The following is a 105,519-nucleotide window of genomic DNA, read 5'->3' as shown; positions in this document are numbered from 1 at the left end:
CACACTCGCCTGCATTTTCATCCTTGGTTTCCAATACTACTGATCATCTTAGATTCGGAGCCTGTTAAGAAGAGGTCATAGTTCTCGTTACATTTTATGAAGCATCAAGCATAGTGCTTCTCAAAATAAATGTTGTTAGTGCTTCAGGGCTGATGTTTCTATTCATTTCTTCCCACTTCCCCCCCAGAAAAAATCTTTGAATGATAGTACAGATTTTACATACCTGTTCATCATTCATTCCGTCAGCAGGCATGTTTATTGTTAATAATAGCAAACATTGACTGAGAACATGCAATATTCAAGGCACTGTGCTAAGACTTTACATATGTAACCAGTATGTTGAAAGACCAGGACTTGTATGTTAAGAACTAGTTAGACTGCAAGCTATGCTGGTGTGAAAAAGTCACCAAAATACAGTGGCTTAAATGAGATCATTTTTCTCTTTCAGGATATCAGAGGGGAGCAGGCCAAATTTGGCAGGATAGCTCTGCCATCCTCAGCATATAGCCTCCAAGGCCCTTCAAGTAGGAGCCATTTCCCAGCCAACAGAAAGGAAGAAAAGGAAAACTAGTGGCAAGCAGCTTATCTGTCAGGATGACAGATAAAAATGCAACCACCAGAGCTGAAAAAACCAAGCTGAGTTTATTTCTTGCCAGGCAAAAGAGAGCCACAGTACTCAAAACCAACTTCAGTGAGTTAAAGGTAGAAGGCTAGATCTAATGTAAAAGGAGGAAGTTTTGCCCACATGGGGCAAGAATCTGAAGGAATCACTCGATTGATCAAGAAGAGGAATGTTAGTCTCCTGCAGGATGGTCATTTCTGATTTATGTCACAAAAGCATGGGAAAAGTTCTCAGAGGTCAAGCTGGCATTGTGGGCACTTTGGCATGCACATTCTCAGGACTTGGCAAATGTTTGATCCAACAAGGAGATGACCTGGAAGCTGTACCTATCTTTTCCACTGACAACACTGTTTCAAACATAATTGTCTGGCCACTCTCACTGCGAGGGAGGCTGGGAAATTTTGTCTTTGGCCTAAAAGTCTACATGCCCAACTAAAACTCAATGAGATTGTATTATTAAAAGGAAGATAGCAGAGTGGATGCTGAGGAATAATTATTGATCTCGTCCATGTTTTGCCATGCTGGCCGCACACGTACCCATGATCACTCTTCTTCCAATTCATAGAACACCCTTACTTTCTCCTTTAAGGAGATAGATCCAAATTCCATCCAGTTCCTACATCCAGCCCAGCCTCCAGAATCTCTAAGTGATGTACAGTCATCTGTATCAGGTCTGAGGTTGGCTCCTGGTGGTCCAGTGACTTACAAACTAGTAGGCAAGTGACATGTACTTCCCTCCTTTCTAAGCCCCCACACATTCAATAGGCAGTGGTAAAGCAGCAACAGCATATTCACAATAAAAACTCCCATTTAAAGGAAAGGATGGGGAACACTCAGTGGTTACTGGTCCATGGCCCTGATGACATCCTGCTAAGCAGTAATTGTGAGGACCTCCTGCTCTGGCAGGGCAGTAAGTAACCTGGATTCTGATCTCTGGGAATGACTCCCCTCACTATTGCTGTCTGTGACCCTGGCTTTGCCTTCTGGGAGAATATTATTTATCTATTACCCTCTGCGGCCTCCTCTGAAGGTGTTAGAGATGCCCTTCTGGACAACTCATTTCTTGCTTTTGTAAGTTTAAGAGCCTGAGGGATTCTTTACGGATGAGAAAATGCACCAACCTTTGTAAGGCTTTGTAAGGCTTTTAAGGCTTATGATTTTTTGGGCAATTCAGCTACTCCGAAAACTCAGAAGGCTGCTTGTCTATTTTCTTGCGGTCAGTTCCATGCAGTGGAGTGCTGGACCTGGCTTGCACCGGCTTGCAAGAATGTACTGTGCACATCTCTTCCCAACTCCACATAATCAGTGGCATCATATTGGTAGCTTGAAATAGACCATGGTGGGAGTATTTATACCATAAAAATAAGCAGACATTAAAAATCAAGGCTTTTTTTAAAAAAACATAGAACTGGTTATTAAATATTCATCAGCGTGCCACTGGTTCCATGTGAAAGCAATCATACTCAAGATTTCTTCTGGACAACTTCCTAAGTCTGCTTCTCACTCCTTCTTTATTAGCTGCTAGCTCAGCCCATTCTCCTCTTCTCTATTTCAACAGCAACTATGTTAAGGCGGATTCAGAAGCCATAACTACCTCCCACTAGCTGAGCAATCTAAATGGGACACCTTGAGAAAGGTTATGAATGAGTCTATCTCCTGCTGTTTCAGGTACAGTTGAAGTCGACTTTTCCAACCTTGTAGGCTCCAAATTTCGAGACCTTCAATTTAGACTACAGATCAAAGGCAGAGAAAGCCTCCATTAGCACAGCTCCACTCCCTTCCATCTCCCCTTACAAATTGGCCAATTCTTGCCCGAGCTCATTTCTTTCTTCTCAAATCTTGAAAAAGCAGCAAGAAGCAGTCAAAACACATGAGAGTCTACATTTTTCTAACCACTTCTCTAAAGTTAAGTGATCATCCTTCCAAGTCATTGCAGGTGACAATTTTACCAAACAAGTTGCCAAGACATTGCAGAAGGGTCACGAGCTTTCCAGCCTTAATATGTTTCTTGGTTGCCTTCTACCTGACCACAAAGACAGGCCACATATTTTAGGCTTTGTTATGGCAGCAACATAGTTTCATATATTAATTTCTATAGTAAGTAGGGTACAGGTTAAACTTTATACAAAGATGACAAAATATACAATGTCCTAAATAGATACAGTTTATTTTTCTTGCAAATACTATCCCAGAGCTAAAGCAGTCCAATGCTGGTGGTATATCCCTGATATCCAAACTGTTCCATTAGTTGCCATTCCCCATCCATAAGGAAAAGAAGGTTTAGATAAAGCAAATTGTTCTTAAGGAAATGACCTACAAGTTGCAGATGGACTTCCACCCACATCGCTTTTGTCCAGACTTAACGATGTGGCCACACTTACCTGCTATGGAAGTGGTGGAATGTAGTGGCTAGTGGGCATCCAGATGGCCAGATGAAAATTAGGGTGCTTATTACTAATAAGGAAAACAGATGGAATGGAAATCTGTGAACAGTACGTGGTCCCTGCACAGGCCTAAATAGAAAACAAGGTATTGGGGTTGGCTCCGTGGTGGAGTGGTTAAGTTCGCACGCTCTGCTGCAGCGGCCCAGGGTTCGGATCCTGGGCACGGACATGGCACCACTCATCAGGCCACGTTGAGGCAGTGTCCCACATCCCACAACTAGAAGGACCGGCAACTAAGATATACAACTGTGTACAGGGGGAGGAGGCGGGGGGGGTTGGGGAGATAAAGCAGAAAAAAAAAAAAAAGGATTGCCATCAGTTGTTAGCCCAGGTGCCAATCCTTAAAAAAAAAAAAAAAAGAAAGAAAACAAGGTATTGTTTATCATATGTCAGCATCTGTTTATCAACTCTGGGAAGCAGTTCTTCTCTGACCACTTGGGTGAAATCTAGGGTCAGTCCTATGGCCGCTCTCAAATATTGAAAAGTCTACTGGTCACTTTAGCCCCGAAAATATTCTCAGTTCACTAATTCATATCTTTATTCCAGCGTAAGAATTAAAACTCAAACATCCTTTAAAAGTTAAAAGCTTCTCCTGCTGTGAGCTCAGGTCTGCTGAAGGTGGAAACCTACATTGAGAAAAGAGTATGAGCATATAGTTGGCTTCTTTTCTATTTCTCTTCCTTGTAGTCCTAGCTATCTTAACCCAGCTCAAAAACAGTAGCCACTTGTTCCTCCATGATCGAAGTCACTCACCTGTTGACTCACTTACCTACCTCAATTCGACAAGAGTTCACAGACTCTACCACACTTACTTGGTGGGGAGAGCTACAGAAATCATGTTACAGACATCTGATTCAACCCTGGTGCCTGGACAACGTTTTCAGCAAATTGGTAAACTGTTCCTCAGACACCTGAATCATACGCTACCAGGAGTAGGAAGAATGTTGCATAATATTTCTACTGAGAAGATGAGGTGTACATGTATAATTAGGCATGTTTCATAGGAAGGAGAAGAAAGCAATAAATTTTGAAGAAAAATAGTCGTGTAAACGGTACTTCTCTCAGCAGTGCTTTTGTAGTATCTGAAATAAGCAGTCATGGGATTGGAGCTAGTTTTTCATTAGGTTGCCTGACTTATGATAGGAAAAATCATCATTGTTTTAGTTTAAACATTTTTTTGCATGAATATCTTGGTGTACAGATATCTCTCCTTACCTGGTAAATTTCAGACATGCTATTCAAAGGAAATTAACAGAGAATTTTCAAGCAGAACTATGATATAGGTAGGGAAAATAAACCATACACATTTTGCATGATAGAACCTCCATCATGATGGCAGTGAGGCCGTGTGCATTATTACTGTCGCAGAGTGATTTGGGAAATTGCCTGTTAGATCATTATACAAAATAGAGTATTAAAGCAGGGGAAGGACACAATGCTCATTGTCTAAGGAAATAAGCCCATGGGAGAAAGAAGGACTAATGTTCATTACCAGGAACAAACATCTTTCTGAATTTCATTCTTTGAACACACAGAAAAAGATTCAAAAGAAAAAAAAGTTGTTTCATCTAAAAGCTGTTGAGAATGGAAATATCAGCAAAAGTTATCAAAAAAAGAAACAAAGTTAGTGGCTTATGCCATAATGTTGGCCATCAAATCTTCCTCCTTACCTTTTCTGCCAGTTCATTTCCAAAGACTGATCACTACAAGACGAAAGAAGAAAGTGGTAAAGAATCAGTAACATAGACCAGTAGAATTGTGTAGAGAAGGTCACTAGATTGAGAGATGTGGGAAATTTATACACCATTCCTCCACCATGGCTACTTTAATTTAACTGATTTGTTTTTCTACAGGGGAAGTCTCTATAAATTCACTATCCCCTCAACATAACCAGTGATAATAATAATAGCTAATACATGGTACTCACTATGTGTGTCAGCTTTTGTTCTAAGTGATTATATATATACATACACAAAAATCATTTTAATAATAATAATAATAATCCTATAAGAGAGGCTAGATACTATTATTATCCCAATTTTCCAATTGAGCAAACAAGCATAGAAAGGTTGAATAACTTGACCATAAGTAACACTGGAGGTAGGATGAAAACCCAGGCTCAGAGTCTGTGCTGTCACCCACCATCCAATGCAGCCTCTCCGATACTATCAACAGTTATTGTGGTTGATTGTATTATTGTTCCTGGCTAATCACTCCCTCTTCCTTTAAGAGAATTAAATATACTCTTTCATTGCCATGAGACTTGCAGTGTCTTTGGGGGAGCAGTATACTTCCTGTTTCCATTAATGGCAGGCTTGATCACGTGACTTACTTTGGCCAGTGGACTGTCAGTCTGCCAAGTTCCAATGGAAGCTTAAAGAAGCATCATGTATTTTCTCCATTCTGTCAATCTCTCTCTCTCTCTGCCATGAATAAAACAGATCCCACATAGATCCTGCTCCACCTGACTTGCAGCTATTGATATGTCACAGTTGCAAGAATAAATGTTTATTATCTTAATCCACTGAAATGTAGGGGTTATTTGTTACTGCAGCTCAGCTGATTAATACGGTTACCACCTCTTGAGTGCCAATATGAGCTGAAATGAATTCTCAGATCTTGCAAGCATAATATGTTGTCCCTCAGAATTCACAAAGATAATTAATGTGTAACTAAATAAACCAAGAATCTTCACATGTTTTATAAGAGAAAACGATTACCCTCATTTTATAAAGGAGAAAACAGATCTCAGACTAAGTGTCTCAACCAAGATCACAGAATTAGTATTGCAAAGCCAACCCCAATCCTCATCTATCTGTGTGGTTTCAAGGCACAGGTATTTCTCACAATACTGCACTGCATCTTCTTCCAGGAGAGAGAAGATCCCAGAAAACCCATATTACCTGTAGGGAGTTTTTGACACTGGAGTTTGAAAACTCAGAATCTCCAACCTGCAACCTGCCTGAGCTAGAAGTACCCCAAATCGCTGGATGTGTCACAGCATTTTTTCCCTTTACTAATTTAAAAAACTACAATTGCTAAGTTATATTGTTTAGAAAGAACTATCACTTCTAACTCTACCTGGTTATGCTTTATAACCTATACGCAACCACAGGAAAACTGCTATATATTTTATCAATATTAATAATTTCATTTATGGACTGGTTTATTTAGGTACATACTCATTACCCCTGTGAATTCTGAAAGACAAAGCTTTGCACTTGGAAAATTGGAAAATCCAATTCAACATGATGGCTCAGTTATACAGGTGAAATGTAGCTTGATCAACATAGAAATCAGAATCTTGTTATCTCACTCTTGTTAAGTATCAATGTCCTGAGGGGACAATCTCCATGGCAAAATGGAGAAAAATGTATGATTGGACAACTTGCTTCATCTTCGTTTTTCTATAAGCTAAATTGGAATCACTAAGGTTTTGTGGGTTTTGTTTGTGTTTTTAAGTTTAGGCTATCACTTAAGACTGGGAAATCTATATTTTTGTAAGTCCATTCCTTGATCCTGGGAGATTTTTATTTGAATCTCAATAATGTCTTGGTTCTTTATATAACGTACATCCTTAATTTTTTCTTGTGGTAATGACAAGATACAGCTCTTTATCACTTTTCAAGGTTTAAGAGTTAGCAGCTAAATAGTCAGAAACATTCAGGGAATGAGAATATGTTACTGCAAATTATCTAGAATCTCACGTTGGTGAATGAGTCAGAAGCTTGTTTCATTCAAATCTTTGGGCCTTGTATCTAGATGCATATTTAGAGGATGGGAAGCTAGCAATGAAGTGTCTCCTGGGACCCAGCTCCATTTCTTCACGTCATGGACAGGCTTTTTGTTGTCATTGTTTCGTACCTGAGTAACAACATCCTCTCCTCCCTTATTTCCCTGGTAATTTTCCTCTACAATTGGGCGAGTATTTTATAAGAATCTGAAGTCCTCCTAGGAATATTGACATTCTCATTCCTATTTTTGAAAATAGGTTATCCATGGCCAAATTCATTAGAATCTATATCTCTTTATAATTCATTGATCCTGGAGAACCTAAAATATGACAGTTTGAGAGGCTGATTGTGAAAGCTGGAGAAGGAGAAAGGCATCTTATAAAGTGGCTCAAAGATATCACACACTTTTAGGATTGCCGTTAGGGCAAAACAATTTTCCCAGGATCATGGCCTAATCCCCTGCTTCCGTCCCCAAGGGCTGCATGAACTCGAGAGTGTTGGAAGCTGCATCTCTCACCTAGAAGAGGCATGAGAAAGGCTGACACAACCAAAAAGGGAGGAGAAAGACATCTATGGGTAGCGAGGTGGAGTCTGGGAATATCGCACTAGCCATTGAACTTGAGCAAGCACGAGTCCACTCTGATCCACCGTGCTCTCAACTGTAAAATAAAGATATTAAAGTCACAAACCTCTCCAGTCTCTTCCATCTCTTGCGCTCACCCTCTCTCCACGGATTCCCAATGATTTGTATCAAGCCATCAGCTGCACCCTTAATTTACTTTACCTTATTAAGAGTTAAAAACACTCTTAAGGAAGAAGTTTTACTAAGGAGATTTTCTAATGGTAAAAAGCTGGTTAGTGACAACAATTATTCAGGAATGCTCCTGCTCAAGGTTCATGTAAAGGAAGAGTAAAATGTTATTTAAACCGAAATTGACTTGAGCCCGTCAGTTGTTTTTTTTTTTTTATTCCACTAGCAGAGATGGCTAGAGGAAAGATAAGGGAACGCCCCATATATGTAAATAATTCACAAGACGCTGGAGCTTAGAGTCAGTGAATAGGCAAAAGGGAAGGCCCTCAAAATCCTGGGACCATGTGGAACTGCCACCACCCAGGAGATTGGGGGGTACCATCAAATTCGCTTGACTCTCGAAAGACAGAATGACTTCAGCTGACATCTAGGTAGGGAGCAGATTAATGTGATACATTTTTAAAATAATCTAATATATGTTATATCTTGTCTTGGAGGCGCATATTTTTAAATTTTTAATATTTGTTGTTGCATTTCCATTTTCTTCTTATTTTATTAGTAGGTAACTGGCATATCAGCAAGACCTCAGATTTTAGAATTAGCCATCCTTTGGTTTGCATTTCATCTTTGCTGATTACTCATGCTTCGGAGACCCAGTTTCTTCATTTCTAAAATGAACGTGAAAGTACTATCTATTTCACAGGGTACTTATGAGGACCTAAAATAAGAAATGTAAAACGCATAACACATGGTAGGTCCCCAAAGACTTGAGGCTTTTAAAAGGTTACTGGGTTAACGTATGTGAAGGTACCACCTTCCCCAACAAGATTCTAAGTAGATTATGGAGAGACTTTGTGTAGCATCAGGCAATTCTGAAATGAGAAAGAAAAACGTGGACAGAGCTCTTGATACCTTATTTTGGCTTCTGTGCCTGCTGTGTGAGCTTTTCGGGACACCCTAATCCCTGAGACAAGTCTTGGATTGATTCAAGCCTAAGAAATGGGTTTTTTTGCCCAGAAAGTCCAGCATCCAGATGCTATGGGGAGAGGTGCTATGTAAATACTTTGCCAGGTTGATGAGCTCCACTGAAAGCACCATGTGAGCTAAATATGTAATAGGAGCTGTCTGTCCCCATTAACAGGAAGTTTTAAAACACTGTGTAGAACCATAAAAATAGTTCGAATCAATTTTTCACTGGGCTGTCTCTCAGAAACCATTCTGAAAGTCTGCTAAAACACTGCAAATATCATCTGTTCAGCCACGCTTTGCTTCTGTTTTAAATTAACAGCAATCTTGGGGTTTCAGTTCATTAGAATGTTCTGAATAGAGATAAATTAGTTAATAGATTTAACAACTGGAATCCGTGTGCCCATACTTCAAAAGGATAGCACTTTTTTTTGTCTCCAAAATCTCATTAGGAAAAACAGGTCAAATTGAGGCAAATAATTCAACTCAATTTGTATGCTTTCAGCTCCACGTCTTCTAAGATTGTAAAAGCTCACACCTATACAGGTCGAGCTTCATGTAAATTTATTGAACTATCAAACTCCTTGCAAACTACGCTGTAATGAATGCTTGAGTACATGATCCCTTTAATTTATATAAAGGCTGCTTTCTGAAGGCCTTTAACAGTTTCACAAAGATTATTAGTCCTCAGAACAATCTTTTGAAGTTGGGAAGGAGAATAAATAACTAAGGCACAGGGTAGCCTTGAAAGAAATACTTTCTCATTAAACAGAAGATCAGTAAAATGACATGCAAGTAAAATGCTGTGGCAAGCAGTTTGTGGTTCCATAATAAGCTAACATAAAATTACCGTGTGACCCAGCAACTCCATTCCTGGTCCTTACCCCAAAGAACTGAAAACAAGTGCTCAAACAAAAATTCATATAGATATTTGTAGCAGCACCATTCACAACAGCCAAAAAGTGGATCCAAATGTCCATCAACTGATGAATGGATAAACAAAATGTTACATCCATGCGATGGAATATTATTCAGCCATAAAAGGAATGAATATGCTGATACAAGCTACAATATGGATGGACCTTGAAATCAATATGCCAAGTGAAAGAAGCCACACACAAAAAGCCACACAGTGTATAAATCCTTTTATATGAGATAACCAGAATTAGCAAATCCAGAGATACAGAAAGCAGATTAATGGTGGCCAGAGTCCAGTGGGAGGGAGAAATGGGGTGTGACTGCTTAATGGATGTGGGTTTTCATTGTGATGTGATAAAAATGTTCTGGAACTAGATAGTCGTGATGGTTGCGTGAGTGTACTAAACATCACTAATGGTAAATTTTATATGTCTTATACCACAATTTTTTTTAAAGAAATTTTTTGAGTAAGTTTGTTCTCATGTTTCTGAAGGGTGAAACTGCAAGCTTGCCTGAAATCTGAGGGGGAAACTTCAGGCTCATGGTTCCCTTCAGACCTGGTGTTCCAGAGAAACAAATAAAGCCCAATTTAAATAATTTCCCCAATTCTGTGAAGTGTGCTTTCGCCTTCCTGGCCTGAAGGTCTCCTGAGTTTTTAAACAAAGCTTTCCCTGACCTCCCCAATTCCCAGTCCAATTTAAGTGCTTATAGAATACCTAAATATAGGTGGCACACAATACCTATATTAATACTGCCACGTTGCATCTTAACTGTTTGCTGGCTTATCTCCCTTCCCCACCAGACTCTGAGTTCCTTGAGTTCTTGCATCTTTTTCTATGCTCCTTGCTTTCTGCCTTAGCACATGGAAGGAATTTCAGAAATCACTCTACTTCATGTATTAAAATTACAACTATACACTGCTCCCAAATTATTAACCTGTTAATGCACTAAATAATCCTTCTTAAAACAGCATGTCAGTTTCCCTTCTAATAAACTGAAGCCAGATCTTTGCAGGGCACTGTTATATCAGCAGAGCAGTACCTTTAGACGTGACTATGGTTATACTATTTACTACCTGGTGAATAAATGTGTTAGGAGCAACATGAGATTTTTGTGAATTTTATTGATCTTTCTTTAATTTTTAATTCTGTGAAAATGAATCAACTGTTGGCTAAACTGAATAAACTCAAACTACTCCCAGGCTGTTGATGCTCATAAAATGGCATGACTTTAATGCCATGACTAGAGTGAGTATTGATAAGAACAGTTTTGTGATGGATTGGGGAGAATAAAAGCTTTGATGGGGTAAAATCTATGTTAATGTCTTGACATCAGTGTAGAATGAGAAGGTGAAAATGGAGGTGGGAAAATGGGAGATTACTTAAAAGAATTAAGATAACCATTTTCTTTATATGGAGGTGGCACGGCTTTTATTAGCATAACCGGAGATTGACCGACACAAAAAACTGGTCCTCATTTTTAGTTATTGCTCTCTAAGGCCTACTGTTCAACTATCCTAAAGCCAAAAGTCATCATTTTTGGCAGCCTTCATTGGACCTAATTGCTTTACAGTTAATGAGCTAATAAAATGAGTTAACTTATTCAGTTCCTAGGCACCTATATTGCATACAATTTGTCTTCGATGGTACAATAGAAATAGATTAAATTATCTTGTTGTTGTTATTGTTGTTAGCTGTTAGAAAAGTCAGGGCTCAATATTCAACCCACTGGTTGAAAATACTCAAGACTTAATATTTCAAGTATTGACCCTACCCTGGTGTCAAATATTCACCCTGTTTTATTTCTCTTCTTCTCACTTTCTCATCTGTGTCTTTTTTCTGCCTTTACATTGTGTATATTTTTGTGGGTTGCCATAAATCTTTTTAAAATGAGGTATTCTATTATACATGAATAGAGGAGACTCAACTATATCTTAAATGAATAAGTGAGTAAATAAACAAACAGCTGTACTAAATTTTTCTTTCTTTCTTCTTTCCTTCCTTTATTTGTACTAAGGATATGGAGGAAATCTTAAGGATATTCAATATTTAAGATAGGAGAGCCATAAAGAGCAGAAGCATAAAACAAGTCACAAGAGTATGCAAGCATTAATATCTTCCATATTCTTTGTGTGTGTGTGTGTGTGTGTGTGTGTGTGTGTGTGTGTGAGGAAGATTGGCCCTGAGCTAACATCTGTGCCAATCTTCCTCCACTTTGTACCTGGGACGCCTCCACAGCATGGCTGATGAGTGGAGTAGGTCCATACCCAGGATCCAAACCTGCGAACCAGTGCAGAACTTTAACCACTTGGCCACAGGGCTGGCCCCTATCTCCCACGTTCTTTAGGAGAAAAATCAAAAAGGAGATTGTCTGAACATAAAATTCTCATTAAGGATGTAGAAACTTGCATTTCCCTCAGTTCCTCAAATGTGATTGCTTCAATTTCTGTAGAATTACTCTAGATTCTGCCCATTTGAGTTTCCTAAACAAGTGAACAGAAACTATGAACACACACATATTATCCCAAAATACTTAGCCCATTATCTTAATGAATTTATAGAGTTGTTTAAAAACAACTGATAGACGACTAAACTCAACCATTCACTATCGCTTACTACTATGTCGTGTGTGGAGACCTCTCAGTGGACTTCTACAAAAAGGACTCTCTTTTTCCCTGATTCTAATTCTGGGAAGAGTGAAGGGATTAGAAGGAGGGGCTATAAGAGAACTAACATTCTCCTTTATTATGATAGGAAATCGTAATGTCTAAAATCAAGAAAAGAGAAGCATATTTACATTAGTTAGAAGATAAAAGAATTGAAAGTAGTTTCTCCTGGGGCTGCGGGGGATAACATTAGGGCGCTGATCATTTTTGTGTGCAGCTTTTAGACTTTATTGCTTTTTAATGTATTATGTGCATGTATTACTATAATAAAAGTCAAATTTAGAAACATTCCTTCATGATTCCCCTTGCTCTTAAGGGTAAAGTCTGAAATCCAAAGCATAGCTTGCAGGGTCCATATGGCCGCCTCTGCTTCTGGCTCCAGCCACAGTCCTGACATCTTACCCTTTCCTTCCAAGCTCCACCAAGATTGGGCTTTCTTCACCTCCTCCTAGTCGAGGATGACTTTGCTCACCTCTGGGACTTCCCATGAGCTGCTGCTTCTGCCTCACACCCGCCTGCTCCTCCTCTTCCCTCCCCCAACCTTCTCTTGTCTACACTTCCTTCCCCCATCACACCACCACATCCAAGTTAAATGTGCTTCCTCCTTACTTCCTTAGCATTTTGAATTTTCCCCGGCACCGCATTTTCACATTGCATTACAACATCCGATTGCATGAGCTGCCCTCTCATCTAAAGTGTGAATGCCACGAGAGCTAGAACCCCTCGTTCACGTGCATCACCCTACACTCAGCACCCAGAAAGATGCTTATTTCAAAGCTGGTGCTCAACACATACCTAAAACAGTGCCTGACACCCAGGGGGAACAAAAATAAAGTTGAATGAAAGAAAGGAAGAAAGGAAGGGAAGGAAGGAGAGAGAGAGAGAAAGGGAGAATTGAGAGAGAGAAAGAATGTTTAGACTGCTAGATTCATGCTGTTTATTGAACTTAATCCAAGGCAAAATTATAAAGTACAAGGAATTTAAAGGTAGTAGTTTTCCTTTTTTTTTTCTATTCCCTTCTCCTCTTTAACTGTTCACTATAGCAGATGCTAAATTTCAGTGTTTTCACAGCACCACTTAAGCTAATTCACGCTAAAGAGTGGGTGACAACATTGTTTCAAAGGGTGATTTTAAAAGTATTAGCTGGAGACAACAGTGCTTAACCCAAAGAACCTTAAAGATCATTTTGAGTTCAGTCCTTCACTTTAGAAATGAAGAGATGAAGCTTTTATGAAACTGAAGCCAGAGACGTCAATGACTCACCGGATATGACACAGCAAGTTCAGTTCAGAGCTGACACCCACAGCTGGATCTTCTGACTCCCCACACTGTCCTCCCTCCCAGAGGTAACACCGCCTACTTAGAGAGAGTGACATCTTGGGAAGCAGGATGAGGGTGATGTTTCCCAAGTCAGACAAGCAAGTTTTCTTGCTGTCTTTTCTTCCTCCCTTCCTTTCTTGTTCCTTCCTCAAATTTCAGCAGCCTCCATCAACACCTACCTCAGAAGGTTATTGTGGATTTAATGCGCTATTGGCTATGACAGCACCTGGTAAACTGTAAACTGTAAGGCACTTGAAAAACCGTAAGGTTTGGGGTAAACTGTAAACTTTAAAGCCACTACAAACGCTGGTAGATTCCAGAGGACATGGGCTGTGTTCTTAGCAACCTGAAAATCCTGCCTGGAAATCTTGAAGTATTTCTTGGCGTAACAGTCCCTCACTGAATCCTGTAGAAGTTTAGAGAGACTGACACCCACCCTCAATACCAACTTAGAAGCAATTTTTGTAGAAACTCGATTTCAGGCTATTTTTTGACAGTTTACTAAACTTCCCTGATACAAAAATTTAAGAGCCGATGAATAGTTTACTGTTTTTTGCCGGGACACTTTAAGAAGTTATTTCATCCCCATTCCTTCAGTTGCTGAAAACTGAAGTGGCTTCTCTGACAGAATCACATGGTTAGTAGATCCCATAGCACTGGAATATCCTTAATGAAGGCTGAACATGTGGAAAAGTTTTCAACAGTCAGAACGTTTACTGTGGAATTCCAGAGTCTCCATGGGGCTCAGGAGGGGTTCCTCTCAGATAAGTCCTCTCCAATATGCTTTTGTTGGTCTCCTTTCGCATAGGATGGGTCCCCCCTAAAGGCATGTGTGAAACATTTAAGCAACCAAATGATGTCTCTGGAGTTCTTTGACTCTAGTTTCTGATGATGTCCCCCACAGTTGCAATCAGACAAGGCACCATCCTGAACCTTCATGCCAGGAGGCTGTTGGGGGTTCAAGTGGTCAGTTAGGATGCTTCAGGGGCAAGGAACTGAATACCCAAATAAAAGTGGCTTAAACAATTGGGTTTTATTATTATTGTTGCCTCATGCTCAAGACTAGCCATAGGTAGGCAGTCTCAGGGTTGGCTCAGCAGCTCAATGATGCCACCAAAGACACTGCTTCCTTTCATCTTTCTGTCTTCCCATCCTCAAAGTGTCCATATATCTCCCACCTCGGTCACAGGGTGGCTGCAGCAGGTGCAAGCTTTACAATCTCATGTGACAATGTTCCTAAGGAAGAAAGGAAGAAGTAAGGAGGAAGAGCGTTTTTCTCCTCTCTCTCCTTCTGTAAGGAAAGAAAACGTTTTTCAGAAGCTCCCAGCAAACTTTCCCTTATGTCTGTTGGTCAGAACTGGATTCCATAGCCATCCTGAGCTCCAAGAGGGCTGGGGAAAATGAAACTGTCATTCTCAGTCTCTATCTTGGAATTGGGCACTTCCGATAGGCATGATGGATGAGCTAATGTTTGTTGGATAGGCTGTTATAATAATAAACACTACTTGGGTGTGAATTAAGCACTTGATATGCATTCATCCATTAGGCCTTCACAACAAGCCCATGGAGTAGGTGTAATTATAGTCATTTTGCAGAGAAATGAACTAAACTTCAAAGGTGTTAAGTAACATAGTGAGGCGGTGAAGGAGCCAAGATTCCAACTCCATCACCTGACTCCGAGACTGCACTCCTGACTCGGCCTGCAGTGTCTGCCACAGCAGGCAATCCACCAGGCTGCTTCTAAAATCTAACACATAAAATTCTGAGCCATGCTTCTCTTCCTCTGAAGTGCAAATGTGACATTTTCCCCTGGCGGCAGTCGTGGTTTGGGTGAGAAGACCAGAGAGGCATCCAAGAGTGACAAGAATTGCTTTCTGTCATCATCAAGGCTTCCACAGCTGGGGCCATGATCAGGACAAGGGCTGGGACCCAGAGAGTCCACTTCATGGCCAGGGGCTAGTGATAAACAGTCAGCAGCTCTACCACAGGTACCAGAAAGTCTGGCAAGTCAGGGGTGAGGGAGTGAAGGGTCCAGTTACAAGCAGGCAGGATTCGAATAGAATAGAGTTTCTAAGTTAGAGGAATGTTTTAGAGGCCACTTCTAGTCTTCCTCTCATTTTCAAATGAGAAAAATGAGGCCCAAATAGTGTGGAGTTATTTGTCCAAGGTCACCCAACTAGTTTATGTAGAATAAGAGACACAAAATGGGGTTTTTTTTTCCAGGTGGACACAAATAACTTGGGACCTGCCCTCAGTGAAGCCTTGTCTGACCCTTGCAAAAAGCAGCCATAGAACATCATACATGTTTCTGTTATAATACTGAATTTATTCACTTGTGCATGGGTCTCCTCCATTACGTTGGGAGGGTCTCAACAGCTAGACGACACCCAACCCTGAATGTGAATCTTGACAACTCCACTTGCTAGCTGAGTGACCCATGGAAAGTTGAATGACCTCTCCAATACTCATTCTCCTCCTTTATAAAACGAGAAAAGCAACAGTTCCAACCTCACGGTGTTATTGGGACAATTAAGTTTTAAAGGCACATAGCACTGTGTGCCAGGCAGACTCAGGGGTTGATAAGTAGCAGTTACCGTTGACATCATATCTCCCCAGTGCCTACTCCCAAGTTTGGCAAATCAACTTATCCATCAATAGAGGGGACTCAGAGTCAACATCATAACAGAGCCAGATGGCAGAGTGTGAAAGAGACATAAAGATGTGATGAAGGAAGACGTACAGGAAAGGTCTGAGCCCAAAAGGGTAGGAAGATCATGCAGATCTGAAGATATGAAAGAAAGAAACACATGGGAAGTAGAAGAGCTTTCACCACTCACTCAGTCTCCCAAACTCACTTTGGCTCCTCAAGATTTAAATAAGATGGATACCATCATCACTAGCTTCTCGAGACACACCTAAAGAATTTAAAGCAATTTGCTTTAGGTCATATAGATGGTAAGTGGCAGAGCCAAGACTAAGTACCAAGGCCAAATGATTCCAAAAACATCGTCCACATGCCTACAAATCATTGTGAAGATTAAATAAGCTCATATACATGGAGTTCTGGGCACAACGCCTGGCACAGGAGTGGTGGCTCATGTCATTGCTAGTTTCATTCTCATTACATTCCATGTGTCCTTCCTGCACTGGTCCCAGCAGAGAAAGATGGTGACACTCTTGCTCCTAAGGAAGAGGTGGAGCCTCTTAGCATTCGTCAGAGGCATCATCAGGAAGCAACAAGAGGTGCACGGCCCCTGAGAAGCAGTACTTGGCTTGAGCTGCTATAAGAGGTATGCATTGATCTCAGAGTTCTATTGCCCAGAGGTAGGCAGGGTGGCATAGGTTTAACCCTAAACCTACCCTATTTCTAATCCTCCCCCAACCCTCATTAATAACATGGCCGAGAGGCAGGAGAGACGGTTATAGTGGTGGCAGGAGCAACAATAAAAGCAACAAGAGAGAAAGCAGCTGGCACTGGAAGGCCTTGTGCCAGGCTAAGGCCAGAAGGGACTCCAGAAATGATTACAGCGGTAAATAAACAGAGCTGATGGCTGCACCGGGGCTCTGTACCCTGCCAGGGAAGGGACCAGGGGAGATGGGATTCCTGTAATTACGCTGGTGCAGGCTCAGCCATCATGGGTTTACCCTCATTGGACTCCGATCTGTCCCCAGGCGGGAGTTCCAGGAGCACCTGTTACAGCAGAGGTAGTTTGGCAAGCCAAACAAACTGTGGATTCATCCAGGCCACCTGTAAAGGGATTAATGCCTAACAACCTGTGCAATGCTCCTAATTGTCATAATTAATTTGGCACCCTTTCACTGGTAGGTGCTAAACAAGTACCATATAGCGAAAGCCCATTTCCTGCTAAAGTGGTTTTTCTCCCCATAATTAAAGCTGTGAGAAATTGTGTCATTTGAAAAAGCTTACCACCATATTTTCCTCACTAAACTGCCTTTTTAGTTTCTCTTCTCTTGGCCCTCTCTATCCACTGTTGGTATGAACATCCTTCTTTCTTTGGCTTTTCCAGTTACTGCTTCCCTGTTGCATAATTTAGGTTACAATGATTTGCTCATTTTCTCCTCCAGCTGGCAGTAGTTTGGTCTCTTCCACCTCCTATTTCTTTAAAATGTCATACTGTTGCTCTAGCTTATTTAAACACTGGAAAGAAGGGAAATGCAGCCACTGTAGGCACACCCCATATCCCTTAGAAAAGCGGCCTTGCTGTCTTTCCATGTGCCACTGCCGACAGGACCAGAATCCAGCAAGCTAAGAACAAGCAGCTGAGTGCCACTGCAGAGGCAAAAACAATCTGGCCTCTGCTACTTTAAATAAAGAGGAGTGGAGGGATATCACATGAGAGCAGAGTTCACTTTATGTGGAGAAACAAAGCAAAAACATTTAATAACAATAGTATCCCACATATCAAGCTCTCATTGATTTTCCCTATTTACAGCTAACATTACAGGCCAACTCCACTGATTAGGGCTTCCAAAAATAAGAGACTTTTGAAACAAAGAGCTTCTTATTCTGTTTCTGCATGTGTCACTCCTGAAAGATACAGTGATGGAGAGTTTATCACTGAAAGATAGGGATAAAAAAGTCATGGCCAAAATACTTTATAATAACTGGTGGGCATTTGTATGTGTGTGTGTCTGAAAAAGTGAAAAACAATGAATCCACTTTCAGAAATTCTCTTTTTAAGTTTCTGTCTTTTGATTCCCAATAGAGTATATTATCAGTATAATGGAATTATTCACATGAATACTAACCAATGTCAGCTTCTCTGTATTCTGTAAGGAATTGAGCTTATAAAATAAATCATCTTGAGTATTTTCTAAACACAAAAGCACAATTTATAAATATTGACTTTAAAAATGTATTTGAGAATGTCCACTCCAAAATGTATTTAAGTAGAATCTTTTCCAAAGAATAGATCACAAGGAATTCCACCAACTCTTTCCTCAGAATTTCCATGACTTTGGGGAAGAAACATACAGGAAATCTATTTTACAAATATAATTTAAGAAACCAGTCTGTATATTTATAAGCCAAGACTTCATATGCAGAATTTCTCAAGAAATCCAGTGGTCAGATATCAGGATGCTCCAACTGCTCATGGACAAGGTCCTGTAAGTTGGACATAATAATACCTCAGTTTTACAGAGGGAAGAAATTAAATACCAAAGGGCTGTGAATAATTCATTTACAGTGGGAAAAAAGTTAAGGACAAACTAAACTTGATCCCAGTAATCCTTAAATCCTCACACACAAAAAATGACTTGTATTTATTTTAAGAGGAAGACCATGTCCTTTCTGTTCCCCTTTGTCTTCAAGAACTAACCTTTATTGTTAATTAAATATTCAAATTACATACATTTTATAAATTAATCTTTATTTTTACAGATAATGACCATTATAACTACTGCTGAGATCTGCAACTATCTTTTAACTTTATTCTCTGCACTAAGAAGGCAGCACTTTCAGGGTTTAGAGGTAGATATTCTAATTCAACAAGAACCATTTTAACTCCTAAAAGCGTAAACAAAGGAATTGTGTTAGTCAAGAATCTTTTGAGTACAAGTCATAAAAGTCCAACTCAATTGACTTAGGCAAAAGGAGACTTTATTAGGAGGCTATTAGAGTATTTTCAGATATCTAGATGACAGCAAGGGCTGGGGTTTTAGACAGCTCGACCCCAGGGACAAGGAAGTTCAGTTCTTTCCGTCTTTTTCTGTCCTCCCAGCGGTACAGTTTCAACCTCCTTCATTAGAGCTCACACTTTCTCACGTGGTGGCCACCAGCAGCTTCCAAACCCCGCTATTGCACAGTTTCTACCATCAGGAAATACTCATCTACTCCCTTAGTTCTAGTTCAAAAACTCCTGAGACAAGCTGATCAACCTGGCTTGATCTGCATGACTATATCCGTGGGGAGATGGATAGTGGGATACTTAGTGGTGGGGGGCGGGGGGTAGCTACAGAATAACTAACTGGACAGACAAGCCAAGAATAATCAAGTAAAATAAAAACATGCACAGATTCCGAAAGTTCAGGCAATGCCAGAAAGTTAAGGTGGCACAAAATAGCATACTAGAAATTGGCATTAAAGCATTCTTCAGTACATATTTTTTTCACTTCTCGGCCAAAACTTGGTCATATATCATTTTCTATCTCTTCCCTCTTAGACATTTTCTGTCACTTCCCCATGGCATCTAAGTTTGGGCCTACAAATTGCCCCTAAAATCTTATGCAAGGCATGCATGATGTTACTGTCAGAACTGTTTCAGAGATGTCTATGTTATTTTTAGGGTTCTGATCTTCAAGCGTGCATTTCCTTATTCCCGATTCAGAGAATTATCTTCTGAGCTTTGAGATTTTGATGCAATTTCCAGTTCATACTCCTTTTTCAATTGCTGCATTTTCATGTTTAAATCCAGTACAGTTCTGACCAGTTGGCGATTTTGGAAATGCATTTCCAGCTAAAACTTAGAAAAAGAATAAAGACTTTTATTAGCCTGAGATATGGATCAAATGAAACTGCTCTCTGCACCAGAAAAATATGGACTTTATAGGAAAGGAAAATAAGATATCAAGAAAGATGTATTTCTCATCTTATTCTCCAGTTCCGACTGTTTGGCCTGGCTATAAAACAGACTTTCTATACGACAAGGTAAAATCGGATATACAAATAGCTTTTGAAATGGCCTTGAAATGGAAACAAAAATAGCTGATGCCCAAAGGTGTCCGTATGAAAACCTGCTGTGCACGGAAGGCTGTTTTCAAGCAACGGCATGTGATCTGTGATGAAATCATCTATCTGTATGAGTTTTCTTAGCTACAGGGTAACTGCCCAGGGCCACCTGAGCATTCGAGCCCTGGGCCCATTTACTTGATTACTTGTTATTTCAAGTTTTTAGGACTTTAAATGGTCTCCCTGTCGAGCAAAAATATTTAACAACACCTTAGAGGCAGGTGTACAGTTATGTGTAGTTACACAATCTAACAAGTTTCACTCTAGAGTGAAATCTGTTATATAGCAGGGCTGATTTATTCCCTCCTCCAGTGGGAGATTGCGAAGGTCTTCATGTGTTAAAAAAATAGATCTCTAGGGTAGTTTACCTAGAAGGCAGTCCAACAAGGCTTAGTCCAACATCATCTCTGCATGACAGTTGAAAACTAGTAATCAACTATTCACAAATTTCTTCAATTATCATCTTGTTTAATGCACTTCATAAGCACCCTGTTCTCTCTGCTTAAAACTCTTCATCAACTCATCAAAGAAAACACCCAGGACGAGCCAGGGTGTTCTGTTGTAAAAAGCAAATATTGATGATCCCCTCTCAATTTGCAACATAAAGTCTTTGGATAAAATTTTCTTTCCGTTTTTCCTCTGGCACATTTTTCTTCATTCTTCAGCACCTAGAACCACTTCTCTGATAACAAGAATTAGAAATGAATAAGAAATAGAGCATTCGGCAAACAAACATTAACAGTAACGACACAACAACCAGCCCCAAAAGCCCCTGCACCGTGCCTACAGGAAGCTTCAACTCTCCAGTGTGGCAGAGACGCACTATAATCCTGCCCTGCTTTTCCAGCTTCACTTCCTGGCACTCTCCCCACCCCAGCCCCCACGGCCGGTGGTCAGAAACCTTGCCTCTTCCCAAATAAACACTCCATGCTGCGTCACATCTCCTTCCGCCCCGTCTGCTTAGGATGCCCTTTGGCACCTCTTTACCTGCTGAATCCAGTCAAATGCCAGCTCTTCTTAGAAGTCCCTTCCCTGTCGCCCCTTATCTGTGCTCCCACAAGATTCTGTACACGTGCCTCTCATAGCACACAGACTACACTAGACTGATGATTGACGGCTTAGTTTGTTTTGTATTCATAACTGTATTCCCAAGAATGGGTGCACTGCCTGGGCACAAACATGGCCGGTGCTCTGTGTGTTTGTTAGAAGACTGAGTGAATGAATGAATGCATGAACTGATGAATATCCATCCTGTCCTTTCATGCCAAGAATCAAGGAGTAAAATTATTCATGATGGCTCACCACCTAAGTAAAGTGAGTGTGTGTAATTCACACCTATTTATGAAATTCAAACACTAATAGGCCCTTAACTTTTCTTTCATCATGGATCCCTTTGAGAATCTGATGAAAGCTATAACCCTCTCTGAAAAAAACGCACTTTATGCACCTACAAAATTTTGCATACAATTTTAGATATATATGAATGAAAATGAAATCCATTCACAGACCCTGGAAATCAATACATCCCACTGAGAAGACCAATTCAAACAACAAATAATAGCAAAAATAATATAAATAGCAGCATGTCTCTAGTTAATTGAACCTGTTCAACATTATTCCTTACACAAATATGACCCTAACTTATGATATGTGCACATATCTGCAGGGATGTATGCCAATTCCCATAGAAATCTGGTTAACGGCCCATTATCAGAAACCACTTCTTCTAGCATTGAGCATGTTAAGCTAAAGCATCTACACTCTTCTGCCTTTTTCTCAAGACAAGTCACACACATTGGTGAACTAGTTGGTCGAGATGTTAACCATGGTCTGGAGCCCAGGGACACAGTATCTGTGTAAGTATGAAATTCTCTGGCTCCTTTCCAGAAAAACCCTGGATCTTTGATACCAGTGTATATGTCATTTTTTTCGGACAATGAGTCTCCAAGGTCTATAAAAATAATTATCATCATAAAAAGAGCCACTGAATAGTGCCTATGTTCCAGGAATTTTATGTAACATTATCTCATTTAATCCTTAGAGCAATCCTATGAGATTATTATCACCAGTTTACAGATGAGTAAACTGAAACTCAAACTTGCTAATTAGCATTCCTAAAGTGGTACAGCCAGTTAAGTTAGGAGAGCCTTTAAACGTTAACGCTGGGATATGAACTCTCATCTGTTTGCAATCGTATTCTCCACCTCCTCCCCACCCCAATAGGTATTGCTTGCCTAAAACTCCTACTTGTAAAATGACTTGTTAGAATGGTTGGAAGGTGTCTCAGAGTTTATTCTACATAATCTCTTCATTTGATTTAAAAAGGAGTCAACTGAGGCACAGAGAGGGTAGTGACATCCCAGGTCAGCAGCACAGAGATGGCTGAGCCAGGTCTCAGCCTTCCAGTTTGAGGTGCTGACCCCCAGCACACCCCTCCAGGCTGTATCTCCGCTAAGGACGGCTCTCCGCTATCGAACTGCTCAGATGCCAGAAGAAAACCACATGTTTCCTCAATATGGTTGCGTCAGAGATAATTCATCCCTTGTCAAATTCAAATTAACACGGATAAAATTACATTTTTGCCCTTATTGCCCATCTCAAACTCCGAAACAAGATAAATATTCTAAGGTTCTTAAATCAGACAATTTACTGAGGGCTGAATCAGTTCTAAAGTCGTGGTTAATATTTTATCTGTATTCAATGAAAAAGAGCAAAATTTTCCAAGTTAAATCTGTTATACACGTGCATGGGCAGCACCATTTTAAACTTTGAATGGCTCTTCTTCATTTTGTCCTGTTCTAATTTTATCTATTTGGAAATTATTTAGATTAAAAAACGGTGATCTAAAATCTTTACCTATGCATTCCCTCCAGTTTAACATTTGGACCTAACCTGCCTAATGTTTAAAAGAGACAAAATATCTTATTGTAAAAAATAGCTTGTTATTTCCTGTTTTCTGAAATCTTCACAAGGGGAAAGATAAGACTAAAACTTTCGGAATAAAAGAAAGGGTTGCTGATAGACTTGCTCCATCGATCCTATGAGAGAGTTTATTTCATTGAAATTTCCTCCACCACACGCCATACATACACATACTAAGAGTTCCCTAGAGGCAACTTTCTATAGGGTGGAAAGATAGAGAACAAACTGGAAAAGGGTTATTGGAGTCTTGGGCGCGTCACTAGTAGACTCAGCTCCCCACAGGCGCCAGCACCGCGGGTGCCGCAGGACCCCTTCCTTCCCAGATGCTGCTGGGGAGGTGGCGGCGTCAGCATCCTGTCGGGATGTTAGCTGGCCTTCCCGGGAAGATCGATGGCCCAGCTCCTCCTCGCTGCACGCTCTCATACTCTCCCTCCCTGGGAACAGCTCCTCTCCGCCCCTCAAGTCTTGAGGTGGGCCACGCAGCCCCGGCTCTGGAGCAGGAGCCAGGACCAAGCGGAGGGCAGCCCCGGAGCTGGCCGCCCCCAGCGCGCGCTCACCAGCTCGGCGCTCAGCCGGCCCAGTGCGCCCTCGAAGCACGCCCGGCTCTGCTGCTCGCGCGCCGCCGCCCGCTGGAAGGCGCTCGCCAGCCGCCGCCTGAGGTCTTCCAGCAGCTGGCGGGCGGCGGGGGCCTCCTCCGGCACGCGCACGCTCTGGCCGCCCCCGGGGAAGCCGCGCGCGTGACGCGGGGCTGGGGGCCAGATCCCGGCCCTGCCTGGGACTCTGCGGGGCCCGCGGGAAGCTCTGTTTCGGCGGCGGCGGGACGCCCTGGGCCCATCTGAGAGATGCCGGTGCCAGCCTTCCAGGCATGTATCGCCAGCGCCTTGTTTCCCGGGGCTAGAATTCCCGGGGGGAAGGGCAGAGGCGGGGACAACTAGCGGAACTGGCGGGACCCCCGCCAAGTGGGACGCGGCTATTGCTCCGCCACTCGGAGGCGCTCCCTGTCTCCCAGCCTCGTCTCCCTCCTTCTTCCGTTCTTTAGCAACAAACGAAGGAGGTAGTTCCCATCACTCTGAAAAGTTTCAACTGGATCACTTTTCCTGCTCCTTGCAGTGTCATTCTAAGGGGAAGGCTTGGGCCCAACCAGTAGGTGGAAGTTGAGGTACAGATGCAAGGTTTGAGACCAAAGGTAGAATATTTTGTCACAAATATTTGTCCGGTTGCCTTGATTATTTAATACTTTATCTCTTTAAAATAAGTTTTTTGTTACTTTCTACCATCTGCCAGGCACTGTGGCAAGTGTTGGGGATATACGGTCTAATTAGGCCCCTTACCTCTCTCAGGTGTTCCCCCAGTCAAGTGGGAGAAGGTTGGCCCTGTTGGTGAGTTAGAAAAAAATGGTTTTTCCATAAGCCCAGCAGTGCAGAAGGTGCTTGGGATTCAGAAACTTCGTGCTCCCCTCTATACTTGATCCTTTCTGCCACTTTGACATTTATGATGGGGCTCAAATGAAAAATAAAAATTCCTCTTACCCGAAAGTGTGTTGTTTTATAATTCCCAATTCAGTGTAAATGTAAACGTGTGCCAGTATTACGTGTATATCCTCTATCGATAAACACAATCAGCTGCCTCTTTTTGATCTAATGGAGAATTTCTGAAAAGGAGTAAAAAAAACGTGTGTGATCGGAGAATGCAATTACATCCCTCCCCCATCGCCAAAAAAGGTGGCAGAGATGCTTATTCAGTACTCTCATCTTAGAGTTATTCATTAGTTCAGTAAAGATTTACAAGTCACCTGCAGTGTTCCAGGTCTGTGACAGGCGTCGAAGGCAAAAGAGCTACTTTTTATTAGTGCTTACTATGTGCCAGGCACTTTTCAAGTATTAACCCATTTTATCTTAACAACCCTGTGAGGTGGGTGCTGTTAGTTTCTGCATTGTACAGATGAGGAAACTAAGGTAGAGGTTATGCTGTGTGCCAAAGATCACAAAACTGGTAAGTGATTGTCTGAGGATTTGCACCTGGGAAGTCAGTGCTCCAAACCACGGGGACATACCCTGGATGCACACTACCTCCCAAAGAGAAAAGGAAGTTTCTCAATTTACGTGTTGCATGAGTGAGTGTTCAAACTCCCTGTGCTCATAAAATTCAGCTCTAATGAAATGGCTCAAGGCTCAATTGGATAAGGAGGAAAACAGGTTACCAAGCCTTGCAGATAATCTGCCAAATTCAACACCTTACAACAGTTTACAACCTGAGCACAAAACCCATCATTGTATACTGTTTCATAAAGATTCTCTAGAAACATTTGAAGATGTGTTCTATTGGTAGAAATTATGAAAACCCATATGGCCTACTAGGAACCTCAGGTATACGTTTAGAATTTTGGGGGTTTTTGCTAGTTTTTTTGAGTGATAGTTGGTGGGGCTTGAAAATCAGCATTAGTCAATGTGCAGTATAAATGTTTAAAATGAGTTTTCTGCCATGATTTTTCACTTGTGTTTCCAGATCATTAACTTCAACAAGAATTTCAGTTAAGTTTGATTTAATTCAACAAATAACGAATGGTGTGTGTTCAGTGTTAAGCATTGTACCGTGTGAGGGAGATATAAGGATGAATAAGGCACTCTTTTTGCCATCCAGAAGCTTAGAGCCTGGAGGAGCAAATTGTTTGGTCATTCATAAAGCAATATTTATTTAATGTCTTATTACATACCAAGTAGTATACAAGGTGCTCAGGCTGCAAAGTGAACCAGAGAGACAAAATGGTGTTTTAAAACAGACTGGTTTTACCACAGATGACTAATTTTCTTCCATAGACGTTTTTTCAGGGGTGCTGCATCTTGGATTTTACGATATTTTTTTTCTTTTACGCACACAAAGTGGATTGAAGCATTAGGGAATTAGAGTGACTCTAACGTGAAGAGACGTTTGAGTTAGGAAATGTATGAGTTATCCATTGCTGCCTAACAAATAACCCCAAATTTTAGTGGCTTAAAACAACAATAAACATCTCTCACGGTTTCTGTGGGCAAGAATTTGGGAACAGCTTAGGTTATGGTCCAGGACTTTCATGACATTGTCGTCCAATGTCGGTCAAAACTGCAGTCACCTGAAGCTGGATGTGACTGCAGCTGGAGCATCTATTTGCAAGGGAATCATTCACGTGGCTTGCAGTTGGCACTGGTGGTGGGAGGCCTCAGTTCCTCTCCATGTGGATCCTTCACTTAGACTGCTTGAGGGTCTTTGTGATATAGTGGGCAACCTCCCTCTGAACAAGACAGAGAGAGAGAGCCAAATAGAAGCTCCTTATATGAGCTCTGAGCTACATTTTTATGACCTAGTCTTGGGAGTCACACAGCATTACTTCCATCATATTCTGTTCATTAGAATCCAGCCTCTAAGTCTGGACCACATTCAAGGGGAGGGGAATTAGGCTCCACCTCTTAAAGTAAGGAGTATCAAAACATTTGCAGAGACCTATTTCTTAAACGGCCACAGGAAAAAAATGATACCTTACATATATGTAAACAGTGATTCAAAGAACTGCTGACTTCCTGTCAGGAAAAAGTGAAGACCAGGAAATATTAGGGCAATATATTTTTAGATTTAGAAAGAAAATTTTAATGCAGACTTCTATATACAGACAAAATATTCCTCAAAAGTGAAATAAAGATGTTTTGACATAAAAGAAAATTAGAATTTGTTACCAGGCAACTTACACTATTAAAACCCTAAAGGAAACCCCTTAGTGGATTATGTGATTCAATGACAGGTCAGGTCATCAACCACAAGTCCAACAAGCTGACAGTGCCTGAACCCAGCAGTCTCAGCTAACTGTCAAACCGTGTCGTACCTGGAATCATGTGGTCTGTATGTCCGTTTCTCCTATTAGCTTCTCAAGGACAGTGTCTCAGACTTAATCACCTTTTCATCATCGCCAGAAACTAGCATAATGCTGGCTTGAAACAAACACTTAGTAAATCTTAGTTAAATTAATAAATTGATTAATACAGCAGGGGAGAAGGCACTTAACATTCATAGAGCACCTCTTAAGCACTAGATAGATAAACATAGACATAGATAGATAAACATAGACATAGATACAAGTCCAGATGCAGATATAGATATATTTATAGCTATAGACATAAATATAGATATCAGTACAGGTATAGATAGGTATACCATTTAATCATCACAATTATCCTGTTTTTTGTGTTTTTTTTTTTTTTTCAGATGGGATCCTGAGGTTCAACGAAGTTAAGAGACTTACCTAAGGTCATGTAGTAGACATGGCTAAAGTGGGATTTGATTCCAGATTATATGGCTCCAAGGTATGCTCTTTCCCCTATACCACACTAGGCAATGTATAGTTGCAGAATCATTAAAAATCTGCTAAAGGAGGTTAAAACTTAGAATTTCCTTTATTCTAGTTACCTAGACCAGTTCTTTCCTAGCCCAAGTGCCATCCTGCTGCCACCCTTACCTATAGCAAGGCCATCTTCTCTCAGGCCTTTTGAACCCCAGAAGGAGTTGAATGTGCAGATCGTACTCCTAATTCATGCAGAACAGCAGCAAAACAAAAGTCTGAAATTCCTTATGCAAAAGCCTAATCTCTCTAACTCTCCTTACATAAATTCATAAACATTTATTATCTCTCACAGTTTCTATGGGCAAGAATTTGGGAACAGCTTAGGTTATGATCCAAGACTTTCATGACATTGTAGTCAAATGTCGGCCAAAACTGCAATCACCTGAAGCTGGATGTGACTGCAGCTGGAGGATCTATTTGCAAGGTGAATCACACACATGGTTAGATATCTCTAACAAAATGTGTACAGGATCTATATGAGGAAAAGTCTGCTGAAAGAAATCAAAACAGAACTAAATAAATGGAGAGCTATTCCATGTTCGTGGATAGAAAGACTCAATATTGTCAAGATGTCAGTTGTTCTCAGTAGAGTTCCAGTCAAAATCTCAGCAAGTTATTTTGTAAATATCAATAAAACAATTCTAAAGTTTATATGGAGAGACAGAATACCCAGAATAGCCAATATAATTTGAAGAACAAAATTGGAGGACTGACACTACCTGACTACAAGACTTACTACAAAGCTACAGTAACCAAGGCAGTGTGATATTGGCAAGAGTGGAAAAATAGATCAATGAAACCAAATAGAGAGCCCAGAAGTAGATCCACATAAATATAGTCAACTGATCTTTGACAAAGGAGCAAAGACAACACAAGGGAGAAAACATAGTCTTTTCTACAAATAGTGATACCAGCCCTGATATTGATTTCCCTACATTAAACCCAACATATATGGGGTTAAAACCAAAGCACTCTTTCCCTGCTTACTCCCCGGCTTCCTGGCTCCAGAATCCACTGTCCAGCCATGGAGCCAGGGAGACAAATGGCCAAGGAGAAATACCTGGATTCATTATCTCCACCCCCCCCCCTTCCCCTTCCCGAAAAGCAGTTACAGGCTGGTAGAAAAGCTGCTGACTAGCAAGGTCACAGGCTTCTTCCTCTCTGCAAGTAGTCTCAAGGCCAAACACAGGGTGGTGGAAAAGCTCCGACCAGCAAGGTCATATGCTCCCCCTCCCCTACCTAAAACCCCAAGTAAAAACCCTTACTTTTAGGTTTTCGGGGAGTTTGGGATTTCAGCATTAGCTGCCCTTTCTCCTTGCTCAGTGCTGTGTAATAATAAAATTCCTGCTTTCTTCCACTGCACCCGGTGTCAGAGATTGGCTTGCTGTGTAACGGGTGAGTGAACTCACTTCAGATTTGATATCAATAGTACTTGGACAACTGGACATCCACGTGCAAAAAAATGAATCTAGACACAGACATACTTCCACCCTTCACAAAAATTAACTCAAAATGGGTAATAGACCTAAATGATCATAGACCCAAGTGATCAAAACTGTAAAACTCCCAGAAGATAACATAAGAAGGCTACCTCTCAATTGTTTTGAACACTAAAAGGGAGTTGAATGCACAGACAGTATTCCTAATTCATGCAGAACAACAGCAAAACAAAAGTCTGAAATTCCTATTAAATGCCTACTCTCCTCTCTAAATCCCTTAAATAAATTCATCAGTTAATATGTACCTTTGTTGCAACTAATTTCTTTTTTTTTTTCCTGTCTGTTCACCTTTCCCTGGGAAACCCGGATCTGGACTCTTTACGTGTTCTTTAGCTGTGCTTTGGGATCTTAGATCTTTTGCTTCCTCTTCAGCCATCCACTCTGAACAATTATGCTTTTAGACAATGTGCTCTGTGTGTTCCCAGTGCTTTGTGCAAAAAGAAACAAATACTACTCTAATTTTTTCAGTGAACAGCTTAGTGGTTTGAGCCATGGAAGAGTCTGTGGGGAACATGGTCATTTTGTTTTCTGGCTAATGAATGGTTGGCAAAAATTCCTTTTTGCTTGTGGAATGTCCAAAATGTAGTCATTGTCCTTCTAGCTTAATTTGCCAGAATTCTGAGTTCAAAACGGTGATTTCAAATTCCAGCTTCACCCCTTGCTGGCCATGTGACTTTGTGTAAACTCTCTGGGTCAGTTTGTTCACAAGTAAAATGAGAATTATCTTCCTCCTCACTCACTTGCTGAGTAGATTGACTAAAGCCCCCAGGAGGGCACTGAGCCAATAGGCTCTCCGTAATTGTGCTTCTTGATTCTCACATAAGGGATGATTGGGGTTCTTACCACAGGGACACGTTTCTGAACATTGCATCAGTGAACATCACAGTGCTATGTGTCTAAAAGATACAGGAGAATTAGGATTGCAAGGGAAACTGAGTCAGGTCTGAACTAAAACAGTGAAACCAGGCTGAAAAATGCCCCTTCCAGTGGGTTGAATGACCATTTTATTTATTTAGTGTGTGTGTGAGGAAGATTGGCCCTGAGCTAACAGCTGTGCTAATCTTCCTCTACTTTATGTAGGATGCTTGATGAGCAGTGCCAGGTCTGCACCTGGGATCCGAACCCATGAACCCCAGGCCACCGAAGCAGAGCACACTAACTCAACCACTACACCACTGGGCCGGCCCCTGGATGACCATTTTAAATTGTCAGTAATCACACGGAACCAGTATAATCATCTCGATCACATCCTTTAAGTGTGTAAGGTGAGTTATATTATTGTTCAAAATATTCTCTGCCTCTTGCATTGGGAAGATTGTATTTCTCCACTCGACTGACCTCAGGCTTGGCCATAGGACTTGCTTAAGCCAATGAACTGTGAGCAAAGGGATACGTGATTTCTCAGAGAAATATTTAGGTTCTGTCACACAATCCATCCTCTTCTCTTTTCCAGCAGTGTGCCAGGGCAGACAGCTCCTTCATGCTGGGTCCTAGGATGGAGATATCATGGAGCAGAGAAGAGGCTGGCCTGTTATGGGGGGGGGGGGGGGGCGGTGCAGTTTGAGTGAGAAACAAACATATATAGTAATCCAAGGAAATTAGTGTTTGTGGGTTTTTTTTGAAAGCCCTGATGTCCAATTTTCCCTTTGGCTTATTTCCTTTTCTTAAAAGTAGAGTGCGGAAGTACGCATCCAGAGGACTGAGAGTTCTGGTAAATTGAAGTTTTACTGAGATATTTCTATGATAAGATCTCTGGATGCTTATTTGCCTCCAACAAGAAAAATGTAGTTGTTGGAAGGTACCAAACCTTTCTAGTAACTATCCAAACACATTTGCTCTTTTACTAGATGAGTTTAAATGAGTTATGAAAGTCATACATGAAATGTAGATAACAGTAACTGTTTTTTATTGACAGAGAATATATAAAAGGCACATGCAGGATACTGTATAATTTTAGACTGTCAGTTTGCAGTCTGAGAAGAACATCACAGCTTCATTTCCACACCAGATATAAAAAGGGATATGTTTCTTTTAATATAGTTTTGACTGTTTATCTTGTCGTCATGCTCTGTATCTTGAAGACGTTTCAATTACAGCCTTCTTCTAAGATTCAACTAAACATGACACCAGAAAAGTATAGAAACAAGACAACTTATGGCACTTTTCTTCAGAGCCTTTTGTGTACTGTGATATTTGAGTTTTGAGAAATAAAAGAAATGTCAAATTTGTCTAAACAGCAACTTTGATACCCACTCCAATAAATAGATTTGTGTTTTAACATAAGATACACAAGTTAGCTATTTTCTTTGGCAATTTCAATTCGGAAAATAGTTACAGGTACTCAGGAAGCAATATCTGCTGGAGAACATTACTACCTTCTTTTAAGATTGGACTTTCTTTTCAGTAAAATTGAAATGTTATCCAGTCAATCAGCATATGTTTGTTGAACTCTACTTAATGCAATGCACTGTTCAAAGAGCACCCAAGCAGAAAAATATGTTAACAAATGCATTCCTTTTGTGACTGATGACGCAGAGTTAAATTGAACTGGTGGTAAGTGCCAGAAACATTTTTACTATTTGAAGTAGGCAGCCTCTAAACTGGCCCCCTGTCGCTTCTGAGATTATGTTACAAAAAGACTGTGAGTTTTGTTTTGCTCACGCTTTCTTGCTTTCTTGCTCGCTTGTTCTGAAGGAAGCCAACTGCTATGCCATGAGCTGACCTATGGAGAGTCCCACATAGCAAGGAATGGAGGGAGGCCACTGGACAGTAGTCAGTGTGGAACTGAAGCCCCCAGTCTAGTAGCTCATGAGGAATAGAGTCTTGGCACAACCTTGTGAGTGAGGTTCAGTGAGAATCCTCTCCCAGTCAAGCCTTCAGATGACACTGCAGCCCCATCCAAGACCTTGGTTGCATCCACCTGAGAGACCTTTAGGCAGAGGACCCAGCTAAGCTACACCACAGATTCCTGAACACAGAAATTTTGAAATAAAAACAATTTTGTTATTTTAAGCATGTAGAGTTTTTTTAACTGGTTTTTTTTTTTTTTTGGTTAAAAAATAAAGACTTTATTAAGGTGTGATTGACATACAAAAAGCTGTACGTATTTAATGTATACAACTTGATGAGTTTGGAGAAAGGTATACACTCATGAAACCATCATCACAATCTGTGCCATAAACCTATCCATCACCTCCAAAAGTTTCCTCTTTCCTCTCTATTTATTATTATTAGTTGTTATAAGGACATTTAACATAAGATCTACCCTCTTAGCAAATGTTTCAGTATACAATACAGAATTGTTAACTCTAGGCTCTATGCTGTACATTAGATCTCTAGGACATATTCATCTTATATAACTGAAACTCTGATACTTTAATTAATACTTCCCCATTTCCCCTCCCTCCAGCCCCTGGCAACCACTATTCTACTCTCTGCTTTTATGAGTTTGACTTTTAAATTCCTAACGTAAGAGGTATCACGTAGAATTTGTCCTTCTGTGTCTGACTTATTTCACTTAGCATGATGTCCTCCAGGTTCATCCACGTTGTCACCAATGGCAGGATTTCCTTCTTTCTCATGGCTGAATAATATTCCATTGCATGTGTGTGTGTGTGTGTGTGTGTGTATATATATATATATACAGTACATTGTTTTTATCCATTCATCTCTTGATGGACATAAAGGTTGCTGCCATGCCTTGGCTATTGTGAATAATGCTGCAGAGAACATGGGGATGCAGATATATCTCTGAGATCTTGATTTCAATGTCTTTGGATATATACTCAGAAGTTGGATTGCTGGATCATATGGTCATTCTATTTTTACTTTTTTGACATACTTCCATACTGTTTTCCCTAATGGCTGTACCAATTTATATTCCCACCAACAGTGCACAAATGTTCCCTTTTCTCTCAACCCCTGCCAAAACTTATCATTTTTTCTTTTTTTTTTTTTTTTGATAATAGCCATTCTAAAAGGTATGAGGTGCTATCTCATTATGGGTTTTATTTGCATTTCCTTGATAATTAGTGATGTTGAGTACATTTTCATATATTTGTTGGCCATTTGAATGTCTTCTTTGAAGAAATGTCTATTTAGGTCCTTTATCCATTTTTTAATCAGGTTATTTAGATTTTTGCTATAGAGTTGTAGGAGTTCCTTATGTATTTTGAATATTAACCCTTTATCAGATGTATAGATTGCAAATATTTTTTCCCATTCCATAGGTTGTCTTTACACATTGCTTATTGTTTCCTTTGCTGTGCAGAAGTTTTTCAGTTTGTTGTATCCCCACCTGTCTATTTTTCTTTTTGTTGCCTATGTTTCTGGTGTCATATCCAAGAAATCTTTTCCAAGACTAATGTCAAGAAGCTTTTTCTCTATGTTTTCCTTTATGAGTTTTACAGTTTCGGGTCTTACACTTAAGTCTTAGTCCATTTTGAGTTGAGTTTTGTGTAGGGTGTAAGATGAGGGTCCAATTTCATTCTTTTGCATGTGGATATACAGTTATCCCAGCACCGTTTATTAAAGAGTCTGTTCTTTCTCAATGGTGTATTCCTGGCACCCTTGTCAAAGATTAGTTGATGGTATATGCATGTTTATTTCTGGCCTGTCTATCTGTTCCATTGATCTGTATGTCTGTTTTTATGCCAGTACCATACTGTTTTGATTGCTGTAGCTTTACAATATATTTTGAAATCAAGAAATATGATGCCTCCAACTTTGTTCTTCTTTTTCAGGATTGCTTTGGCTATTTGGGATCTTTTGTGGTTCTATATGAATTTTAGAATTTTTTTTTCTATTTCTGTAAAAAATGCCATTGGGATTTTGATAAGAAGTGCATTGAGTCTGTAGATCACTTTGGGTAGTATGGACATTTTAACAATACTAATTCTTCCAATCCATGAACAAAGAATGTCTTTCCATTTGTTTGTGTCTCTTATTATCTTTCATCAATGTTTTATACTTTTCAGTGTACGTATATTTCACCTCCTTGGTTAAGTTTATTCCTAAGTATTTTATTCTTTTTGGTGCTATTGAAAATGGGATTGTCTTCTAAATTTCTTTTTCAGATAATTTATTGCTATTGTATGGAGACATAACTGATTTTTGTATATTAATTTTTTTATCCTGCAACTTTACTGAATCCATTTATTAATTCTAACAGGTGTTTTTGTGTGTGAGGCTTTAGGGTTTTCTACATGTAAGATCATGCCATCTGCAAACAAAGATAATTTTAGTTCTTCCTTTCCAATTTGGATAATTTTTTTTCTTCCTTTTTTGTCTAATTTCTCTGGCCAGGACTTCCAGTATGATGTTGAATAGAAGTGGTGAAAGTGGGCACACTTTCCTTTTTCCAAATCCTACAGGAAAAGCTTTCACTTTTTCACCATTGAGTATTATGCTCCCTGTAGGCCTTTCACATATGGCCTTTATTATGGTCAGGTAAGTTCCTTCTAATACCTGATTTGTCAAGAGCTTTTATCGTGGAAGAGTTTTGAATTCTGTCAAATGCTTTTTCTGCATCTATTGAAATGATCATGTGATTTTTGTCCTTCATTGTGTTAATGTGGTGTATCATATTGATTGATTTGCATATTTTGAATCGTCCTTTCATCCCAGGATAAATCTACTTGATCATGGTATATAATCCTTTTAAAGTGCTGTTGAATTCGGTTGGATAATATTTTGTTTAGGATTTTTGATTCCATTTTTATCACAGATATTGGCCTGTAATTTTCTTTTTTGTCATGCCTTTGTCTGGTTTTGATATCGGGATGATGCTGACTTCATAAAATGAGTTTGGAAGTGTTCCCTCTTCGTCTATATTTTGTAAGAGTTTAAGAAGGATTGATATTAATTCATCTTTAAATATTTGGTAGAATTCACCTTTAAAGCCATCTGGTACTGGGCTTTTCTTTGTTGGGAGGTGTCTGATTACAAATTCAATCTCCATATTTGTTATCGATCTGTTCAAGCTTTCTATTTCTTCTTAATTCAGTTTTGTTGGGTTGTATGTTTCTACAAACTCATCCATTTCTTCTAGGTTGTCCAATTTTTTGGTATATAATTGTTCATAATAGTCGCTTATGATCTTTTTTATTTCTGTGGTATCAGTTGTAATGTCTCTTCAATCCCTGGTTTATTTACCTTAGTCTTCTCTCATTTTTTTCTTAGTCTAGCTAAGAGTTTGTTGACTTTGTTTATCTTTTAAAAAAAAAACAACTTTTCAATAGTTTTATTGATTTTTTTCCATTGTTTTTCTATTCGCTATTTAATTTTTTTGCCTTAATCTTTATTATTTCCTTTCTTTTGCTAAATTTGGGCTTAATTTGTTCTTTTTCTAGTTCCTTGAGGTGTAAAGTTAGATTTTTTATCTGAGATATTTCTTCTTTTTTTAATGTAGGCATTTATTGCTATCAATGTCCCTCTGTATACTGTTTTTGCCACATCTCTTAAGTTTTGATATGTTGTAATTCCTTTTTCATTTGTGTCAGGATATTTTCTCAATTTCCCTTTTGATTTCTTCTTTGACCCACTGGTTGTCCAAGAGTGTGTTGTTTCATTTCCATGTGTTTGTGAATTTTTCCATTTTCCTTTTGTTTTTTATATCTAGTTTCATTCCTTTGTGATCATAAAAGATACTCAGAATGATTTCAGTATTCTTAAATTTATTAAGACTTGTTTTGTGACATAGCATGTGATCTATCCTAAAAACGTTCCATGTGAACTTGAGAAGGACGTGTGTTCAGAATATGTCCTATATGTCTGTTAGGTCCATTGGTCTATTGTGTTGTTCAGTTCTGCTACTATTATTGTATTGCTTTTTATTTCTCCCTTCAGATCTGTCAATGTTTGCTTTATATATTTAGGTACTCTGATATTGAATGTATATATATTTATAATTGTTATATCTTTCTGTTGATTGACCTTTTTATCATTGTGTGATGACCTTTCTGTCTCTTGTGACAGTTTTTGACTTAAAGTCTATTTTGTCTGATATAAGTATAACCATTCTGCTCTCTTTTGGTTATCATTTGCGTGGAATATCTTTTTCTAACTTTTCACTTTAAGCCTATATGTGTCCTTAAATCTAAAGTTAGTTTCTTGTAGACAGCATATCATTACATCTTGTTTTTTAATTCATTCAGCCACTCTATATCTTTTGATTGGTGAGTTTAATCCATTTACATTGAAAGTAATTATTGATAGGTAAGGACTTCCTATTGTCATTTTGTTAATACTTTTCTGTCTGTTTTGTAGTTCTTTTGTTCTTCCTCTCTGGCCGTCTCCCTTTGTGATATGATGATTTTTGTTGTGCTATACTTTGATTCTTGTCTCTTTATCATTTTTGTATCTATAGTTTTTTCTTTGTTGTTATCATAAGGTTTTCATACAACTTCTGATTGTTATAACAGTCTGTTTTAAGCTGATAACAACTTAACTTCAATTATATACAAAAACCCTGCACTTTTACTTTATACACACATACTTTATGTTATTGATATCCGAATTTACTTCTTTTTATATTGTGTGTCCATTAACAAATTTTTATGATTATAGTTATTCTTAATACTTGTGTCTTTTAATTTTAATGTTAGGGTTAAAAGTGATTTACATACTACCATTACACTATTACACCATTACACTATTACATTATTCTGTGTTTGTTTATATATTTACCTTTACCAGTAAGATTTACATTTTCATATGCCTTCATGCTGTTGTTTAGTGTCCCTTTGTTTCAACTTGAAGAACTCCCTTGAGCACTTCTTGTAAGGCAGGTCTAGTGGTGATGAACTCCCTCAGTTTCTGTTTGTCTAGGAAAGTCTTTATTACTCTTTCATTTTTAAAAGAGAGTGTTGCTGGGAAGAGTACTCTTGGTTGGCAGTTAGTTTCTTTCAGCACTTTGAATATATCATCCCATTCTTTCCTAGCCTACAGGATTTCTTCTGAGAAATCCGCTGATAGTCTTATGGGGATTTCTTTGTATGTGACTAGTCATTTTCCTCTTGCTGCTTTCAAAATTCTCTCTTTGTCTTTGACTTTTGACAATTTAATTATAATGTTTCTCATTGTAGACTTCTTTAGAGTCAACCTATTTGGGGATCTTTGTGCTTCAAGAATCCAAATGGCCATTTCCCTCCTCAGATTTGGGACGTTTTCAGCCATTATCTTTTTAAATAAGCTTTCTGCTCCTTTCTCTTTTTCTTTACCTTCTTGGAATCCCATAATATGTATGTCGGTTCACTTGATGTTTTCCCACAAGTCCAGTAGGGTTTCCTCACATTTCTTCATTCTTTTTTCTTTTTGTTTGGACTGAATAATTTCAAATGACATCCTTTTAGATTTGCTGATATTTTCTTATGATTGATCCAGTCTGCTGTTGAAGACCTCTATTGCATTTTCAGTTTAGTCATTATGTTCTTCAGCTCTAGAATTTCTGTTTGGTTTCTTTCTATGACTTCTGTATCTTTGTTGAACTTCTTATTTTGTTTATGCCCAGTCATGTGTTGCTTAACCACAGGATACATTCTGGGAAATGTGTCATTAGGCAATTTTGTCATTGTCTAAACATCATAGAGTGTACTTACACAAACCTAGATAGTATAGCCTACCACACACCAAAGCTATATGGTACTAATCTTATGGGACCACTGTCATATATGCAGTTTGTTGTTGACTGAAATGTCGTTATGTAGTGCTTGACTGTATTGGTTTCCTGATTTCGTTTATCTGTTTTCTCTTGTAGTTCACTGAGCTTCTTGAAGAGTTTATTTTGAATACTCTGTCAAGCAATTTGTAGATCCCCGTTTCTTTAGGGTTGGTTACTGGAGCTTTATTTTGTTCCTTTGGTGGTATTATGTTTCTCTGCTTCTTCAATCCTAGTAGCCTTGCACTGGTGTCTACATATTTTAAGAAGCAGTCACCTTGTCCAGTGTTTACAAACTGGCTTTGGCAGGGAAAGCCCTCCACCAGTCAGCCCAACCAGAGAGTCTAGGTGGGCCAGTTGGCAAGGCCTGAGGTTGGGCCATCTGCCAGGGGCCAAAGGCTAGCTATTGAGATTGGTATGTTGGTTGTGGAAAGTCACTCCTCTTTGGCGTGGACACCAATGTAAACAATTAGGGACATTTACCTGACTTGGAAAACTCAGCCCAAATGCTGTAGATTTGGTAGAAAATATATGTAAATGCATCCCTTGTGAATTATTGGTAAATACTGGAAGCCATTAGAAACCTTCTGTGACATTACTGCCAACCATACAATGGCTCCATTGTTTAATCCAAAAGGACACTCACAATATTTATATGAATTGATTTTTAAGGGAATATCACATATATTCTTATGTATGTCTGCACAAGAACATTTCAAAATGCTCCTTTACCATTTATCAAAAGGAGTTGAGGGGGCCTCCCCGGTGGCATAGCAGTTGAGTTCACACATTCCTCTTTGGTGGCCTGGGGTTTGCCAGTTCAGATCCTGGGTGCAGACTGTGCACCACTTATCAAGCCATGCTGTGGCAGGCATCACACATATAAAATGGAGGAAGATGGGCACAGATGTTGGCTCAGGGCCAATCTTCCTCAGCAAAAAGGGGAGGATTGGTGGCAGATGTTCGTTCAGGGCTAATCTTCCTCAAAAAAAAAAGGAGTTGGGGAACCCCAAGATCTGAGATTCTCTTTGTAAAACTCTGAATAGAGAGAGAAGCATATCTTCTTTCTTTTTTATTGTAGTCTTTATAGAATCCATCCAGATTGAGAGTAAAATTAAATTATACAGATCCTAAACATAAGATTTTAACCAAAAGTAAATACATTTCTTTTCATCAGTATATCATTGAATATTAAATTAAAATCAAATAACATTAACATTAAATGTTAAAAATATAACATTAAGTTTCTAGTAAGGAAAAACAAGGTGATATTTAACTGCAACTTTTAGCAGTGCTCATAGATCCACAGAACCAAGTGGTGTTTGTTGGGAACACATAAACTTTCTTCAGTGGGCGGAAAAGGGCCATTTCTTCTGCCAGGAGACCATTTCTATCTGACCTGTATCTAGTTAATCAGAAAGAGAATCAGCATTTCTAGAAAATTATATTACTCATTCTTTCAACTCCTTTCTCTTGAATGCAAAAATGAAGGGCATTGCTTCTTACATCTCATTTATTCATCAGTATTACTTTTTATGGGATCCCTTTATAAGGGAAGAGTTAAGAGAGTCATAACAACACTGACAACCTCTGGCAGATACAGAATAGAAAAACACTTGAGAAGTGATGATGCATATAATAGAGGAAAAGAGCCAGATGTTTTAGATGGACATGAAGATAAGAAGAAACAAGTTGTGCTTCAACTTACAGTTTGTTGTTTTAAAAAAACAACCAGGACTATCAAGTAGATTAGTTTCCATGTGATAGTAAGGCAGCCTGGCATCTAAAATCACATGCACCAATTCACACTGATGTTAATGTTTGTGGAGGGGAGGAGCGGAGCACCAACATTCATTCATTCAACGTTCCTTCATTCAAGAGTATTTCAGAATACTTATTATCTGCCAGGCACAGTGCTAGATGTTGGTATGGACATTTTTCTTTTTACTCTTGCCTTTTTTTTTTTTTTTAAAGATTTTATTTTTTCCTTTTTCTCCCCAAAGCCCCCCGGTATATAGTTGTGTATTCTTCGTTGTGGGTTCTTCTAGCTGTGGCATGTGGGACGCTGCCTCAGCGTGGTCTGATGAGCAGTGCCATGTCCGCGCCCAGGATTCGAACTAACGAAACACTGGGCCGCCTGCAGCGGAGCGCGCGAACTTAACCACTCGGCCACGGGGCCAGCCCCTCTTTTTACTCTTGCCTTTTTCGCATTAATTTGATTGTCCCTACTAACCTTTTATTTCCTTTCATCCTTTCAAATGCATGTTTAGTGAAGAACAAAAGAATTTCCCAGTCCTGAAAAATACTAATCCTGGAAATTAGTATACATGCCTGAAACTACTCCATTAATAAAACAAAAAACAACAACAACATCATCTCTCTTGCTTTAAATTAATCTAAGGATTAGACTCTAGAGTATTCACAGACACCTGGCTTCTCGGTTGAATTATAAATTTCTTTGGCTACAGGTACATTCACATTGCTTAGGACAAGTAAGTGCTAAGAGTGAACCGAGATGAGGAAAAGTGGGGTACCTGGACTGAATTCTCCTTGTTTGCTATTTTAGTGTAGAGTAAGACTACATAGACAGATACTCGCTTTTCAAATACGTTTTTAAATTACAGAAAAATCTTAAATAAAAAAACATAAAAATCAAAATTAGAAAGAAGGAAGTGATTTCTAAGACATGATTCTTTGAAGGAGGAAGAAAATAATTAGCAACTGAAAAATACACTGGTAGAGATATCATGTCTAGGAATTGCAGAACAAGTAACTTAGTGACCCATAGCTCTATAACCCTACAGAGGGAAGCAGAACAGCAAAGTGAATGAGAAGGTTCAGAAATCTACAGACGTGCTCTTTACACACTTGACTTTAGACTTCTCTTTTTCTTGTTAAATTTCTACAAACTACATTTGCTGCTCCTGGAACACTTCCCAGACATGTTCAATTCTCCATCCCTTTGCACATGTGCTGTTCCTATGCGTGGAATGACCTTCTCACCTTGCCCAACTCTTCTGATGAGTCTTCTCCAAATTCCCTGGGCAAGAATAGAGCCTCCCTCCATTGTGTGTTCCCATTGCTGTATCCATAAGTCCAACTCTTACTCCTTGTTATGCTAGACTCTATTCCTTTGTTATCACCTTTAATCTGTAGCTTTCTGATGCAAGCACCTTGTCTTATTCTTGGGTTCTAGCCCAATGTTCCACAAATGGCATGGGAAGGATAGATGGATGTTAACTAAAGACTGAGACACAATTCAGCCCTATACTGTTCAATGGAATTCAAGTACCTAGTAGAGAAAATTGCGTATTTATGATTCTAGGAATTCACAACTTCTTTTTAACCATGGCATCAGATGATGCTAGCTCACTTTTGCCAGCTATAAGAAAGCTAACTGAGTAAAGTACAGAAAACAATAGGAGACTCTTGCTTGCTGCTTTCCAGTCCCTGGGAGCCCCCTGCTGCCCAGAAAAATAAAAGGCACTGCAACATCTTCCCAGGCTAATAGGGCAGCGTTAGACACGCCTAACATGAAACCTTAAAAACTTACTTTTACCATTTCATACACCAGCTCAACATTATCAGCTGTTTTTGTCATCCTCCTTCTGAATCAGCCAAGTCTGCTTTCTAGGTTTTCAATTTTTCTTAATGGTACCACCATGATCCAAGTCATCCTGGATCAAATGCTCCCTTCTCCTGCTGCTCCTTCTCCTCATTTTTGGCAGTATTGCTATCAAGTATTGAACTTTTGCTATGTGCCAGGCACTGTACTAAGCTCTTCACGTGGATTACATATCATTTAACCTCTGAATAACCCTTATAAGGCAAGCTATTATTTCATTTTAGTGACAGGAAAACTGAGGCTTAGGAGGTTAAGTAACCTGTCTTAGGTTATACACAGTGAATGGCACGGGACAAAGCTGGGGCTTGAAGCAGGAATTCTGGCTGCAGAGCTCTTACCCAGTGCTTCCTTCCAAGCCACTGCTTCTGCATCCAGCCTGAGTCCTCCTTTCAAAGCCTGGTGCTCCTACAGTTTAGCTCCTCATTACATCATGCTTGAATTTTATGTTCAGAGTCATAGCTGTATTCCTCAGCTCCTGCCTCTCATTCTACTGACATCTGATATTGTAGCATTAGGGTTTTTATTAATTTGGTTAACTAGTTACTTAACATTAGGGAGCTACCTACTCTTTCTAGATTCCTGGACTTTAGACCTTTAAAGCCCTAGGGCCATGTTTCAGATCCAAAAGAGTTCCCTGATCTCTCTTTCGCTTCACTGTAATGAGTCTGCTCTGCTATCTTCTAACACTGACAACACTGCTCCAACCCTTGTCTTCTTCTTCCACTAATCTGGATTAGCACTGGCATCATGGGTAGAAGAGTTGATTTTGGAGACAGATAGGTTTGAGTCCCTGCTTATAGCCACCTGTTAGTTGCATGATGTTGAACAAGACTTATCATCTAGCCTAATTTGATAATAGAATTATCAAACTGAACTGAATATTTGGAAGTTTTTCTCCCACTAAACCCAAGTCATTTTACAGATAATGGATCTTTAATTTTAAGGACTCCATAGTACCATGCTCTTAACACCCTCTTTCCCAAGAACTTTGAAATAATATCTATAACTTATTGACTACCTAGTTTGCACCAGCAATAGCATTCATTAGGTGTTTTGTGAAGGATGAGATATCAGCATACAGAAAAACGATTGAATAAACTAACGTTGTAAGAGCAAATACAAATGACATTAATAATAATTTATGTTGTGAATTATTCAAATATTTTACTAGCAAAATGCATTAGTGCTGGTTGAAAAATACATGCTGGTTGACTATAGCTTGAACAGTTGTTCACTTTGCTAATTTTCAACCTAACATCTTTTAGCCAATAATTTCAAACAAATGGATAGCACACACTTGAGGAGCACTTTGATTTGATTTTTTAAATTTCTGTAGAAGATACTTTTCAATTCACTTGAGTATGCTAACGTAATTTTCCTTCCTCACTCCCCAAATTATATTCCTTCTCCCATCACATACACCAAGATGGCTCCAAACATCTCATATCTATCCAGAAAAAGAGGGGGATGGGGTAAGAAAGAAGGGAAAAAGTGGTGGGCAAAGATAGTCTGAGCCTCCCAGATTGCAGACCCCATGTAACTTTCCTGGCTACTGATAAAGGTTTATTTTAGAGACAGAAACCAACCTGAGAGGACCTCATTGATTGTAAGGTTGCCCAAATGTGTTATAAGGAAATGGCGAGTACTCAGGGTAGCTCTTCTACCTCTGGTTGTCTATTTTAAAGTACATTTGATTAAAATTGTGCACCTAACTTTTGTTTTCTTATAGACTTACTCCAAAGAGAAAGGTATTGAAGGAAGAGAATACTGGGTAAGGACCCAATATACATGTGAAAACCGTGCTTGTTTGATGCTTGTTTTGAACAATGTCTTCTTGGCCAGCATGTTGTGGGAATGGGGACTGGAAAGTAAAACTGAATGTTCCATAATTTGGAACTTGACTTCGAAGCTTACAAATATCACATGGTAATTTTTTATCAAAAAATACACAAAAACAATGTAAGCTTTGGGTGATAAGTTTATTACTCAACAGTGATACCTGTTCATCAGTTGAACCCCACTGCTTCCAGAAAGAGCTAGCTTACAAAGTTTGAGGAGTTTCCACCAATGACACTGTGATAATCTCAGACGGTAGTTCTCTGGGTTCTAGGAAAATACAAGGAGAGAGAGCAAGTAATGCAGATGGAATGATGGCTGGGAACTTGGAAGAATTGCCAAGAAAATTCGAGGCCAGAAGAGTGAGCAGAGAGGCCAATCAGGAAGAATCCTCTCTGCCACGCTAGGAGGGTGACATAAATAAGCAGTATTCAGAAAATGCCTTAATTAAGCAGAAACCAACTATGTTTACCACTTTGAATAATCCTCATATAGGCAAGACGCAGCATAAAAATAGCTCCCAGTTGCCTGAAATGTCTTACTTTCCTTAATGTCAGTATTGTGTCCTGATCATGGATGTTTTGAAACCCAAACCTACACAGCCTCAAGGAATCTCCATCCTCAAAGAGTGATAACACTGTCTTTAACTTGCTCAGCCTGTTAACATACTTCACCAAGGAGGGTGAGATTGGCTGATATATTTTCAAGAATTCTTCAACAAGGATTTTTTTTTTTAAGATTTTATTTTTTCCTTTTTCTCCCCAAAGCCCCCCAGTACATAGTTGTATATTCTTCGTTGTGGGTTCTTCTAGTTGTGGCACGTGGGACGCCGCCTCAGCGTGGCTCGATGAGCAGTGCCATGTCCGTGCCCAGGATTCGAAACAACGAAACACTGGGCCGCCTGCAGCGGAGCGTGTGAACTCAGCCACTCAGCCACGGGGCCAGCCCTTCAACAAGGATTTTTGAAAGTTTTCTAGTTAATTCTAAGTTAACAAAAAAATGTTTCAAGGTGTCTGGATACCTTATTTCTCTAGAGTTTATCAAGGTTTTATTTCAGTGATTCAAGGCTTTAAGTTGAAGCAGAAACGTATATCTGAGCTAGAATAATGGAGAAGATTCTTCATTACACGTTTCAGTAATCAAATAATTAGGAAGAAAATGTTATTTTAAAAGTAATCATTTTGCAATATATCAAATCATTATGTTGTACACCTTAAACCTGTACAATGTTATAAAGTCAATTGTATCTCAATAAAACTGGGGAAAAAAAGTCAGGAATAGGAAAAAGACTAATATAGGTATTGCATGAAAACAATCAGAAAGCACTCAATAAACACATTTTGTTCTCTGGAAGAAAATTTGTGATTCTGTAAGGTCTTTTTTTAAGTTTTCTGATAAAAGGTAATAAATATTTATTGAGGAAAGCTTGAAAAATATAAAGAGATGAATAAATACCACCCAAATTTCACTACTCAGATATGACTGCTGTTAATATTATGGTAGTGTCTTTCAAAGTTTCTTAGCCTCTCCAAACTTCAGTTTCCTTATTTGTCAAATGAGATTAATAATAGTACCAACTTCATAAGGTTATTCTGAGAATTACATAGGTAAAACATATGAAAGCTTAATGTTTGATACAGAATAAGCACACACACAAAAAGGTTAGCTGTCACTAATTTCAATGCCTATCTCCATTTTTTTAGTTTTATAAACCAGGGTCATACTTACCTTTTGTTTCACATCATGATATTTTCATTAAAAATATTATGACATTTCAGGGGCCAGCACGGTTGTGTAGTGGTTAAATTCGTGTGCTCTGCTTTGGCGGCTAGGGGTTCACAGGTTCGGATCCTGAGCATGGACCTACATGCCACTCATCAAGCCATGCTGTGGCGCTGTCCCATGTACAAAATAGAGGAAGATTGGCACAGATTTAGCTCAACAGCAATCTTCATCACCACACACACACACACAGAAAAAAATATATATATAATGAATATTTCCTAGGTCATTAAAATTCTTTACAATATATTTTTAATAGCTTCATAATCTAGTATTCTATCTTGTGGAGCAGTAGTTCTCAATCAGGTGCTATTTTGCCCCCAGTGGACATTTGGCGATGTCTAGAGACATTTTTGATTGGCACAAATGGGGAAGTGAGGTACTACTGGCATCTAATGAGTCAAGGTCAGAGGTGCTGCTGCACATCCTACAATGCACGGGACAGTCTCCCACAACAAAGAATTCTCCAACTCAAAATATAAAAATTGCTGCAATTGACGAACCCAAGGATGTATCAAGATTTTTTTTTTAAACCAAGCCATTCTTATTAAACGTTTAAATAAATTTTATTATTATTATAAGTAACACTGGAATGAAAATCCTTGTAGTTCCTGTTTTCTGAGGCTGTTTTGTGGTCTGCATGATAATTTACTTTCAATTGCATCAATATAAGCATTTTGGTGTGTGTATGTGTGTGCAGACTTGCACTTAAGAGCATAAGGCAAATTATCCCTAATCCATATCCTGGGACAATTAATTAGCATTTGAAATGTCCTAAAAGGGATCAATATTTTATGAGTCGATTATTTGATTCTTAAATTATTCTTATTGATAGTTACACCACAGGGTATGTTATTTAATACTAATGTAGAAGTATTATTTTGACCTTGGGCATGTTATCCAGCAGGTCAGTTTGAAGATCCGGAAACTGATCCCCAGAGGTATAGATACCTCAGTTTGAAGACTATTGAGTTAGACCAAAGAGAGGCTGGTGCCCCAAGAAAAGGGATTTTCAATTTATCCCATAGACCAGAGTTTCTCAACTTCCACACTGTTGACATTTTGGAAAATTTGGGGAAATTCCTTGTTATTGAGAGGGAGGTCATCCTCTGCAGTGCAGCAAAGAATGTTTAGCAGCATCCCTGGCCTTTAACCACTAGATGCCAGGCAGGAGCAGCCTCCCCCACCCAGTTGCAACACCAAAATGCCTCCAGATATTGCCAAATTTCCCCTCGGGAATGAAATCACTCGCAGTTGAGCAACATTGCCCTAGAGAAAAGGTAAATCATTGAGTGGTTTGAAGCAGTAAGACACAATCAAAATTGCAGGGCTATTTTTATTGCTTTTAGAAGCAATTGCAATGTTAATATGGAGACAGGCCTAATAAATTTTTCAAAGAACTGGTAAAAAAGGAAGAATCTTTGGGGACATTTGCCTGTCCAATATCAAAACACATTCTAAAGCTTTATTATTTAAACTTGGGTACTAATGTAGGAATTAATAAAGAGATCTAAGAAATGGAAAAAACAGTCCAGAAATAGGTTAATGTTAGAAAGAATAGCAAAATAAGCATTCTCACTCAATATGATGGTATCATGATGGTGTAAAATGGTACAATCCTTGGAAAGCTGTTTGTCTATCTGTATCAAGTTAATAAAATATTCATATCTTTTGGGATTGTGTATATTTGTCAGAATATTGTGACTTTGTTAAAAATTATCTTGATGAAGAGTGTGTTATAACATGCAAAGATGCTTATGTTAAACTGATAAGTGAATAAAAATACAGAAAAAATATGTATATATTATACATAGAATACAGAATACGATGTACATTTCGAATGTATATTCAATATGAACACTATGAAGTCAAAAAACAAAAGTTTAGGAGAGTGTGGAATAACATTTAGAGTACTTTTCCTTAAGTAGTAAACATTTCATGGGCTATTTTTCTGCTTTTGTTTCTCCTTATTTTAGCACTTTTTCTAAAATGATCATGTGTCAATTAAGGGGAAGTTTTGGAAAAAATAGAAATAAATTGTAATTTTAAAAAGGAGTGGAAAAGCATTAAATAGAAATAACCAAGTCTACTTTTTTGCCTTCATTGAATATTTCTCTTGGCAATTTACCATTCCTACCATAGCCTTCTTGGAGAGACATTTGGTTTTTTCTTGGAAAAACCCCATGCTTACTGACTTTATCCAGGAAAAATTGAAAATTGAAGAATATATAACAAAGAGTTTACCTTGGCCTGATTATGAGTCAATATTTGGGGGGAGCTGGTGACATGCATTAATTTTAGACTTAATTTGTCTTCCTTCCTCTCTCATGGATGGCATTCCATTCTAGGAGGAGCTTCATGATGTTTTAACTCATTTTCCACTGTCATTCTTGACAGTATTCATCATGAATGGAGACATAGTGCTGCAGCTCAGGGTAAGAAAGAATCTAAATTGAAATGTGTTGGTTTGAAGTTAAGTCTGGTTATAGCTATGAACTTAAAATTTTGTCCTTGCATTTGATGCTTTTTGGTGAGGAAGATTGGCCCCAAGCTAACATCTGTTGCCAATCTTCCTCTTTTTTTAATTCCTCCCCAAAGCCCCAGTACATAATTGTATTTCCCAGTTCTAAGTCCTTGCAGTTCTTCTACATGGGACACCGCCACAGCATGGCTTGATGAGTGGTGTATGTCCGTGCCCAGGATCTGAACCAGTGAACCCCAGGATGTTGAAGCAGAGCACACGAACTTAACCACTAAGCCACTGGGCTGGCCCCTAAATCTTTCTTTATCTGGAACTCAACTCTACCCATCCACCTTGCCTTAGATTTAGAATGTAATTCCTCTTTTTTATTTGACGTTCACATTTTTCTTCAATCCGTGTAATTTACTTTTATGACTAGCATCTTTTTATCATTTATTCTCAGATGTGGTAACATTTACACATAACTTTATTCTTTCCTGCCTTGACACAGTACAATTTATACTTAATTAATTAAATAGCCTACCTAGGCTAAATGATATTCATAGAGAATTATAATAAAAATATCAGAGAGATGAAATATATTGAGTTATTTTTAGAAGTTAATCAAGATAAATTTTACTCAAGAATACAATTATTTTATATATCCACTCTATCTTTAATAATACTGTCTGATGCCTATTACTGTTAAACATGTCACTACAATGTCTCTTAATTAATATAATAAATTACTTCTACTGGATTTTATAGTCTCAAGTAGTTACTAGCAAGACAAAATTTGACTCCATAGTCTGAGAATTATAAATATCTATTGAGAGGTGCTTAATAATTAAAATAACTCCTGGAAGAATATCTCTGGCTTTTTGCTTTTCTATTTAAGTAGACATGATCCCATTCTGGTGAAAAATTTTAAAATATAAGATGGAGCTTATTTAAAATGCTGGCACTGGAAGAAAGGCTCACAGTTAATAAACTTTATCTATCATGTTTAGAGAGAGACATTGTCCTAGAGGAAGTTTATTTGACTCCCAAACTGATTCCGTGAAATATGAGCCACATTTTTGCTTTCCAATTTGATAAACCAAAAGAGCCACCTACTAAACTGCAATAAGGTATCAATAGCCAATCAGTGTTCTTTTCAGTTAACATGTCATAGTCCATGAAGAAAAAAGTCTAATTAAAAAACCAAACTATTAGCTCTTTCCAACCCCACATGGCCCTTTAAATGAGTGAGGTTTTAAGAATCCGATAAGTAACACTACTTTCTTCCACTCTTGAGCCTGGCAACCACCAAGACAGGATTACTGACAAAAGCTTTAGTGGAGGGAAAGGCTTGGAAGTGCAGCCTCAATGATCTTTCTTATACTGCGTTTGTCAATGCTCCCAAGCACCCTGTGAAGTAGTTACTCATACTACCCCCATTTTACAGATAAGGAAACTGAAGCGGAGAGAAGTCAAGCAATCTTCTCATGTTGAAAGAGGTACTAGATGGTGGTGCTGGAAATGTGAAGCCAGGCAGTCTGACTCTAGAACCTGTATTTAAAAGCACTGGCTGCCTCACTTCACAATCTTTTTTTGAAGTCAAGGGGATTCTAATAGCTTAAGACCAGAGGTAAAGGCAGTAAGCTCTGTTTTGCACTACTGGGTCTCAGTCATTTTGACAACTGACAATTCCTCTGAGAGGGTCACTTCCATTCCATGGCAACAACTCAAGTGAAGCCAAAATTGTGAAGGCCACCAACTCTAAATTGATCACATTATGACCATGGCCATCTGTGACACTGGCAACATGTTTGTACAGGTTCCTTTGCCTTTACCGGGACTAAACCCTCCTACCTTGTCTATCTCACAACTCTCAACCCTTCAAGACTCAGTTGAAGAGGAGTCAACTGCATATTTGAAAAAGCATGCTCTGAGGGGCTGGCCCCGTGGCCGAGTGGTTAAGTTCGCGCGCTCCGCTGCAGGCGGCCCAGTGTTTCGTTGGTTCGAATCCTGGGTGCGGACATGGCACTGCTCGTCAGACCACGCTGAGGCAGCGTCCCACATACCACAACTAGAAGAACCCACAGCGAGAAATATACAACTATGTACTGGGGGGCTTTGGGGAGAAAAAGGAAAAAATAAAATCTTAAAAAAAAAAAAAAAAAGCATGCTCTGATCCCCCTGGGAGGTGAAATGAGTCACAGCATCCTCTCGACTCCATCACATCCTGGGAATTTCGCTCATCTAGCACTCACTACATGTATTTTAGATGATATATGTACTTCCCTACGTACAAGCTCCACGGAGACAGGACTGGCATTTTATTTATCTTAAAGGTAGGCTATATAATAAATTCTGTAGAATCACAAAATCTAGCCCAATCTTATTCTGGCTGTTTGAATTCCTTCTACAACTCTACAATTCTTCTAATATATTGATTGTGAGTTATGTAAGTGTGAGCTCATAGGGTTTGGAGGTTATGTGAGTATTTAGCTCTGGGTATGAGAAAACTCAGAAATGGAGAAGAAACAAAGTCAACTTTAGGTGTAAAATATTTTTCAAGTTCTTACGTAAAAAGTAATACATATTAGTTGTAGAAAAATACAAAAATTATAAAACACAACCTTAATCACATCACCTCACTTTAATATCAATATAGTCCTTGTAGCCTTTTTTTTTTTTTTTTTTGCTGAGGAAGATTCTCCCTAAGCTAACATCTGTGCCAATCTTCCTTGGTTTTGTATGTGAGCCACTGCCACGTCATGGCTGCTGCTGAGTGGTGTAGGTACACTTTTCAGGAACCAAAACCAGGTCACCAAAGTGGAGTGTGCCAAACTTAACCATTAGGCCACAGAGCCGGCTCCTCCTTCTAGTCTTCTTAATAGCTGTTGTTAAGCCATTAAAAAAATAGAAAAAGGGAGTAATAAAGTCTCTTCAAAAAGTAAAATATTTTAGTTAAAATGATATGTTAAAAAGAGAAAAGGAAATGTGAATGATATGTCTCCTAAAACAGAGACAAGGAAGATTTAATTTGTCAGCAAAAAAGCATTGAGTGGTTGCTAAAGACAAGACAAATATAGTGATGGTAATGGAATCACCTTTGTGACCTCAGAATCCTTGGCTCTCAGATGGTGGTCAATAGATAATTCCATTCATTCATTCATCAAAGGACTATGACTCAGCACAGTATCATGTACTGGTTAGCCCCTAACAGATTAAAATGAGTGCAGAACATATTTTCTCATTTATCCAATAAGTTCACCCAACAAAAACTTTCTAACTGCCTACTTATCAAAGACAAATTAAGCATGGTCCCTGACCTATTTGAATTTGTATATTATCGCTTCTCGGTCTTTTGGCTAAGATCAAGTGAATTTGTGTATTAATCTCTCATCAACCTCTGGGGTCTACCTTCCCAAAAAGTCTTACTTTCATCAAACTCTAGGTTGGCACAAATCAAGGTCTCCTATAAAATACGGAAGAATGATTTAAATGGCATTAAATATATTTTTAAAAGAATTAATAAATCTTGCCAAAAAAGATCTGATTCCAAAACAAATCAGATTCATGGCATTCAAACCTGGTCACATTAGATAACACTTCCCATTAATCGCCTTCGTCTGTTGTTCAGGGTACATTGCTGTGATATTGTTTTGCTAAGGCAAAATTGATTTCCCCACAATTTTAATATCTTGTAGGTCTTTCAGGTTTTCATTTTTGAACTAGCCCTTACTGGCTTGAAATGTAAAGTCATTAACACTTGTATTCTTCCTGTCTTGTTTCAACACACTCTGCAACACCTGCCTTGTCATCAACGATCGCAGTGCTTGAGGGCACAGTTTCCTGATCTTGAATCCCTAGATGGAGAGGGTGGAGTGTACACACACACAAAAATTCTCACTCATGTTATCCTCATAAATACACGATTGTAATCTCCAAGAGTGGGGAGCTAAATTTGGGTTCATTAACAAGACTGAACTGAACCACATACTTTTTTTAAATCAGGGTTGTTTATTTATACAAGACCCCATTATCTCTTTAAAAAAAAATTGTTCAAAACTTGATATGGGACAGAACCCTATTTTGTAGCATTATTCCAGACCTCCCTCTGGGAAGAAATTAGCCCTCCTGATAAAACACACAAGCAATTTTCTCATGAGATTTAATGGACTTAAGACTTAGTCTGAGAAACCAGGCATCCATCCTCCCAGTTGACTCTCACTCGGTGACTGTTACGAAACGTTTATTTTCCATATTCCAGCAAAGATTAGATAATCATTCTCTTTTCCTAGAAATCCTTACTAAGAATGAATCTTTGAATTGGCCTTCTAGAGGCCTTTTAGTTTGCATAATACTCACAATTAAATCCTCCAAACACTTTTTTGAAAACATCTCAAAACCTCTGTTAGCAAGTCATAGTTTACAAAAGATTCTTCTAGTAAAGAAGACAGCAAGGTAAGTTGATAATTGCAGTGCAGTGTAATAAATGCCGCTTTATAGATGTACCCAGTGTGCCATGAGGATGGAGAAAAAGTGTTGAAAGCAGATTGGGGCGAGCTTAACACAAGTGAAATTGAAGAGGGGAGAATGTTTGAGTATTTCATGTACCACTTCATTCAATTTGTTTGTTTTGTTTAATTTTAGTCTTAAGACAGCTACCATTTCCCACTATTTTTCTAAAAGTACGTTGTTTTATCCACATTACAGCTGAAAAAAGCTTTTATAGAACAGCTGGAATTTAACCACCTTAGTAATATTATTAATGGGGGGAAATGTTACAAATTCTAACCAAAAAAATCTGAAATCAACATTTGAAACACAGCCAATTGGTAAATCAAGACTTCTTGCTAATCTGTGTGGGAGAATACAAAAAGATGAAAATAATTCTTAGGTGAATTCAACTTGATTTTGCTCTGCAAGGTACTTCTCAGAAAGCAACTTTCTGATCATTGAGTTGGAGTCCCAGGTATCTTGATAATAGGAAGGAGAATTTCAGCTGGCGGGCGCGGTGATAACGTTAGTCACAGCAGTTAAATCTTCTAGTACAAATTAATCCATTGGTATTCTGGTGTATGAATTAGTCTCTGTAAGTTAGAAAAGAGTACGTTAATGGTAAAGTTGAGTCCATGTACGTATACACATGGTAACAGAATCAATTCAACTGCTTTAACTAGATATTGACTCTGCCCTTGATGCTCTGCAGTTGATAGTTCTTATTTGCTTCATTGTTTATTGTTAATGACCTGGATGAAGTTATAGCCAAAACATTTCCAGATGACACTGTTGACAAAATCAAAACTGAAAAAGACCTACGCGAACTAAGATGAAACCAAAAATCCACCAATAAGAATTTAACTGAGGATAAATATAAGAAGCAATTGCACATATGCGGGAGGATGTGAGTCAGCAGCTGCAGGTATAATAGCAAAAAAAATCAGAGGGGCTTTGATGAACAGTAAGTTTAGTGTGGGTTAAAAGTAGGATACAGCAAAAAAGAAAAAAAACTAATATGAAGTCAGTCTATTTTCCAATGCAATTAATATTCAGTAAGCTGTTATTTTGCACTGTGTTTGGGTCTTCCATATCATCATTAAAGGTTTATAGTGAGAGAGAGGATCAATCAGTGTTATTCTGTGAAGGTCAGATCCCATCTGGAGAACAGTGCAATGTTTAGAACAAAAGGGAACAGTTTTGTAGGTTGGAATTGCAAGTTTTTAGTGAAATAAATTCTCCACAGAAAGTGTTTAACAGAGTGTTTCTTATAGAGAGTGTTTAACAGAGAATTTCGTGTGTACCATTTGTTTTGAATTCTAAAAGGTGTAATTGTTAATATAAAGGGAAGAACTTATAGGGAATGTTCAATTTTTACCATGTGAAGAGTGCTCTTGAAAAGTATCTCTTAATCTCAGGTCACTTCAGCCTGACAGTTCAATGACTAAATCAACAATCTCTTGTAGGAGCTGATAACTAATTCTTGTCTGCATCATATCTCTATTAAAAAACATTCACTTAATTCCAGAGAGACATCTTCTCAAAGTAAAATAGAATGAGAATCAGCTAATTAAATCAATGAGCAAAATTGCAATCTTTGGAAAAACCAATCTCAGCATAGCAGCGAAGGTTTTTTCATCAGGGAAAAGGACTTTCATTCCACCCTGAATTTAGGACGAATGCTACAGAACTGGAGTTCCATGAACTATTAATTTAACAGATAAGAACCAACTCCCAGATGTTTCATGCTATTCGAAGTGAAAGATTCATTTGGCTCTGAGCTACACTCAGAAAACTTCAGATAGTAAAAGGCCCCTCAACATAAATGAACTAAGAAAATTACATGAAAGTCAATTTGCTTTCCTACTTGGAAACTTTTGACTTCCAGGATGAAGAAAATGAGTACAATTTTCTATAAATTTATGGATTCAACTATGTGAATGCAAGCACCAATAATATATCTTAATGGAAACATGGGAAGTTATTGCTGGCATCCTGTACTCCCCCATTAGAAAACTAAAAGACTCCTCCTGCTATCCCATATTTCGTGAAGCAGCCTACTTGGTCTCTATGGCCTGTATTTGGAACAAGAGTAATAAATGCAATCTGGGATGAGTTGTAAAACCACACTAGATGTGCTGGAATTGCACAATTTAAAGGAGACATTGAGTTTTTGATCCCATCTTTGAGTTTCAGGCAAAGAGTTGTTTTACTTCCCTTTGTTAGGAAAGACCTGCAGGATGCAGCAGAGACCACTGGCAAAACTAAATTTCCAAAAGCTAAGTAAGTGTTGGCTGATAGTTGAGCCCGTCGGTTATATCATCAGACAGACCTCAGTTCAAAGAGTGAGCCTGCCACTTCCTAGCGGATACTTAAACCTCCTTAAGTCTCAGTTTATCCATCTGTGAAATGGGATAAAAATATTACCTATAACAGAATAAATAACATGTATAAATATACATAGTATATGCATAAAATGTTTTATTTCTTTCTAGAAACTAAATGGTGCCATGTCTGGTTTCACTTACCACCTGTCAAAGTGCCTTTGATATAGCAAATGCTCAAGAAATAGCAGTGATTATCAATATCATTGTTATAATTATTGGCGAGAATTAACAACATTAGCCCAATGGTTAAAAGCACAGTCTACGAGGCTAGTCTTTCAGGGTTTAAATACAGCTTCCACCCTTTCCTAGTGATCTTGGATAAGTTACTAAGCTTCTCTGCTGTCAATTTGCTTGTCTGTAAAATGGGGATATTGATGGCACTTAATTCATAAGGTTTTCATAAGGAGTAAATAAATAAATACCTAAAATGTGCTTAGATTTTCAACAAATGATGCTGGAACAAGCGGACATCCACATGTTAAAAAAAAGAGCTAAAGACAGATCTTACACTCTTCACAAAAATTAACTCAAAATGGATCACATACATAAATGTAAAACACAAAACTATAAAACTCCTAGAAGATAACAGAAGAAAATCTAAATGACCTTGGGTTTGGTGATTACTTTTTAGATGAAGCACAAAGGTACCATCCATGAAAGAAATAATTGATAAGCTGAACTTCATTAAAATTAAAACTTCCTGCTCTACAAAAGACATTATCAAGAAAATAAAGGAGGCCAGCCCTGTGGCCGAGTGGTTAAGTTCATGTGCTCCACTTCAGTGGCCCAGGGTTTCACCGGTTCAGATCCTGGGCATGGACATGGCACCCCTCATCAAGCCATGCTGAGGCAGCGTCCCACATAGCACAACCAGAAGGACCAACAGCTAGAACACACGACTATGTACTGGGGGACTTTGGGGAGAAGAAGAAGAAGAAGAAAAAAAGATTGGCAACAGATGTTAGCTCAGGCGCCAATCTTTAAAAAAAGAAAAAAAGAAAAAGAAAAGAAAAAGACAAACTACAGACTAGGAGAAAATTTTTACAAACTACACATCTGATAAAAGATTGTTATCCAAAATATGCAAAGAACTCAAACTCAACAATAAGAAAACTGATTAAAAAATGGGTCAAAGTGCTTAGCAGACACCTCACTAAAGAAAATATACAAATGGCAAATAAACATATGAAAAGGTGCTCCACATCAAATCTCATTAGGGAAATGCAAATTAAAACAACAATGAGATACCACTACACACCTATTAGAATGGCCAAAATCCAGAACATTGACAACACCAAATGCTGGTGAGGATACCGAGCAAGAGGAACTTTCATTTTTGGTAGGAATGCAAAATGGTACAGCCACTTTGGAAGACAGTTTGGCAGCTTCTTACAAAACTAAACATATTCTTACCATATGATCCAGCAATTGTGCTCCTTGGTATTTACCCAAAGAAGTTAAAAACTTACATCCACACAAAAACCTGCACACAGATGTTTATAGCAGCTTTATTTATAATTGCCCAAACTTGGAAGTAACCAAGATTTCCTTTAATAGATGAATGAGTAAATAAACTGCAGTAGATCCAGACAATGGAATATTATTCAGTGCTAAAAAGAAATGAGCTATCAAACCATGAAAAGATATGGAAACCTTAAATGCATATGACAAAGTGAAAGAAGGCAATCTGAAGAGGCTACATGTTGTATGATTCCAACTATATGACATTCTGAAAAATGCAAAACTACAGGGACAGTAAAAAGATCAGTGGTTGCCAGGGTTGGAGGGGAAGGGAGGGATGAATGGGCAGAGCGCAGAGGATATTTAGGGCAGTGAAAATAGTCTGTATGATACTATAGTGGTGGATACATGAGAGAAGACTTTTCTGTCGCTCTAGCATCAATCATCCCAGACATGTTTAGAGAACTTGTTACTGATCCATGTTGGATTCCATTGTCCACTGAGCAGATGAGTATTGTCTTTCCACACTTGCCTTTCTGCAGCAATTCCTTTTATTAATATAGTTGTTTTTCTATAAAATTATTCACAAACTGTAAACCATTCAGGTTGTGGCCACAAGGAGAAATATATAGAGAGTAGTTTAACCATCCTTCCATGATGTTTTGCAGGCACAAGAACCAAAGGGCAAAACTGAGCTCCTCATTCTCTTGATAAAATTACTCAGGCCTGATGACTTCAGGTATTCCCCAGACTGGCTTTATCTCCTTTATATGTCACAGAGTGGTAGGAAATCCTAAGAATTACACATTATTCCCTTTCTAAACATTTTTTGACCTTTTACTTTCCTGGTTCTCCTCCTTCCTCTTTGATTTCTTCTTCTCTAATCCATTTTGTTGCCTCTTCTTCATTGTCCCATGCTCTAATACCTGGCGGAAAGGAACTAAATGAAAAGGATCCAAATTGGAAAGGAAGAAGTGAAACTGTAACCATTTGTAGATGATATGATTTTATGTGGAGAAAACTCTAAAGAATCCACCAAAAAACTTTTAGAAATAATAAATGAATACAGTAAAGTTGCAGGATATAAAATCAACATACAAAAATCAGTTGCATTTCTATACACTAACAATGAAGTAGCAGAAAGAGAAATTAAGAACACAATCCCATTTACAATTGCAACAAAAAGAATAAAATGCCTAGGAATAAACTTAACCAAAAAGGTGAAAGACTTGTACACTGAAAACTATAAAACATTGTTAAAAGAAATTAAAGAGGACACAAAGAAATGGAAATACATTCTATGCTCTTGGATTGGAAGAATTAACATACTTAAAATGTCTTTACTTCCTAAAGCAATCTACAGATTCAATGCAATCACTATCAAAGTTCCAACAACATTTTTCACAGAAATAGAACAAAGAATCCTAAAATTCATTTGGAACAACAAAAGCCCCTGAATAGTCAAAGGATTCCTGAGAAAAAAGAACAAAGCTGGAGACATCAAACTCCCTGATTTCAAAATACACTACAAAGCTATAGTAATCAAAACAGCATCGTACTGGCACAAAAACAGACACACAGATCAATGGAACAGAATCGAGAGCCCAGAAATAAGCCCACACATCTATGGACAGCTAATTTTCGACAAGAGAGTCAAGAACATACAATAGAGAAAGGAAAATCTCTTCAATATGGTGTTGGGAAAACTGGACAGCCACATGCAAAAGAATGAAAGTAGATCATTATCTTACACCATACACAAAAATTAACTCAAAATGGATTAAAGACTTGAATGTAAGACCTGAAACCCTGAAACTTCTAGAAGAAAACATAGGCAGTACACGCTTCAACATCAGTCTTAGCAGCATATTTTCAAGTGCCATGTCTGACCAGACAAGAGAAACAAAAGAAAAAACAAATGGGACTACATCAAACTGAAAAGCTTCTGCACAACAAAGGAAACTATCAACAAAACGAGAAGACAACCTAACAATTAGGAGAAGATATTTTCAAACCATATATCTGACAAGGGGTTAATATCCAAAATATGTAAAGAAGTCATACATCTCAACAACAACAAAACTAACAACCCAACTAAAAAATGGGCAAAAGATCTGAATAGACATTTCTCCAAAGAAGATATACAGATAGACAAGAGGCACATGAAAAGATGTTCAACATCACTAACTATCAGGAAAATGCAAATCAAAACTACAATGAGATATCACCTCACGCCCATCAGAATGGCTATAATTAACAAGACAGGAAATAGCAAGTGTTGGAGAGGATGTGGAGAAAAGGGAACTCTCATACACTGCTGGTGGGAGTGCAAACTTGTGCAGCCACTGTGGAAAACAGTATGGAGATTTCTCAAAAAATTAAGACTAGAACTACCATATGATCCAGCTATTCCACTGCTGAGTATTTATCCAGAGAACATGAAAACATGAATTCATAAAGATCTATGCACCCCTATGTTCATTGCAGAATTATTCACAATAGCCAAGACTTGGGAGCAGCCTAGGTGCCTATCAAGGGACGAACGGATAACGAAGATGTGGTATTTATACACAATGGAATACTCTCAGCTATAAAAAATGATGAAATCTGGCCATTTGTGACAACATGGATGGACCTTGAGGGTATTATGGTAAGTGAAATAAGTCAGAGAAAGAAAGTCAAATACTGTATAATCTCACTCATAAGTAGGAGATAAAAACAACAACCAACAAACACATAGAGACAGATTGGTGTTACCAGAGGGGAAGGAGGGAGGGAGGAGGGCAAAAGGGGTATTAGGCATGTGTGTGGCAAGGGATTGTAATTCATCTTTGGGTGGTAAATATATTAAAATACATCAAAATAAAATGATGTACACCCAAAATTTATATAATGTTATAAACCAACGTTACCACAATAAAAAAAATAAAATTAATTAAAAGAAATTAAAAAAAGAAGTGTTTCAGGGGCTGACCCCATGGCCCAGCAGTTATGTTCACACATCCCACTTTAGCAGCCTGGGGTTCGCCTGTTCGGATCCCGGGTGTGGACCTATGCACCACTTGTCCAGCCATGCCGTGGCAGGTGTCCCACATATAAAATAGAGGAAGCTGGGCACAGATGTTAGCTCACAGCCAGTCTTCCTCAGCAAAAAGAAGAGGATTGGCAGTAGATGTTAGCTCAAGGCTAATCTTCCTCAAAAAAAAAAAAAAAAAAAGAAAGACATGTTTCAGTGATGTCCTGACAACTTATACTCAGATTTTCTTTTGATGTAATGGATGTACTATAATAAAGATGAAGCCTATTGTAAGGATCTTCCAAAAAGTAGAATTCAATCATATAGCTCATTAATTCTTCACACAAAAAAGTTAAATTAAAGACATATGTATTTTCAAAATTATTATGATTAGATCTAAAAAAAATGAGGGAAAACACCAAACGAGATAATGACATCTTTAATAGCACAGAATATTATTTGAAAGTACAGTGGCTTCAAATATATTGGTATTAGTGGATCTGTTCTTTCATTTCACGAACATATATTAGTTTGAATTCTATCCAAGTCTTTGAATATCCTCATTCAAAATATATAACCTATATAGCAAACCAAGTGATGAATTAGCTGAGAAATCTGAAGAAATTTCTGCTTTGGAATAAGTGTGACTTTCTGACTGGGGGCTCATCCCCTCACGTCACTCCAGCCACACTGGTATCCTCCCTGTTCCTTGAAACTGTCAGGGAAGCTCCTGTCTCAGAGCCTTTGCACTTTCCGTTCCCTCTCCTGGACACCTTCTCTAGAGATCGGCATTGCTCATCCTCTCACTTCCTTCAAATCTTCACATTAAGATCGCCTCTCAGGAAGCCTTCCCTCACCCCCTCAACTCTCTCTATTCCCATCCCCTGCGTTATTTTTCTCCTTTGCATTTATCACCTTCTAACATACTATATGTTTTACTTATTTGTTGTACTAAGTATTCAATAAATATGTGTTGCCTTCATTTAGTATATAAAAGGAAGGAAAGGTGAGGATGCCAGCAATCTCCATTTTGCTGGACTGGATTTAGTAGGCATGGTTCAGCTCTGGAGCTCTAACGCTGGTGGCAGCTTCTAGCTCCAGTCCATAGCTAAGGTGGTGTGATTCTGGAAGCGAGTGTCCCAACAATGCCTTCCTAATTCCCCAGATTCCTGACAGTTGCAGAAGTAGCCATTTTCTTTGGAGGGTGGTTCCCAGTTGATATTCTGGGAGTGACTCTTGGAGACACAGCTAGAGCCAACTCCTCTCCACAATCTATCTCATTCATCTTAGATCATCCAAATGTTTATTATTATCCACAACAGAGCCCTGACTAATACTATATCCCCATGTTACAACAAGAAAACTGAGCATCAGGAACACCAATGACAGCAATATGTCAAACCCAAGTTTATATGATTCCACAAACAAAATGAACCATTCTAGATTCTTCTGCCAGTGACTCAAAATAGTTCAAACCTACTCGGTCCCAGAAATCTCTCTTCCTAATCTCTCAGAAACATGGATTTCTGGAAGAGAAGGATAAATATATTCTTTCCAGCCCAGTCCTTTGCCCGGAATAGTTTGCACCTGCTACGGATGCCTGTTAAGACTGCTCCCGGGAGACAAGAAAATCTTGCATCTCAATATTTAAGCATTTTGCATAATGTATCCTGGATGATATTTTTATGGAATTTTCAAGATATGTTGAACTAGGAAACTCAAATTAAGTCACAAAAATTGGCTGTTTGGTTTTGAAACATCCTCGTGGGTTTGTAGTGCATATTATGGATTCAAATCTTCTTTCGACTAAAAATGGCTTGTTTTCCTTTTCTGAGTACTCACTTGATGACTTGTGTGATTTGGGACAATCAGAGGCTGAGACTCTGGCTTTCCTCCCTGTCTTTTGCACATTCTGTAGAAGCAGATAAACTCTTTCCATGTCTAGTTAATTTTTGCATATCTGTTGAGTTTGCTTTTGAAACTGAAAACATTTTTCGAAGAGAAAACCATGTCATAAAAATATCATAGGGGGAAAATCTTCTCTATTATTTATATAATACTATACAGACAAGCTGAGAACAGGCTACTCCTCTGAAAAGACAAAGCTGGTAAGAGAAGATCCCATAATATAGAAAACAAATGAAGAAGAGATCAGAGGATGAATAGACCCAACATATTTTTTCAGAGATATTTGGAAGTCAGTAATACAAGGTTATCAAATAACGTGTGAGTTAATTATATTGCAATTTTAACACATTGTTTTTTGCTATCTACTTAAAAAGTTATTCCATGAGTTTTTAAGAATTGGTCCAAGAAATTACAGAAAGAATGAATAGCCCTTCTAAGTTTGTAAGTTATATAATGAGAAATTGTCATTATTATTACAAGTCATTAAAAGAAAAGAAAGATTCTCTCTTTGCCATCAAAGTCAACAATAATTTAGCCACTACTCAAATGGAAATCAGACCCTGATTTCCAGTAAAGAGAATGCCCCCTTAAAAATGGCAGTTTCATATTATTTAACAGAATAGTTTATTAGGTTTAAAAGAGAAGGGGGGGAGGGAGAGAATAAAATCTTTGCTACATCAATAGAAATTATATTTTTAAAAAGGATTTTATATAAGAGAATTCTGTCACAAAACGCCATCACATAAAATGTTATCCTAAATACATTATATAGTGTAAATAAATAGGACAACTCCCACAGTGCACCAGGAAGTTTCAGGGCACAGGAACCACGATAAGTGTGCAGGGGTTGGAGAAGGACCCTGCTCTGTGCGAAGTCAGAGGTGTATAAGATGGAAATGGAAACCGTAGGAAGGAGAAGTGTCACATTTGGAAGTGTAGAATTTGCTAAAGGGCTCTGACTGCACATTTGTTGATTAATCATTAAATTCCACAGCCTGACACATTGCCACACACATGATGGCTCAATAACTATTTGTCAGACAGTTTGAAATCAATGATGTTTGCCGAGCACAGATGCACACGGCAACGCCTTTCTTCCTTCTTGTCTTAAATGGTGAAACGATGTCTAGAGCAACAGCACCATGTTCCACCCGTGAAGCGACAAGCCAACATCCTAAAGATGATAGAGCAGAAAGATGTAAAAGATGTGGGTCTTTGAGCCTATCAAGGAGATAATTCCTCCAGATGTTTTGCTTTGTGAGAGTAAATGTTTTATTGTTTATTCTTGAAACCACTGTTAGTTATTACTCACAGGAAAAAAAAGTCATTTATTACTTGCAGGAAAAAAGTCTTAATTGATATACCCCTAAAAGGAAAATTTTATCTTTTTTCCAGGCCCTCAGAATTAGGGTTGGTCTGATTTCAAGTCTCCTTCACCAGAGCACTGCCAGACAAAACAAACAAAATCACCTGCCTGCTGACATCCACAATGCTTCATTTAATAGACCCCTTTATCTAGAATACGTGACATCGCCTCATACTTAATTGTACAGCACTTGCTTTTGGCATTGTCTTTGGGTCTGCTCCAAGATAGAATTTCCTGTTTGGGGAGCTTTTTGGCTTACAAATTCAGATAATCCTCAATATATCTATTTTTTAATTATTACAGGTTTCCTGGTTCAGCCATTACTAACCTTTTGTCCTCAAATTCATCACTCTGCTACTGTGCATTGCATAAAAAGTAATCACCTCTGCATTTCTTCCTCATAAACTATCTTCTTCCTGATTCTTCTCTCGAATAGTCACAAAACACCATCTGCGCCCGTTATGACTTTAGTGTCTCTCAGCTCCAAATCCACCTTTCTTTGTCTTGCTTTGTGATACAGGAGCTGAACTATGTAAACATTTCCCCTTTGTCGGCTGGTGCAATGTGAGGCTTTGTCAGCAGGGGGCGTGGAAGAGATATCGCTGGAGGAAGAGGTGGCTCTTCCTGCTTCTTGCGTGCAGGTTTCGCTCCGGCAGCTCTTGAAAGCAAGCAGCATATGGGACGCCCAGCGGCGCTCGCGCTCCAGCAAGTTTCGCTGGCGCCGCTGCAGAGTCTCACTAGCACCTCAGAGGGTGGCTTCCCAGTGAGTTTCCCCAACCTCCCAGAGGGCTGATTACTAGCTCGTTTCATTGGGGCCCCGACAGGTGGTTTTCAGTCAGCCCGAGCTGGTGGCACTTCAGCAAATTTCTCTGCCATTAATAGAGCACAGCCACACCCTCTCCAACGTTGGCCTCCTTTCAGGTCTCTTCCTTCCATGGGTACTTAGCCTCAGCTGTAGAGGTAATAGCTACTCCCTAGAGCTTCTATTCTTATATTCTGAGTTCTCTTTATCGCTTAGTTGTTAATTTCCTGTTATTAGTTAACTATTAATTATTTATCCCGTGGTTGTTAATCCCCTGCTATAAGTTCGTTATTTGTTGATTATTACATAATCATTCTTTATATTGAAATGTTCCACTCAAATGAAGGAGTGATGTCTGTCTCCTGGATAGACCCTGACTGATACATCATCTCTAGGTCATTCCTAGGGATTCTGCAAGGTGTATCTTTATTTTACACAAATGTGAGAAGTCTACTGACTTCCAAAATAAATCAACCTATCAGTTGTAATGTCAGACATGTAAGGTCAGATTTCCAAGCCTGGTAATCCAGTATATTAAATTTAATCTATATATATTATTTTGCAAACGTCCAGGAATCAGGAAAAACTCAAAGACATTGAATTTCTGTTGGGGTAGCTTTCCTTAAATCCATTAACATTTATTTTACTTGTGGCCCCAAGACAATGTTTCAAATATCAGTCTGAGAACTAAATTGCACACCTAAATACTTCAATGTTTGGGGAAGTGTTTGGGTCTTACGAATGGACTCTACTATTGCCTACAAGTCAAGGATTTGAGGTATTTTTTATTTTTGCTAATATTGAGCCTAAAGGCAAATTGCCTTTCTTAAATTACACTTTCAACACACACAATTGGATATCAGAACATCTGAGATCCTTGGGCTCTGTGCCATCCTTTGTCAAGAATGACCAAGAATGGAGGAAATATTTGCAAATCATATATCTGATAAGAGTCTAGTATTCAGAATATATTGAGAATTCATACAATTCAACAACAAAAAGACAAACAACCCAGTTAAAAATGAACAAAGTACTTGAATAGACCATTCTCCAAAGAAGATATATAAAGGGCCAGCAAGCACATGAAAAGATGTTCAATGCCATTAGAGAAATGCAAATTAAAATCACAATGAGAAAGCACTTCACATACATTCAGATGAATAGAATTTTTTTTAAAACAACAAAAAATAGCTGTTGTTTATGAGGATATAGAGAAATTGGAACCCTGATACATTGCTGGTGGGAATCTAAAATGGTGCAGACACTGGGAAAGAGTTGGGCTGTTCCTCAGTAATTACCATGTGACTTAGCAATTCCGCTCCTAAGTAAATACCCAAAAGGATTGAAAGCAAGTGTTCAAATGTTTGCACACACATGTTCATAACAACACTTTTCACAAAAGACAGAAAGTGGAAACAATCAAATTGCCATCAACTGATAAATGGATAAACAAAATCTAGCATATTTGGAACATTATTTGGCCATAAAAAGGAATGAAGTACAGATACACTCTACAATGTAAATGAACCTAGAAAACATATACTAAGTTAAAGAACTAGGCACAACATGTCACATATTGTATAATTCCATTTACATGAAATGTCCATAATAGTGAAAGCCATAGATTAGTGGTTTCCAGGGGCTGGAGGGAAGAGGAAATAGAGAATGACTGCTGAATGGGTATGGGTTTTCCTTTTGGGGTGATGAAAATGTTCTAGAATTAGACAGTAATAATGGTTGTACAACATTGTAAATGTACTGAATTGTGCTCTTTAAAATGGTGAATTTTATGTTATATGTATTTTACCACAATAAAGGGGAGGAATTGGAGGTGGAAAACATGAACAATGCTTTCAAGAAGTTTTGTTCTAAAGGGGAGCTGAGAAATGGTGCAGCAGCTGGAAGGGAATGTGGTGTGAAGGGAAAGTTTTGAAAATATTGAAGATAGTGCTATAATATAATAATCATCAAAGAGATGCTTGATGAATGGGTAATTATATATATAGTTAACAGACAGACATAGAGGGTGGCAGAGTTCATCTTGGGATGAAAAGATGAAGACTGCCATTGATCTGTTAGATCCTTAACAGATAATATCATGACCCACCTTTGCCTCTGAGACTCATGGCCTCACTGTGGAAAGAAATGAATGATGGCAGTAGGGAAGGAACAGAAAATATGGAAGATCATAGAGACTGATGTGTTGCTTAAAATAGCAATTAGATTTCACCCTAATTCATCTTCCTGTAGTGAAACAGTGGATAAAGCTCACTGATTTGTGCCAAGAGCAAGATGTATGAATGAGAAATCCTATTTCCAATTGACCAATTGTTGGTGAATAAAACAGATCAATACTTGTTGGATGGTTATATGTAAGTATACTTTAATAAATTCCAAATGGTCTAGAGTAAATGCTGATTGAAAAACATTCTGTGAATCTTTGGAATTTGCTTATTTAAGGTTAAAATTATTCCCCATGTCTTGATCTAAATTTTTTATTCTTTTAAACTTTTTATTTTGGAGCATTTCAAACATGTGCAAAGGTAGAGAGAGAATAAAAGTGATCTCTCATATACTCTTCACCTAACTTTGACAATTATCAACTCACAGACAATCCTATTTTATCTATACCCACACCCACTCTTCTTCTATCATTTAACATGTAAATATTTTAGGATTATCTCTAAAGGATAACGATGCTCTTTAAAAATATAACCACGATACTGTTTCACACCTAAAATAAATAATTCCTTAATAACATCCTTTTGAACTGACCTCCTGTGAGCTAGTGGACAAAGAGTTTGTCCAGTTTGAAAACTTCTATTATGAAACTTAAAATCCTATCAGTGGTTGAAGCGACATTTTAACATAAATTAAATCGAGTTAATTCCATATAAGAAGTACACAGTGCTTATAAAAGAGAAGAGTTTTATATCAGATGCATCTTTGCCAATTAAGGGTGATTGATTCTGGACCATCCAGAGAAGCAGCTATAGTTACCTATACCCAATATAATGCTAAGGAGGAAAAGGTGCTAGCTAGAAAATCCTATCCCAGGAATAATCCATTACTGCTGCACCTTGGTAATTCTACCAGGTGTGCAGAGACTTTCCTACACAGACTTGACATGGCCAAAGAGAAATACTTTTTGGTTTCGGAGGTGGCGTTTTGGAGAGACACATAATAGGGAGCTTTCCAGGACGCAACAAATTCACCAACTACCAACAATTTCAGATAACATGAAATGCTGCCTTCAAAGGAAACCTGTAAAGTATTGCCAGTGAGTCCAAAGTCTAGAATAAGGAACTGCCAAGTCTTGGGATTAAACTTGTAAATTCAATTCTTCACCATGAAAGTAGTGACTGTGAAAGCAAAAGAAGATGCTGGAGAAGCTGGCTATGACTTTTGATTTACAGGTCCTGATTTTCTCCCCTGTCGTGTAAAATGTTGTGTTTTTAAAAGAAGATGGAATGTATGACAAAGACTTGGTGGGAGACCTACCAGCATGATCAAAAAAATAATGAGGGGGCAGAGGTGCTTGAAAGTGAAGTGTATAGTGGGTAAAATTCTCCCAATGAAATGATAAAACAGTACTCTAGGAAAGACAGCTAACTGGTATGACATAGAAGACTGAGCTACTTGAAGTTAGAGACCATACATTCATTTTTATAACCCTTGTATCTTGTAAAGCACTTGAACCAGGTAAGTGTTTGTGTCAATGAGGATTAGATACAGCTACAAATAGAAAAAAACAAAAATATCAAGACACAACTTTATTTCTCAATTACATGAAAGAAATCTAGAGTTGGGCAGTTGAGAGGTTAAATGAGAGCTCCACAAAGTTATCATGGCTCCAAGCTTGTCCATCTCACTGCTCCACTATCCTTAGCATAACCCTTGTGCTTATGGTCAAAATGGCTGCTGGAGCACTAGCCATCACATCCACATTCCAAGAGGCAAGATGGAGGAAAGAAAAGAATTGTGGGTTGCTCTTTTTAAGGAAATCTTCTAGGAATGCCCACCTAACACTGAACAGAACATAGTCACTGGCCATACCTACATTCAAGGGAGGTTGGGAAATGTAATCTTTTAGCTGGTGCTTTGTGCCAAACTAAAGAAAAAGGGAAAGATGTTGGAAAGCAATTGAGGTTTTTTCTTTTTGTTTTTTGCTGAGGAAGATTTGCCCTGAATCCACAAACCTGGGCCGCTTAAGTGGAGCATGCCAAACCTAACCACCTCGCCATGGGGCTGGTCCCTCAGCAACTGAGTTTTTGAACTCAATATAGAATAAAGATCAATAGTGAAGGAAAAAATCGGCAGATCTCAAGAGAAAAGAATAGTAAATATGTTGAGGAAAATAAGTATGTCATTAAATATCTAAATATGCCAACAATAGTAACTACAATAATATTAAAATAGTAACTATTATTTACTGGGCTCAAACAATGTGCCAAGCACTATACTAGGTGCTTTAGCTACATCATCTCATGTAATGAACACTATAGCCATGAAGGTGTAGATATAATTAGCTTGATTTTACAGATGAGAAAATTGAGTCTCAGAGAAGCTGAGCGCCTCACTCAAGGTCACACAGCTACTAAATGGAAGAGCCGTGAAGTAAACCCAAGTCTACCTGGTTCCAAACTCTACTCTCAAAAAAATCCTTGCTCTTTGATGTGCTTCACGTACCAGCAGCCTTGGAACTACCTAGAAGCTTGCTAAAACAAACCAAGAAAAAACAGAATCTTGGACCCCACGCCAAACTACTGAATGCAAATCTGCATTTTAACAAGTTCCCAAGATGAGTTGTAAGCCCATTAAAATTGGAAAAGCATCACTGTCTGCCACTCTGCCATGAATATATCAGACCTCGCTGATACTAAAACTTCATCTTTAGTCTTAGGGAAAGAGTTCCAGTCTGTTCTGTTACTGTGTGAGTTTCTATCATGTTAATTCCTCACGTAGGATTAGCAGATGGGGGATTATTTCCAAATAATATGGAGGTCACATTAGTTTAGGTGTGATTTTTTTTTCCCAACACATTAATTTATTGCCCTCATCAAGTGCATGCCAAGCACATTAACACAGTTGAGCGTCTAGCGGTGGAGGCCCCAGGACTGTATATGATGCCAACTCACTTCAAGTGGGCTCCTGGCTCAGCGTAGCCGAATGCCCTGTCTTCGAAGTGCTTACTGCAGGAGTTTGCCTTATCTCTGTGCATTTTACCCTCGTCTCATGACTCAGCAGCTTCTACTCTTCCTTACACCCCTCTGAACACGCCACCTTCCCCTTCTTTTTAGGAAAAGTGCTGTATTTACCATATTATTTCCTTAATTAGTGATAATTTAACGTCTTTTTAAGTTTGCAAGGATTTTTTATTAAGATGTTACCATTTTTGTTAGTTGTATAAGTTTTAAGACATCTCCCCCAGCCCTATTTTCTTGCAATTTGCCCTACTATTTTTAGTAAGCCAGCTTGCAGAATGAAAGGAACCATGTATATCGTGTTATAACAATAAAAATGCCTGCATGCTGGTCTGGCTAGAGGGGGTCAGAGGAAACACTATCCATCTGCTTTTGATAAGCACCCATTATTCTCAAAGATACAGCCCTATTACAGAAGAGATGATGGACTTGAAAACTGAGGAAATGCATCAAAACAGTCACTGATAAAAACTCCCAGCTAAAGAAGGAAAACTGCTCCCAGCATGGAAATGTTGTTAGCGTAATGAAATTTTCTGAGAAAAGTCCAAGTGATTCACAAAGACCCTGACCCAGTTTCTGCCTCTGCAGCTTCCTCTGGTCTCAACCTCTGTCACATTCCCATCTGCCCCCAGAGACCTGTGAATCCCTGGGCCTGCTCCCGGCCCCCAGGGATTTCTCTTTGCTGACATCTATCTGCCTGAGAGACCCTTAACGCAGCCTTGACTGGGCTGTTTGCAGCCCCTCTCTGGAGCACAACCCTGACTCACACCCACGTGCCTAAAGCTGAGCATGTGACTATGAATGAAATCTACCATTTCGATAGCTTATGAAACTCTCGCACATACCGTTACCACTCACTTATTTAATATCTAGCGTGTTAAGAATTGGTGTTTCTGTACTGATCTTTTGTCCCTACCCTCTGCTGCTTCTATAATTTCTGTATCTGATTATAACATTTTTTACTGTGATTGTTGTTCTTAAAGTCCATTTTCTTTTTGATCAAAATATTACCATCCCTTTTAGGGATGAAAAAGATATGTTCTGAAGAAAAGCCAGAATCTATAATTTTCTTTTCAGCCACTTTCTGTCCATTTTTCTCTGCTTAATCCCAAATCTTAAAGAGGCTATTCACTCTTTCTGGACTTTTCTTTAATGAACTTTAGAAACCTCACGCAACAAATATTTTATACTTTGATTTTTCTTTACTTAAATAAAATTTTTAAAAGTTCTGGTGCAACATATTTAATATTCACTCATGGCTAACATTGAAATACTCCTGAAAATCTATCTAGTTGCCTTATTCCTCTCTTAATCTAATCCATCCTACTCATTATAATTTATTTTATGTTATAGAAAATTGTGTTTTAAAAGTTTGGCAATTCAGAAGAACAAGTGTATAAAATTGTGTGTAAATCTTAACTCTGATACTATGGGTTGATCATCTCTTTCTTAAGTTTTTATCTCACAAAAAAGTCTCAAGTGTGTGTGTGTGTGTGTGTGTATGCATGCGCACACGCATTTGTGACATAGTGAAATAATAAGACATAGAAAGAACATAGCTATTTTATAAACATACTCAAGACAGTGGCAGCATCCATTTCTTCAGACAAGGATTAGCCCAAATCATAGAAGTCATCAACTGAGCAATCAGAAAAGAAAAGTAGACCATTTTCAATGGAAGGAAGATTAAATCTGTAATTTAAATCTGTCCTGCCATGGTCTTAGTCAAACAAATTTACAATTACTTAAAACTGACAGATGCACATTCATCAAATAAGTATCTCCAGGTAAAGGAGATATTGACTGTAACCGACTTCTGTAGCAAGAAAATTTAACTCGACATTTTAGGAGAAGGAGCTGAATGAATATGTTGGATGGAACTTCAGTCCAGAACAGAATATGTACCTTGTTTAAAAGAGCCAAATCCAGGGGCCTGGCCCAGTGTCATAGTGGTTAAGTTCGCATGCTCCGCTTCAGCTGCCCAAGGTTTGTGGGTTCAGGTCCCAGGTGCAGACCTACACACTGCTCATCAAGCCATACTGTGGCAGCATCCCACATACGAAAAAGAGGAAGATTGGCACAGATGTTAGCTCAGGGTGAATCTTCCTCAAGCAAAAAGAGGAAGATTGGCAACAGACGTTAGCTCAGGGCCAATCTTCCTCACCAAAAAAATTAAATAAAATAACCAAATCAAGCAGATTTAGGGGATTAAGGTTGTATGGGAAAAACTATATAAAAATCCATGAAAGGGAAGTCGAGCTCTGGTGAACAGCTATTGGGCAAGAACAAATGGTTCAAGAGAAAAGAATTTATAGGACTTCAGGAGTTCAGCACTGAAGAGAGAAAAAGAGAGAGGGACAGGAAGAGAGCACTTTTTCAAAGAAGGGTTACAAAATGGATGTAGAGCAAAGATAGTTAAGAAGGTCATTTAGAGTATCCAGGTATTTCCTGAAGTTCTTAGAAGTTGAATATCTGATAAATATTTGCTGTACCTTGCTGGCTATTTCATGACTCAGAAGGTAGAAGGAGCAAGAGTAATAATCACACTTTACTGAGTGATTACTTAGTTCCAAGCACTATTCTAAGTACTTTGTATATAGGATCTCATTTAGTTCTTTCAACAATCATGAAAAGTGTTATCCTCATTTTTATAGATAAAGAAATCAAAGCCTAGAGACATTAAGTAAACTGCATATAAAACAGCTGGGAGGTAGAAGGGACAAATTTAAACCCAAAGCCCATATTTATAACCATCCTTCCTTCAAAGATAGAGAAAAAAAGTCTTAGAGAAAAAAGTAAGCTGTTGATTTAAATGTTAGAATCCAATTTGTTACTAGAAATTAGGGAAACAGAATTGTTTTTATTCAAAAGGAAATATATGGGATTCCACTGACAAAAACTCTAAAAGCTAATGTAATAAAAGAGAGAGAGGAAGTGACAATGCATGCTCATCTGACCATAGTTTGAAACTGAGAGAGATTTACACTGAATGTTAGTATTAACAGCGAAGAAGCATTCACCACATAATGTGGTCCTAGCCATGTGGTCCCTAACCTGACAGGAGACTTCCCAGATGATTAGTTTTAGCTCATTTAGCAGCTGATATACTTAAATTATTTTGAAGTGACGAATTAAATTGTTTACTGACAGAAGTTGAATTTTCTATTGTAAAGAATTTGTTAATGCAAGAGTGTGGGATTTTTGGTTTTTTAGTTTTTTTCTTTTAAGATGATGCAACAATTGCTGGCGTTGAGTTTGTTTAAAGCTGCACCAGCAGGAAGGATTTAAATGTTTTGAAGATTTAATCTGTATTGGTTGAGAGAAATCATACTGAAAATAGTAAAAGTGCATCTACCCCTTCACTCCCCAGTTTGGGATTTCAACAACTATCCTTAATGCCAGCTTCTTAAACTCCCCATTAGAGAAAAAAAAAAAGCAAAAAACAAATGAAAAAATTTGCCCAACTGAAAAAGGACATTCACTCGATGAAGCTTTGAGTTTCAGCTGTCATGGCCACTTGGCTGATGGTCTCCAGCCAGTGAGATGAACCCTGCACCAAGCCAAAAACAGATGCCCCAGAGCAAGTGGTGCACAAGACTGCACCTGTTGCAGCAACATAAGAAGGGTAAACGTAAGTTGTGTTGTGTGTTGTTAAAACCCTGGAAGGTCCAGGACTTAAGGGGAGCTGTCGCTGACAATGAGGAACTTATGTACTTAAATGTCAGTTTTTCCTACACATTTCTTTACTTTAAAATGTGTGTACACTCAGAAGCTATGACAGAGAAATAAATTATTCCTCCATCTTTTAAGAAATTCCAAAACTAGCAGTTAAAAAACTAGCGTACAATTGAGCTGGATTAAAAGTACTAGAAGCCCAGGGTCGGCCCGGTGGTGTAGTGGGTTAAGTTTGCACACCCCACTTCAGCTGCCTGGAGTTTGCTGGTTCAGATCCTGGGCGAGGACCAAGCACCACTCATCAAGTCATGCTGTGGTGGCATCCCACATAAAATAGAGGAAGATTAGCACAGATGTTAGCTCAGGGACAATCTTCCTCAAGCAAAAAGAGGAAGATTGGCAACAGACATTAGCTCAGGGACAATCTTCCTCACAAAATAAATAAATAAATGAATGAATAAATAAAAGTACCAGATGTCCACATCAAAAATGATAATCTTACTATCCCCTACTCTGGCTAGGAGCATTTTGTCTAGTTCTGGGTGCCATTCTTTAGTGAAAAAAAACTTATAGAGGATAATACTCATAATGACAATGAAAATAGTGCTAAAAAGAATTTAGATTACTTGCAATATGGCACACACAGTTCCAAATGCTTCCACATGTATTAATTCATGAGTCCTCACTACAACCCTCAGATGAGAAACCTGGAGCACAGAGAAGCTCTGTTACTCACTCATGGTCATACGGCAGTGATTGGCTGGGCCATTTTTGTAAAGCTCTGAAATTCTGGGTAGGGAGGGGACACTTTTTACAGTAATAGTGTTATTCTAAATAAGACAGAGGCTCAGGGAAGACTCTCTTGAGGAGGCGACTTTTGAACTAAGATATAAAAGATTAAGAATTAGACAAAATGGGAGGGGATGGAAATGCAAGATTGTTCTAAACATAGGGGACATCAAGTGCAAAAATCTTGAGGCAGGAGTGTTGATGGTGCATTTCACAATGATGTGAAAGGCTGAGTGACTGGAGCACCGTGAGGAAGATGGGGCAAGAGAGGAAGCTGGAGCAGGAGGCAGGGGCTAGATCAGTGTATCATCTTAAGCATTTTGAGTAATAGTCTACAAGCTATGGAAGTTTTTAGAAGAGGAGGGGAGTGACCAGATACATGTTTTGCAAAGATTCCTTTGGCTGCATTGCAGAGAATTAATTGAAGGAGGACAAGAGTGTAGGTGGAAAGACCAGTTAAGGAGAATAGAAGCTTGACATTGAGATGGATGACAAAACAACAGAACAAACAAACGAAACCCTCATACAACCCTCCTCCATCTTCTTGTCTCAGTGTATGGCTCCCCAGTCCAGCCCATCTAATCCTGCAAACCCCAAACCAGAGGAATCATCCTTGCAGCTCCTTCTACCACAACCCTATAAGGAATCGGTCACCAGTTCTTATTGGTTTCATTTCCTAAAAAACAATCTCTCAAATAAACACAAATTACATCTAGACATTTACTCTAGTCTTCCCCAATATGCCTGAATGGTCTTTCTAAAATGCAGATACCTCTGTTACCGTCCAGACACATGGGCTTGCTTTCTTTTCCTCTATTCCTATCCTGCTCTCTTCTGTCACAGGACTTTTGCACATGCTGTTCACTCTTCCTGGAACTCAACCTTCACATCCCAGCTCCACTATCAGTTCCTCAGGGAAGACCTTCTCTCCCATTCTCCAATTTCCCCCCACTATTAGATTTCTCTCTATATCCAGCTTCTTCATGGCATGAGTATTTGTAGAAATTTTGATTCCTCCCTAGCTATACTGGAAGCTTCATGAAGGCAGGTACTGTTTCTGTTGTATTTATCATTATATCCCAGACCACAGCTATCACAGTACGTGGTTATGGAGAGAAGACCGTCTATAAACAAAGGTTGACTGAATGAATGAACCTCTACATTTTATGGAGTTTGCTTAAGGGTTTTATGTTACCTTCGTTGCTACAGAACCATCAAAATGAATTTTTGTGTCGGGGCAGGCAAAATGCACAACGATAATTCTTGCCTTTAAAACAAGCCTAAGAATAAAGCTAAACCCATATAATTGCTTCACTGGCGAGCACTGCGCATGCGCTACTTTCCAGTTTCACAACGCTCGAAGACCCTCCAGCAAGAGAATCACCTTTGCGCTTGCTCAATTCGGGGCTGCACAACCAGGGGGCGGGTTCCCAAGAAAAGGAAATGGTCACTGCGCCTGCGTCGCTCCTTCTGGTCTTAGGCCGGCTGCGCAGGCGCACAGGTACCATTTTGACCGTAAACATCCTGCCGATTTGAACCGAGGATTTGGGCGGCAGGAAGAGCCGCGGCGTAACGGCAGCCATCTTGTTTGTTTGAGTGAATCGGAAAGGAGGCGGCGGCTGTGGCGGCGGCGGGAGCTGCTCCGAAGCTACACCTCACAAGGGCTCCCCCCCTTTCCCCGCCCCCTCCCCCGACCCTTTTCCCCTCCCCAGGCCGCCCAGCCCGCCTAACTCCTGGCGGAGAGCAAGGTAAGATCCCCGGCCGACCCCTTCTTACCCTCCGGCTCCCTCCCCCCACCCCTTCCCCGCCGTCTGGGAGCCGGACTCCGGGGTGGGGACGGGCGGGCGAGGGAGAAGGCGACACTCGCCGCGCCCCCGGAGCGGGCCGTGCTGCCACCCTCGGAGCTCCCGGACCGCTGCGCCGCCCGCCGAGGCCCCTTCGCCCCGGGCCGCCCTCGGCCGGGACCCGCGCGGCCCGCAGCATCGCCTGTCGGGAGCGGCTGGTTCTGGTCTATTCCAAGGCCGGCAGAGCCGTTACTCCGCCGGTTCCTGGGGAGCCGCGTCTCCCCGGGGAGGCAGGGGAACCCCGGGCGGCGGAGGGCGAGCAGGAGGTTTGAACGAGCCCGCTCTGGGCAGCGGGCCGCCTCCTCCGCGGTGAAAATGGCTGGCTGGGGAGACGCGGGATTCGGGGCGGGAGGAAGCGGCGGCGGGCCCGGCGCCCGCGATGCCACCTTGGGGGCGGGGGGGCGCGGCGCCACCGTCCCCGAGGGTGGTGCGGGGGCGGCGACGTGCGGCCCCCGCCCTTGCGGGCACAGGCGGCGGCGGGCCCCTCGCCAGGGACTGCTGCTCCCCCTCCCCTTTTTGTAAAGGAACATTTTTTATCTTGGGAATATGAAATATCGGACAGACCAATAGAAAACGCGACCAAGGGAAGTTGCTTGTGATTCTTAGGAAATTAGCATAACTGGTCTCCCCCCACCCCGACTTTTCTAATGTTTGAGGATATTGGGTGTTGTAGGGACGCTTTGGAGAGGTGTGTGTGACTGACAAATACTTGGTGTCTTTCCCCCTCGCTGAGAAGGGCTTTGCAAATGATCTGCTGTGCTGGTGTGGGCTGACACTGTCGAGTCGTGCTGCCAGACTTAGCGGCCTTCTTCAAATTTGAAAGAAGGAAACGCTGGAGGGTTTGTCTGGCCACCCTACGATTCGTGCTATGATTCGTTAGGCTGTCTTCAGCGCTCAGAAAGGCGCTCGTGTTCTTAAGGGTTTCTGCCAAAGGCTCGTGTTTGTAGGCTTCTTGTTGCAAGAGAAAGTTAATATTTGCTCTGCTTGTACTGTTGAGAATAATCGCTGAATTCCAGGGGGGAAAAATGCCTGTTTTCTTAAAATGAGTATAAATGCAAGTAACTGTGTGAGTCTGCAGAATTTTGGAGACAGGCTGGAGAAGCTTTTCTAAATTGTAGTCATTAAATTTCTTTGTTGAAATGTTGGAGGCAACTAATAATTATTTTTAAAGAGATATTGATGAGGACATATGCCGTATCCAGTGATTAAATTACTTAACAGTTGGTAGATAGTTGAAGTGAAGCAGTGCATAACTAGTGGACACAGTGCTTTTTATACATAAATCAGAGTAACATTGGTAGAGCGTGACCTTTACCTATTTTTGTGTTTATAAAGGCAACATGTTAGCACAGCATAGTAGTAAGTTTTCCGCTTAGAGTGGTATATGTTTAAAGTAGTCTTAAAGTTGAGAGTTTCTTTCCTGATCAATTCTTATTTATTGGAACAAAACTTCTGAGAAATTTTATCTTTTCTAGTTTGGTTACAGAAGAGGAATTTCTAATTTTTGAGAAATAAAGATTTTGTGTTTTTTTGCTTAAACGTTGTCATGTCGGAATTGTTAGGCATGATCATGCTGATTGGTATGTGCTATGCTGTGAGATTTTTTTCGAAGTTACTATTTGCGTCTACAGTGGCACTGTGGTAGGGATGCTATTCTGTTTAATTCTCATAATCCTGTTTAGTAAATATTTTCCCCGTCTTAAAAATGAGAAAGCTAAAGACTCAGATGTTAATTCACTTTTAACCGTTACAGAAACAGCTAAGTAAGGAGGGAGCTGAATTTGAACCTAGGGCCTATCTGATTGTAAAACTATTGTTCAGAGAATGTCAGTCCCAAAAAGGAGGAGAGCTCTTGTGTGCAGTGTTGGAAATACCTTCTGTCCATGAGACACTCCTCCTGCCCCCTAAAGAAATAGTTCCATTCTTATCTGAGTTAGCTATTGATGTTTTACAGGGTTACTAAATCGCTGAATTTCAGCCTTCCAGGTCTTTAGTTAGGGAAAATAAAGTCTAAGCACCTTAATTTGTTAGTTAGTGGCAAAGCACGATAGTCTTTACTTTGAATAGGTGATATATGTGTATGCTCCAGTTTAAAGAAAAAAAAAGTCAAATAATACAAAAGGGTAGGGCTCACTTTCCCTGCAGACCCACTTTCCAAAGGTAACCAGTGTAATCAGTTTCATTTGCACGCCACAGGTAGTTTGTGCTCATGCAAGTGCATGTAAATATAGAGAGCACGCCCTCTTTATTATATGTATCTGTGTGTATATGTTATTGTTTACGGCTGCATGGGATTCTATTGTACGGCTGTATTAATTGTTAAAAGTCACTTACTCGTGGTCAGGCAGGTTGTTTCTACTACTTTTCTATTAAAACTCATGCTGGCAAGGCAACATAGTGTTGTAGTTACAGGTGCGGGCTCTGAAGTTCAAGTTCCACTTGTATTAAGTACTCGTGATCTTTGGCACGTTACTTATCCTCTCCTTTTCTCTGTTTCCTGGTCTGTAAAATGGGCCAGGATTTACCTTATAGGACTGTCAAAAGGAGGATGGACACACAAAATTCTTAGAGCTTAGGTTTTTTTAAAAAAAAAATTTTGTTATTAATACTGTACATCTCGAAGTGTATCTTTGGCATTATTACTGCAGTTTCTGGCTAGAAAGTATGGGTGTTTGAAATTATCGTAAGATGTTGCCAAATTGCCCTTCAAAGAGGTGATACCAATTTATACTACCACTCTTCTACCCTGCTTTCTAACAGATGAGGGAAATATTGGTAAAGATTAACATTGTAGAAACTTGAGCTTCAATTTGACTTTGGTTTTGGGGAAAGATCTTAAAGAAATTGCCACTTTTTGCATTCCTGAATATGTTCTAAAGTATCCATTTTTCTGCCATTTCACGTCAGACAGAAGTTATTTCTTAGCATCAGTTGAGAAGAAGTTTGCTCCTCTAGAAAAAATTTGAGAAATCATGAAATTGCTAAACTATGCTCTGGGACCAAATGCAGGCTTTCTGCTAAGAGCCTTTGTAAAGGATTAGCAGCATTTAGAATCTTCAAAACCTGTAGAGATTAGTCAGACTCTTTTTTCTTTAAGATAGGTTAAAATTTGGTATTACTGAGGGAATAAATGGTTTAAAAGGCAGCAGTGATTTGCTTTTTTTTAGATATAAGCCAATAGTTGATCCATCACTGTGCCTCAGGCTTCCTTTAGTTATTAGGGTGATTTCCTCTTGCTAATTGTTTCCTAGATTAATTTTAGCCCCACTCTGCTTTATTTACACCCCCTGCCCCCCCTTGCGTGCCAGGAAAGCATCTGTTTGGGACTCTGCCTCAGCATAGCTGGGATATTTTAGGCCTGGTACTCTGACTACCCGCTGAAGTGCTGGCCATGAGCTGCTGACACCTGTTGAGAAGTGCCAGTAGTTGTAATTTCTAAAATCTCCAGAATTGTTTACATATGTCAATTATGAGATCACTTGGTGTATCCCATTTCCTTATTCATTAAGCACATATTTAATAGTTGTCATGCGACAGGCAGTGTTCTAGCAGTTAATATTAAGGAGTTTTTAAATTTATTTGGAACACAGCTATCTTCTATCATGAATCTAGGGGCTTGTGTATGACAGTGACTATATTTCTAAGAACATGCTTCTGTATTGGATTTCTGCAAAATCCTGTAGTTTTATTTATAATGCTCTAAAGGCAGCTTAATTTTTGTGCTAATAAACTTTAAGGCTTGAAGTAGAAGCACTGATTTGCAACATGGGAGGCTCTCTTTGATTATGGGAAGCATATTTTGATCTAGAAAATACTGCTAAGTGGGATATAAGATGCACTTGAAGTGTTATCATTTAATGCTTCTAAAAATGTTTGATCTGAATTCTTCCTAGTTTAGTATTCCTTAGTTCTTTTTACTCCAAATTTGAGAGAAAGAGCACAACATTAGGCAAATGATGAAGCCTGTTTTTTTCTTTTGAGAAAACTTTGCTAGTGTGAATTAATGATCCCCTGGGAGCATCTGGTTCAAAGAATGAGAATTTCAGGACCCTTTGCCGTTAAGTGATGGAAAATGGAGATGAGGCAGACCTGACTGAGTTACTCTTATGCCACCACCCTCCCAAACATTTTTGACAGGCATGAAATCTCTTGCCTGTCATATGTTTAACTAATACATATTTTTTGTACATCATTGGAAGGAATGGGCACAGTTTTTAATTGAAAGTCGGAGAGCAAAATTCTCGTTTTAAAATTTACAGTCTCTATGAAAACATGAAAATTAGAGTTAACTTACTCTGCATCTTTTTTTTTTAAAAAAAAAAGCTAATTTAGAAGAAAGTGTACATTCTCAGCAGTGTATGAGAGATGCAGCTTCCCTATATCCTCACCAGCATTTGGTGTTGCCATCTGTTTAATGTTAGTTCTTGTAATAGATGTGCAGTGATATTTTATTGGGTCTTGGTTTGCACTTTCCTAGTGGCTGGTGATGTTAAGTGTCTTTTCTTGTTCTTTGCCATCGGCATGTCCTTCTGTGAAATTTCTCTTCATTTCTTTTGCGCATTTTCTGATTGGATTTTTTTTTACTCTTGAGTTTTGTGCATCCTTTGTATATTCTAGATCCAGCTCCCTGTCAGGTATGTGGTTTGCAAATATTTTTTCCCATTCTCTATCTTGTCTTTGCATCCTCAGTGGGCTCTTTCATAGAGCAGAAGTTTTTAATTTTTTGGAGGCCAATTTATTGGGTTCTTTTCCTTTTGGGGCCATGGTTTTGGTGTCACATCTACAGATTCTTACTAAGCTTTAGGTACCAAAGATTTTCCCCTTTGGTTTTTTCTAAAAGTTTTACATTTAAGTCTGTGGCTTATTTGGAATTAATTTTTATATAATGTGTGAGGCTTGGGTGGAGGTTCATTTTTTTGCCTATGGATGATACCCAATCACTCAAGCATAATTTGTTAAAAAGACTATCCTTCCTCCTTTGTTTTGCTTCTGCATCTTTGAAAAATCAGTTGACTTATTTATGTGGATTTGTTTCTGGATTCTCTATCCTGTTCCATTGATTTGTGTGTCTTTTTCTCTGCCACACAATGTTGACTATTGTAACTATATAAGTTTTGAAATTGGTAATTATTCCCACTTTATTCTTTTTCAAAATAGTTTCAGCTCTTCTGGTTCCTTTGCCTTTTCATATAAATTGTAGAAAAATCTTGTCAACTGCTGTTAAAAAAAAATAGGATTTTGATAGGAGTTGTTAGTTTCTTTAAAAGCTAAGCATACTCTTAACATGCTACCCAGCAATCACACTTCAAGACACTTGTCCCAGAGAAATGAAACTTGTGTCCACCAGAAGTTTGTATACACTAATATTTGTAGCGGCTTTATTTGAAATAGCCAAGAACTGGAAACAAGCAAAAGTCCTGCAATAGGTGAATGGCTAATTGTGGTATATGGAATGCTACTCAGCGATAAGAAGGAACATGGTGTTGATACATGCAACAACTTGCATGGATCTCAAAAGCATTATGCTGAGTACAAAAAGCGATTCCAAAAAGTCACATACTGTATGATTCTATTCATGCAGCATTCTCAAAATGACGAAATGAGAGATGACGAACAGAGAGGTGGTTGCCCAGTCTTAGAAATAGTAGGGAGCAAGGAATGGATGTGACAATTAAAGGGATAGCAAGAGGAGAGCTTTGGTGTTGAAATGGAAATGGAATAATTCTTAGTTGCTTGTGGTCTTGGTTACACAAATCTACACATGTGATAAAAAGTACTTTTCATGTGTTATGGGTACACTTGAGTTTATTTCTGTAAAAGCATGACTTGTATATCTTATTCTAGTCATGGACATTTTAGAAAAAGAAATTTACCTTTGACAAAATGGATTTTTTAAAATCTGTGAAAGAGGAAAAATAAGTAATATAAGGGAAATAATTTACAGTTAATGCACTCTTCAAGGTGGAGTTTTAAGGATGCCTTTTTTTCTTATGTATTGGTATATTAGCTTGTTGAAAGACAAAACGTGAATAACATACTTGTATTTCTACTGAGACCATTTCAGTCATAAGATAAACTTGATGCTGTATCATTGTCCTGAAGTTAGTATTTGTAAGTAGACAAGTGCTTTTCAAGTTCCTGAGTTGAGAAAAATATATATAATACTTTACCTTTTTAAGCCTCAGCTTTTCTAAATTACTCACCTATAAATGGGGCACCCCACCTACTTATCTTTGCTTGGTGGAATATGAAATACTTAGCACAATGCTTATCATGAGGTAATAATTATTATGTAAAGCATTTAGTTGAGAATTTCAATTTTTAATGGAGTTCTAAAAATGAAAATTTCCACATTGATTAATATCTGTGCCTCAGTGTTTTTCTTCTTGGACATTCTTTTCTTGCTGTAAAGAATATATTCTCCAGCTTTTGGCCAGAAGCAGACTATTTCCACAGTCAGTAATCAGGATAGGAATGGAATGAACACTCGATGGAACCTCAAAAAGAAGAGTTTTCTGATGACAGTTTTTGCTTTTTAAAAAAAACTAGCACTTTTATTTTAAGATGACAACAGGGATGAAAGTGATTTGACTCTTTTGTTCCTTTTCCCTTCAGCTTTTGATACTTTGGGGTCTTTTTCTTGTCCTCTCCAAATTAAAGGATTTGGTTGTTGTTTTTTTTTTAATGTGTACTGTGCTTTACTCAAGCCTTTTGTAGTTGTCATTTTTTAATGAGAATTCTTTTTAGAATAGGAAACTGGGGCTGGCCCCATGGCACAGCGGTTAAGTTTGCACGTTCTGCGTCTGTGTTCCGCGGTTCGCCAGTTTGGATCCTGGGTCCGGACATGCGCACCACTTGGCAAGCCATGCTGTGGCAGGCGTCCCACATGTAAAGTAGAGGAAGATGGGCACAGATGTTAGTTCAGGGCCGCTCTTCCTCAGCAAAAAGAGGAGGATTGGCGGCAGATGTTAGGTCAGGGCTAATCTTTCTCAAACAAAAAAAAGAAAACTTTCGTTTTTGGATTTCTTATATGTCTCAATAAATATCTCAATTCTCATATGCTATTTATATTAATTTTTTCCCCTTCAGGTTTCCTCCTGTTTCGTAGTCCACCAGAACAATGTTCTACGCACATTTTGTCCTCAGTAAAAGAGGGCCTTTGGCCAAAATTTGGCTAGCGGCCCATTGGGATAAGAAGCTAACCAAAGCCCATGTGTTTGAGTGTAATTTAGAGAGCAGTGTGGAGAGTATCATCTCACCAAAGGTAGGTTTGATGTTGATATTTCATTCACTTTGTCGATTGTTTATTGTCTATGTGAAATAGAATTGTATTAAACAACTTTTTAGGTAGGCATTGTATATATTGGAGTGAAAGAAAATCCATAGGTTATCCAGAGTCCCAGTTTGATATTCTCTTCCCTTTAAAAATTCTGTAAATAACAGATATTTTCATTTGTCTGTTTTAATGGTAGATGAGCAAGAGGTTGGACAGTACCCAAATATTTTGTATTTGGCTTTCAAGATGTTTTGATACTTAAACATGTGTATAGGTATTCCTGATTTAGGAATTTACAAAACATTCAAAGTAAGGACTCATTAATCAGATCCAACTATTAGCCAGTTGGCAAATAGTATCCATACCACTTGCTCCACCTTAGCTTCACAGGCCTACTTGCTATTTCTGGAAGATCCCAAGCTTTTTCCCCATCTCAGAACTTTTTTGCGTTCACTGTGCTCTTTCCCTAAATCTTTAATTACTGTCTCCCACTGAAGTGAAAGCGTTAAGATGTCCTTATCTTAGCTGCCTGGTTTACTGCTTTGTTCCTAGAGGAGCTTGTAGTAACATCATCTGAATCTGTTCTGAGGCAGTGGTTTCAACCCTTGGATTTCACAAATAATGTAACTTAAAGTAATACAGGGCTTTTGTGTTGCCAAGAGAGGATTTTAAAACACGTAGACACTGTTACATCTTCTTAATACCATCATTAGCATTTCATTGAGGAACAGACATGTTGACTTCAAAAATGTATGAAGGACTAATCTCAAAATAAAGGCAAAGTCCTTAAATATAGTTTTTTAACATAACATCTGTGTTTTAAAGGTGCTTCCTAGACCTTGTATTTATACATATGCATACACACACATATATGCACCGTTGTGAAACATTTGAGATCACAGCTGTCTGGACCAGCAGTGGGAGCTACTCTTCTCAGAATTGGCAGTTTGGACAATGCTGGCATATGTTAAATAAATAAGAGTAGTTCTTTATTGCTGAAAGAGCGAGAGGATCTCAGAGGAATAAAGCTAGGATGTAGCAGAGACTTGTTCAGAAAAGTTATTTGGGAAAGTATACACTTAGGTAGGGGGAGTAAAAGCTTGTATTTGGAATCAGAGTAAATTATAAAGTTTACGTCTGTATATGGAATCTTGGCTGGTTTTAGAGTTATACAGCTGGTGGAATTTACTAGTATTTAAAGACATTTCTATCATGTTATTTATAAGACAATACTAATTTGAAAACTTTACTAAAATGAGAACTTTACAAACACGAAAAAAGTGACCTATAGTCCTACCACGTAGAGAAACCTTTAGTATTTTGGTATGCCTTCTGGACTTTCATGTGTGCATATTTTTTACAAATAACTTTTCTCCTTTTTTATGAATATACACAAAAATTGAATTATTTGTTTCATAACAAGACTGTACTCAGGAAAAGCTCTGTTCATAGTCCTGCCGTCATTTTTAATGGTGGTATTGTGTGGTGTCATAGTTTTCTATTCACAGAATCTAAATACAAAAAACGTAAACATACTTGACCTAAATTGAAGTGAGGTCATTTGTGTATTCATAAGTTCACTATAGAAATACTGAAGTACATGATTATAGGGGGGCTGCTCTAGACACTCCTGGGGATGTCTTAATATAAGACATATGCAGTGCATTACCTTTATAACGTTTGAGAAGTTCTGAATTCCAAAATACATTTGGGTCTTAGGATTTCAGATAAAGGATTATGGGACCTGTAATTCATTGTTTTGGTTGTGCATGATTTGTTTTTTTGTCTCTCTCTCTCTTTTGATTTTTTTAAATAACCCATATTTTTTCCTAATTTTTTGAATTTTAATTCCTCTGGTCCTGTACAATGCAACCATTAAAAATTATGATAATGGTATGAACAGAGCTGTTTGTGATGAGCAGTCTCATCACAAAACAATGTGATGCAGTTTTTTATGTACTCTGAAACACTAAAAAAAATGTATAGGCACACATAAAAGCTTAGAAGGCATATCAAAATACTATTAAAGATTTCTTTAGGTGATAGGATTACAGGTTGTTTTGTTTTCCTCTTTTTTAAAAATAACTGCTTAGTAAACATTGCTTGCAAAACCATTTGTTCACATCCGTAGGCCTTTTCTTAAAACTGATGTTTAGGAATATAGTTGATGGGCCAGGTATGCTTATTTTTAAGATTTCTGATGTGCATTAACAGTTTGCTCTTTGGGGAGATTGTACCACTCGGCACTGCTAGTCAAATTGTATGAGAACATGACGTTTTCTACTTTTTATAGGTATGCTTACTGAGATAAGTGAATGGAAATAAGGAGAAATTGAGCTCTTTTCTTGCAATTGACATGGGTGGCTAATCTTTAACATCCATAAGCAAATATTGAAGGTGATTTGGCTTAAGTGGACAGTGAATTTTTTCATAGTACGTGCAGAGTACTTTGTACCCTCTTAGGGATGCTGCAAGAGAGTGTGAGACAATCTGATATGTGAAGGTATGCTCCAACAGCCACAAAGCAAGGCAAACGGTTCAGGAATAATGTAGAAAGCTGGAGGGTATGTGTGAGAGAGAATAACTTACTTTAAAAACCATTTCCAAGTAGATTTTTATTTGATTAATTCTGTTTTATTGTGATTGCATATAAAGATGTTTCCACAGGGTGAACTGACCTGAAAATTTGTAATGTTTGCTCTCGTGTGCAGTTCTTGTTATGAGAAAATGTTGGTTTAGTTGTTTGAAACAAGTGTCAGGCATTTGGCTAGTTGTAACGCATGCCTCCCCGCCTTCCCTTCTCCCTGCCAGCTGCTGGCAACCTCTGTAGAGCTTTCCCTGGATGTGTAGCCTGTGTTCTTTATTATACCTACACTCTTAACATGACAGCAAAAATATCATACCTCATTTTACCTGCTGCTAGGCTAAACTCAGTACCAAACGAATCCAGAAAGAAAGCCTTTGCCTAAACACCACCTTTTAAAAGTTGCTTATTTTGGACAAGATAATGGCATGCGAAGGTCCCCCTCCCCCCCATTTCTTATGTGAAGGTACAGTCGATACTAATTTTAAATTTCCTAAGACCACATCATAAAAGTAGATTTTTCCAGTAGGAGCAATGTTTTAATTGGGTATTATTTTTCCTATCAAGGATTTATCTTCTGATGAGTCCTAAATTTGATCATAAATTTATGATAATTTTAGATACCTAAGAATTTATGGCAGTAAACTTCATAATTTATGCTGTAAGTCACATGAAGTAGCCATAAATGAAGAGCCTGAGAGTCATTATAAATAGAATCCTGGACTACTATAGAGAGTATACACATAACTTAAAAATACACTATTTTATCTTTTAAGTAACAGAATGTACTAATTATAATTTAAACTTGAAGCAAATATTTAACTACTTTCTTTGGTACCTTAGAATTTGATGAGTTTTGTGGTGTGATTTGGAAAACAAGCGGGGAAAGTTTGAGTTCACATTGTCTTATTCTCCCAAAATCTTTCTTTATTGTAGTCAGAAGAATTTTGAATCATTCTTTTTAAATTGGGTGTTTACTTCTCATTCTTTTCCCAACTAATGCATCTCATCCTATACACTGGATCCTATGTAAGCGTTGATCAAGATCTACCTTGAAAAAAACAGACTGAGGAGTATATTTTCTTGTGAAAAAAGATGGGTACCATTATCCTTCATCAGTTAGTATGTTTTCTATTCCAGTAATAAGAACTCAGTGAAAAGTGGCTTAAATGATAAAGAAATTAACAGTTTTACTTAACTAGCAGTTTAGAAATGGGGAGATCTAAGACTGATTTAGCAGTTAATGATGTCATCCAAGGACTCACCATTCTTAGTTTCTTGGCTTTTTGTGCTTATAGTTTTAGTCTCCTGGTTACAGGGTGACTGCAGGCAGCTCCAAGCCCCACCTACTCACAATGCAAGAAAGGCAGAAGGACAAGGAGGGGGCATTCTGTTTTGGAAAGATGTTCCTCAAAAACTCTTTGACATACTTTGCGCTTATTTCTCCTTGTCTCAACTGAGTCACGTGCACCACTAAAGAATAATTAGCAGAGAGGAATGAGACAGTCGTCTTTCAAGGCTGGGGACATTTGCTTCCCAAACAAAATCAGCATTTACATAGCCGGCAAGGAGCAGTAGCTTTGGATTGGCAACCAAAAGTGCCACATACTCCTTCATGTGCTAACAATCCGTGGAACACCTTAGTGCCTGCTTTGTGGCTACTTCATGACTATGTTAATTGATGAATTACTGCCAGTCTCTCCTTTGGGGATACTCAGGGAATTAAAATATAGGTAATTCTGAGGTAACTTCAAATAATGATAAAAAGTATTGAGATAAAGTAAAAACTGCCTATAAATTGTACAGAGTACAGGCTTTGAATATGATTACGTACAAAACCAAAAAATTAACGTTATAAATTAGATTGTTAATGTTTTATTCACAGGTCAAGATGGCACTCCGAACATCAGGACATCTCTTACTGGGAGTAGTTCGAATCTATCACAGAAAAGCAAAATATCTCCTTGCAGACTGTAATGAAGCATTCATTAAGATAAAGATGGCTTTTCGGCCAGGTATTCACTTTTTTTTTTTTTTTTAAACTTTGGCGTTTCTAGTGTTTGGTGTGAAAAACTACTAAACAAATATTCTAGATCAGCATATTTTGTTTTAACTGCAATACAAGGAACCCTTCAAAAATATGGCCAGGCTTGGAGAGGCAGTGGCTCAAGGGAGGAAGCCCACTTTACTTCTGTTTTATGTATGGAGTACAACAGTCACCCCTTTTTTGTTCTTCCTTTGGAGTTGCCTTTTTCTTTTAACCCTTTTTTCAGCAATTTATGTAGAATTGAGTCATCAGAGGTTGAAATGTTGAAAGCAAATTGTGATGAGGTTTTTCAAAGTACAGCTCAGAGAAGAAAATCTTAGAATTTTAGTTTTTTCCTAAATAATTTTAGTATATTCTTAAAATCAGATTCACTTTTAACTTGTTGAGACTGAGACTTTTTTTTTAATATTCCCTGTAGTTTTTTGTGTTTTGTCTTATATAATAGTTGGTTCTAAACTGGACTTTAGCAACTAAACTTTTATCTGCATAGATAGTTACTAGGGTACTTAACTGAATTCATAGATCATGCTATAATTTTTTAAAGCATTGATGAAGTCTTATTCTAATTAAAACAATCTGTGTAGGAGAGATGCCTTATACAGTCGTTTCTATTGAGGTTATATTCTAGTACTTTAATTTATGGACAGTGAAATTTTGAGATCTAAGATTTTATTTAAAAGTAAAATGTTTAAGGCAGAGGCTGTGATACATGTGGCTACTAAGTGCATTTTGCTTAAATAACATGCTTTTTATTTTTGTCTCTTAAAGCAACTCATTTTTATTATAGACAGCTTGAAAAATATAGGGGAAAATATAAAGAATATTAAAATCATGTCATCTCACTCTCCCTGAAATAACCAACTCGTCTTAACGTTTGGGGTACTCCTTTTCAGTCGTTCCTTTTCCTCATAAATTTCATGCTTATTTAGAAAACTTATTAATATTTATTTGTTATGTTCTTTTAGAGACATCAGCTTAATGCATTATTAGTGCTTTGACTTTTTTTTTGGTAAAGCAAGTAGTAGTGTGGCTTATGATTATAGAAAAACAAAAGTAGTTGTGCTTCATTCAATGGTATTTTGCATATATTAGCAACCTTTCTAGAGTATAACCTTAGGAAATTATACTGACTACCTTCTTTTGATTCCCAGATAATATGTGGTGTAGCCAGGCCTTCAAGCTTACCATTTGTTTTCCAGGTGTTGTTGACCTGCCTGAGGAAAATCGAGAAGCTGCTTACAATGCTATTACTTTACCTGAGGAATTTCATGACTTTGATCAGCCACTGCCTGACTTAGAGTATGTGTCTCTCTTTTTTTTTTCGGTTCATTTAATCTACAAGAAACATTGGCTTCTAAATGTATAGTTTTACTTGGAGTGTTTTAACATTGAGTTAACATGTAGCTAAAATCCGTATGCTTTCATTTAGGATATTGTATAAATATGAAACATATAATCTAGAAGTGTTCTAACACAGCTAAAATATAAGAATTCTGATATGCTTGGGCCAGAGGTTGTGTAAACTGAACTGTTGTCCAGTTATGTGCTTTACTTGAACTATTGTTTCATGATTTTTCTTCAGAGGTATATATTAAAGTCATCTACTGGTTATCTTCTTGGCCAAGCTATATGCAGGCACACTTTTTTTTTTTTTTTTTTTTAACAAACTTGAGACAACTTTATGTTAAGAGCAAGAAAGGGTCCTTGTCACAACACACTTTTAAGAGGAGAAAGTTGTACCGAGATGGCCTTTATAGCAGAATACTGTGGTATGTTTCCATCTTCTGAAGTCCTCCAAAGCCAGCTATCGTTACCTTGATGGAATGTGACTATAACTTTCCAAGTGATTATCACAACTGACAACCGAGAAACCCTCTACACCAAGCCCCATTTATTTTTTGACAAATTTCTCTGCTTTTAAAAATGATCTGTGATTCCTCATTAAAATAAATTTATGATTTTGATTGTGTGTGTGTTAATTAGTGCTAGGCACTGTCTAGCTCCTTTACTTTTTTCCTCTATTTCTATTGTTTTCCTTTTTTAAAATTTTATATCATAGAAATGTTTTAACATAGCTAAACTGTAGAGAGATTAGTATTATGAACATACACTGATCATCCAGCTTCTTAATTATCAATATATTGCCAGTTTTATTTCATATTTTCCCAGCTCACCTTCCAACCCCCCTAGATTATTTTGAAGCAAATAGATATTTTATCTGTAAATACCTCAGTATGTATCTCTGTAGAGGTAAGGAATTTTTAAAACATATCCATAATAACATTGCACCTTTAAAAAAATTAAAATAATTGTTTAATATCCACTTAGTGTTCAGATGTCTCCAGTTGACACACAGCCCTTTTTTTCTCATTTTGTTTACGTTAGAGTCTCTATAAAGTCTACAGACTGCATTTCGTTGATGTCTCATAAGTCTCTCTTAAGAATCTGTAACACCTCTGCATCCCTCTTTTATTTTTCCTTGCCATTTATGTGCTGAAAAAAATCTGGTGATTTGTTTCCAAGTACTTACATTCTGAATTTGGCCGATGATATTCCACATTGGTATTTAAAAATATTAAGTAAATTTTTAAAACATGTAACATTAAACAATATGAGAGGTTATTATTTGTTAGAGGAAAAAACAGAGTCTCAGAAAAGCCAGGTAACTTCAAAGTTCACACCTGTAAGTTGCAGGACCCTGATGAAAACTCATGCCTATCTAGCCCTTGCATTTCTTAGTTTTTCCTCTATATACTATGTCGCCTTTTGTAGTGATTTCAGCATATTAAATTTTCTTTGCTGGTCATTATTGGTTTTAAAGTTTAAATATAAATTAAATTAACTTTCAAGTAGTTATTCAGATTCTTGGATTGTATTTATATAGTATTAAATATTAAGGCTCCTAAACCTTGATAGGTTGTATGTCTTTTTTTTTTCATATAGAGAGTTGGGATATTTTATTCCTTATAAATACATTACACTGAGACTGGAGACTAAAATGTATTTGAAATTCTTTTAAAGTGACATCGATGTGGCCCAGCAGTTCAGCCTGAACCAGAGTAGAGTGGAAGAGATAACCATGAGAGAAGAAGTTGGAAACATCAGTATCCTACAAGAAAATGATTTTGGTAATAGAGAACCAAATCACTAGCCACTAGCTATAACGTTGTAATTATGTTGTGACACTAGCAATTTAGAAAAGAAAACCAGACATATGTTACATTCATAATGACAAAAAGACTTAAAATTTCACCGTATGCATTTTCATCAAGAAAAGAATTTGCCTTCCTACCAGCGTATTAAGCATTATTTCTGTGCACCAATCTTAGAACTCATTCTTTCCCTACTCCAGCTCCCACACACATGGTGATAGAACCTTATATATTGATTTGTGTGACAAGTCCCAACATGGAAGTAGTGCTTGCTTTTTCATGTTGGAGCAATTGCATTGTGTACCTACTATTCTTTTTGAATACTATTCAAAACTGGTTGCAAGTCAAATTCTTTTCTTCATGAAAATACATTATCAAGAAAGTTTAGGTCTGTGAATGTTAATGCAACCTAATGTATATACATATTTAGATTTACTTAACATATTTAGGATAACCTAAATTTGAATCTTGTGTTTGAATTTGTTAGTCATGTCCCAGAATCAGTTTATGAAATGTAGATGCTACAGATTTAAAGTTTAAACTACATGTTTTAGCATTCAAAGATAAATAAGGCTGGAGTAAGCAAATGTGATGACATAATTATACTAAATTATAGGCTGTTGTCTTTTGTACAGTGATGTTTCTAGCTTTTTTCAACTAATGACTGAAATTTGTTCAGGAGACTTTGGAATGGATGATCGTGAGATAATGAGAGAAGGCAGCGCTTTTGAGGATGACGACATGTTAGTAAGCACTAGTGCTTCAAACCTCCTATTAGAGCCGGAACAGAGCACCAGCAATCTGAATGAGAAAATTAACCATTTAGAATATGAAGACCAGTATAAGGATGACAATTTTGGAGAAGGAAATGATGGTGGTATATTAGGTAGGTTACAACAAAGTGGTTATTCTAACATAACTTTTTTAAGAGCAAAAGCTAATTCTGGCTCTAGAGCAGCTCTCTAGGTGCTATATATGTGTAAATTGTGACCAGTTGCTTCAATAAAGTTTTCTGTAAAACTGTAACCTAAAAATGTTATAACAATACCTGATTTTGTTTAAATGTGCTTATCTCAGAGTTTTAAGTTTTACTAGTTCTTAAAGCCTATTTGTTTTTGATATCTCATTAAGTAAATGTTTTAAATAGATATGAACTAGAAAATGTAAATTAAGAATGAGAAACTTTTTCGTATACTGAGGGTTTTATACTTTTGTACACTACCTTGAAGAGAAGTACATGCAGATTGAATACAGATTTTAGTATAATCCACTTTAACCTAATTTTATTTTTCCAGTGACTGGCTATTATTCTTTTAACATTTCTCTTTGAAATTATAACTAAACTACATTCCCTATTTCAGATGACAAACTTATTAGTAATAATGATGGCGGTATTTTTGATGATCCCCCTGCCCTGTCTGAGGCAGGGGTGATGTTGCCAGAGCAGCCTGCACATGATGATATGGATGAGGATGATAATGTGTCAAGTAAGCATTTTATCTTCCGTACTCTGGGCATGATTGTATGGCATCCAAAGAAGATTTAACATAGAACACCACAAACTAAAAGTTCCAGCTTTTAATGAGCTACCAGTTCTGATTCTCTTATTGTTTAATCCTGTGCCCCTCCCCATTTTTGGCCAGGAGGGTTCAACTCTGGAGGGACTTCCTCATAATTAGAAAAGTGTACCTTCTTTGTACCAGTGGTTTCTTTCAGTTTCTCAGAGGGATTTTTCCCCCCTATTTATAGGATATATATTAAATACTACCAAAGCCTTTTGTGACCAAATTTCTGTTTTCTATAGTGGGTGGGCCTGATAGTCCTGATTCCGTGGATCCTGTTGAACCAATGCCAACTATGACTGATCAGACAACACTTGTTCCGAATGAGGAAGAAGCCTTTGCTTTGGAACCTATTGATATCACTGGTGAGCAAATAAACTTTTTGACTAATAAGAACATAAAGTCCTAGTTCTGGCTCTTGTCCATTAATCTGCTGATCTCATTTTAGATAACTAAGCTGCTTTCTCCTTTGTCACAGTCATCTATCATAGAATCTTTACTTAATTCAGTTATAATTAAAGTATCTTATGGAATATCTGTGTGAGTTGCTGTGAAATATAAAAGTATAGAACAAGCTTTCTGCTAATATTTATCTTAGTCTTTTGGGGTTCCCAAAATGCTAGCAGGTCACATGTGTAACAATCAGAAAACATTGCAAGGCATTTTACAGTAAAGTACAAGATTTATTAATCAATTATCTTCCAAATTCTAGATTCTGTATAGTTGGGTTACAATCTGGAAAAATCTAAAATTCTTTTTTTTTTAACTGGAAATAGCAGAGGTTCTAAAATCAGTATTCTGTTTATTTTAGTGTTTATTAAGAAACATAGCAGGGGGCCGGCCTGGTAGCGCAGTGGTCAGGTGCGCTCATTCCCACTTCGGCAGCCTGGGGTTTGCCGGTTTGGATCCCGGGTACGGATGTGGCACCGCTTGGCAAGCCATGCTGTGGTAGGCATCCCATATATAAAGTAGAGGAAGATGGACATGGCTGTTAGCTCAGGGCCAGTCTTCCTCAGCAAAAAGAGGAGGATTGGCAGCAGATGTTAGCTCAGGGCTAATCTTCCTCAAAAAAAATAAACATAGCAAAACATTTAATTGGGGGTGTTGCTTCTGAGTAAAAGAGGCAATTTGAGATGTAATTTGGACATGAATTTTTAAATTTCTAGATGGTTTATGGGTATAAGGGAGTAGAAAACTCGAGATCAGTCACACTATAATTCAAGATATAGTTACGACTTTTGAGTAGAACAAGCCTAATTTTTGGGGGGGTTCCTCCTTAGAATCTGATCGCTAAAAATTGTAACTTAGGCTTCTGGTTTATAAAGCATGCTTACTATTACGTAACTAAAAATATAACAGTGAACAAGTCTTTATCTTCGTGGAACTTAGATACTAATTAGGGGATCATGGGTAATAAAATAGGTAGTGTATTAGTGACAGATATTACAGACAACTATAAACGAGGTAAGTGTGTTTAAATACTGCATTGTTTAAAATAGGATAGGCTTTGCTGGCCGTTGGAAGAACTTGAATTTTTGCTTTCAGGGAAGGGAGCTCAGTAGCTGTAGGCCAGGGAGTGGACAGAGGCTTTCACTGTGTAACATCTTCTTGACTTGAAATTTGAACCACATGAATGTTTTATATATAAAAACCTATGGGGTATATAACCTGTCAGGATGAAATCTTAAGGAATTTGTTTAATCCCATGAGCTTTTCTGTGTCTTTGCAAAGTTTTAGTCAGAATTAGAAATGAATATACAAACAGTATCTAAGGTGGAATTCCTGTTCCATCTGACTGGGTTTGGGATTGTTTCACTTCATCGAGCTGCTTGTATAATTGCTGTATATGAATTGTAACTTTTCCAATAAAAATCATAGTAATTGGAACCATTTATGGAGGACTTAATCTATGCCAGACACTATACTAAGTATTTTACAACCCCTAAGTGGTTGGCCATACTTCAAATGAGAAAAAGAAGAGGGAAGCAAGATGAAATTAACTTCTCTTAATGGTCACTCTGCTAATAAATGGCAGCACCTAGAACTTGAGCCCAACTCTGAATCAAGTCTCATATGTTCCATGTTTACAGTATAAAGCTACATGGGCAAAAATGTATTGGCTCTTGCAGTATTTTGTTTGTTTTGTGCTACAAGTCTATGCATAATTATTCATTCATTCAGCAGATTTCTACTGAACACCTCTTGTTTGCTAGCCTCTATTCTACATAGTACCTGGGAAATATCACTTAAAGCAGATTCTGCCCTCGAGGCTTAACTTTTCTCCTAGGTGTGTAGAAAAGCAGAGATAGAATGAGACCAATCTGATAGTTGTATGTTTCATGCTGGCCTCTCAGGAAAATGACCTTATTTTCTTTTTGATTCCAGTCAAAGAAACAAAAGCCAAGAGAAAGAGGAAACTAATTGTTGACAGTGTCAAAGAGTTGGATAGCAAGACAATTAGAGCCCAACTTAGTGATTATTCTGATATTGTTACCACTTTGGATCTGGCACCACCCACCAAGAAATTGATGATGTGGAAAGAGACAGGGGGAGTAGAAAAACTCTTCTCTTTACCTGCTCAGCCTTTGTGGAATAACAGACTACTGAAGGTAATACAGTTTGCCTTTTTAAATTTTTTATTTCACATACATTTTGACCATTTTTAAAAATAAACTTTTAAAACCTGTGGATCGTTTTTGATCAAGTATTTTTCAACTATTTGGCATCTTCTCTGTCTCCCTTAAATCACAGTATACTGAACATAAACTAATCTGAAAGATCATGATAAGTGACACCTGCATTTCTAAAAGATGCAGAATGAATGTTCCCTAAAAAGCCACTGACATTTTTAATAATAGTTCTCTCTCCTCAACCTCCTATGATAAATTATTACTTCTCTTGCCTTAGTGTGTACTGTCTTTGAAGGCTGCAATCTTCACATGTTGCTTTCTGGCTAAAACATGGGATTCTTTTCCCACAATAAAGAATTCTGGAGCCAGCTCTGATGGTCTAGTGGTTAAAGTTCCGCACACTCCACTTCGGTGCCCCAGGTTCAGTTCCCAGGTGCAGAACCACACCACTCAACTGTCAGTAGCCATGCTGTGGTGGCAGCTCACATAGAAGAACTAGAATGACTTAGAACTAGAATATACAACTATATACTGGGGCTTTGGGGAGGGGGGGGAAAGGAGAGAGAGGGAGGAAGATTGGCAACAGATGTTAGCTCAGCAAATCTTTGCCAGCCAGAAAAAGAATTCTGGCTTTATGAGAATTTTTTTTCATTTTCAGGCCCTTTTCTTATCACTTTAGGTTCTAGACTATTCCAAAACAAGGTTCTGAGGCATCCAGGGAGTAAGGCAGTGCGGTTAGAGTATTTCTCTGTCTAAAGTTAAAATATAGATAGAACCAGTTGATGTTACTATATATTTTACTGTATTGTAAATTTAAAGTGTTCCAAAAAAGCAGGGCTATGGTAAAACTGCTGTTTATTAGAAGCACAGTTATGTAATCATTTGGAAGACAGTCCTTGACATATTTATATTCTTTGACTTCAGTGGTCTCAGTATTAGGAAGTTTTCCTAAGCAAATAGTTCAAAATCTGAAAAAAAGCTGCATTTGTAAAGGTGTTGATTACATCATTTACAGTTAAATTTTAAAGAAAGAAACTTAAAATATTGAAAAGTGGTTCATATATGTCACACACATATATCTCTCTCCACTCTGGAATTTTATGCAGTCATTAAAAATATTAAAAATGATAGTTAATAAAATTATCATGTAATATTAAGTGAAGAAAGCACTAATATTTTAAGCTATTTGGTATGAATCCACTTAGATTGAGTTTTAAGTGTATAAATATGAAAAACTGCAGGCAAGTAAATTTAAAACGTTAGTGTTATCTTTCTGGGTTATAAGACAATGGATAATAAAAATCTTATTTAATTTGAAAGTCTGTATTTACAATGAAGAATGAATATAACATTAAATAGAAATCATGCTAGATTATATATAAACTGATTAGGACTATATTTATTAAAACATACTTATGGAAAACAGAAATCTCCAGTGGATTTTCAGTTAATGTGACATTTTATAATTGAGATTTTCCTTTTTTTTTAAACAGCTCTTTACACGTTGTCTTACACCACTAGTACCAGAAGACCTTAGGAAAAGGAGGAAAGGAGGCGAGGCTGATAATTTGGATGAATTCCTCAAAGAATTTGAGAATCCAGAGGTTCCCAGAGAGGACCAGCCCCAGCAACATCAGCAGCGTGATGTTATCGGTCTGTTCTATTGAAAGAGTTCCTTGATGAAAGTTAAATGAACATTTGGCATAAAATTTACCTATATATTGCCAAAGTAAAAGAAATTAGGAAGAAAGGAGTATACTCAAATTTTTGGATAGGGGAATCCATGCCTTATTCTATTGTCTGATTATTTTGTTAGATAGGAAGCTTTCTGTTTTCAGAATGATGTAAGGTTCAGAATTAGCTGAGTGGTAGTCTGCTAAAGGGTTGCCCTGCGTTGGACGAGAGGTGGGACTTGGCCTTTTAAGGCCCCTTCCCACCTTTAAGTGTATTGTTATAAATTGAGTAATCTTTGCAGAGGTAAGATTTTTTTCAGCTGTCTTCATTAGAAAAAGTACCTGTGTCTCAGTGTATTAGTATTAAAAGTAAATAGTTCAGAAATATTGTTGAAGACCGTATGACCCAAGTCTCCTCTTCATATGACCAATTGCAGATGAACCCATTTTGGAAGAGCCAAGCCGCCTCCAGGAGTCAGTGATGGAGACCAGCAGAACAAACTTGGATGAGTCAGCCATGCCCCCACCACCACCTCAGGGGGTTAAGCGAAAAGCAGGACAGATTGACCCAGAGCCTGTGATCCCTGTAAGTAAGCGCATGTCTCCCTCAAGATGTTTTGGGGTATTCAGATGATTATTTTAGATCCCTAATAGTAGCAAGTGTTGTTTAAGCTCTTTGTAGTTTCTTGGTTTAGGAAGAAAATGGCAAGAAATGGGTCCAGAGAGAAAGAATGGCATCTGAGGATATGAACACAGTGTGTGCGCTAAGTGGGAGATGATGTTCTAGACGTTTTCAATCTCTCGCTCTTCTTGGTTAGGGTCTTGCTTCAGAGTGAGCACTCTTGGCTAATGTGACCGCCTTGACTCTTAACTTAGTTCTGGCATATTTTATTTTTTTCTTTCTCAAACATTAGTCCAGGGTGAATCCAGGGGACAGTTCTAAGTAAAATAACAAAAGCAGTATATGGAACCTGTTAAATTCTACAAGTATGAAAGATGTTGTAAGTGAAATGAAACAAACTCCCTGCTAAATAAAAGAGAATTTTTGTGCTTAAAAATAAGCTAGTAGATTCTTGCACATTTCAGGCCAGGTGGGGACAGATCGTCACTTTTGTAATTATCAGCCTAGTTTCAGATGTCTGACCACTGTATTTTTATCTTGTTTTTTCATTTCTTTGTCAGCATGATTAAATGGCTTTTTTTTCTAGTTTTATTGAGATATAATTGACATATAACATTGTGTTACTTTTAAGGAGTACAACATAATGATTTGATACATGTATATATTATGAAATGATTACCACAGTCACAAATTTTTGCTTGTCATGAGAACTTTTAAAATCTCTCTTAGCAACTTTCAAGTATATAACAGTTTTATTAACTATAATCATGATACTGTGTATTAGATCCCCAGAAGTTATAAACTTCCAATTATAAGATGATACTTTTTGACCAACATCTCCCAATTTCCCCAGCCCCTAGTAACCGCCAACCTGCTCTCTGCTTCTGTGAATTCAGTATTTTTAGATTCCATATGTAAGTGATATTATACAGTATATATCTTTCTCTGACTTAGTTCACATAGCATAATGGCCTCGAGGTCCATTCATGTTGTCGCAAATGGCACAGTTTCCTTCTTTCACATGGTGAATAATATTCCATTGTAGATGTATGTATGTCACATCTTTATCCATTGATGGACACTTAGGACACTTCCATGTCTTGGCTATTGTAAATAATGCTGCAGTGAACACGGGGGCGCAGATATCTTTTCGAGATAGTGATTTCCTTTCAGATAAATATGCAGAAGTGGAATTGCTGGATTATGTGGTAGTTCTGTTTTTAATTTTTTGAGGAACCTCCATTATTGTTTTCCATATTGTCTGCACCAACTTACATTCTCACCAACAGTGCACAAGGGTTCCCTTTTCTCCACATCCTCACCAACACTGGTTATTTCTTGTCTTTTTTGATAATAGCTGTTCTAACAGGTGTGAGGTGATACGTCATTGTAGTTTTGATTTGCATTTCCCTGATTTGAGATGTTGAGCACCTTTTCATGTACCTGTTGGCCATTTGGATATCTTCTTTGGAAGAATATCCATTCAGATGCTCTCTCCATTTTTTAATCAGATTGGTGTTTTGCTCTTGAGTTCTTTATGTATTTTGGATATTAACTCTTGATCAGATGATCTGCAAATATTTCCTCCATTCTGTATGTTGCCTTATCATTTTATTTAAGGTATCCTTTGCAGAAGCTTTTTAGTTTGATATAGCCCCACTTACTTTTGCTTTTGTTGCCAAATCCAAAAAATCATCGTCAAGACTAATGTCCAAGAATTTACCGCGTATGTTTTCTTCTAGGTGTTTTATGGTTTCAGATCTTATATTCAAGTCTTTAAACCATTTTGAGTTGATTTTTATGTATAGTATAAGGTAGTAGCCCACTTTCATTCTTTTGCATGTTGCTGTCTAGTTTTCCTAGCACCATTTATAGAAGAGACTATATTTTCCCCATTGTATCTTTTTGGTTCCTTGGTTGTCAATTAATTGACCATATATGGATGGGTTTATTTCTGGGCTATCCTGTTTCAGGTTCTAGTTTATTCTTTAGCAACATTGCTGCTTATCTCCAATACTAGGCAGTTTTAGGCTGTCTTATTTAAGTAATCAGAATGCTTGTCAGATTGCTTAAAAAAAAAGTGAAGCAACATTCGTTCAAGTTACTTCATTCAGACTGACTACCATGAGGTTCACTTAGGACAGGAAAACTAAAATAAGTGTAAAGGAAGTAAGGTCTGGTTTAAGGCTTCCCAACCTTAATTAAATCTATAGAATAACCTAATCTGGGCAAAGGGAGGCTTTTTGGTAACCTTAGGCTCTTGGTTCAGCGTCCATTGAGAGAGAGTGGCAGAAGAATACTCTGCTAATTTTAAGAACTAGTTCTCTGTGCCCTCTGGTGGTAAGGAGTTGTCAGAAAAGCATTTTTCTGTAGGAGCTCAGGAATGGGAATGGGAACAGGTAATGAGTGGGTTATTCTAGTACTAGTTTCCTGGTAGTTGCTCCCTTGTCATTCCTTTGGTTTGTTAAAGACTTTATTTTTTAATGTTCTCAACTGTTTATGTTAAGTCTGAGAAGAAGGAAATTCAAGAGCTGGACCCAGAAAAATAGTCTCCTCATTCCTATTGTTTGCTGCTATAAGACCAGCAAGACTCCCACTTAGAGCCAAGCTTAGTTCTAATAGCCTTAAGGCAATATTAGGTGATAATGGTTGACAGTAGCAGGCTAATTGATGTTAAGGCCTTTTTGCATTGCCCTGGATTGAGTTCTGTTTCTTTCCTAAAATGCTACTACAGAAGGTTTTTGGCTTTTTGACTGTTTATTGTTTTTCTTGTTATTTGCAAATTTCTCATGTAGACCTTTAAGTATTTGACTCCCAGAAAATAAGTATAAAAACAAAACACTTGTTCTATGATAAGAAGATAATGGATTAATTTCTTTTGTAAACTACTTTAATGTTGTAACTTTATGATAAAAGAACAAAATCTACACTATAATCAGTTTTTTATTGTGTGGCACTATGGAGATATGACCCAAGTATTTCCATTCTAAAAACTTCAGCAGCTATATATTTGTGTATTTAGAAGACACTACCCTTAAAATGTGCATCTTAAGTTGCCTTGTTTTTATTGCGCTAAGCCTCAGCAGGTGGAACAGATGGAAATACCTCCTGTAGAGCTGCCTCCCGAAGAGCCTCCAAACATCTGTCAGTTAATTCCAGAGTTAGAACTTCTACCAGAAAAGGAGAAGGAGAAGGAGAAGGAGAAAGAAGATGATGAAGAGGAGGAGGTGAGGAAACGTAAAAGACCTATGAATAAATTCCCATTCTAGATTTAGCAAAAAATCTTCAACCACTTCCCTTTTACTTTTCATATTTGAGCTAAGTTAATTGATGTTGAGCATCAGGGTGATGGAAAATGTTGAAATGTAACCAGATTCTTGGTGGTCATTAAGAACGTCAAATTTTATGCTGTGCTATAGCTCACTGGTTCCTTTGCGGGCTTTTGAAGGATGTGGACTACCCTTTCAGTGATTTCTTGTTTGACTTCTAAATTGTTTCTAGCTGCTTTATTACCCTGCGGTCCAGTGGTCAGTTCTTACTGCTATTAACATCTGTCTCTGGTAATACCTCTCTGTCTGTGCCCTGGAAATAAGATCATTTTCTACTTGTGTGGGTTTTGTTTTTGTTTTCGTGAGACTGCAGTGGGATGTGTCTTGGCTTGAAATAGACGGGTTGAAGGCTTGAATGACTTTTATTTTCTAAAAAGTAGAGATGCTTTATGGGATTTCCCTTTCCTGGGGCATGCTTTGGCTGGTCTTTGTTTTTCGTTTTTTTCTGGATCTTTGAGGTTGTTGTGTAAGACTTAGAATATATTCTTCTATTTGATGCTCTGTCAGATGTTTTATTTAGACCTTTATTTTAAATTTAAAGGGTCTTCAGGTAGCGTTGAAGCTTTTAAATTTCTCCCAAGGCTAATGGTTATGGGTTGGGTACATTTTCAGTAGCATCTGTTTGTACTTGTAATTTATCATTATGCCAGCCATAGATTGCATAACCACTTAGTGCTTATCTTTACTATGAGGACTACATTGTTTTAAAGTCAAAATTTAGCCCCAGAGCTACTCCAGCCTATGTACTAGGGTGTGCCATTATCTCAGACTTATTGTTGATGAATCAGTATTTACAGTTCAGAAAGTCATTTAGGAAGCAGGTCTGTAGGTGGCAGGTGACTGGGAACTGGGCAGCTAAAGTAAAATGTATTTTATGAATTATAACCCATTTCTTTTAAAACACCATATAGACCAGTACTCGTGAGTCTGCAGGGTCTTTGGTACTGGTCCACAATGAGATTAGGAGTCTGTCAAACTATAACCAACGGTTCACCACCTAGAAGTGGTCCAGGGACTGTGTAGACCATATCCTTATAGACCAGTACAGTCATATATTCAGCCAAATGATTGCGTGCAGGTACAGAGGACTTCCTTTTTGTAATTTAGGAAAGACAAACTTCAGTGTTCATACTAGATGCTAAGTGATTTTTGTCTCTCAGCAATATAAAGTATAATTTTCTATCAGTCCAAATACTCTAATTCAGAGCTTTGAGAAGATACAGAAATATTTCCTTTTTCAGCAGAATTGTTTTGTCAGCTTTTTTTTGTTGGGGGACCATTTTCATTCAGGATGAAGATGCTTCAGGGGGTGATCAGGATCAGGAAGAAAGAAGATGGAACAAAAGGACCCAGCAGATGCTTCATGGGCTTCAGGTATGCCAGTGCAGTCTCAGAGAAAATGACTTGGAAGATTTTTGGCATTGCTCCCTCAAAAAATAGTTAAATGCTATAACCAAAAATTCTGCCTTTGTGAAACTTTTTCCAAAGCTACATATTTCAAACTATTTTAATACGTAAACCGTTAGGCCAAGAGTTTTCCTGGAAGGCATCCAGGTGAACACTTTCCAAATGGTTATCCTGCACAGCAGAACTGTAGTGATGTTTGATGGAACTTCTTTTGTGTCTGCATCATCTTATTTTTGGTTGAGCAGATTTAATTATTGTCACTTATCCTTGGGCCTGAATGTATCAGATATATATGAGATATCTTGAACAACTAAGAAATACCAGGCAAGTTATTCAAGGTTTCCTAAAATAGATTCAAAGGTCAGTCAGATTTAAAAATCAGTTGAAATTTTAAGACCTGAAAGCGCTAGATTTTACTACTTATCGCAATAGATGTCCAAAGAAATGAATTGTTTTAATATTTGTTGGAACAACTTTGCTTTTTTTGATTTTAGATGTAATCTACTTTGTCCTTTTACCTTCTTAACTGTTCCAAAAAGTCCACTCCCAGCCTCCAACAGAATATACAGTATACTTTTTCCAAGATTCAAAATTGGCATCCTTTTAAAATTACTACTTTATTGTGTAGATTACTTTCGCTTAATTCTTCCCTTTTTTATTTCAGCGAGCTCTTGCTAAAACTGGAGCTGAATCCATCAGTTTGCTTGAGTTATGTCGAAACACAAACAGAAAGCAAGCTGCAGCAAAGTTCTACAGCTTCTTGGTTCTTAAAAAGCAGCAAGCTATTGAGCTGACACAGGAAGAACCATACAGTGACATCATTGCAACGCCTGGACCAAGGTTCCACATTATTTGAGCAGCTAGAAACATTATAGCTAGTGTTCATTTCACTAGTGTGTACAAATTGCCCCCATGTGTAGGGCACACAAAACCCTTTGAGAAAATTTAGATTTTTGTACAAAGTGTCTGCCTTTTTCTTTCTTCATTTTATAAATTTAACAATTTCATCTTTAAGAGAAACTGCTTGTATGGATTGTGATTGTGTTCTGATGGAGAAAACAAGGACCCAGAAGATTGTTTTAACAGTTCAGAACAGATGTTGTGCAATATTGGCGCATGTAATAATGTTGAGTAGCAGTCAAAAGTCAGGATTTTTATCTTAGCTGTCCATTCTCTATTGGAAAGGGAAACTTGTCAGGATAAATGGCTGACAATTTAATTAAGAGCTATGGTGTGAGTCTTGGATGGAAAGAAATTGTCTTTTCCCATCAGTAACACCAGCAATCTTTTTGGTAACAACTGTGCTTAGGGATGGTGCCCGAAACAGAGATCGTCCTCTTGAGATATGTTTTAAAGTATAATTCCATAATGACCAAGGGGATGTGTGAAATTGTGTTATAACTAGTCCCCTTCAGCTACAAAAAGATAGGACTTGGTTTAAAGCGTTCTATTTTATTAAATCATTCCACTTGAGACTTTTTAATGAACCTTACTATCCTGAAATCTGTTGTTTTAGTGAGGCTCTAAAATGAGCAGAAATAGACTTTTTAGAATAGAGTGAATATAAAAAGCATAACTGTCCAGGAGCTATAAATCAAAGTTTTAAAAGATGTTTGAATATATTTGAGTATTCAGATCATGAAAATAGAAATTGCTATGCCAACTAAAAGGACAAACTGATGGGAAATTGTACACCTGGGTGACTTAACCTTTAAGCAGACAACGCTGTAAAAACTAATGGCTTCTCTCATATTTATTATAAGTTTTAGTACTGGTCTCTTTTTCCAATGCTGCACACTCCTGTGTTTGGAACTTTATTTTAATAGCTTTGCAACAGAAATTCTATATCTGGTTTCCTATAATTTAAGTGAAGAAAAACACACATCCAAATAAAGGCTTTATTATTATTAACAGACCAGATAGCACCAGAAATTATGTGACTATGATGATTATCAAAACATAACTTTTTAGGGCAAAATTACTCACACTGAAAAAGTGTTGGCACTTTTGTGGGAAAAAGAATCACTTTTGAAACTCAGACTTCAGTGTATACCCAATAATTTAAAAATTATGTGAAATGTTTTAAATTTGTGAACTCGTAATTACTGTTTTGATGATTCAGTTTCTTGAGAATTGTAATTGTATAAAATTGCTATTGCAGCTTTATTTTCAATATGATGTGCCTGTAAACCGTGGATTTTTCTCCCTTTGTAAAAAGACATTGTAGATAATTGAATGTTTGATTATAGAAAGGTCATTAGTTTCTTGTTACACATTTTGTTAGTCTGGTTTTTGTTGCTTATCGGGTTTAATATTGTTCTTGAAAATAGTTGATGCTATGTTATGTATAACTTTTCTAATAAAAGTTGTGTTATAAGCTGTAAATGTTGGAGTATTGATCATTCAGTTGGTATTGTTCCCCAGGACATTGATGAAAGAAATTAATTATGCCTCCTCTTTTATTTGCCTTAATAATTATTCAAATAGTGAATTTTTCAAGGTCTTAGACTTAAAAAATGAGAGGCTAGAATAGTTAACAGAAGAGCCATGGAAGCTGAAACTTTGGTAGATGTATAATCTCTATAATATAATTTAGAATGTATTAAGATTAAAATGAAGCCAACAAATGGCTTGTGCTGAGGAATATTTGGGGCACAGATTTATCTCTGTAAATGCTAAATAGGTACAAATTATGAGATGCCTATGGGTGTATGTCCTTGGGATCCTAAACAGACTCAGCTGATGAGCATGTACCAGAGGCTTTCTGGGTCCGTCTGAGAAGCCAACCAAAAGCCAGGGATTTCAGTAACTTGGAATGTACCTGCCTTTGCATTCAAGCCTCTGGTTTGTCCTACTCCCAGCTGTGAGTTTTAAGATACTAAGACTGCATGGTTTAAGCCCCGCTGTATCTTAAGCTTACACAGTTTAATGCTGTTTATAGTAGGAAAACCGGTGGTTGCTAAGCACCAATTCTGCTTAAACCCAAAGATGCCTTAATTTGGGACTCCCCGCTTACGGTAAACATGGAGTAGTAAAGGATTATAACCTGTGAAAAAGGATGAGAACCTAGAGTACAGCATACCAAAGTTCCTGGGGTGTAGTCCAGAAGGTATTCTCAGATGACAGACAGCTTTTGCTTAGATCTGAGTGATAGCTCAGCATAGTAAGTAAGGTGAAATGGTTTTGTTTTGGGTATAGCAGAACCAGTAAGTGTTTGACTTGGGACAAAAAGCCTAGGTGGAGTCTTGAGAGTAGAACCGTGTGTCTCGATTTACTTCTTCAATCTTAGAGCTGCCAGAAGGGTGCAGTAGAAAGAGCAATGGGCCAGGGGTCTGGAAACCCAGCTCCTAATCTTAATTTGATTATGAAGCTTAAAATTCAAGAAGCTTTTATTCTCTATCAGGGCCTGCTTCTAAGATAAAATAAACATCAAGTTCCACCTGTTTCCAAGAGTTGTAAAAATCCTAGGAGCTAGTTAAAAGCAATTTGAAAAGCAGCTAACCTTTGTATGATGGGGATAACATTGGCTTTGATTCAGGCCACTCAATGTGTGTGCACTTGAGCAAGGTTCTTAAACTAGGGCACCTCATGTGAGATGGACATCTCCACTTGGAAGGACCACATGTGTCTCAATCCATCTAAAACTGAGCTAGTTCTACTTCACACCCGCTAATGCCTTATCTTGGTGAGTGGCTCCTTCACCTTCTACATCTTCAATACATGGTGATTCTTTTATTTCAATACATTCCCTTGTTAGCATTATTTAAGACTTGTAGAGATGACTGCAACAACCCAATTCATTCATTCATTCAAAAGATACTTAAGAGTACTGTCAGCAATTACGAAAATGTTAACAATGCTCATATAAATAGCACATGTGAAAATTCTATTTAGCTCATTAATAAGGGAACTAGCAGGATAATAAGAATTTAAGGAATAGGACTTTTTTAATGTCAGTGAAAAGGCAAATGCTGAATTAAGATCACTGATTTGAATACAAAGCTAGCTAATATTGACAGGGTGGTAAACCAAAAAACACTTGTAAGTATCTGGGCCCTAATCAAGTGTAAATCCTATGTTAAAGTTACATTCCTTCAGTACTGTCAAATAATGTAAATTATTTCATTTGCAACCTACGATTGCATCAAAAAGAATAAAATACCTAGGAATAAACTTAACCAAGGAGGTGAAAGACCTGTACATTGAAAACTATATGACACTGATTAAAGAAATTGAAGAAGATGCAAATAAAAAATATTCCATGCTTGTGAATTGAAAGAATTAATATTCTTAAAATGTCCATAATACCCAAAGCAATCTACAGACTCAATCAAAATTTCAATGACATTTTTCACAAAAGTAGAACAAACAATTCTAAACATTGGAACCACAAAATACTCCAAATAGCCAAAGCAACCTTGAGAAAGAAGAACAAATCTGGAAGTGTCATGCTACCTGATTTCAAACTATATTACAAAGATACAGTAATCAAAACAGTACATATTGTCATATTGGCGTAAACATCGACACATAGATCAAAGGAACAGAATAAAGGGCCTAGAAATTAACCCACACATACATGGTCAATTAATTTACAACAAAGGAGCAAAGAATATGCAATTGAGAAAGGATTGTCTCTTTGATACATGGCATTGGGAAAACTGGCAGCTGCATGCAAAAGAATGAAGCTGGACCACTACCTTATACCATACACAAAAATTAACTCAAAATGTATTGAAGACTCAAATGTAAGACCCAAAACCATAAAATGCCTAGAAAAAAACATAGGCAGTAATCTCCTTGAATCAGTCTTGGCAATGATTCCTTGGATCTGACACCAAAAAAAAAAAGGCAAGAAAAGCAAAAATCAAAAACTGGGACTACATCAAGCTGAAAACCTGTGCAGCAACAGAAACCATCAACAAAATGAAAAGGCAACCTACTGAATGGGAGAAAGTATAAATCATCTATCT

The 105,519-nt window shown here is 38.1% G+C and overlaps 2 protein-coding genes across 5 annotated transcripts; one reads left to right on the top strand and one right to left on the bottom strand.

Moving 5' to 3' along the window:
* Window positions 1–19,021: 19,021 nt before the first annotated feature.
* LOC111774890 (proline-rich proteoglycan 2) lies at window positions 19,022–23,999 on the bottom strand. The gene is made up of 2 exons (XM_070221746.1): window positions 23,651–23,999; window positions 19,022–19,905 (listed from the first exon to the last, which is right to left on the bottom strand). The coding sequence occupies exons 1-2, from the start codon at window positions 23,958–23,960 to the stop codon at window positions 19,814–19,816; spliced, it is 402 nt and encodes a 133-aa protein (XP_070077847.1). The 5' UTR covers window positions 23,961–23,999; the 3' UTR covers window positions 19,022–19,813.
* On the top strand, window positions 23,821–102,931 carry RAD21 (RAD21 cohesin complex component). 4 transcript variants are annotated; one of them, XM_070221745.1, is made up of 17 exons: window positions 23,821–23,956; window positions 27,327–27,424; window positions 30,042–30,226; window positions 42,972–43,013; window positions 81,354–81,528; window positions 86,010–86,139; window positions 87,371–87,470; window positions 89,193–89,299; window positions 90,006–90,209; window positions 90,685–90,810; window positions 91,128–91,250; window positions 93,271–93,494; window positions 95,009–95,168; window positions 95,626–95,774; window positions 98,888–99,037; window positions 100,430–100,513; window positions 101,211–102,931. In XM_070221745.1, exons 5-17 carry the CDS (start codon window positions 81,385–81,387, stop codon window positions 101,400–101,402), a joined length of 1,893 nt encoding a protein of 630 aa, XP_070077846.1. In that variant the 5' UTR covers window positions 23,821–23,956; window positions 27,327–27,424; window positions 30,042–30,226; window positions 42,972–43,013; window positions 81,354–81,384; the 3' UTR covers window positions 101,403–102,931. The 4 variants fall into 4 exon arrangements, with proteins under 4 accessions (XP_070077846.1, XP_070077845.1, XP_023504654.1 ...); XM_070221744.1 differs by having other exon boundaries at window positions 90,003–90,209; XM_023648886.2 differs by lacking the exons at window positions 23,821–23,956; window positions 27,327–27,424; window positions 30,042–30,226; window positions 42,972–43,013 and adding an exon at window positions 73,758–74,168 and having other exon boundaries at window positions 90,003–90,209.
* The last annotated feature ends 2,588 nt before the right edge of the window (window positions 102,932–105,519 follow it).

Source organism: Equus caballus, chromosome 9, assembly GCF_041296265.1.
Source record: "Equus caballus isolate H_3958 breed thoroughbred chromosome 9, TB-T2T, whole genome shotgun sequence".
Lineage (NCBI taxonomy): Eukaryota > Metazoa > Chordata > Mammalia > Perissodactyla > Equidae > Equus > Equus caballus.
This window is presented reverse-complemented; position numbering and strand designations above follow the sequence as displayed.

Bases quoted from the DNA above. Each gene is read 5' to 3' on its own strand.
- RAD21 (XM_070221744.1), top strand. From the start codon at position 81,385: ATGTTCTACGCACATTTTGTCCTCAGTAAAAGAGGGCCTTTGGCCAAA. The intron at 86,140-87,370 runs GTATTCACTTTT...TTTGTTTTCCAG, and splicing joins AAAGATGGCTTTTCGGCCAG to GTGTTGTTGACCTGCCTGAG. The intron at 93,495-95,008 runs GTAATACAGTTT...TTTTTTAAACAG, and splicing joins GGAATAACAGACTACTGAAG to CTCTTTACACGTTGTCTTAC.
- LOC111774890 (XM_070221746.1), bottom strand. From the start codon at position 23,960: ATGCCTGGAAGGCTGGCACCGGCATCTCTCAGATGGGCCCAGGGCGTC. The intron at 19,906-23,650 runs GTGAGCGCGCGC...TCTTTTTCTAAG, and splicing joins GCCGGCTGAGCGCCGAGCTG to TTTTAGCTGGAAATGCATTT.